Source organism: Suncus etruscus, chromosome 1, assembly GCF_024139225.1.
Source record: "Suncus etruscus isolate mSunEtr1 chromosome 1, mSunEtr1.pri.cur, whole genome shotgun sequence".
Classification (NCBI taxonomy): Eukaryota; Metazoa; Chordata; class Mammalia; order Eulipotyphla; family Soricidae; genus Suncus; species Suncus etruscus.
In genome coordinates, this window is record NC_064848.1 from 163,317,870 (window position 1) to 163,462,048 (window position 144,179).

The following is a 144,179-nucleotide window of genomic DNA, read 5'->3' on the forward strand; positions in this document are numbered from 1 at the left end:
CTTGTCTTTTTTTAATATATGTCATCTTTCACTTGTTTAGTGATGTTAAGATGTGCTAGACTGTAGATGCCTTGTCCAGCTGTCTGAAATGAAATAAAAATGTAAAAGTTCTATGTGTGTATTTCCCCCCCCAAGATTCAATGATCCAGTTTTGGGGATGAGAAGGGGCATGGCTTGGGCTACTCCCTGCAGTACTCAGGGACCATGTGGTGCTGGGAACTGAACCTAGGCTTTTGCTCAACTCTAAGCCATAAAACCAAAACAGATTGGACAGCTTGACAATGAGGGTTGCTGGGGCAGCAGTGCAGGGGGGCCCCCAGGGCCATCCTAAGGGGACTCTTAGGGATCTGTAATCCTAGGATCAAACAGTGACTCATACATGTAAGGCAGCACTCCAACCTTCGAGTTCTCTCCCTGGTCCTTACCGGATGAATGTAGGTGATTTATATTTATACTGATATATGAGGGCTTAAGTCTGCCAGTTTACTTTTCTGAGTGTTTCTTTTTTCAATAAATAAAATCTTTTGTTTATATATTAATCTCATTTCATTCATTTATTGTTTATTACACCTCTTTCCTTTATCTTTATTGCAGTGACCATGTTGCACAGCCCCCACAACTGGCTGTGGTCCTGGCACACCTGGCAGTCTGCTGCTGCAAAATAAGAAAGCCTCACCCCTGTGCACTTAGTCCAATTTATATATTTTAGAGAGTTCCATTTTGGATGTCTAATTTTGGTGCCACATCCGGTGATACTCTGGGGCTTACAGAGTTCACAGGAAATCACTCCTGGAGGAGCTTAGAAGACCATATGCAGTACTGGGATCAAACCTGGGTCACCCACACATCCAAGTCTAGCACACCCTACTCACTATACTATCTCTCTAGGACCCTCATATTTCTCCTTGAATATCTTTAGTGGTTGTCCTAGATCAGTGGTTGGCAAGCCACATGCGGCTCTTTACACTTTTTAATGCGGCTCTTCTGTGTGCCAGGTGGCGGCTCCAGGAGTCAGGACTCTGCTCCTAGCCTCTGTCAGTGCGTGTGCGCGCCCTGTGTCGCTCTCAAAATAAATTTCGATCTTGCTTTTGGCGAGATTTGGTTCAGTTGAAAAAAAAAAAAGGCTGCCCATCACTGTCCTAGATTAATACATACATCAGACAATGTTGACATTTTTCATCTAAAGTCCTGGAAGTAGCTCAGAAACACTTTGCATGTGAGTCCCTGGAACCAGAACCAGAAAAAAAATTATTTATATTGATTTTGCGGTCACATCCAGGTGCACTCAGGGGTTACTGCTGGCTGTGCTCAGATATCACTCCTGGGTTGGTCATGTGCAAGGCAAGTACACAATCTGCTATACTATCATTCTGTCTCCCATGATTTTTCTTGAATTATTATTCTGACAGATAGGTTATTTTCTGAACTCTTCCTATTCTAGAAATCAAAATTTCAGTACCTGTACCAATAATACTAACGATATATAATAACAACAAAAGCAACACAACTTTTATATTATTGAACTTTATGTACAAAATCATTTGATTTCAAATAAACATTTAATGTAAAAACAAACATTCTTTTAAAACTGATTTTTTTACATCTATTGTACCATTCAAATGCTTTATCATCTTACATGATTTCTTCAAAATCTCTTAGCAAGGGTACATATAGAAAAGCATTTTTTTATAAATAGAAACAAAGGGATTTTTTCAGCTTTTATTATAAGATGACATAAAAAGTTTACTCAACAGAAGTAATTTCATTACTATTTGGGGGAGGGTATCACCAACTTTTTGTGCAAACAATGCTAGCCTTCTTTTAAGCATTAAGAGCAAAACTGCTTAAGAAATGACATAAGCAATAATTCTACACCTACATCTCCCCTAAAATAATCTATTTTTTACATATGTGCACAGCTTTAGCAAATTAAAGCCCGAGAGAAATGCTCAAGATCCACTATCCAAAGGCATGATCAGAGTGTACTGTAACTCATCATTTGGAGAACTTACCAATCAAGGAGTCTGTAATGAAAGCTGCAGTTTCCCTCTTTCCTATTTTTTAACACAAAATCAATGACTAAGAACTTAATACTGGATGACAAATCACATCCACACTATTAGTTAAATAGCCTCACAGTTTAACACATCTTAAAGACCAATCAAATCAGTATTTACATTTTATAAATTTCTGTAGACACCATTAGAAAGCTTATATATCCCTTCATTAAACAAAATAAGGAACTGCATCTGATGGTGGTGGAATGAAATAAAAAATACCTGTATTTACAGCAGCATCGATCCTTTATAAATAAAGAATATGAAAATGCAATTATCTTTAAGGATAATAAAAAATTGAGGTGATGGTACTCAACCACAGTGCTTACAGCTGGAATAAAAAGCTATTGGTGCTCGTTAATGTGCCAGTAGTAGTGAAACCACTTTCTGTTGGAGAAAATCCAACTGCAAATATGTGCATAAAACACATACAACACAGGACAAAACTGCTCAAAACAATTCAAGTCAGCTTATCTGTATTGGATATTCTACTCATGAAATACATTACAAAGACATCCTTGTAAAGAAAAATAAACATTTCCTCCCTTGAAAGTGGCATCTAAAAATCTAACTTGTTTTTCTATTGGTTTACAATCCTAAAAAAGATGCAGACAGCTGATTTTCCACATGATTACTTAATTGGAAAGACAAAACAAAAACAAAATATCAGCAAATTGTTCAAGTTCAAAAAAATATACTGGGTGAGCACTAAAATTTTCCAAATAAAAACAAGTCAGTAATCTTATAAGTCAGAATAACATTTCACTGTCAACAATGTGAAAAATAAGTATTTCAAACAGGCATAAGATGAAGAAGTGCTATTTAAAAAAATGTAGAATAGGGCCCGGAGAGATAGCACAGCGGTGTTTGCCTTGCAAGCAGCCGATCCAGGACCAAAGGTGGTTGGTTCGAATCCCGGTGTCCCATATGGTCCCCCGTGCCTGCCAGGAGCTATTTCTGAGCAGTCAACCAGGAGTAACCCCTGAGCACCGCCAGGTGTGGCCCAAAAAATCCAAAAAAAAAAAAGTAGAATGAAATGAAACATTGTAAGGTATGATGAAACTTTTAATCCAAATTGATGATTTCAAATTCACGGATCAAATATTCATTGGAAATAGTAATGCAATATTAATTCCACAAAAACTTTTTTTGTTTGTTTTTGGGTCATACCCGGCAACGCTTGATTTACTCCTGGCTCTATGCTCAGAAATCACTCCCAGCAGGCTCGGGGCACCATATGAGATGCCAGGAATCGAACCACTGTCCTTCTGTATGCAAGACAAAACGCCCTACACCTCCACACTACCTCTCCGGACCACAAAAACGTTCAATTAAAAAAAAAAAAAGGGAATTGCATTCCAATGTCTTACAATTTAGAACTTAAAAAACAGCCAGTCACAAATGCAAGAACACATTTTTGAATATGAAAATTTTCAGCTCAATGTATTTTGTAAGACAGCTGAAGTTAAAAATACCGAAATACTGCTTTTCATGCTAAAATTAAAGAATGTTTTTAATGATACCAATAAAACTCATTACAAATAGATGTAATGCTGCATAATGAAATGAGTAAAAATTTGATACATACGTCCTTGCTGGAATCATTTACTTCATCTGTCAGTGCCTGTTTGGAACCTATGATCAAAAACGAAACAAAACAAAACAAAATTCCTTCTAGAGGCTGAATTCTCTAGAATGAAATTTCAGTATCTGTCCATAAGAGGGGTTAGGCCTTTTCAGAGTTTTTGTTTTTTGCTTTGTTTTGAAACCCCTGAGACACCATCTGTTTCCAAAGATTTCTCTTTTAAGTTAATTTCACATAATCCATTTGCTGTCCCATTTTGTTCTTCGGTGATTTCTTCATTTGTGGGGGAAGTTGATTCTCCTTTTTCTAATTTTTGCTGCATTTCACGGAGCCTTGTAACAGCTTTATCTATTGACATTATGCTAATAAGATTAAAGTCATGCATGCTGACTAGATGAAGCATGAAGTTTCGACATAAATTCTTCTTAATTATTTTCTGTCCATAGTTTTCTACAAACAGCATACAGGCATGATTCATTTGATTGTCAGCAATAAACCTATTTAATAAAAATACAAAACATCAGTAGCAATATAGAGGATTTTTCTATAATTATTACTGAACAATCATAATACTATATTCAAATTCTCATTATGCATATAGCTTATATAAATAAAAAATAACTTTAAATTTGGGGGGCGCTACACTCAGCTATGTATGCAAATTCCTAGCTCAGGGCTCACTCTTGGCTCTGCTCTAGTGGACATTTTTGGTGGTGCCTGGGAGACTATGTATGTACAGTGCCAGGGAGCCAGTTCAGATCTTTGCATGTAAGACAAGTGCCCTATCTGTTGTGTATTATTCTCTATTCCCTGAATCAGTAACTTAAAGTAAATGAAATCTGCCCCCCTTTTTTTAATTTTTGGTTTTGGGGCCACATTCAGTTGTTCTTAGGGATCACTCTTGTCTCTGCATTCAAGAATCACTCCTGGCCGGCCTGGGGGACCATATAGGATGCTGGAGATCAAACCTGGGTCAGTTGCATGCAAGGCAAACATGCTACCTGCTGTGCTATCGCCCCAGCTCTGAAATATTTCTTAAAAGACCATGTTTGGGCTGGAGTAATATATAGCACAGTGGGTAGCTGTGCCTTGCATGCAGCTGACCCAGGTTTGATCCCTGGTGCCTGTCAGGAGTAACCTCTTAAGAACTGCTGGGGGTGACCCAAAAACCAAAACCAAAAGCAAAGGTAGCATGTCAGGGGGCTGGCTATGCATTTAAGTTCAATCCCCAGCATTCCATATGATCCCATGAGCAGAGCCAGGAGTAAGTCCTGGGCATAACTGAGTAGTGGCCCCCCCAAAATATAAGAAAATAAAGTGGCATAAAAGGAAAAAAAAATCCAGCTCTTAGACAGCTTTCCTGTTTGATTCTGAGATATACCTGGCAATGATGAAAGTTTTGTTCTTGGCTCTATGCTTGCTCACAGATCACTCCTGGTAGTACTTTGGAGGACTATGTGCAGTATTGGAAATCACACCGGAGCCCATTGCTACTGAGCAAGTGCTTAGATAGAACTCCTGTTCTATTTCTCTGGCCTTTATTTTGGCAGTACTTTGTGTGAGGGGTCGGGTGTAGGGGGCATGTTGGGTTATCAAACCTATAGTCATTTTGCACTTAATCATCTTTTTTATTGGTGTGGGGAACATCCGGCAGTGCTCAGGGGTTAGTCCTAGCAGGCTCGGGGGAATCGTAAAAGATGTCCTCGATAAAACACAGGTCAGCCACTTGCAAGCAAACACCCTACCCACTATGCCTTTGCTCCAGCCCCATGTCATTTTTGTGCTTTTCTTTCATGATATTTTGCAATAGGAAGACTAAGGATAGTGTTTTGTAAAGAGTATATATTTCTGGGGCTGGTGAGATAGCATGGAGGATAGGGCGTTTGCCTTTCATGCAGAGGGACGGTATTTTGAATCCTGGCATCCCATGTAGTCCCCCGAGCCAGCCAGGAGTGACCCAAAAACCCAAAACCAAAAAAAAAGAGTATATATTTCTTTACAGAGTGAGAGAAAGGTTTTTTTTTTTACTTTTTTTTTTTTTTTTAATGCAGCAGTGTCAAGGATCAAACCTAGGTGGCTGGGTGTAAGGCAATCAATCAATCACCTTACCTGTTGTATTATTAATCCAGTTCTTTACATTTTCTTTTTGCAGTGAAGGGAATCAAATTTAGATAATTAGGAACGCTTTTTTCTTTTGGTTTTTGGGTCACACCCAGCAGTGCCAGCGCTCAGGGGTTACTCCTGGCTGTCTGCTCAGAAATAGCTCCTGGCAGGCAGGGGGAACCATATGGGACACGGGGATTCGAACCAACCACCTTTGGTCCTGGATCGGCTGCTTGCAAGGCAAACGCCGCTGTGCTATCTCTCCAGGCCCGAATTAGGAACTCTTAATTATCATTTTTTTTAATGATACTTTGCATTAGAATGAGACTGAGAACATAAAATATCTAAATATATAAGTAAATCTATAGACTTAAGTAGAGAGAACGTAAATTTTAAAATAACCTACCCATGCTTCATAACATGGAGATTCCATAGTTTCATCACTTCTTTCTCTCCTTCATTAACATCAGAAAATTCTTCAATTTGCTAAAAAACAAAACAACACATATAATAGTTTTTTTCTGTTTATGCTCTGCTGAGAATAAAACACAGTGTCTCAATTAAATAGCAAGTGCTCTACTTCTTTCTTTCTTTTTTGTGGTCACACTCAGCGGTGCTCAGAAGTTACTTCTGGCTCTGCACTTAGGAATCACTCCTGCGGGCTCGGGGTTCATATGGAAAGCCAGTACTTGAATCCAGGTGAGCCACCGTAAGGCAAATACCATCTCTGCTGTGCTATCGATCCGGCCCCAATGCTCTACTTCTATACTATATTTCCAGTCCCTATTTTCTTTTATTTTAAATCCCTTCATCATGGGTATACAGAAAGAGCAGCTATCAGCATCTTACTTGTACAAATGGGGGAACCACATATTGAACTTAGAGTTGATGCTTTCCCTGGGTACTTATAAGTCACCGAGCTATCCTTCTGGACCCTTTCTCACAAGGGATCCTAAATAGCACCTCAATACTAGGGATCCTCCTAAATAGCACAGCACTAGAGGCCGGAGTGGTGGTGCAAGCGGTAGGGCATTTGCCTTGCATGCACTAACCTAGGATGGATCATGGCTCAATTCCCTGGCATCTCATATGGTTCCCCCAAGCCAGAAGCGATTTCTGAGAGAACAGCCAGGAGAAACTCCTGAGTGTCACCGGATGTGACCCAAAAAGTGGAGGAAAAAAAAAAAAAAAACAAAAAGCTCTGCACTTGCCAGGTGAGCCTTTGCTTTAAGAAATTAAGAGATTGGGGCCGGGCAGTGGCGCTAAAGGTAAGGTGCCTGCGCTACCTTGGAAGGACTGCGGTTCGATCCCCCCGGTGTCCCATATGGTCCCCCAAGCCAGGAGCAACTTCTGAGCACATAGCCAGGAGTAACCCCTGAATGTTACCGGGTGTGGCCCAAAAAATTTAAAACAAAAAAAAAAAAAAAAGAAAAGAAAAGAAAAAGAAATTAAGAGATAGCACAGTAGCATTTGCCTTGCAAGCAGCTGATCCAGGACCAAAGGTGGTTGGTTCGAATCCTGGTGTCCCATATGGTCCCCCGTGCCTGCCAGGAGCTATTTCTGAGCAGACAGCCAGGAGTAACCCCTGAGCAACACCGGGTGTGACCCAAAAACCAAAAAAAAAAGAAAAAGAAAAAGAAATTGAGTCCTATTCAATTCCCCGTTTTTGTTGTTGTTTTTTGCAGTGATGATCCAGTGATGCTTAGGGTCACTCCTGGCAGATCACATAGAAGATGCCAGAGATTGAACCCAGGTCATGTGTCAAAGCAAACACTTTATCCACTGCACCATCACCCCTGTCTCTCTTAACTGGTCTAAGAGAAAATTAGGAGTAAGTTAAAAAGCCTTTTTCACAACTAAAACTACTAATACTCTCTACAGCAAGGTCGTGGCCATATTTCTTAAAATTAACTAGGGGCTAGAAATACAGCACAGGGATTTAAGGTGCTTGTTCTGCATGCAGCCAACCTCAGTTGTAGTATTGTATTCCCATGGTCAGTTTCCTGTGCACAACCAGGAATGAGCCCTTCATGAATATAGGTCAGGTATGGCCCAATCTCCTTCAAATTAATTTTACTAAACATAATTAAAAAAGAGGAAATACTAAGCTATGAAATAATTATCTTTAAATAATTGTAAAATAGGTCCAAAAACTAGCACAGGGATTTAAGAGCTTGCCTTGAAAATTTTCAGTTCAGACTCTTGTTGTCCCTAATGCGCAATATGAAGCTGCTGTTTAAGCCTTGAATTATGGTGTTTAATCACAACACAATCACATGTGATTTCTAGTTATACCAGTCTGATGTATATAAACAACACAAAGAGGTGCAATCCCTACTGACGACAATTAAAAAGATGAACAAAAAGCACAAGTAGGAAGTATGACAATGGGCAAGCATGTGTAGAAGAAAGCAGTTATCTCCAACAAACACCACACTATAAGCAGTGTTACACCACTCTGGGGGGCCAAGGAGAAGGCTCAAAGGCTGGATTGGAGCACACGCATATGGTTCCCCAAGCAGACACCTACAATATATGTGCACCATAGTCGGGCATGTGTGCAACCCCCATTTCTTTATCACAACAATGGGGGATTTAAAAACGTTCAATGATACAAAGTCTAGGAAGAGAGTTCTAGTTGGCATGAATACTTTGCATCTTTGAGCTTTGGGTTTAATCAATCTCTAGCACCACTAGCCACTAACCCCCTAACCACTGAGATGGGAAAAACAGAGTCCAAACACCAGAACAATCACAAATTTTAACACACAAAAAAACTATTTGTGCTATCACTGTTGTTGTAGGTGCCACGTCTGGCGAAGGTAGGGTGCCGTAAAGGTCACGTTTTACACATACGACTCATGTGTTCCACTATTAAGACCATATTACTGGCTTCTAGAAAGGAAAGTTGAACCCATTAATTGTTAACTTTCAGGGAATCAACCATATGGTGCTGCGATTCAAACTCAGAACTCCAGAATCCAAAGCATGTGCTCCAGATTACTATTTTTCTGGTATGTTTATCTTCCGCCTCCCCCAGCTGTTAAATTTGGGGGGAAAGGGGTTGGGTTACTTGGTAGTACTCAAGGATTACTCCTGGAGGGTTAGGGGAATCACGATAAGGTGCTGCGGATTGAACCCAGGTCAGCTGTGTTCAACTACAGATGCTTATATTCCTTAATTTAGAAATGGTTCTTTCATTTTTATTTTATTTTATTTTATTTTTTTTGGTTTTTGGGCCACATCCGGCATTGCTCAGGGGATACTCCTGGCTGTCTGCTCAGAAATAGCTCCTGGCAGGCACGGGGGACCATATGGGACACACCGGGATTCGAACCAACCACCTTTGGTCCTGGATCAGCTGCTTGCAAGGCAAACGCCGCTGTGCTATCTCTCCGGGCCCGAAATGGTTCTTTCAAATGATCAATTTTTATTAATAAAATTTATTTATTTACTTATTTATTTTTGGGCCACACTTGGCAGTGCTCAGGGGTTATTCCTGTTATCCTTATAGCCCTTATCACTAAACTCCTGTTAATTCTCCAACACTATTGTTAGCAAAGGTTGCCATCAAAATCCTGGATTTATCTCACTGTCTCTCAATTTTGAGATTTTTGTTTCACACCCAGCAGTGCTCAGGGGACCATATGGGATGCTGGGATTCAAAACACCTTACCTCCGTGCTATCTCTCCGGCCCATAATAAAATTTATTAATAAAAAAGGTAGATGTAAGGTTTCAGGAGAATAATCCATTCAATCATGGTTAACACAAGGTCCTCTGAGTACTACAGGGACAGACATGGAGGTCCTAAGCACTGATGGACTTCCTGGCACTGCAGGGACCTTATATTAAGCCAAGGACGCATTTGGTCAGGAATCTCCATAAAAGTCTCTGGTTACTGTTTGGGAGTTGCCCCACCAAAAAATATTTTTATCACTTGTTAGTTAACAATAATAAAGATAATTACTGTAATTGTTTTTTCTCGTAGCCATTCAGGATCTTTCTCATCTTCACTATCTACTTCCATTTCTTGTGGACGAAGAGGTAAGCAGGTATCACTATGGAAATACAGGCGATTGTGTCCACTACTGTAAGTTCGCTGCTGTTCCACTTCACCATCCTCGGATTCAAGAAATTCAGACATACTTGCTTTTGTTCGTTTTGGCCTAATGAAAATAAATGGTTTATGTAATAAGGCAACCAATAATATGAATGTGAGCAATAGTGTGCATTTTAAATAACCACAAACCAACTGTATTTTGTCAAATAAAAAAATTGACTGTATTTGATATTATACTCTTTTCTTTGGAGGGGAGGGGTTTGGGCCAAACCCGGTGGCTCTCAGGGGTAAGTTACCTCTGTCTCTGTACTCAAAAATGGCTCCTGGCAGGCTCAAACCATATGGGATGAACCGAGGTCCATCCTGGATTGTCCGAGTGTAAGGCAAACACTCTAGCACTGTGCTATGGCTCTGGCCCCAATACTTTTCATAGTTCATTACAAAATTAAGATTTTCTTTGGGTCAGGAGAGATAGTATAGTAAGTAGGATGCTAGCTTGGATATGGCCGACCTAGGTTTGATCCCAATATCTCATATAGTTCCCAAGCAGTGCTAAGAAGAGTAGTTTCTTTTCCTTTATATTTTGGGGGGGGGGGGGGAAGCACGGGGGAAGTCACACTTGGAAGCGCTCAGGGGTTACTCCTGGCACTACGCTCAGAAATCGCCCCCGGCAGGCTCGGGGGACCATATGGGGATGCCGGGGCTCGAACCATCATCCTCCTGCATGCAAGGCAAATGCCCTAACTCCACGCTATTGCTCCAGCCCGAATCTGGAAGTAATTTCTAAGTCAGTAGTAACTCTTATGCATCACTGAGTGTTTCCCCAAGAGAAATAATTCTTTCTTTGTACACAATATAAAATAGACCTAGTTTAAATAATTTTAAAATAATTTAAAACCCAGTACTGTAAAGATAAGTGTGTCCTTTTAGGTTTTAAAAATAAATGTAGGGGGTAAAAGGCACTATGAAAATTATCATGGTTCACAATGAAATGAAGGGTAATGGAATGTAAGAGTAGAGGGGTTGTTTCGGTGATGAGAGTGGTATTATACATATGGAGGTATAAAGTTAAACCCTTGAAATTCTACAATTTGCAAACCAATGATAACAAAAGATAAACAGCATAAATCATGTTAAAAGGAAAAAGGAGGGCCCAGAGAGATAACACAGCATAACACAGCGATGTTTGCTTTGCAAGCAGCCGATCCAGGACCAAAGGTGGTTGGTTCGATTCCCATATGGTCCCCCGAGCCTGCCAGGAGCTATTTCTGAGCAGACAGCCAGGAGTAACCCCTGAGCACTGCCAGGTGTGGCCCCTTCCAAAAAAAGGAAAAAGGAGGGGCCAGAGTGATAGTGCAGTGGTAGGGCATTTGCCGTGCACGCAGCTGACCCGGGACAGACACCGTTTGATCCTGGCATTACATATGGTTCCCGGAGCATGGCAGGAGATATTTCTGAGCCCTGCCTGAGTGGACCCCACACACACAGAAAAAGTTTAAGGTCCTATATATCAAAATTATATATTCTAAGCCATATAAGCATATTCTGAAAGAAAAAATAACTTTAATACTAAGTATTTTAAGCCAAAAATCTTGTCTTACAAAGATGAAAAATTATCTAGTTACTTTCATCTTCACCTGCTAAAATATAAAATAATCAAGATAATCATCAAATATAGTGACATGATGGAGTTCTCTATAGTTCAAATACATGCAAAACTATATTCAAATTACTCAAATATATTATATTTCTCAATCCCCCCATCACTTACTCTTGGCTCTGTGCTCAAGTATCACTCCTCATACTCTCAGTTGACCATAGAAAGTGTCAGGGATTGAATCTGGGTCAGCTCTGTGCAAGGGAGCACCCTACCTTTTATACTAACTCTAGCTCCAGTGACATCAGCATTTAAAACACATACCAAGGGGCCGGAATGGTAGCAAGTAAGTAGGACGTTTACCTTGCATGCAGCTGACCCATCATCCCATATGGTTCCCCTAAGCCCGGAGTGATTTGAGGGCAGATAGGCTTAACTTCTGAGCACCACCGGGTGTGGTCCCCCCAAAAACAAACCAAAACAAAACAAACCAATAAAACAAATACCAAAAAAGTCTAGAAATCAGTAAACCTCTGCAGAAATAGTTTAGGAGACTCTGTTAATACTAGAATAATTATTCCCAACTGATAGCAGCTTTATCCCTTTTCCATCATCAATAAAAGGATAAAATAACATGTGTTAAGTGAAATTTGTACTCACCTGCAAACAAGAATATGTGTAATAGGTGTTCTCTTTACTGGTCCATTGCGACTAAAAGCAAATCCAGGTTGGCGATGAATATCCTGAGGATTTCCTGCATAGGAGCCATCATAGCACTCATTGATAGAAACATCTATCCTAGCACCTTTTGGATGATACTGAAACAAAAAATAGAAATGTTTTGGAAAATACTATGGTAACTCAAATTACTATTTAAATTACTGAAAATAGGGGCTGGAGCGACAGCACAGTTGTAGGGCATTTGCCTTGCCTGGAACGAACACAGGATGAACCTGGGTTGGATTCCCAGCATCTCGCCTGAGCCCACCAGGAGCGATTTCGGAGATAAGAGCCAGGACTAAGCCCTGAGCAGTTCTGGGTGTGGTCCCAAATATAATAAATATTTTTTAAAAATTACTGAAAATAACTGGTGGTGACTGAGGAGAAAGCTTAAAGGGCAAGTGTTCATGCTCTGATGGAAAAGAAGTCAGAGCTTTTCATTTGTTGTTTTTGTGCTGTACTATGCTCAGGGCTAACTACTGACTATGCACTCAGGAAACTATATGGGATGCTGGAGATAAACAGAGGTTGGCTGAGTGCAAGGCCTTACCAACTGTACTATGGTTCCAGTTCCAGAAAGTATAGGTTTGGTACTCCAAAACTGCCAGATAACCATAGAACACACTGGACAATTTGGTGGTGGAATAGTTAAAAAAAAAAATTAGGGGAGGTAAACAGTTAAGCCCAACTGAAATATCTGATTTAGAACCACCTGCATCTAACTTTAATCTAAGTCATTTTCTTGCTGATTTAAACGTGCTTTATAGTTTTCCATAATTAATGATCCCAACTGCATGTTTTATTGTGTACTTTGTTGCATTAGCCTGTTTTTAAAATGTATGTTCTGTATAAATGGTCTTGTAATTGTGTGTAGGGAACATGAAAGTTCCAGGGAAAACGTTATATAGCATTAAAAATAGGAAAAATGAAGTTCCAGGATAGTGCCTGGTTAAATAAATATTAAGAAAATTTTAAGTTACAGGTGTATTTAGCAGAACAGTTATCCTTATGGAAAGGGCTGATATGTTAATTTTTGCTTTAAACTTTGTTGCTATGGGAATATTACCTGCCTTTGGCTATAGGCAGAAACTAGGAAAACAAAAGAGAACCTATGCTCTTTTATTTCATTTAAGAAAAAAGGGGCAGATGTAACCCCATTTCCATTCTTCCTGTGTAACCTTACCTACAAGAAAGACCTGCCCATTTCTGGGTGGGTTCTTTGGTTGGTAACAAAAAGGTTTGGCCTGAGGGGCAAAGGGGATTTGTATGGATAGAGGATGGAGAAGGAAGCAGGAGGAGATGGCTGAAAGACAAGGTATTATGCAGGGATGAAGAGGGATACAGCATATTGATAGGTCCACACATTTTTGCCAGGGCCTGAATAAAGATGTCATACCCTGAAGCCTGCCTTTGAGTTTTCTACCCGACACTATTTTGAAGCTGCAGTCCTGAAGGCTGGGGGAGGTGCACACACATGGTCCTGGGCTGGAGGAGAAAGACCCCTCATCCCTCTATCACTATCCACCACCATCCAAGCCCATCCAAAGAGCTTAATGCAACACACACCAGGAGTATCTAACAAAGCACCACTGATATGGTCCCTAAACAAACAAACAAACAAAAAGGGCAACCAGCAAGAACTGCAAAATTAGTAAGTATAGTAAGTTGCTTGGATCCAATTTGGGCTTGATCCTTGGCACTGCATATTCCCCTACCATCATCTGGAATGATCCCTGATGACAGAGCTTAGAGTAAAGCTGATAGGGATCCCAGACAGAGTACATGGTACATGTAGGTTCTTTCTTTCTTTCTTTCTTTTTGGGGGGGATGGGCACACCCGGTAATGCTTAGGGGTTACTCCTGGTTATGTGCTCAGAAATCGCTCCTGTCTTGCGGGACCATATGGGACACCCAAGACTGAACCGAGGTCTGTCCTGGGTCAGCCGTGTGCAAAGCAAACAAGCTATCACTCCGGTTCCTACTTGTGGAATCTTAATGTTTTAAACAGACACATCAAGAAAATATATGCAATTGATGCATTTTACAAAGTACCAAATACAGACATTTTTGGTATTTTGTAGAAAGTATAATTTATGAATCAAAATGTCTTATTAATGTTTGGCTTTAAAAGTCATTTATAGGGGCCAGAGCAATAACACAGCAGTAGGACATTTGCCTTACATGCGGCCAACCCAATGAACCCAGGTTCTGAGAGCAGAACCAGGAGTAAACCCTGAGCACCGGATGTAACCAAAAACAAAACAAAACAAAACAAAAAAACCAAAATCAAAAAAATTAAAGTCACTTACAACATAATTGAAAATAAATCTGCTATGGCAGAGTTTAAGATGCTTGAGTAAACTATAAAGTTTGCGGCAGTTCAGTGTGCACCAAGGGCAATGAAGGTCATCTCTTGCTTCAGTTTGTTGTCTTGTATTGTTGTTGTAAAGGAACTATAAATAAAATACACAAAATTTCAGCAAATCTCAAATTACAAAACAAAATTAACAAATCATCAAGACAGTACCTTCTGTTCAAATACATAAAGTAACCTAAAATAGGCATTAAAATAGAGGAATTCTTTTTATTTAAATGTGTCCAAAAATTCAGACATTATGTACATGGAATTCAAAGTACTTAAAACTACAATCGAACAAAACAAGAACATCCTGGAGATGTAGCTTAGTGTAAAAAGCTTACTTGATTTGTATATGTGAGATCCTACGTCCCATTTCCAGCAATGTTTACCTGGTAAAATATTCTTAATTTTTGTCTGTTTTCATTGGAAGTATCCTTTTCTTTTCTTGTTTGAAGCTCTGCCGTCAATGATTCCTTAACAGCTGAAAATGAGTATTTTATATATTGAGTATAAACACTTCTAAAAATTTAAATAATGCCTCACAAAAACAATCAGATATTAAATGTTTCACAGAGCGCTACTGACAATAGCCGTAATCTGGAAACAACCCAGATGCCTAACAACAGATGAGTTTAAAGAAACTGTGGTACATATACATAATGGAATATTATACATCCTTCAGAAAAAATGAAGTCATGAAATTTTCTTATACACAAATGGAAATTATTATGCTGGGTGAATTAAGTCAGTGGGAGAGAGATAGACACAGAATAGTCTCACTAATCTATGGGATTTAAGAAAAATAAACGACATGATTGTAATAAGACCCAGAGACAATAGAGATGAGGGTTAGAAGGACCAGCCATAGGAGTGGCAAATGCAGTTACAGAAATAACTACACTAATAAACTCTCGTGACAATGGTAGTGAGTGAAATAGAATGCCTGTCTCGAATACAGGCAGGGATGGAGAAAAGGGAGAGGGGCATTGGTGGAAGGAAAGTTGCATTGGTGAAAGGAAGTGTTCTTTTTTATAATTGAAACCCAACTACAAACATGTTGTAATCATAGTGATTAAATATATTATTAATTTTTTGGGGGGCTACACCCGGTGTTGCTCAGGGGTTACTCTTAACTGTCTGCTCAGAAATAGCTCCTGGCGGGCACGGGGGACCATATGGGACACCGGGATTCGAACTAACCACCTTTGGTCTTGGATTGGCTGCTTGCAAGGCAAACACCGCTGTGCTTTCTCTCCGGACCCATATTAAATTTTTTTAAAGAAAAAAACATCCTCAAATATACCACATAAAGGTTTTGGATAAGGAAATATTAATTAGTATTTCAACACAAACCACATTTGATAGAAAAAACATCCCAAAACCTTAATTTACTAGGCAGATATTTTAAGTCTAGTAATCCAAATAAAATTTCCGACATAACTCTAGAAACTATTATTTGATAGCTCTCTCCCCCACCCACTTCCCCTCCCCTGGCTGCCATACAGGGTGATGCTTGGGAGTTACTCCTGGCTCTGTATTCAGGAATTAACTCTTGGAGGGGTTGGGGTTGGAGTGCCATATGGGATGCTGGGGATTAAATTTAGGTTGGTCTTGTGCAAGGCAAATTCCCGACTCTGTACTTTGGCCCCTAAGAGTAATGTGTCTCTTACCAATTGTTTGAGTAGGTTTAATTGAGCCAGGTTTATTTTCTTGATTGTGACTCTCTGAATTTCTAGTGGCAAGAGGTTTAGCAATAGGAGCAGTAGATTTATCATTGGTCTCTCCAGTCCATCGAAGAGTAAACTGCAATGTAGGTCCCTGAGAAAATGTTTCAAATGGAGGCAGCCTCTGGAAAAAAAAATACATGAAAAAAAAATAAAGATTAATATAACAATCTCAAACTGTAGAAGAAACTGTAGAAGTAAAAAAAAATAAAAAAATAAAAAGATTCAGTATGGATTTCACTTAACTCAATAAAGTTTCCTCAAAAATCCAAAATATATATAGAATCACTAGGCAAATAAAGTAAGTGCAGGATGATGCAGTACAGACATAAAGTAACAGTCCTCAAGCTGTTTATATGTGGCAGCCACTGATCAGCAATGGCTAAATTTTTGCCAGGTACAAACAATGGCCCAACAGATTCTCTATTAAGTCCAAATCTCAAGTTCTCATTAGCAGTCCTCTCATATTTTCTATGTTGATAACCAAATGAAATGTCCTTAAAAATAGACAAGACATTTCATGGCAGGACACATTTCCAGCATTCCTGGCACAGTCCTCTGGAAACCCCTCAACATCACAGCAGGTTAGTTCCTATAATACCCAAAAATCTTTAAACGTATTTATCAAAGTCTGCCAGTTCGCAACTGTATTTTCAGATAATCAATTATTTACTTTTATGAAAATTAGAGGTTTTGTTTGACGGCTTTGTTACATTAACTGAGTTTCCTTGAAACCCCTCTTCTATTGTCCTTTAGTCATATTTATTTATCATTATTTGTGGCTACACCCAATGGTGCTCAAGGGTTGAGTGTCCTCAGGGAATAATATGTGATGCTGGAAAACAACCTTGGATAATCTGCATGCAAGGCAAGTGCCTCCTACCCTCTGTACTATTAATACAAGCCTTGCCCTCTAGTCGTTTTTGTTTTTTTTGTTTTTTTTGGTTTGGTTTTTCAGACCACACTTTGAAGCACTCCACGATTACACCTGGATCTATGCTCAGGGAACCATATAGGATGCTCGAGATCTAAAGGGTTGGCTGTCTACAAGGCAAACATCCTACCCACTGTACTAGTGCTCTGGTCCCAGTTACCTATAATCATTTTTCTTTTTTTTTTTTTTTTTTGGTTTTTGGGCCACACCCAGTAACGCTCAGGGGTTACTCCTGGCTATGTGCTCAGAAGTTGCTCCTGGCTTGGGGGACCATATGGGACACCGGGGGATCGAACCGCGGTCCGTCCAAGGTTAGCGCAGGCAAGGCAGGCACCTTACCTTTAGCGCCACCGCCCGGCCCCATCATTTTTCTTTTTATGATAATTTTTTTTTGGTTTTTTGGGCCATACACAGTGACACAACAGGGTTACTCCTGCCTATGCGCCCAGAAATTGCTCCTGGCTTGGGGACTGAACCGTGGTCCATCCTAAACTAGCGTGGGCTTTACTACTTTTGCCACCACTCGAGCCCATCTATAGCATTTTTAATATATTCTTCTTTAGTTCTAACTAACAATTAGCCATTTGCCATAATTTTTGTTCCATGTTTAAGAATCATAATCACATCCCAAATTGGTCTTTTTTCTTTTCTCCCTTCCTCTCCTCTCTATACAGCAATGTGCTCAGGGCTTACTATGGTTCTACATTCAGGGATTACTACATGTGGGGACTGAGGATATGTGGTGCTGGAGATCCAGGTTGGTCTGGTGCAAAACATGCACCATACCCAGTATACTAATGCTCTGGCCCCAAATCTCAATTACATTTGGGGGGAGGGGGTATCATACCTCAGGGGTTACTCCTGGCTCTGCAATCTTGAATCACTATTGGGTGACCACATGGGATGCAAGGGATTTGATCCAGGTCAGCTGCATGTAAGGCATGTGCCTTACCCACTGTAATATTTCTCTGGTCCGGGCCCGGAGAGATAGCACAGCGGCGTTTGCTTGCAAGCAGCCGATCCAGGACCAAAGGTGGTTGGTTCGAATTCTAGTGCTATATCTGAGCAGACAGCCAGGAGTTACCCCTGAGCACTGTCGGGTGTGGCCCAAAAACCAAAAAAAAAAAAAAAAATATTTCTCTATTCCCACTAAGTTAAAAATCTTAGTATGACAGCCTAAATTCCTATTATCTTCAATTTCCTCTTGGATGCTATTAATGACCTCTTCATCTAAAACATACCTAGAATAATTTTCCTTCTGTTATTATTCAACTAGTAAGCCTAAATAAAAAAATTAGATTTGTGTGTGAGGGTCAGCTACTTTCAAGGCAAGTGCCCTACTGACTGTACTACTGCTCTAGCCTCTAAAATTATGTGACTCCTTTTTTTGTTATTGTTCTTTTCATCAAATATATATTACCTTGCTTGTAGTTTTTATTTCATAATTCCATATATAAAAAAATCCAAGGATTCTTAAAAGACTTTTCTATGAACAAAAGTTTCAATGGAGTAAAGGATATAGCTCAGTGGTAGATCACAATACTTGCATGTGAAATCCCTGGGCTTGACTCTCAAAACCACCACATTAAAAAAAAAAATTGGGGGCCGGGCGGTGGCGCAAGAGGTAAGGTGCCTGCCTTGCCTGCGCTAGCCTTGGACGGACCGCGGTTCGATCCCCCGGTGTCCATATGGTCCCCCAAGCCAGGAGCGACTTCTGAGCGCATAGCCAGGAGTAACCCCTGAGCGTCATCGGGTGTGGCCCAAAAACCAAAAAAAAAAAAAAAAAAAAAAAATTGAGGGCCAGCGAAATAGCATGGAGGTAAGGCATTTGCCTTGCTTGCAGAAGGACAGCGGTTCGAATCCCGGCATCCTATATGGTCCCCCGAGCCTGGCAGTGGTGATTTCTGAACGCTGCCCGGTGTGACCCTAAAGCCAAAAAAAAAAAAATTTCCACCAAATAGCAACAGGTTTCAAAAATTTTATTGCAACACAGGTCTACATTTTTAATATTAGACCACATGCAGTTGAGCTCAGATTTTACTCTTAGTTTCTTTGCTCAGGGCAGATTTCGGGGGATCATACAGGGTGGTAGAAAACATATCTGAGTGTGCAAGTCAAGCACTCTAATCACAGTACTTCTGCTTTGGAACCTATGTCAACATTTTTGTTAGAAATAATCCTATTGGGGGCCTGGAGAGATAGCACAGTGGCATTTGCCTTGCAAGCAGCCGATCCAGGACCAAAGGTGGTTGGTTCGAATCCCGGTGTCCCATATGGTCCCCCGTGCCTGCAAGGAGCTATTTCTGAGCAGACAGCCAGGAGTAACCCCTGAGCACCGCCGGGTGTGACCCAAAAACCAAAAACCAAAAAAAAAAGAAAGAGAGAGAGAGAGAGAGAGAGAAAGAGAGAAAGAAAGAGCAAGAAAGAAAGAAAGAAAGAAAGAAAGAAAGAAAGAAAAAAGAAAGAAAGAATGAAAGAAAGGATGAGAGAGGAGAGAGAAGAGAGAAAAGAGAGAAAGAGGAGTAGGAAGGAAGGGAAGGAAGGAAGGAAGGAATGAAGGAAGGAAGGAAGTGAAGGAAGGAAGGAAGGAAGGAAGGAAGGTAGAAGGAAAGAAAGAAAGAAAAGAAAGAAAGAAAAGAAAGAAAGAAAGAAAGAAAGAAGAAAAGAAAGAAGAAAGAAAGAAAGAAGAAGAAAGTAAAGAAAGAAAAGAAAGTTTAAGAAAGAAAAGAAAGAAAAAGAATCCTCAGGGGCCCGAGACGATAGCATGGAGTGTAGAACAGTTGCCTGCATGCAGGAGGACGGTAGTTTTGAAATCCTGCAATCCCATATGGTTCCCTGAGCATTTGAGGGAACAATTTCTGAGACTAGAGCCAGGAGTTAACCCCTGACAGCTACTGTCTCATGTGTGACACAAAAACCAAAAAATAAAAAAAAAAAGAAGATGAAGAAGAGAAATAATCCTCTTAGTAGGCAGAATGATAGCACAATGGTCCACTGGGTATGGGCCAAAAATGTAATGAAAAGGAGAGGAGAGAAGAGGGGAGGTGAGGGAAAAAGGAGAGAGGAGAGGAAACAAAAAAGAGAAAAGAGGAAAGCAAGCAAGCTAGCTCTTGGGGCTGGAGAAATTTCATGGAGGTAGAATGTTTGCATGCAGAAGGATGGGTGGTTCGAATCCCATATGGTTCCCCCGAGCCTGCCAGGAGCAATCTCTGAGTGTAGAGCCAGGAGTAAACCAAAAACAAAAAAACGACAAAAAAAACAAAAAAAACAAAAAAAAAAAACCTCTTAAAAGAGTAATTTTAAATTGAATTAAGATTAAAATTGTTGGGGCTAAAGATAGCACACGGGTAGGGCATTCGCCTTAGCACTCAGCCAACCCCGGACAGACAATGATTTGAATCCCGGCATCCCATATGGTCCCCCAAGCCTACCAGGAGCGATTTCTGAGCGCAGAAGTAACCCGAGTGTTGTGGTCCCTCCCAAAACAAAAAAACAAAAAACAAAAAGCAAAACAAAAAAAAGTTAAATTTGTTATTATGCAGGCCAAATAGAGACAGTACACATATCAAGGTGCTTCCCTGTACACAGTTAAACCTGGTTTGATTGTAGCACCACATATGGTCCCAAATACCACCAGGAGTCATCTCCAAACACTTGACCAGGAAAGTAGAGTCATCTGTGCCACCCCTGCACCTAAAAATTTTGCCAGAAAAACTTGTTTTGAACAGTAAGTCTTTAAGGAATACAACTTATATAGGACTACTTTAGTAAATTATGTGACACACTTAAAAGAAAACCTAAGGGCAGAGGGGCCAGAGAAATAGCATGGAGGTAGGGCATTTGCCTTGCATGCAGAAGGATGGTAGTTCGAATTCCAGCATCCTATATGGTCCCTAGAGCCTGCCAGAAGCAATTTCTCAGTGTAGAGCCTGAGTGCTGCCGGGTGTGACCCCCCCCCCAAAAAAAAAAGAAAAGAAAAGAAAAAGAAATCAAAGAAAACCTAAGGGGCTAGAGTTGTGATTCCATGGTAGAACAGTAGTCTTATGGAGTGGGGAGAGGAAGAAAGAAAAAAGAACAGTAGTGTTATGAAGTGTGAGATCCTAAATAACTAGTACCACAGCAGCCATGACCACAGATCTTTGAAAAAGAAGAAAACAAGTATGTTAACTATTTAAAGGATGCCTGTTTTATACTGTTTCAATTTTTCGGTAAGATAAATAACTAATATTACATGACCCATATTTCTTTATGGATAAGTCAGATTAAATTTTAAATATAAAATTAGAATATGAATAAAATGTCTGCAGAAAACAAAAATTAAATTATATCTTATCATCTAAGGCAATTGCTATTGTTTTAGCAAAATAGGGAGTATGGGGGCCAGGTGGTGGCGCTAAAGGTAAGGTGCCTGCCTTGCCTGCGCTAGCCTTGGATGCACCGCGGTTCGATCCCCCGGTGTCCCATATGGTCCCCCAAGCCAGGAACAACTTCTGAGCACATAGCCAGGAGTAACCCCTGAGCATTACTGGATGTGGCCCAAAAACCAAAAAAAAAAAAAAAAAAATAGGGAGTATGTATATTTTTCTATAAAAAATAACTATTATAGGGGCCAGAGAGATAGCACAGGACCTAAGGTGGTTGGTTTAAATACCGGCATCCCATATGGTCCCCCAAGCCTGCAAGGAGCTGTTTCTGAGCAGATAGCCAGGAGTAACCCTTGAGCACTGCAGAATGTGTTCCTCCCCCCAAAAAATTAACTATTATAAATATTGGATATTTTTTTTTTAAATTAAAAGTATTCTCAGGGCCGGAGAGATAGCATGGAGGAAAGGCATGCAGAAGGACGGTGGTTCAAATCCCGGCATTTCATATGGTTCTCCAAGCCTGCCAGGAGCGATATCTGAGTGCAGAGCCAGGAGTAACCCCTTGGCGCTGCCTGGTATGACCCAAAATAAAAATTCCAGTTTTTCCTTCTGTTAAAAAAAATGAACGGGGGGGAATGAAAGGGAGAAGTTTTGAGCCACATTCAGTAGTGTTTGGGGGCTATTTCTGTTTTTTTGCCCAAAAGTTGCTCCTGCTAGTCTCAGGGACTATATGGACCATTAGGAATTGAAACCAGGTCAACTGCTTTACAAGGCAAGCACCTTATCCACTATACTACCAATGCAGTCTAATATTAAAATTTTTTAAATTTACTATTTAATTTTAAGGCTTAAAAAAATCCACTCATAGTTTTGCTTGTGATGGTACAATGACCTAATATATTTGAAAAAATGGCATGGTTACCTTGATAAATTTACTTAAGAAACAAATGTGGGGCCGGGCGGTGGCGCTGGAGGTAAGGTGCCTGCCTTGCCTGCGCTAGCCTAGGACGGACCGCGGTTCGATCCCCCGGCGTACCATATGGTTCCCCAAGAAGCCAGGAGCGACTTCTGAGCGCATAGCCAGGAGTAACCCCTGAGCGTCACAGGGTGTGGCCCAAAATCCAAAAAAAAAAAAAAAAAAAAAGAAAACAAATGTATTGGGGCCGGGCGGTGGCGCTAGAGGTAAGGTGCCTGCCTTGCCTGCGCTAACCGAGGACGACCTCAGTTCTATCCCCCGGCGTCCCATATGGTCCCCCAAGCCAGGAGTAACCCCTGAGCGTCACCGGGTGTGGCCCCACCCCCCAAAAAGAGAAACAAATGTATTGGGGCCAGAGAGGTAGCATAGTGGTAGAGCATTTGCCTTGCATACAGCCAACACGGGTGGGACCCGGTTAGATTCCTGACATCCCATATGGTCCCCCAGCCTGGCAGGGGCGATTTGAGTGCAGAGCCAGGAGTAACAATTGAGCCCAACAACCAATCAATCGACAGTTAAAGAAAATAAGAAACAAATGTATCCCTATTGTTTATATATTTTTACATTTTATAAGTCACAGAAATTTTGTTTTGTCTTGGCTATACCCAGGATGCTCAGGACTTATACCTGACTAACTTAAGGATCATGCTAGGTGGGACTCAGGTGACAAGAGTCCAACCCACTGCACTAAAGCAGTGAACCTCAAAACTTATTTTTCTTTGGTTTTTAGACAAAAACCAGTAGTGCTCAGGAATAATGCATACTAGGTTCAGGGGACTGAATCCAGATCAAGCACGTGCAAGTGCCCTTCCCACTGTAGAATCATTCTAGTCCCTCAACCATTTTATTTAAGGTATTCATTGTCTAACCTTTTTTTTTTTTTTTTTTTGGTTTTTGGGCCACACCAGGTAACGCTCAGGGGTTACTCCTGGCTATGCGCTCAGAAGTTGCTCCTGGCTTGGGGGACCATATGGGACACCGGGGGATAGAACCACGGTCCGTCCAAGGCTAGTGCAGGCAAGGCAGGCACCTTACCTTTAGCGCCACCGCCCGGCCCCTGTCTAACCTTTTTGTAGATTTTTGGATAAATTTATTATTAATCATTCTGTTACCTGTTGTTAGTATGAATGGGGTTTAAAATAGCAATTAACAATTATTGAGCACTCAATTTTTGCCAGGCCCAAACCTAAACATATTACCTCATTTTAACTGTGTGAGGAGGCAGGAAGTTCACAATCCTTGGTGCTTGGGTACCAAGCAACAGAGGGATTGAATCTAAGTGTTCCATATGCAATGTATGATCTCCAAACATTTGAGCTATCTCCCAAACCATCATTCAATCCATAAATTCTATGCCCCATTTTACTTATATAGATATAAAAAAGCAACTATAAATGCCTTACATCTTGCTAAATGTGATATAGCTACTTGAATATGGCAATCTGACTTGAAAATTAATGCCTTCTATTACTCTGGATGAGTTTTACATTTTTCCCAAAGTATCAAAAAATAGGAAGTCATAATTTTTAACATAAATTTATGTTAAGGGGAAAAAACATCAATAAAAATGGGAGTTCATAGCTACAATGTGCTCAACTTTCTAAGCAGTTCATACCTTCCCATCAAGAATAGTCTCCCATGTTGCTCTTTTCTTGCTTATTGGACATTCTTCCATTTCCTGCATGGCTACTTCATATTCCCCATCTAAAAGCTGTAAGCGCCTGTTAGACAAACATATACACTTTAACCTGTGTCATTTAAGTACACAAATTCTATATCTTTAGTTTATTAAGAAACATTATAATGAAAAACTAGCTTACACACTCAACATTTTAAATTATAACTGAACTCAATTCCTGACAATAGCAATTTTAATTATTTTTTCCAATAACTATGACTATTGGTGTGATAGACCTATTACTGTTGCTAGTCAGATATAAATTTAATTTGGGAGGGTAGGGTGAAGGGCATTCTAATGGTGCTCAGGCTTTGGATGGTCATTTCTTGTTATTGTTAGCCATTGGGGCCAGCAATTCAGTGCTAAAATCTCAGGACATGGTGCTGCATTGGCTAAGTAGTAGAAACGAGGCTATCCCAGGTGATACTCGGGACAGATAATAATGCTTGGGATTTAACCAAGCATAGTACATGCATCCAAATCAATGTACAAACTCAACTTCCCTGTTCCTCAAATATAACTTTAAACATTTAAGACTTATAATGTCTAAGATATAAAGAACTTATTTTTGTTCTTTTTTGAAAGTACTAGGGACCAGACTCTAGGCTTTATAAAACAAAGTGTGAGTTAAATTGTTGGCCACAGGGGCCGGAGAGATAGCATGGAGGTAAAGCGTTTGCCTTTCATGCAGAAGGTCATCGGTTCGAATCCCGGAGTCCCATATGGTCCCCCGTGCCTGCCAGGAGCAATTTCTGAGCATGGAGCCAGGAGTAACCCCTGAGCACTGCCGGGTGTGACCCAAAAACCACAAAAAAAAAAAAAAAAAAATTGTTGGCCACAGGAGTTCTAATTAAATATTAAGTATAGGAACCGGAGAGACAGCATGGAGGTAAGGCGTTTGCCTTTCATGCAGGAGGTCATTGGTTCGAATCCCAGGGTCCCATATGGTCCCCCGTGCCTGGCAGGAGCAATTTCTGAGCCTGGAGCCAGGAATAACCCCTGAGCATTGCCGGGTGTGACCCAAAAACCACACACACACAAAAAAAGTATAATTATGTGTATAGGAATTAGACTTTAGTCTTTTTTGGGGGGAAAAGCTTTTGGGATATACCCGGAGGTACTCAGGGGTTACTCCTGGCTCTGCGCTCAGAAATCAACCCTGGCAATCTTGGGGGACCACACGGAATGCTGGGAATTGAAACTGGGTTCATTCTGGATCAGCCACATGCAAGGCAAACACCCTACCACTGCGCTACCACTCCAGCCCTGAGGCTGTAGTCTTAATGTGTGTGTGTGTGGTTGATTACATTAAGCAAATATCTCCAGTTCCACTTAAAAAATGGACCGACAGGGGCCCAGAGAGATAGCACAGTGGCATTTGCCTTGCAAGCAGCCGATCCAGGACCAAAGGTGGTTGGTTCGAATCCCGGTGCCCCCCCCCCCCCCCCCGTGCCTGCCAGGAGCTATTTCTGAGCAGACAGCCAGGAATAACCCGAGCATCGCCGGGTGACCCCCCCCCCAAAATGGAGCGACAAATGTCACTACAGTCACCTTAGGGAACCACTATTAATAATAAATTGTGTGTGTGTGTGTGTAGATGCTCAGGGGACCATATGTAGGGATCAAACTGCAGCTGATCACATTTAAGTCAACTATCTCCAGTCCCATTAAAAAAGGGAGTGACAATTTTTGAGGGCCAGAAAGATAGCACAGCGGTAGGGCGTTTGCTTTGCACGAAGCTGATCCCAGGACAAAACTGGGTTCTATCCCTGGTGTCCTATGTGGTCCCCCAAACCTGGAGTGATTTCTGAGCACAGAGCCAGGAGTAACCCTGAGTCACTCCGTGTGGCTCAAAACAAAACAAAATAATAACAGTAATAATATTTGTTTTAGGCCATATCTCATAATACTGGGGCTACTCCTAGTGGTGCTTGATATAAAACCCAGGTTACAGCCTAGGAAAGCAAGTGCTCTAGCACTCTGAACCAGCTCTCTTGTCCACTATCTTTTTTTTTTTTTTTGGTTTTTGGTCCACACCCGATGACGCTCAGGGGTTACTCCTGGCTATGCGCTCAGAAGTCGCTCCTGGCTTGGGGGACCATATGGGACGCCGGGGGATCGAACCGCGGTCCGTCCAAGGATAGCGCAGGCAAGGCAGGCACCTTACCTCTAGCGCCACCGCCCGCCCCCCACTATCTGTTTTAACTATTATAAATATCTGGACTAAGGGGCTGGACCAATAGCACAATGGGTAGAGCACTTGCCTTGCAAGCAGCCAACCTGGGTTCAATCCTCAGCACCCCATATGGCCCCCAGAACTGGCCAGGAAAGATCCCTGAACACAGACCCAGGAATAAGCCTTAAGCACCGCTTGGTATAGGCGCCAAACAAAAACAAAACAAAAAGTTTGAACTAAAATTGGTTGACTTTTATATTAATTAACAAACAATTACGGGCCCGGCGGCATTTGCCTTGCAAGCAGCCGATCCAAGACCAATGGTGGTTGGTTCGAATCCCGGTGCCCCATATGGTCCCCCGTGCCTGCCAGGAGCTATTTCTGAGCAGACAGCCAGGAGTAACCCCTGAGCACCGCCGGGTGTGGCCCAAAAACAAAAAACAAAAACAAAAACAAAAAAACCAAAACCAAAACAAACAATTACACTTAAGACTGAGAAATTCAAGATCCTGAGAAGTTCTGGCACAAGTGGCTAAATGAACAATTCATGAAGTAATAAAAAAGAGAGAGAATAAATTATACTCCCAGTACTATTTACATTATATAAGTGGTATGCATATATAGATATTATTTTCCCTATTTTGTGGGAGTTTAGAAAGAGTCCACAGCAAGTGGTACTAGGGTGAATTCCTGATTTGGTGATCAAGAGACCATGTGGTTCTAAGGATAAAATTCTGGCTTCCTGGGCTAGAGCAATAGCACAATGGAAAGGACACCTGCCTTGCATGCAGCTGACCCTGACCCAGAACTGACCCGGGTTCAATTCCATCCCATATGGTCCGCTGAGCCTGCCGAAGTGATTTCTGAGTGCAGTCAGAAGCAACCTGAGTGCTGCAAGGTTTGGCCCAAAAGCAAACACAAACACATACACAAATTCTGGCCTCCTACATGCATTATTTAAGTACTATATACATGATTCCTTTAATCCTTTTTTTCTTTTCTTTTTTTGGGGGGTGTAGTGCTCAAGGATTACTCCTGGCAGGCTCGAGGAATCATATGGGATGCTGGGGCTCTAACCCAGGTCGGCCATATGCAAAGCAAACTAATGCCCTAACCACATGCTATTGCTAGACACTAAGATTGAGACTTAATTGTTTTTGTTTTGGGGCCACACCTAGCAGAACCCAGGCATTACTCCTGGCTCTGCTTAGAAATCACTTCTGGCAGGACTTGAGGTACCATACTGTAAGCTGGGGATAGAACCTGAGATGGCCATTGGCAAGGCATTAAAATTTTTGTTTTGGGCCCGGAGAGAGCACAGCGGCGTTTGCCTTGCAAGCAGCCGATCCAGGACCAAAGGTGGTGGTTCGAATCCCGGTGTCCCATATGGTTCCCCGTGCCTGCCAGGAGCTATTTCTGAATAGATAGCCAGGAGTAAACCCTGAGCACCGCTGGGTGTGGCCCACCCCCCCCCAAAATTGTCTTAATGCTATCATTTGAATAATACATAAACAATTGTATTTTAAAATTCTTGTTAGTAATGGGAGCTAAAGCCACACCCAGCAATGTTCTATGTTTAAGGGTCCTCACAAGTGGTACTCCGAGAGCTGGAAATCATATTCAAGCCAGTTATGTATGTGTAAGGCAACTGTACTAGTCTGCTCCCCTAAACTTCAATTCCTTTTTTTTTTTTTTTTTTTTTTTGGTTTTTGGGTCACATCCAGTAGCGCTCAGGAGTTACTCCTGACTCTAGACTCAGAAATCGCTCCTGGCAGGCTTGGGGGACCATATGGGATGCTGGGATTCGAACCACTCCTTCTGCATGCAAGGCAAATGCCTTACCTTCATGCTATCTCTCTGGCCCCTAAATTTCAATTTTTTTTGGTTTTTCCGGTCACACACGTTTGATGCTGAGGGGTTACTCCTGGCTAAGTGCTCAGAAATTGCCCCTAGCTTGGGGGGACCATATGGGATGCCAGGGGATCGAACCGCGGTCCTTCCTTGGCTAGCGCTTGCAAGGCAGACACCATACCTCTAGCGCCACCTTGCCGGCTCCTTTTTCTTTTTCTTTTTTTGGTTTTTTGGGCCACACCCGTTTGATGCTCAGGGGTTACTCCTGACTAAGTGCTCAGAAATTGCCCCTGGCTTGGGAGGACCATATGGGACACCAGGGGATCAAACCGCGGTCCTTCCTTGGCTAGCGCTTGCAAGGCAGACAGACACCTTACCTATAGCGCCACCTCGCCGGCCCCCATCGCCAGCTCCTAAATTTCAATTTTTAGTATCAAAATTCAAGGAGCCAGAAATAGTACAAGGGGCAGGATACTACTTGCCTTACATGTAGTTGAGTCATTTTTGATCCACAGTACCATATATGATTCTCTGAGCCCTGACAGGTATGGATCAAAAAATAAATAAAAGCAAATTTTGGGTGAGGGCAAGCACAAATGGCTGTGACCCCTAAAAAATAAAGCAAGTTTTATTCACTTGAATAAATAATATATTCTAAATTTCTAAATTAAGTTTAAACAGGGCTTTATCAAGTTATTATTTATTTTATTTTATTTTGGTTTTTGGGCCACACCTAGAGGTGTTCAGGAGTTACTTCTGGTTCTGTACTCAGAAATTGCTCCTGAAAGGCTCAGGGACCATACAGAATCCAGGTCCATCCTAGGTCAGCTAAGTATAAGGCAAATGCCCTACCACTGTGCTATCACTCCAGTCCCAAGTTGTTGCTTTTTAAATTTTTACCCAAATTGAAAAAAAAAAAAAAAAAGGCATCTCAATGTAAATGTTTTGTTTTGTTTTGTGCAATCACAGGCAGTACTCAGAGTGGGCCTCCTATAAACAAAACATGAGCTCTGGTCCTATGAACTATTTTCCTGGCCCTAAGTGTATTGTTACATGAAAAAAAAAAAACAAAACTATATATATTTGGGGGGGGGGGTTTGGGCCACACTCAGTGACACTCAGGGTTTACTCCTTGCTATGGAGATCATATAAAATGCCAGGAGATCGAACCGTAGTCCATCCTAGGCTATTGAGAGCAAGGCAGACGCCTTACCGTTTGCACCACAGTTCCGGCCCCAATGAAAACATTTTACTTATAGTTTCTGAGCTTTTGTGGGCCACACCCCACGACGCTCAGTAAATTTTTCTGGCTCTGGGCTCAGAAATAGATCCTGGGTCCATCCTGGGTCAGCTGCTTACAAATGCCCTACCTCTGGGCTATCATACACAAGGGCTGGATGAGCAGTAGAGTGAATGGGTAGGGTGCTTGTCTATGACATCTCCAATCAGGGTTCAATCCCTGGAACACAGTATTTTCCCAAAAATGCTGGGAGTGATCCCTACGTGCAGAACCAGTAGCAAGTCCTAAACATATTGAATGTGGCATAAAAAAAAACAACAATGAAGAATTATATATGTATATGTTAAAATACATTTTATAAACATTTATTATACCCTGACATTCATCTAGTCAGCTATGGCATTTTTCTTATCTGCCCACACCCAGTAGTGCATTATCCACTATATCGTCTTTCTGGCTAGCTAATCAATTTATTTTGGGTGGGACGGCAGGGGCCAAAACCAGCAATGCAATAGAGTTATTCCTGACTCTTTACTTAGGAATCATTCCTTGCAGTGCGCTAAGGGAGCCATATTGGGTTCAGAGGTTGAACCCAGCTCAGCCACTTACAAAGCAAGCACCCTACCACAGGTAGGTCCCAATTTTGATTAAGTAGATTTTGAATTAATTTTGAATCCCAATTTTGATTAAGTAGACTTCGACCCTGTCTCAGATTATGAAAAAAAATGTTCACATATCTAACACCCAGATCTTGGCTTACAAATACATTTTCTTTACTAAAAGGAACCTATATCCTTAATGAAATGGTCAATTCCAAAACACAGACAGCAAGAGATTAAGCCTGGAAACTTGAACTATTCCAGAAAGATAAGTAAATAAAGGGGGCTGGAGAGATTGCATAGTGGATATATAGCACGCACATTTGCCTTGGATGGAGCTAACCTAGAATCAAACTCTGGCATCTCAGTGGTCCTTCAAGCACTGACAAGAATATTTCCTGAATGCAGAGTCAAGAATAATCCCCAGCAGGGGCCAGAGAGATAGCATGGAGGTAAGGTGTTTGCCTTTCATACAGGAGGTCATCGGTTCGAATCCCAGGGTCCCATATGGTCCCCCCGTGCCTGCCAGGAGCAATTTCTGAGCCTGGAGCCAGGAATAACCCCTGAGCACTGGCGGGTGTGACCCAAAAACAACCAAAAAAAAAAAAAAAAAAAAAAAAGAAAGAAAGAAAGAAAGAAAAAGAAAAAATATCCAGCATCCTATAGGGTCCCCCAAGCCTGCCATGAGTGATTTCTGAGTGCAGAGCCAGGAGTAACACCTGAGCATTACTGGGTGTGGCCCCCCAAAAAAAGGTAATTTATTCAAACACCACTCAAGAATGAATGCTAAAAGGACAAAAAGCTATCTAGACAACTACAGAACTGGTACAAATTTGTTCATTAATGCACCATATGGTCTCCCAGCTTTGCCAGTAGTGATCATTGAGCTCAGAGTCAGGAGTAGGCCTTGATATTCTCATGCATGCCCCTCGCCAAAGTTTTTTGGATGACTAGGGAGATTGAACAAAGGAGTAGACCACATACTTTGCATACTAGAGTACAGGTGGGATCATTGTAATCTCAGTGCTGCCAGATGATCCATAATCAATTCCCCATCAAAAACTAAAAAGGTTTTTGAGATACCTAGCACTGCAGGGTTCCAGTACCTAATCATTAGATCTCATATATGTTTACTAATGGATGGCCAGTTACCCAGTTTCATGTATAATAGAACATAATTAAGTCAATTAAAGGGGAAAAAATGCAATCGCTACAGAAGAGAAATAGGAATAACACTTCAATCAAGTGATCAAACCAATACCATATGCATATGAAGTACATCCATTCCATTTCAGCGATCTGTATTCATGCCTCCCCCAAAAGCCTATTTATTTATAGGGAAAGTTACAGTAGTTCAACAGTGTCATCTTGCAAAACAGCTTTAAAAAATTTTTTTGTACTGCAACCATTAGTGCTCAGGCACAAGTCCAAACTAGGTACTTGGTGGCCATTATCTGATGATTATGCAGTGATTCTAATTGAATTCATGGCTCCCTCAAGCAAACAATGCACTCCAATCCTTGAGTCATCTCCCTAGCTATGTGTGTGTTTGTTTTTTACATCCATGCTATCTCTCTGGTGCCCTGTATTTTTATTTTACAATATATATATTTGGTTTTTGGGTCACACCCAGCAGGGCTCAGAGGTTACTCCTGGCTCTACGCTCAGAAATCACTAATGGCAGGCTTGGAGGGACCATATGGGATGCCAAGATTCAAACCACTGTCCTTCGGCATGCAAGGCAAACTCCTACTTCCATGCTATCTCTCCAGCCCTTTTCTGTTTTTGTTTTTGGGCCACACCCGGCGGTGCTCAGGGGTTACTCCTGGCTATGTGCTCAGAAATAGCTCCTGGCAGGCACGGAGAACCATATGGGACGCTGAGATTCAAACCAACCACCTTAGGTCCTGGGTCGGCTGCTTGCAAGGCAAAAGTCGCTGTGCTCTCAGTCCCACTCTGTACTACTTTTAAAAGGGCTAGAGTCCAGTGACTTGCCTTCCACATAGCCAACCCATATTTGAGCACTGGCACCCCATATGGTCCTGGAGTCCACAAAGAGTGATGACAGAGCACAAAGCCATAAATAAGCCCTGAGCACAGCCACTTGTGGACCAAAACACACATCAAAGAAAGGGGAAGAAGGGGAAAAACAGAGTTAACAGTTAATATAAGGTTAAAGGTGTTTGCTTTGTATGAAGCCAAATCCAATTTAATCCCTAGTACTACGGTCTCCTGAACACTGCCAAGTTTGACTCAAAGTATGGCCCCTAGTTCCCCAATGTAAATAAATTTTTTTTCAAAGTAAGAATATTAGGGGCTGGGGTCGGAGAGCTAGCACAGCGGCGGGCATTTGCCTTACAAGCAGCCGATCCAGGAGGGAGGGTGGTTTGAAAACCGGCATACTTGTGCCTGCTAAGAGCAATTTCTGAGTGAAGAGCTAGAAGTAACTCCTGAGTGTTGTTGGGTGTAAAAAACAAACAAAAAAGAATTTTAGGGGCTCGAATGATAGCACAGCGGTAAGGCATTTGCTTTGCATACAACCAACTGAGACAGACCTGAGTTTGATCCCAGGCATCTGATAAGGTCCCCAATTGTGCCAAAAGCAATTTCTGAGCACAGAGCCAGGAGTAATCCCTGAGTGCCACCAAGTATGGACCAAAAACCAAATTAAAAAAAAAGAAAAAGAAAAAGAAAATAAGAATTTTCAAAGGGGTCCAGAAATATAGCACAGGAGGTCAGGCACTTGCCTTGAATACTGACAACCCAGGCTCAAATCCCCAAGCACTGCCAGAGTCACTCCTGAGCAGTCAGAAATAGGTCCTGAGTGCCAGCAGGTGTGGCCAAATCACCTATCCACCCCCCCCAAAAAAAAGAAAATTTAAAGATTCATAAGGCAATGCTCGGGATGTGGCTCAGTGGTAGAGCACAACAAGCCTGACATGCAAAAGACCCTGCCTTATCTCATAATCTCAGAAAAGTCACTAAAAGGCAGAACAAATGAAAGTCTAAGAGCTATTTCTAATTCAACTAGAATATATACTTTTTTTTTTTTTTTTTGGTTTTTGGGCCACACCCTGTGACGCTCAGGGGTTACTCCTGGCTATGCGCTCAGAAGTTGCTCCTGGCTTCTTGGGGGGACCATATGGGATGCCGGGGATCGAACCGCAGTCCGTCCTAGGCTAGCGCAGGCAAGGCAGGTACCTTACCTCCAGCGCCACCGCCCGGCCCCTAGAATATATACTTAAATAACAATTTGATAAAAAAAAAAAAAAACAAAAAAAAAACAAAAAAACACCTTTTGATTTTTTGCGGGGGAAGGGGGTTTGGGTCAGGCACAGGGGACCATATGGGATATCAGTATTCGAACCATCGTCTGTCCTGGATTGGTTGCGTGCAAAGCCAACACCCTACGGCTATGCTATCGCTCAGGCCCCAAAATCTTTTGGCTAGCGCTCGCAAGGCAGACACCTTACATCTAGCGCCACCTGCCAGCCCCCAAAATCTTTTTTTTTAGCCCCCCCAAAAAATCTTTTTTTTTTTTTTTGGTTTTTGGGTCACACCCGGCGGTGCTCAGGGGTTACTCCTGGCTGTCTGCTCAGAAATAGCTCCTGGCAGGCAAAGGGGACCATATGGGACACTGGGATTCGAACCAACCACCTTTGGTCCTGGATCGGCTGCTTGCAAGGCAAACGCCACTGTGCTATCTCTCTGGGCCCTATTTTGATTTTTAATTGTGGAAGAGGGGGAAACAAAGGACATTACTGAAATCAATAAGGAAAAAATATATTTGCTGTATTAAATTTTCTTAGGATAAAGGTATGTGTGGTTATGGAGAGAAATATTCTATTTTATAGGAGAAAACCAATTCAATTTTTTGATGAATTATTATACACATAATATTTAAATTGAAGTACTTCAGCACAAAAATAAAATACATAAAAATGAAGCAAAAATAGGGGCCAGAGAGATAACATTGAGGTATAAAGTTTGTCTTGCATACAGAAGGATAGTGGTTTGAATCCCAGTATCCCATATCGTCCCCCGAGCCTGCCGGGAGTGATTTTAGAGCGTATAACCAGGAGGAATCCCTGAGCACTTGCGAGTGTGACCCAAAAAACCAAATCCCCCTCAAAAAATAGGCAAAATTATTATTATTTGTCAACTGATAAATCTAGGTATAATTCTAAAGGTATTATCTGTATTATTTTATCTATTTTGTTAGAGGTTTGAAATTTTCCTATGTAAACTAAAATTAATCCTTTGCTGGAACTATTTTCATTAAAAAGCTGAATAATTTACCCTGTGCTGCCTGGGTACAGGTTACCTAAGCACATATTGCCTGAACCTTTCCTCTTAGGATGTGCACTTTCCTACTTTCATGGTAGGCTGTTAGTGCTCTTTCTGTCTTTGAAGAAGTCTGCAATCACTTTTGATCATATTACTAAATACTCTCTTCTTATCTTCTTCCTCCCCTTCCCTCAGTACCTCCAAATATAATCTATTTACTTTAAAATAAAAATCTGTACATTTCTTAAAAGGAGTATCTTATAAACTTATAAGGAATATCTTAATATACATAAGATAGAAGGACAAAATGTCTTATGTTGGCAGAACATTTTCTAACATAAACAAAACAGGCCACAGCCCAATTGCTTGTCCCACAGACATAATCACTCTCCAGAACATTTGTATTCATTTAAACCAGTGTTTCCCAAATTAAGTTATATCACCCCAAAAAGAAGTACTAAATGAGGTTGGGTAGGGTGTGGCTGTGTTTGTTTCTAGGAACATTTGTACTCATTTAAACCAGTGTTTCCCAAATTAAGTTATAGGACCCCAAGAAAGATACTAAAATGAGGATGGCGTGTGTGTAGTGTGTATGTGTATGTGTGTGTTATTTGTTTTGTTTCCAGGAACAGTTGTATTGATTTAAGCCAGTGTTTTCCAAAGTAAGTCACACCAACCCAAGAGAGGTACTAAAATAAGGGATGGGGAGTGTGTTTGTCTATGCGTTTCCAGTTCCTTTTTTCCTCTTACAAACAAGGTCACAGGACAAGGAAGTGTGGGAACTTCTGAAAAGGTCTGTGGTTTGAATCCCAGCATCCCATATGGTCCCCCGAGCATGCCAGGAGCAATTTCTGTGTGTGGAGCCAGAAGTAACCCCTGAGTGCTGCTGGGTGTGACCCAAAAACAAAAACAAACCAAAAAAAGATATGTTTTAGAACTCCTAGAACCATAAAGAAAGACTTCATCCTAGGCTCCAACCTTTGACCTGTGCAAATACCATATCTCTAGCTACAAAGGCAGGATTTTTTCATCCACGATGGAGCGGAAAGTTTCCAGACACCACCAAAGGACCAAGGGGAAAGTAAAAGAACATGTATGGAGCCTGTAGTTATTCCCATGACAGTATACTTCAAGAGCGGAGAAACCCTGTATCTCTTAGGCCAAGGAAATTCCCTTTCTAATTTCCCCAATATTTACTGTGCCTATGCAAGAAAAAAAAAAAAGAGAAGCACAAATTAACTTTTATTTTTAGTTTTGCTATTGTTGTTGTTTGTTGCTTGTTTTTTTTCCCCATGAGTTTTCTTTTTATGTGTGAGCTTTGTTTTGTTTTTTTATTTTAGGACTGTGGTTATTGTGTGGTTGGTATCTTTATTGCTGTGGTGCTTTTCGAGTTTTTAATTTTTTTAGTGTTGTGTTAGATTTCTCCCTTTTTCCCTTTCTTCTATTAAATTGATATTTTTAGTCTCTAGAAGGACTCCTCCCATTTTTTGCGTGATTTTTGTCCTTTTTTCTTTTCTTCAAACAGAACCACATAATTTGAACCATCTTATCTCGCCTCACAAATTGAGGGGGAAATAACAGAGGGTACCAAGATCAGACAATCGTATGAACATTAAGCAGAAATAAAAAAATGATAAGACATGATAGACACAGAGGGGACCACTTATACTAGCAACCCGGGTGGTAAAGGAAGGGGATGTGGGATGCATGCTGGGAACAGGGATGGAAGGAGGACAACATTGGTGGTTGGAGTGCCTCTGATTCAATACAACTATGTACCTAAAAAATTACTGTGAAAGACTTGTAATCCATTTTGGTCAAAAAAAAAAAAAAGATATGTTCTTAGTACTGCAAATGCCATACCCTCTGTATTATCTCTGGCCCTGTACTTTACAAAGCAGAGAAATGTACTAGTTGCTTTTGCAACTTTCTCTTATTTGTGAATTATATTCATTACCAATGAGCAGCCTGAAACTTATTATGCATCTCATCCTTATAGAAAAGCATTTTCCGGGCCTGCAAGGTGGCGCTAGAGGTAAGGTGTCTGGCCTTGCAAGCGCCAGCCAAGGAAAGATCACGACCGCAGTTCACGGTGTCCCATATGGTCCCCCCAAGCCAGAGGCAATTTCTGAGCACTCAGCCAGGAGTAACCCCTGAGCATCAAACGGGTGTGGCACGAAAGACCAAAAAAAAAAAAAAAAAAAAAAATGAACAAAACAAAAAAGCATTTTCTATTTATATTTTATTGGCACTGATGGTTCATTTCAAACTAAATTGTAAAAATGATTATAAATCAATGTGCTATATAATACCCTGTACAATGCATACACATGATAGTTAAATGTAATTTTCCTCCTTTTAATAAATAAAGATTGACACCAGGCCCATTTCAATCAAAGGCTTTTCTCCAAAAAAAAAACAATAACCATAGATCCTTTTTCTTCACAGCACTCAGGACTGTGACATTACTTGTACAATTTATTCCTTGGGGCGGTAGTGTTTCTTCCATTAAGTTAAGCTTTACTAAGGCTGGGACTTTATTGCCTTCTCACTACCTAGAAGTGTTTGAAAAGAAAAGGCACATAAAAAATACTTGCATCTGGGCTCGGGGAGATAGCACAGCGGCGTTTGCCTTGCAAGCAGCCAATTCCAGGACCAAAGGTGGTTGGTTCGAATCCCGGTGTCCCATATGGTCTCCCGTGCCTGCCAGGAGCTATTTCTGAGCAGACATCCAGGAGTCACCCCTGAGCACCGCAGGGTGTGGCCCAAAAACAAAAACAAAACAAAACAAAAAATAAAACTTGCATCCTAAAATTATTTTGATTTTGATTTTTTTTTTTTTTTTTGCTTTTGGGGTACATCTGGCAATGCTCAGGACTCGCTCCTAGTTCTGTGCCCAGGGACCAGTCCTGAAGGGGATCCAGAGACCGTTTGGGGTGACTGGTTGTCATGTGCAAGGTAAGTACCCTACTATTCACTGTACTATTTTTTCTGCTGGAAAGGTAAGGAATTTGGGCCCGCACTTGACAGTCTTTGGAGGTCACTACAGATACCCCTAATGGCCACGAAACAAACAAACAAAAAAAGCACTGGATGGGCCCGGAGAGATAGCACAGCGCATTTGCCTTGCAAGCAACCGATTCAGGACCAAAGGTGGTTGGTTCGAATCCTGGTGTCCCATATGGTCCCCCGTGCCTGCCAGGAGCCATTTCTGAGCAGTCAGGAGTAACCCCTGAGCACCGCCGGGAGTGGCCCCAAAAACCAAAAAACCAAAAAAAAAAAAAAAAAAAAAAAAAGCACTGGATGCATACACAGCAAGAGCTTTGTCCCTATACTGTATCCCTGACTCCTCAAACAATCTTCTTTTTTATTTATTTGTTTTTGGAACACACTCAGGCAGCTGTTTCTGGTTCTTTGGCTCAGGACTATATAACCACTGGTAGTGTGTGGTTTCAGGGATTCTAAACAGGGTTGGTCTCAAAAAGTGCCTTAACCCCTGCACTATTTCTCTAGCCCAATAACCTTAACTGAGCAACTAAAGTAATTCCTAATCTATTTATTGATATCTACATGACAAAAAATGTCAGAATTTATAATTTTTCCACTAATAATACCAATTCAAAAAATGTATACCTGGAGAACATTATAAAATATTTTCTTATCAATCACCATTACCTGTTTTTGTCAAACACCGTCATTTGTGCAACAAATGTCTTTTCACCATCTTCACGATTTCGTTTTCTTCTAGCTGGAAGCTCCTCATTGACATCTGAATTTGACAAACATTTAGAATCAAATATCTAAATAAGATACCATATTTATAATAATCCCTTATCATGCTAAATATATCCCAAATGGTATGCAAACAATACAAGCTTCAGTACACTATGCAAACTTGGCTTTGGTACCAGGACTGACAATGCTCAGTCCTGGTGGGACTCAGGGATATATGGGATGTCGGGGATGTTGGTTTGAGCAAATAGCATGCCTGCTATACTATTTCTCCAGTACTCAGACTTTTGTGCATGTATGCCATATGTATGCTTACTTTTAGAGTATTCTTTGATAGTTATCCTTCATTTTTGCAAATACTTATTTCTATTAAGAATGATTTTTTTTTTGGGGGGGGGCTATGCAGAAGAGAAGAAATCCTCATTTCAGAGTTTTTTTTTCCTTTGGTTTGGTTTTAATGTCACACCCAATGGCATTCAGGTGTTACTCCTGGCTCTGCATTCAGAAAGTACTCCCTAGCAGGCTAGGGGGATTATATGGAATGACAGGTATCAAACCAGGGTTGGCCAAGCACATGGCAAACTGCTCTGCTATTGCTCCAGCTCTCAGAGTTACTTTCAAAAACTTCAAAAAGGATACTTCCAATCTCAACAATTATTATATCCAAAGTACTTTCTCACTCAGCTTAACCTGTTCCTTTTCTTAATATCATTTCACTACAATTCTATTTTTCTGGAGTGGGGAAGGGAAACACACCTGATAATGTTCAGGGGTTTACTTCTATTGGCTCTGTGTTCAGGGATTACTCCTAGTGGTAGTGCTGGGAAACAAATCTAGATCCACTTAGAGCAAGGCAAGCATTGTTCTTTTCTGTACTCTCTTCACCCACAATCTTTTCTCCTGCCTCCAAGTTTTTTGAGCTACTTGCCAATGCTCAGAGGCTAATTCCAGCAAAGGAATGGTGCTGAGGATGAGAATGGCATATTTTCTAGCCCACTGAGCTCTCTTTATAGCCTATGAGTATTTAATCTATCTCCAATCTAAGTTTCAAGTCAGTGAATTTTTTTTATCTTAGGTATATATGTACTTTTTGGTTTTTGGGTCACACTCAGAAACACTCATTGTTTACTCCTGGCTTTGAATTCAGGAATCATTGACGGAGCTTAAAGGATCATATAGGGTGCTGGGGATCAAATCAGGGCTGGCCTTGTGAAAGTAAATGTTATTACCCACTATACTAAGACTCTGTCAATGCAAGCCCAATGTATTTAACTGCATGTCTTAGTCATTTTGTTTGTTTTTGGGGTCACACCGGTGGTGCTCACGAGTTACTCCTGACTCTACAATCAGAAATCGCACCTGGCAGGCTAAGTGGATCATATGGGACACGAAACTGGGTCGGCTGCATGCAAGGCAAACATCATACTGCTGTGCTATCTATCACTCCTGTCCCCGTTTTAGTCATCTTTGTATCCCCAGAACCTATGTTAATTGAATATCTACAATGTAAATTCAGGTCCAGAGTGACAGTACATTGAGTAGGGTACTTGCCTTCCATGTGGTCAACCCAGTTTTAATCCTAGGCACTACATATGGTGCTGAGCACAGAAAGGAATGATCCCTTAGTGGAGAATCAGGTATTAGACCTGAGCATTCAGGTATGATCCAAAATAAAAAGTAAATTAAATGAAATGTTTCTGACAGGGGCCAAAAGATAGCACAGTGGTAGGATGTTTGCCTTGTATGTGGATGACCCAGAACAGACTAGGGTTCGATTCCCTATGGTCCCCTATGGTCTCCTGAGTCTGCCAGGAGCGTGTTTTGTTTTTTTGGACCATACCGGTGATGCGCAGGGGTTACTTCTGGATATCTACTCAGAAATCGCTCCGGGCTCGGGGACCATGGGATTCTAGGGATCGAACCAAGTGCCCTCCAGAGTCAGCTGCATGCAAGGCAAACGCCCTACTATTGTGCTATCGCTCTGGCCCTATCTCTAATATATTTTGCTTCCTAGGTCCTTGTGTGAGGTATTCATTCTACTACTACTCTCCAAAAATATGGGGGGGGGGGTCACAATCAGCAGCACTCAGGGGTTACTCCTGGCTCTGCACTCAAGAAATTTCTCTTGGCAGGCTCTGAGGGACCATATAGGATGCTGGGATTCAAACCACCGTCCTTCTGCATGCAAGGCAAATGTTCTACCTCTATGGTATCTCTCTAGCCCCTGATTTTATTTTATTTTTTTAATTATATCTAGAAGTGCTCAGCGCTTGAGTGACTGGCCATATGAGTTACTAAATACTGAACCTGAGTCAGACGTGCATGGCAAATATCCTATCTGCTGTAATATCACTTTAGCCTGTTCTACTTTCGGAAAAAAAATTCATGCAGAGAGAACTGTCATATGAATGTTTAAATTTTACTTACTTTGTAATTGCTTTTATTTATATATTTATTTTTTGGGCCACACCCGGCAGTGCTCAGGGGTTACTCCTGGCTGTCTGCTCAGATATAGCTCCTGGCAGGCACGGGGGACCATATGGGACACCGGGATTCGAACCAACCACCTTTGGTCCTGGATCGGCTGCTTGCAAGGCAAACACCGCTGTGCTATCTCTCCGGGCCCAAATTTTACTTATTTTGGATGGTTGGTACACATAGCAGTACGTAGGGCTGTTCCCTGAATTTGTCTTTAGGGATCTGTCCTATCAGTGTTCAAGCTACTATACGGGGTGCTACAGGTTGAACCTGGTTTGGCTGTGTGCTAGGCTAGTGCCCTTATACACTATACTGGCCCAAAAATAATTTTTTTTTTTTTTTTTGGTTTTTGGGCCACACCCGGTGACGCTCAGGGGTTACTCCTGGCTATGCGCTCAGAAGTTGCTCCTGGCTTGGGGGACCATATGGGACGCCGGGGGATCGAACCACAGTTCGTCTGAGGCTAGCGCAGGCAAGGAAGGCACCTTACCTTTAGCGCCACCGCCCGGCCCCCCAAAAATAATTTTTTAAAATATAGGCTACACCCAGAGATATTTATAGGCACAGGGCCATTTCCAGTGATGCTCAAAACTCTGATATAAGGGGGCCGGGCGGTGGCGCTGGAGGTAAGGTGCCTGCCTTGCCTGCGCTAGCCTAGGACGGACCGCGGTTCGATCCCCCGGCGTCCCATATGGTCCCCCAAGAAGCCAGGAGCAACTTCTGAGCGCATAGCCAGGAGTAACCCCTGAGCGTCACAGGGTGTGGCCCAAAAACCAAAAAAAAAAAAAAAAAAAAAAAAAAAACTCTGATATAAGGCTAATAGTTTGGGTTATACCCAACAGGACTACAGGGCCACTCTATATTGGAGATCAAATTAGACTTTATATATAACTAAGAATGTGTTCTCCCACTTGACCTGACTTAGACAAGAGAAATATTTGTAGGAACACCAATCTACCACAATTAACACTATAGTATGTTTGTTGATTATATTTCTGTCTTTCAACCCTCCCAAGAGTTCAGATATTTATTCCAGCCTGATATACAGAACATTCAGTATAAATGCTTATACAAAAACCTGGTATATGAAACTAGTATCTCCTGGGGCCAAAAGAATACTATAATGGGGAGAGCGTGGGCCCGGAGAGGTAGCACAGCTGCGTTTGCCTTGCAAGCAGCCGATCCAGGACCAAAGGTGGTTGGTTTGAATTCCGGTGTTCCATATGGTCCCCAGTGCCTGCCAGGAGCTATTTCTGAGCAGACAGCCAGGAGAACCCCTGAGCACCGCCGGGTGTGGCCCAAAAACCAAAAAAAAAAAAAAAATGGGGAGAGCGTTTGCTTTGCACATGAGCCAAGTTCTATCCTTGACATCCCCATATACTACAAGACCACCAAGAGTGATCCCTGAGTATAGGACGGTGGTTCGGATCCTGGCATCCCATATGGTCCCCCGAGCCAGCCAGAAGCTATTTCTGAGCATAGAGCCAGTAGTAACCCGACTGCTGACCAATGTGCCCCAAAAAACGAAAACCAAAAACAAACAAACAAAAAAGCATTATTATAATAATTTCCAGAGACAATGGAGTTAGGACTAGAAGGACCGGCTCATGATATGAAGCTCATCACATGTGAGCGCAGTTAGACAAATAACTACATTAATAACTATCATGATAATATTAAGTCAGAGAAGTAGAATAACTGTCTCGAATACAGGCAGGGGTGGGGGAGTAGGGAGATGGGGGATATTGGTGATGAGAATATTGCAGTGTTGCACTTGTGATGGTGAGGGTGTACTTTTTATGACTGAAACCCAACTAAAAACATGCTTGCAATCATAATACTTAAAGATATTTCTCGGGGTCCAGAGATAGCATTGGAGGTAGGGCATTTGCCTTGCATACAGAAGGATGGTGGTTTGAATCTTGGCATCCCATATGGTCCCCGAGCCTGCCAGGAGTGATTTCTGAGCACAGAGCCAGGAGTAACCCCTGAATGCTGCCAGGTGTGGGCCAAAAACCAAAAATAAAGTCATTTAAAAAAAAAAGAAAAGAAAATGCAATTTTCACCAAGGGTAACTTTATGTTTTTTATTTTGGTTTTGGGCCACACCTGGTGGGGCTCAGGAGTTACTCCTGGCTTGGCAATCAGAAATCATTCCTAGCAAGCTTCGGTATATGGGATGTTATGAATTGAACCCAGTTCTGTCCCAGGTCACCACGTGAAAGGTGTTGTGTTAACGCTTCGACCCGCCAAGGAAAATTTTAGAGATAAAGTACCAGTATAGTAAAAAAAAAAAATCTACAGTCTAAGAGCCAAGACAATGTAGCTTAAACTTATCTCAGACATTCAAGATGTACAAGTAAAGACTATGCTACTAGCATACAAAATTTTTTTTGGGGGGGCCACATCTGACAGCGCTCAGAGGTTACTCCTAGCTCTAAGCTCAGAAATTGCCCCTGTTAGGCTTGGGGGACTATAAGGGATGGTGGGAATCAAACCTGAGTCCATCCCAGGTCAGGCACGTCCAAGGCAAACACCCTACTGTTGTGCTATCGCTCAGGCCCCATCATACATATAACTTTTTATTCCTGTGATGTTGGAGCTCAAACCCAGAGGTTAACATACAAGGTATGTTTTACTGCTGGGCCACATTCCCACACACACTATTTCTAGTTCTTGAGTTACTCATTCTCATTGACCACCTTAATTTCATGTGACAAAATTTAGTAAAATTATTAAAATAAAAATTACCAATATTGGGGCTGGGAAGGTGGTGCTAGAGGTAAGATGTCTGCCTTACAAGTGCTAGCCAAGGAACGGACCTCGGTTCAATCCCCCGGCGTCCCATATGGTCCCCCCAAGCCAGGGGCGATTTCTGAGCACATAGCCAGGAGTAACCCCTGAGTGTCAAACGGGTGTGGCCCAAAAACAAAAACAAAACAAACAAAAAAAAATTACCAATATTTTCGTTGGTTTCTCCATTAATCATTCCATTAAACTCTCTTCTTCCTGGGCGAGTCACTCTAAATAGTAATGAGTACGACTTCACCATATGGCTGTTACTAGGTTCAAATTCATTACTGGAAACTGCAAGTGATGGGAAATTTCCGGGTTTTGTTTGATTGAGGTCAGGATTCAAAGGCACCTGCTTTTTACCTGTAGGAACTTGTCGTATTGGACAACTTACATCCTGTAAAGACAAAAGATGATTAACTCCTATTTACTAATGCATATCTAACATATAAACCTAATTTTAAATTAGAAATATGAAACTAAAACCACGTTTAAGATCTTTTTTTTTTATTTTTATTATTTTAATTATGACAAAACGTTTAAGACCTTAAAACTCATGTGAATTCATCCATTCCAATACGTTTTCTATTTTAACAGAATTATAGCATCATACTTATAGCTATCATAGATCTGTAGCTATCATATATAGCTAATAATGCTAATATGGCCTTATAGCTATTAGAAATAAAGTTATTAGCCCAGTGTAAACTTAAGAAAACAAGACATCTATGCATTTAAATATACTGGTTAATAGAAACATTACTATTCATTCTATGAGTAGTGGTCTAAATTTATATAATTAAAATTAAGCTCAGAGAGGGGCTGGAGCATAATAGCACAGTGGTAGGGTGTTTGCCTTGCACAGGGCCAACCCGGAACAGACCAGGGTAAGATTCCCGGCATGCCAGAAGTAATTTATGAGTAGAGTCAGGAGTAAACTGAATGTTTTTGGTTGTGGCCTAAAAACAAAAAAAAATCATGTTCAGAGAATGTAATAAAAAACTAAGGGGCCGGAGAGATAGCATGGAGGTAAGGCGTTTGCCTTTCATGCAGAAGGTCATCGGTTCGAATCCCGGCGTCCCATATGGTCCCCCGTGCCTGCCAGGAGCAATTTCTGAGCATGGAGCCAGGAATAACCCCTGAGCACTGCCGGGTGTGACCCAAAAATCACAAAAAAAAAAAAACCTAAAAGATGCAAATATTTTAATAAAATAATACATAATTTTATGGTTACATATTCTAAAATAAATAGAATCTTAATAATCTACTAAAAATCTTATTTTATAGAAATCATAGTTTTCTCTGCCAAGTAGCCTTACATTCAGAAATGACTATTATTAACAACTGGAGAAATATATATAGTCTATGTATGTATCTCTCCTTCAAGGCAAAGATTTGTGCCTATTCTATTCATTAAAATATAAAAAGGGTAAATATACATTCACATATTTAACCTCAATAATTCAAGTTAAAGAATTGTTTTGATTTGGATTGGTTTTTGGGCCATATTCAGCAGTGCTCAGAGGACCATGAAATGTCAGGAATCAAAAGTGAGTTGGCTTCCTGTGAGGCAAATACTCTACCCCTGGGGTTTCAAACTCAATTTACCTGGGGGCCGCAGGAGGCAAAGTCAGGGTGAGGCAGGGCCGCATAAGGGAATTCGCTTACCGAATATTCACAATAAAAAAAATCGCAGTAAACATTTGCATACCCGGAATGGAACTGCTCAGGGTATGCAAATGTTTAATGCGCTTTTTTTTATTACTAATGCGATTTTTATTGCGATTATTCAGTAAGCGAATAATCGTGAATACTTCGATATTTGAAGGCCGGCCGCGGACCACAAAATGTTGTACGGAGGGCTGCAAATGGCCCGAGTCGCGAGTTTGAGACCCCTGCTCTACCCACTATACTGTTGTGTTAGGCCCAGAATTTTAATTTTTTGTTTTTTGGGTCACACCCGGCAGTGCTCAGGGGTGACTCCTGGCTGTCTGCTCAGAAATAGCTCCTGGCGGGGCCGGAGAGAGAGCATGGAGGGAAGGCATTTGCCTTTCATGCAGGAGGTCATCAGTTCGAATCCCGGCATCCCATATGGTCCCCCGTGCCTGCCAGGAGCAATTTCTGAGCCTGGAGCCAGGAATAACCCCTGAGCACTGCCGGGTGTGACCCAAAAATCCACAAAAAAAAAAAAAGCTCCTGGCAGGCACGTGGGACCATATGGGAGACCGGGATTCGAACCAACCACCTTTGGTCCTGGATCAGCTGCTTGCAAGGCAAACGCCGCTGTGCTATCTCTCCCTCCGGGCCCAGAATTTTAAATTTTTCTCCCATAACATATAGTGTGGTTAAGTTGGGAAAACAATTTTTCCCAGAGACTTTGTCAGATACTGCTATCTATTACCTTATTCCACCCACTCCTTCTACGCAGTAGTCAGTTTTCAAGTCTTGTATCACTACTGTGACTTGGAAATAACCTCAGAATTAAGAACCTCTATATTGGGGCCGGGCGGTGGCGCTGGAGGTAAGGTGCCTGCCTTGCCTGCGCTAGCCTAGGACGGACCGCGGTTGGATCACCCGGCGTCCCATATGGTCCCCCAAGCCAGGAGCGACTTCCGAACGCATAGCCAGGAGTAACCCCCAAGCGTCACCGGGTGTGGCCCAAAAACCAAAAAAAAAAAAAAAAAAAAAAGAACCTCTATATAAAATGGCTCAGCTGCACAACTTATCTCAAGACAAAATGATGGCTACTGAATCTTCCAGGTAGACTGATCCAAGCTAACAACTCCAGGAGCTGTGTGGAATGGGGGCAGGCAGATTCCTCTTTCCACCTGAAGGCACAGCAGTACAAAATCTCTAACAGAAATTATCCAGCTCTATAATTAAACCTTAACTAAGCACCAGCTACCAAATTTCTCCATATCTATATAGCTTCTGGAATCATTATTACGAACTGACTGACACTTATTGATCTAAATTTTGATCATTTCATTTACCTTTCTTTATGTTGTACCAATCGAAAATAAACTTGTTTGTACCTGCTATAGGGTATAATAAAAAATTAAAATAGGGCAGGAGAGCTCTATACAGAGCTACTAAAATATGCTTATTATTATACAATTCTTTTGGGAAAAGCTATCTCCTCTTAGTTCTTATTTAAAATTAAAATGGATATAAATAATAAGCTAAGACATAAAGTGGTAGAAAAGCAACAAAATTTATCCTAAGATGCTGAAAGATAGCTTATTCTCTAATAACCAGACTCCTAAAGGATGAAGTTTTTTTGTATATATCAAGCCTGACATAGATAAACAAAAACGTCGGAAGTCTGAACATTATTCTGAATTATCAGTTTTTAAACATTTTGTTTTTGGGCCATACCCGTAGACGCTCAGGGGTTACTCGTGGCTATGCACTCAGAAATCACTCCTGGCTTGGGGGGGGGACCATATGGGACTCCGGGGGATTGAACTGCTGTCCGTCCTTGCAAGGCAGGTGCCTAGCGCCACCACTCTGGGCCCTGGATTATCAGTTTAATAATTCAATCATAAATTTAAAGGTATTAAAGTTACAATATATAACATATAATGAATATCCAATTAAAATAATTACTCCAGAGGAATTCCAGAAATAGTTCAGACAAAAACTGCCTGTCTTGCAAGCCTGATGACAAGAGTTCAATTCTTACTATTCTTCATACACATAGTATGTACTCTAGGCATTTCTATTAAAGACCCAGAGTCATAATAATGTGAGATATTTAATGGTCTGCAGACACAAGTGCGTTAATTACTGTGATTTAAATGTGCATTGCATCTGTTAGCACCAAAAATAAAAATGTTCAAACACCGGGCCGGAGAGATAGCACAGCGGCGTTTACCTTGCAAGCAGCCGATCCAGGACCAAAGGTGGTTGGTTCGAATCCCGGTGTCCCATATGGTCCCCTGTGCCTGCCAGGAGCTATTTCTGAGCAGACAGCCAGGAGTAACCCCTGAGCCAACGGGTGTGGCCCGAAAAACCAAAAAAAAAAAAGTTCAAACACTATAACTAATGAGTGTGACTCCCCATAAAGCAGATGTGTAAGTATCAGAATTAAAATAGCACTGCATGCCACAGCTGAGTGTGAAAGTGTGTCTGCAACCCCAATTATCACAATCAAGGGAAAAGAAGTGTAAAACTAAAACCCATATTTTCACAACAAAATTTTTCCACTTAATCAAATAACATCTTTTATATGTTACCTTTCTTTTTTTGTGGCAAACTTTCACAAGCAGGACTTCCAGGGTAACAGAATTTTGTTCATTTTCTGAGTTTTGAGATGGCTTATCTAAACAGAAGAACCAACAGTTTAAAACTATATTTTGAAATATATACAGTATTCATTCTCCTTAAAAATTTGAAAACTTAGAGAAAAAGGCTCCTTATAATAAAACCTTCTCAGAATTTTACTCAATCTTTCTGTATCCAATCAGCTAAAATTTGCAACAAACTTTTTAAAAGCATGTCAGGGTTGAGAATATAGTTCAAAGCGTTGAGCATATACTTTGCACACAAGATGCCTAGATTCAACTCCCAACACTAATGAAAGAAAACCAAAAGCACCGAGATGAGAGTAACACTGAGCACCACTAGTGGGATGCCAACACAAAAAAAGACAGAGTGTAAAGCCATTTAAATAAACTTGTTACTGAACAACTAGGATTATCATCCCTACATATTACTGAGCTTTTAATTTCAAAACGGATGTATTTGATTAGTATTCTTTAGTACTGTGAAAAATTTACAGCATTTTTGTGTTCTTGGACCACACTGAAAGGTTTTGTTTATAAGATCACAGAGCAGTCCTAATTACTCCTGGCTCTACACTTAGGGATCACTCCTGGTAGGACCTGAGAACCATATGAGGTGCTAGGGATTGAAACAGGTCTAGTAACAGAGAAGCCCTATCTGCAATTCAATGGCTCTAACCCCACAATGATATTTCTGGTATCAAGGCTTAACATTTATGATAATTAAGATAATATAGTAAACTTCAAGTCAAATTTTTTGTTTATAGAGTTTTGAGACCACACTGGGCAGTGTTTAGGAATACTTCTGGCTCTATACTTGAGTATTGCTCACAGTGTTCTTTTGGATTCTTGTAGTGTTAAGGATTGAACCTGGGAATCCCATGTGCCAGCCCTCTGGGCTAAAATTTCTGACCCCGAAAAGCATTCTGGCTTAGTTACAGGATTTTAGAGGAATGAACAAATAAAATAGTTAAGGAAAAACAGCAACAAAACAAAACAAAAAAATCTCAAGACTATCATTTTCCCTCAAACTATTAAACTATTTAAATTAGGATACATTTAAATTATACTAGTTTCTATTTAGATGTGTTTCTTGGGGCCAGAGCAATAGTTCAGTGGGTAATCCCTGAAATCTCATATGGTCCACGAACACTACCAGGAGTGAAGTCCCAAGTGCAGTCAGTAGTAAACTCTGGACAGTGCTGGTATGACCCCAAACAAACACAAAAGTGTGTTTCTTTTTATTTTCTGGGGTGGAGAGAAGGGAAAAGTCTGATGCTCAAGAGATACACTGTGCTGAGGTTTTTATTTTTTGTGCTGACTTTTCACCTTGGGGTTCTCTCACAAGTTCCTCCAAACTTTTTGTTTGTTTTTGGATCATACCCAGCAGCGCTCAGGGTTTACTCCTGGCTCTAATACTCAGAAATCACTCCTGGCAGGCTCAAGGGACCATATGGGATGCCGGGATTCGAACTGCCAACTTTCTGCATGCAAGGCAAATGCCTTACCTCCGTGCTATCTCTCCAGCTCCTCCTCCAAACTTTTGCAACAACTTCCCATTCCACATGTTTCATTTGGGTGGGGGTTGGGGTCACACTTAACTGTGCTTGGGAATCTCGTTCAGCAATGCTGGGATATTAATTTGGAGTCAACCATATGCACAGCAAAGCAAGGCAGCAAGGTAAGCAACTAACCCCTGTACTATCTCTCTGGCCCCATATTTTATACTTTGATTTACACATTCAAGTTTTCTGAAAGAGGATTTGTGGTCAAATAAAGAAAGATTTTAAAATATACTAAAGATCTAATTTTTCACTGAAGAAAATTGTATCTGCATATACTATAAGCTTGTCCAATTCTATCCTTTACCTGGCTTTTTACCGCCACAACCCTTTCAGCCCATAGAAGGTTTTGGGACTACTACATAGGCTACTACTCTAGGTTCTAAGCTGAGGGATTATTACTGGAATGTATTGCTGGGGATAAAACCAGAGCAGGGCAACATGCAAGGCAAGGACCATAAATTTCCTTTTTTATTGTATTCCGGGCCACACCCATTTGATGCTCAGGGTTACTCCTGGCTAAGCGCTCAGAAATTGCCCCTGGCTTGGGGGGATCATATGGGATGCCGGGGAATCGAACCTCTATCCTGATCCTTGGCTAGCGCTTGCAAGGCAGACACCTTACCTCTAGCGCCACCTCACCAGCCCTAGGACCTTAAATTTCTGCACTATGTCTCCAATCCATTTATCCTTGAATAGCATTTTTTTTCCTACTAAAAAAATCTCTAAGGTGACTAGACCAATAGTACAGAAGGTAAGATGCTTTCTTACCTTGCAATGAGGAAGTTTGGTCTCCATCATACCCAATGGTTCCTCCCTGTCCCACACACTCCAGCACCACCAGGAGTGATTCCTGAGAGTTAGTGCCAAAATTAATCCTTGGAGTTAGTCCCAGGATTAACCCCTTAGCATAGCAGGGAATGGCCCCCCCAAAACAAGAAAATAAATGAAAGTCTTAAGCACTATGCCAGATGTTGTACTTAAACACTGCTAGATGTGGGTTTAAAAAAAAAAACTAAATAGAGAAAAATTCTTCTATGACCAATTTGTTCAAGACCCCGAGTTTTCCACTAACACAGAGAATGCCACCAACTATCAGGTATAGTGCCCATTGACATCCAATTGTACCTTTGCAGGATGTCTACATAAAATATATTTGGACAAATCTACCACTTGAGCCCTATCCCCAAACCTGAGCAAATACTTTGTTTGCTCTTCAAACAGAAGAAACTTAATACATCATTCCAATTCAACAAATTGTTTCAATATTTATTCCATTATTACTTATAAAATACTACAAATTTTAACTCACTCTTTTCCTACCACTAACCTTAATAATGAAATTGTACTCTAGCTCAATGAGTTCTTTGTAAAGTCCTGGGTTAATTTTTTATAGAGGGCTCCCTAGTGATTCTCAGGGATCTGGGGATCACTCCCTGTGATACTTAGCCATGAAAGTATGAAAGCAGTTCAGTGCTGCTTGGGACAAGTCATGCTGGGAGTAAGTTGGGTCAGAATCAGATGCCAGGAATAAAATCTAAACCTTGGGGCTGGAGTAGGGCATTTACAGTGATAGGGCATTTACCTTGCACGCAGCTGACCCAGAATGGTCCTGGGATCCCCAGCATCCCATATGGTCCCCCAAGCCTGCCAGGAGTGATTTCTGAGCAAGAGTCAGGAGTAACCCCTGAGCACCACCACTGGGTGTGGCCCAAAAACAAAGAAAAAATATCTAAAACTTACACATACAAGGCAGATGTGTGCTCCAGTTCTCTGAACTATTTCTGAAGTTCAGTGATGATAATTTATGTGCTTGAAACCAGGCATGGGAAAAAGATCTAATGATTCTATATAGTAATATAGAGTTGATAATACTTCAGAAATATCATACATCTGATACAGAATAGTACAGTGGCTAACCTTGCAAGGTGTGGTTATGAATTTAACCCCAATAGCCACATGCACCAAGTAAGATAGCTTGCAGCCTGAGCATGCATGCACCATGACCAGTTATCACAACAACAAAGGTAAAGAGTGAGGGAATTTAAAAATGTACCACTAATGGGGCCAGCAAGGTAGTGCTAGATGTAAGGTGTCTGCCTTGCGAGCACTAGCCAAGGAAAGATCGCGACCATGGTTCGATCCCCTGGCGTCCCATATGGTCCCCCCAAGTCAGGGGCAATTTCTGAGTGCTTAGCCAGGAGTAACCCTGAGCATCAAACGGGTATGGCCCGAAAAACCAAAAAAAAAAAAAAAAAAACTTAAATCAAAACATCTGATTTCAGGCCTGGAGAATAACTCAATGGGTAGTCTGCTTGCCTTACATGCGACTGATAAGGGTTCAATTTCCAGCATCCTATATGGTCCTCCAATCCCCTTCAGGAGTGATCCCAAGCACAGCAGTAGGAGTAAGTCTAGAGCACAGCCAGGAATTGCCCCAAACACAATAGACCACATAGCGTTACCGGGTGTGGCCCAAAAACAAAAAAAAAAAAAAGAAATCAAACTGTTTTTCTTTTTTTTTAATTTCTTTTTTTAATTATTTTTATTTAAACACCGTGATTACAATTATGATTATAGTTGTATGATTACAGTCATGTAAAGAACACCCCCCTTCACCAGTGCAATATTCCCACCACAAATTTCCCAGATCTCCAGGGGAGGAGGGAGATCTGGCAAACTGTTTTTCTTTTTTATTTTTTGTAGATTGAGGTTTAATAAGGACCGTATTGTTTGAGGGACTAAACCTAGTACGACTGCACAAAAAGTATGCTCATATTTCATTTTCCAGACTTCTCAGTTTTAATAAATGGCTATATATTACTTAACTTTGCTTCTCACAAAAGAAAATAAAGGATGAACTTGGGCCCGGAGAGATAGCACAGCGGCGTGGTTGGTTCAAATCCCGGTGTCCCATATGGTCCCCCGTGCCTGCCAGGAGCTATTTCTGAGCAGACAGCCAGGAGTAACCCCTGAGCACCGCCGGGTGTGGCTCAAAAAACAAAAAACAAACGAAAAAAAAAAAAGAAAAAAAGAAAAGGATGAACTCAATAGTTCTTACAAAGGTTTTACTCCATATCAGATGATAATTCAAGCAAATACAACAATATTAAATTCAAACAATAATTAGAATGGTCACAGGGCCATAAAGATAGCTCAAATGTCTAGAGAACATGTCTTATATGTCATTTTCCCAAGTTTAACTCATGCCACAAGCTGATGTGGCCTTGGTGGTCCCTCAGAAACATCAGTCCAAGTACTGAATTAGAAGGTGAAGACAGCTAGTTAAGCAAAACAGGAACAGACTACCACAAAAAGACAAATTTAAAATGGTCATGACAAAAGGGTTTCTGCTAATGAATTGAGCAGATGATATATTTTGTATGCCTTCTGAGCTGTGTAACTTAATATTTCAATACTTGATGATTTGTTTTATTCTGTAATTGATAAAATGGTGATGTGTATTAATGTTAGTTCAACCATATATTTATACTCTCTGGAAATGTGTGGTTGTAGTTCTATGGGAGAAATAATTGTCAGTGTTCACCAACTTGTAAAAATCTAGTGCAAGAGCTTAAACATTTAAATAATGAAATTCAATTTAAAAATAAATAAAATAAGGGCCCAGAGAGATAGCACAGCGGCATTTGCCTTGCAAACAGCCGTTCCAAGACCAAAGGTGGTTGGTTTGAATCCCGGTGTCCCATATGGTCCCCCGTGCCTGCCAGGAGCTATTTCTGAGTAGACAGCAGGAGTAACCCCTGAGCGGCCCAAAACCCAAAAAATATATAATAAATAAATAAATAAATAAATAAATAAATAAATAAATAAATAAATAAATAAATAAATAAATAAAATGGTCGTGCCAAGAGGAATTTTACCCATTTTGAATCTAACGGAAACTTTAGCAGACATTCTTTCACCTTTTTAACTGAATGAACATTTAACTACTTAAACTTTTGTTTTAGAGTCACATGCAGCCTGTATTCAACACTAGTTCAACTGTGTTCAAGTGGTTGACTTTTGGCTTTCGAATGAGAAATCACTTCTGGTGCCTTAGAGAGAGAAGGAGAGCAAGGGAGGGGGAGAGAGTGTGAAAAGCAGGGAGTGCACGAATTTCAGGCAGTACTTGGCAGAGGGCCAGATGGGATGCCAGGAATTACTCTCAGGTTGGTCGAATGCAAGGCATGTATACTACCCAGTGTGCTACACTCTCCGGACCCTAACTATATAATCTTTAAAAATATTTAACGGTATGCTGCTATATCCCACAGGTAGCATATTATTGCTTTATTTGTCCAAGCATCATTTTACTTAAAAATCAAACTATCTTCCAGGAAATATACCAAATTTATATAAACACAAAATAAAACTATTTTACATTCATAAAAGTATTTTGGTGATTGACTACCAATGCTTATTTTCAAGTACATACCATTTTTGTGGAAGAAACCAGTAAATGTAAGCTGCAGATGAGCTGACAAGCTAAACAATACAAACAAAAAACATTGTCACTTTAATGTTCTATCAGTCTAGAATTTAAAACATAACATTGGTACTAAAGTTGCTTTAGGTTGATTGATATATATATATATATTTTTTTTTCTCACTCTTAACCCGTGACTCCATGCTTTTCCCATAAAACAACAGCCCAAACGATGTGTCTGTACATATTAAAAAATTAAATAAAACAAAAAATACAATACATAAAAATATCAATAGAATAAGGAAGGAAACAGTCTACCAAAGAGAAACAAAATAGAACATATTGTAATTTAGTATCCTATTTAAGGGTTTATGTGCGAAAATTCTCAAATTTTTTGTGGTTTTTGGGTCACACTGGCAGTGCTCAGGGGTTACTCCTGGCTCCATGCTCAGAAATTGCTCCTGGCAGGCATGGGGGACCATATGGGACGCCGGGATTCGAACCGATGACCTTCTGCATGAAAGGCAAACTCCTTACCTCCATGCTATCTCTCTGGCCCCATCAAATATTCTAGACCTATGGAAATTCAAGCTTAACATCACAGTCCCATCTACTTGCACTTTCATTAGGAGTGAATACAAATTACCTAGCTGAAGTTGCTATTTTTTGTTTCAAGTTTCTCATCTTTTATAAATCTTGTTTTGGGGCCACAGCCAGAAATGCTCAGAGGATGGGAGATGAAAGGTCAGTTACAAACTGGATTAGGGCCCTATATCTGTATAATCTCTAGAGTTCCAAATGTTTCCACTTTTAGTTTTAGAAACAATGAAAAGGGTAGTACAGGATACTCTAAGCATTTAGTAATCCTTGTTTTGAAAATGTATTAACAGGAAAAAAAGGCTTTTATAGTACTATTAAAATTCAGAAGAAAAGGAGCTGAAGGGCCCGGAGAGATAGCACAGCGGCATTTGCCTTGCAAGCAGCCAATCCAGGACCAAAGGTGGTTGGTTCGAATCCCGGTGTCCCATATGGTCCCCTGTGCCTGCCAGGAGCTATTTCTGAGCAGACAGCCAGGAGTAACCCCTGAGCATCGCTGGTTGTGGCCCAAAAACCAAAAACCAAAAAAAAAAGTTATTTGGGGCCGGAGAGATAGCATGAAGGTAAGGTGTTTGCCTTTCATGCAGAAGGATGGTGGTTCGAAACCCAGCATCCCATATGGTCCCCTGAGCCTGCCAGGGGTCGATTTCTAAGTGTAGAGCCAGGAGTAACCCCTGAGTGCAGCTGGGTGTGAATATGAAGAGGAAAAAGTAACAAGTATCAAGAAAACAAAAATTGGAAACATAGGGCCCAGAGAGATAGCACAGCGGTGTTTGCCTTGCAAACAGCTGATCCAGGACCTAAGGTGGTTGGTTCAAATCCCGGTGTCCCATATGGTCCCCCGGGCCTGCCAGGAGCTATTTCTGAGCAGACAGCCAGGAGTGACCCCTGAGCACTGCCAGGTGTGGCCCAGAAACAAAAAAAAAAAGAAATAAGAAAAAAAAAAAAAAGGAAACATAGCCATGTGACTGACCCAGCTTCAATTCCTGAGATCCCATATAGTCCTTCCATCACTACCAGTATTTATTCCTGAGCCAGAAATATTCCCTGAGCATTGCAAACTGTGACCCCCCCCTACATAAATCAAATTATGCATGTATGTTACTCTTTTTAATATCAAGCAGAATCATATTTTGGGGAGTAGAGAAGGATTTAAGTTACACGATTAGGTGCTCTGGGCTTTCTCATGGTTTCATGCTTAAGCATCATTTCTGGTGATGCTGGGGAACCAAAAGCAATGCCAGAGGCAAAAATGGGTATGGTCAGATGCAAAGCAAACACCCTACTATTATATATCCTATTATTTCCAAATCTTCAACAATCACACTGTTTATTTCTTATTTTTAGATCATACAGGACATGCTTGGAACATATCTGATTCTGTGCTAAGGAACCACTCCTTGTATTGCTTGAGAAATCAAATGTGCTGTCAGGAGCTGGTGATATAGTTCAATTAAAGAGCATTTGCTTGCATATGAAGCAATCCCTGGCACCACTTTAAAAAATTTAACACAAAAGGAAAGTAGCAGTACATTAGAGGTACTGACTGGGCCCAGGAAGATAGGTACAAAGCACTAGAGCACGTTTTATATATGAGAAGCCTGGGTTTGATCACTAGCAAAGCATAGTCCCCAGTACTGCTGAGAGTGACCCAAGAAAGCCAGCAACAACAACAAAAAAAATTCCATAGGTTCCAAATTAGGAAATAGTTTGTCATGACTAATCTATGTTGTTTAATTTGGTGGTCCCAATAATTGAACCCAAGAGATGTTCATGGGCAAGGCTAGTGCCCTATCCACTCTACTATCTTTCCAGCCCCAAATTAATTTCTTTCCTTCCTTCCTCTCTTGCACACGTTTTCTGGGCCACAACTACCAGCCCTCAGGAGTTACTCTTGGCAGGCTCGGAGGACCATATGAGTTGCTAGAGATCAAACCCATGTTGTCTGCATTCAAGGTAAATGTCTTACTCTGTGTTATTGCTCCAGCCTCAACCATTCATATTTTATTTTATTTTTTTGGTTTTTGGCACACACCCAGTGACTCTCCTGGTTTGGGGGACCATATGGGAAGCCAGGGAGAGAACCGCAGTTCGTCCTAGGTTAGTGCGTGCAAGGCATATGCCCTACCACTTGTGCCACCACTCTGACCCCCTCAACCACTCTTAAAACAACATTTTTTGTTTTACAGGGCATGCTCAGTAGATAAATGCAATACCAAAGATGAAACAGTACTCTATGCCATGCAAAGTAATGTGTAGTCCATTGAAATATTATTCCAGCCCCTAGCTATGATCTTTTTTGGGGGGAGCCCACACCCAGAGGCACTCAAAAATTGCTCCTGGCAGGCTCGGGGGACCATATAGGATGCTGGGGATCAGGGTAGGCCCTATCGCTATTCTATAACTCTGGCACCCCACTATGAGCTTTTTAACTATAAAATAAAGAATGAGGTGCTAGAGTAAAAGTATGGTGGGTAGGATGCATTGCTTTACATACGACCAACAAAGGTTTGGGCCCATCATGACAGCACATATAATCCACGGAGTACCATCAATCAGGACAAGTGCAGAGCCAAAAATAAGACTTGAGCACTCCCGGGTGTGAGTCACACACCTCCAAAAAATATATAAAAGGAAGAATGAGCTATCAAGATCATGAGGCTGAAGCAATACCAGAGTAGATAGGGTGTTTTGCCTTGTACGCGGCTCACCTGGGTTCAATTTCCAGTATCCCATATAGTCCCGAGAAATACCATGAATTACTCCTGAATGCAGTCAGGTGTGGCTCCATAACAAGCAAGCAAGCAAACAAGAACAACAACAAAAACCCACAGATATATAGTACAGAAGTAGAGGAGGGGAGAATAAAAGAAAAAAGAAATACAGTACAGAAGTAGATGGTGCCTGCCATGCCTGAGCACCCTTGTTCTGGTTCATAATCAACTTGTACCAAAAGAAATGAGTCAGATAGATACTACAGGTAACTTCCTTGCATGTGGGAGCTGGAGAGCTAGCACAGTGGAAGGGCGTGTGCCTTGCACGTAGTCAACCCTGGACGAAAGCTGGTTCGATTCCTGGCATCCCATATGGTCCCCCAGCCTGCCAGGAGCCTTCTGAGCACAGAAACGGGAGTAACCCCTGAGCACTGCTGAGTGTGGCCCAAAAACAAAACAAAGAAAAAATTCCTTGCATGTGGCTTCCCTCTCCATGACTCTTTGAACCACATGATTCCCTGTGGACCATCATATATGGCCTAGAAAGTCACAGTGCAGTTGGGATGGCCAGTGTCATCTCCAGCACTAAAGGCCTTCACACTTTTAGGCCAAAAATTATAGGAAGATCTCTTAAGCATTTTGTGAGCTTCCCCCTCAATAAAGTATCAAAGTACTGTTTCTAAAAAAGCAGAACAAAAAAAAAAAAAAAAACTGTTCCTAACCTTCTCAGAGTTAAGAGCTTTTAATTTCTATTATAGATGCTATCACATTTTTGTCATTAGTACATTCTCATTTTTTCCTCACCAGAGCATCTATTTTTTTAAACACTGTGATTACAAGGTTGTTCATAATAGTTTTTCTTTTTAATATAGTTCATGATTGAGTAGGTCATATAATTATTACACTGTCTTTATAGTCTTTTTAAAATCGTGGTTTATCATATATACTCTAGCAGCTAGCAGTTTCATACAGTAAGATACTCAACAAAGGTTTTTCCTTAATGACAGTCTCCTATGAAGAGATTTTTTTTTTGGAGGGGGGGTCACACTCGGCAGCACTCAGGGTTTACTCCTAGCTCTATGCTCAGAAATCGCTCCTGGCCAGCTCGGGGGACCATATGGGATGCTGAGGTTCGAACCACCGTCATTCTGTGTCTAAGGCAAACGCCTTACCTCTGTGTTATCTCTCCATCCTCGAGTTATAATATTTTTTTTTTTTTTTGGTTTTTGGGCCACACCCAGCGTTGCTCAGGGGCTACTCCTGGCTGTCTGCTCAGAAATAGCTCCTAGCAGGCATGGGGGACCATATGGGACACCAGGATTCGAACCAACCACCTTTGGTCCTGGATTGGCTGCTTGCAAGGCAAACGCCGCTGTGCTATCTCTCCGGGCCCGAGTTATATTTTTAAGGTCAGAGATCACAATCCAGAATAGCAGAGTAGCTGATACTATTATAGATATTAATTGGAAATGCTAGAAAGATTCACATTCTGGGACCAGAGAGATTGTACAGCAAAGGTAGGGAGTTTGCCTTGCATGCAGCTTACCCAGATTTGATCTCTAGCAGCCCATATATGGTCCCCTTGGCCAGCCAGGAGATTCTTTAGTACAGAGCCAGGAATAACCCTGACAACTGCTGTGTGCCCCAAAAACAAACAAAGCAAAATAAAAAGAATTCACTTTGGGGCTGGAGTGATAACACAGCAGTAGAGCATTTGACTTGCATGTGACCAACCCTGGATGGACATCGGTTCAATGCCTGCAATACCATATAATCCCGAGTACTGCCAGAACTAATTTCTCTGTGCTAAGCAAGGTATAATTCTTGAACATACCCCACAAAAGATTGGTAGTATGATATTTTAAAACTTTTACATAATTAGGGGCCGGAGCGGTGGTGAAGCAGTAAAGCATTTGCCTTGCACACATCTGACTTAGGAAGGACAGCGGTTTGATCCCCCAGCGTCCCCCAAGCTAGGAGCGATTTCTGGGTACACAGCCAGGAGCCCCTGAGCATCACCGTGTGTGGCCCAAAATAAAAAAAAATATTTTAACAGAATTTAACGTTGTCATAACCAAACAAATCATAAATACACAAGAATGAAAATTCAAAACAAGTAAAAGAACCCTCACAGGTAGAGAATTTTAAACATATTACAATATTCTAAATGATAACGATCTAACACATTCAGCCATAATTATAACATTGTTTCTTTGAGAAAAGAAACTACAAATTCCAACTTAAAACAGTAAGCTTGGGAATGTAATTTACTCTGCATAATCTCCTGTCTTCTTATTCAAGTACACACTCAAGGGCCGGAGAAATAGCATGGAAGTAAGGCGTTTGCCTTTCATGCAGGAGGTCATTGGTTCGAATCCCATATGGTCCCCTGTGCCTGCCAGGAACAATTTCTGAGCCTGGAGCCAGGAATAACCCCTGAGCACTGCCGGGTGTGACCCAAAAACCACAAAAAAAAAAAAAAAAAAAAAAAAAGTACACACTCAAGAAAAAAATTTAACAATGAGACCTAATTAATCCCTTCATTAAGAAATGGCTACACATATAAGGCCCAAAAACACAGTGCTCAGTGGCCCACTTTGTAGCAGGGATCAAACTCAGGCTCTCACAAAACATGCACTTCAATCCTTTGAGTCATATCCACTATGGTTAAAATGGATTAGATGTTAAAGAATTATGTAGCTTTATTCAAGTCTACAAGAACTAAGGCAAAGAAATATGACTTATCTATAGATTGAACTTTCTATGTTTTATTCCTCCCTCTCTTAAAAAATCTCATTTACGGGCCCGGAGAGATAGCACAGCGGCGTTTGCCTTGCAAGCAGCCAATCCAGGACCAAAGGTGGTTGGTTCGAATCCCGGTGTCCCATATGGTCCCCTGTGTCTGCCAGGAGCTATTTCTGAGCAGACAGCCAGGAGTAATCCCTGAGCAATGCTGGGTGTGGCCCAAAAACCAAAAAAAAAAATCTCATTTGCGGGGCTGGAGAGATAGCATGGAGGTAGGGCGTTTGCCTTTCATACAGAAGGTCATCGGTTCGAATTCCGGAGTCTCATAAGGTCCCCCGTGCCATCCAGGAGCAATTTCTGAGCCCCTGAGCACTGCCGGATGTGACCCAAAAACCAAAAAAAGGAAAAAAAAAATCTCATTTGTGGGGTCAGAGCAATAGCGCAGTGGTAGGGCGTTTGTATTTCACACAGCTGATTCAGGAAAGACCTGGGTTTGATCTCCAGTGTCCCCCAAGCCAGGAGCGATTTCTGAATGCATAGCCAGAAATAACCGGAGTGTCACCAGGTGTGGCCCAAAAAACAAAAACAAAAAAGACCTCATTTGGTAGTGTCCTAGGGCAACTCTCATCACTCAGGGACTGTTATCAAGTATTACTCAGGGACAGTGTGGTGCCAGGGACTGAACTCAAGGCCGTTTACATTGTAGAGTACGTGCTTTTTTCCAAATGCCCTACCCACTGCACTGTCTTTCCAAAATCAGTATTTTATAGATTTTTATGCTTAAAGAGACCTCTGCCACAAGCTTATTAGTGACAGACATAAGGCTTCACAGTTCTAAAGTCATGGCTAGAATAACACAAAATAGAATCCTATTAAGGATATGACATCTTTGTAATATTCAATGTTAACTCACATATGTTAACTCAACATTTGTTAACTCAACATATTAACACTAAAGTGTAGAGCTATGGAACTGGTAACTATCAATCCATTATTCTTCAATTTATTGTCTCATAATTCAGGAGTTAGTTGGAAGGAACAACTATGTAGTAAAAAGATAAATCTGGGGACAGAGCCATAGCACAGTGTGGTAGGGCATTTGCCTTGCACGCGGCTTACCCAGGATGGACCTGGGTTCAATCCCTGGAGTCCCATATGGTCCCCTGAACCTACCAGGAATGATTTCTGAGCACATAGCCAGGAGTAATCCCTGAGTTTCACCAGGTGTGGCCCAAAAAGCAAAATAAAACAAAACAGTTCCAAAACAATTATAAGTTAAAGAAACATGCCCAAATGATAATGTGCTGTTTGATAAGTCACCTTCAGGAATAGGTATGCAAAGATTAAACTGACCTAAAACTTTTATTATTTTTGTTTGGTTTGTTTTACGGGCCACACCCTGTGATGCTCAGGAGTTATTCCTAGTTATGCGCTCAGAAATCACTCCTGGTTCTGGGACTATATGGCATGCTGGGGTTCGTCCTAGGCTAGCGCACAAGCCTTACTGCTTGAGCCACCACTCTGGTCCCCTCAAAAGTTATTTGTCCTCAATCGTACTTAGAAGTTTATCAGTCTGCTACTACTCATTAAAAAAAAAAAAAGTACCTATTATTACACCACAACGTCATTTTTAACTTTTAGGTAATGATTCTTTACTGCAACTGTGGCTGACCTGGGTTCGATCCCCAGCACCAGAGTCCTCTGCACCCCACTGGATGTGACAAGAATTAAAAAATAAAGTCCTGGGGCCGGCATGGTGGTGCCGGAGGTAAGGTGTCTGACTTGAAAGCACTAGCCAAGGAAGGACCACAGTTCGATCCCCTGCGTCCCATATGGTCCCCCCAAGCCAGGGGCAATTTCTGAGCGCTTAGCCAGGAGTAACCCCTGAGCATCAAACGGGTGTGGCCCGAAAAACCAAAATATAAAGTCCTGGGATCAGGGAGATAGGAATCCGGGAGTCCTGTGTTGGCCACGTGCAAAGCAAATGTCTTATCACTGTGCTATTGCTCAGGCCCCTTCCCAACACTATTTTTGTATTAAGATTTTTAATTTTAGGAGCCAGTGAGGTGGCAATAGAGGTAAGGAAGCGCTAGCCAAGAAAGGCCCGCGGTTCGATCCCCCAGCGTCCCATATGGTCCCCCCCAAGCCAGAGGCAATTTCTGAGTGCTTAGCCAGGAGTAACCACTGAGCATCGAACAAGTGTGGCCCCCCCCCAAAAAATGATTTTTAATCTTTTTTGGGGGGGAGTGGAGTGTTGGGTTACACTAGCCTGTCCTCAACGCTATTCCTGGCAGGGTTTGAGGCATAATATGCAACGCTAGAAGTAGAACACAAGATAGCTGTATCCAAGCCCTTACCAGCTGTACTACTCACCTCCCCAGCCCTAATATTCTAACTTCTAATTAACGTCATGAAACAGATCTTGTTCTCATGTAAGAAAATGTGATCAGGGTCTGGAACAGTAGTAGTCAGTAAGGTGCTTGTCTTCCACATGGTTGACCCTAGTTTGACATCCCCAGCACTCTTTATGTTTCCCCAAGATCCATCAGAAATGATCCCTGAAGAAAGACTGAAGTAAGCCATGAGCTTTGTCAGGTGTCGCCCAAAAACAATGACTGAAGATATTAAAATTTACAGTGTGTGGGGGCTAGAGAGATAGCCTGGAGGTAAGGCTTTTTGCCTTGCATACAAGGGATGGTGGTTCAAATCCTGGCATCCTATATGGTCCCCCAAGCCTGCCAGGAGTGATTTCTGAGCATAGAGCCAGGAGTAACCCCTGAGCGCTGCTGGATGTGACCCAAAAACAAAAACAAAATTACAGTGTGTAGTATATATTGGATCCAAGCAATTTTAGATTCCTACATGTCAAATTTATTAAAGCAGAAAAATTATACTCAATTTAGGAAAGAAATAGTTGAAACCAGAGCAATAGTTCTACAGGCTGAGTGCAAGCTTCACATGCAGGAGGCCTAGGTTCAGTCCCAGCACTGCATGGTCTCCTAGGCACAGTCAGGAGTGATCTCTAAGCAAAGCCAGGAATATAGTCAGAGAACACCAGAGTATAGTACTCAAAGAATAAAAAAGAAATGCATTGAGATATAAAGAAACAAGAGACTCTTATGGTCCCTGATCAGCCATAACCAGACAACTGTCCCTTGAAGAGTAAAGATGTCCGTTACCAGACACCCCTTCTAACTGCTGGGAAGTGGGGAGTGCAGCTGAAAGGGGGATGATATAAGCCCTGGGCTGAAGTGTTGGGAGGCCCCTGTAGAATGCTCCTGCTGGATTGTCAATGTTGAATTGCTGAGAAACTGTTAGTCAGTTCCTGCGCCTGATGCCTTTTACTGCTTCTGCTAGTGTTTCCTTTTCTCTGGTCCTTCCCTTGGCTGACTCCTTGCCCTGAGTCCCATCATCATTGGCCCTCTCTCTGCCTAGGATGCTGGTTGTAAAGCCCCTGGCCTCCCTGCTTTGCCTCTCCCTTAATAAAACCGTGTTTCTAACCTTCTCTGGTTGAGATTTTGATTGGCCCTGACAGTGAAGCAATATAATTACTGAGCCTTAGGAGGTAGATGTTTTAAGATGTTACTGCCCAATTTATTCTCAGGTTCTGGATGAAATATTGGCACATTCATAAGATAATAAAATGTCCAAGTCATTTGTCCTAGTCATATTTTAAAGACTGAAATATTCACAGAGCTATAAGCACAGGGGCTAGGGCTCTTACCTTGCATTTGGTTGACCCAATTCAATCTCTAGAACTCCATCTGGTCCACCAAATACTGCCAAGAGTGATATCTGAGCAGAGCCAGGACTAAGTCACTGCTCCCTCAAAAAAAATCCATGAGGGGGCCAAAGAGATAATAAAGGCTAGTAACTGCTGAACACAGTTTGATCTTAGGTCGGTCACAGCACAGCTAAGTCATGTCTGAGCAGAAAACCAGAAATAACACCCCCCCCCAGCATGACCAGGAATGACCACCCCAACCCACAAAATAAGTAATCAAATTGTCCTAAAATCTGCACTATACGTAGCCCCAAGCATCACTGGTGTGGCAAAGTCAACAATTATAAAATTATAATATTGAGGTGATTACTAAGTAAAGGATCACTGTTAAATTTTCCTTTTTTCTCAAATATGCCACTTAGTATAAACTGATAGATTAGGTTATCTTACCTATGAGATTCTTGCTCTCCTCTCATTTTCTCTACTTTTGACAACATATCATCAACTTTAAATGCTTTCCTGGAAAAAAACATATAAAACAAAATAATCACTTCTCAAGTGGGAAAAACAAACATTTTAATTTTATTATCACTATAGTAGCAAATTAGAAATTTGATTTTGATCATTTTCAGGATAAATTACAATTAGCTACAAAAGAAATACTATTTGTTTTTTTTTTTTGGTTTTTCAGGCCACACCCGTTTGATGCTCAGGGGTTACTCCTGGCTAAGTGCTCAGAAATTGCCCCTGGCTTGGGGGGACCATATGGGATGCCGGGGGATCGAACCACAGTCGCGTTCTTTCCTTGGCTAGCGCTTGCAAGGCAGACACCTTACCTCTAGCGCCACCTCACTAGCCCCCAAAAGAAATACTATAAGCAATCATGTTTTTGTATTTTTTTGAGGGGATCACATCTGGTGGCACTTAGGGGACCTTATGGGATGCCAGGATTCAAACTACTGTCCTTCTGCATGCAAGGCAAATGCCCTACCTCCATGCTATCTCTCTGGCCCCAAGCAATCATGTTTTAATACAGCACACAGGCCTTTAATTTAAGTTCAATAAATTTTCCATGATCTTATAGCCATTCCCAAACCAGAGTGACATCTTATCTAAGGGTCTAGGATTTATATTTATTTTGACAGTCTTCTATAAATTCTTTGCAAATACTAAGTATAAATATTTTATTTCATTTACCAGATTATACATTACTACATGACAGATAACATTTTTAAAGGAAGATTGCAAAAGGCTTGGCCAATGTCTTATATTTGGTAATGTTCAGATATCTGTCCAACTGAGTCAAATGCAATTATGTATATTTTAAAACATTCATGCTCTATAAATAAGACGACTATATTAGCACTATCAAAGAGAAATACATGAAATAGGACTAGAGCAATAGTACAGTGGGTAGGGCTTTTGCTTGCATGCGGTCGGTCACCTGGGTTTGATCACACATCCCATGTGGTCCCTAGCCCACAGGAGTGATTCCTGAGCAAAGAGCCAGGAGTAGCCCCAGAGTACAGCAGGAAGAAAAAAAGAGAAATACATGAAACATATTTCAAATTACTATAACACCATTGGACTGATGAATAAAGCTAAATGACACAGTAAAAGGATAATTGTCACTAGTATGTATAATTCTAAAGTTCAAAAGACATTTCAATCAAAGTATAATATTTTCTTGCCTTTTTTTGGGGGGGGGTTGTAGTTTTTGGGTCATATCGGCAGCTCTCAGGGGTTACTCCTGGTTCTACGCTCAAGAAATTGCTCCTGGCAGGCTCAGGGGACCGTATAGGATGTCAGGATTCGAACCACCGTCTGAATAGATTGGCTGCATGAAAGGCAAACGCCCTACCACTGTGCTATCTCTCAGCCCTGAATTTGCTTGCTTTTAACTTCACAGACATTATATTATATCAAGACAAAAATTTAAATTCAGAGTTAATTTAGGGGGCTGGAACAGTGATGCAGCTGTAGGGCATTTGGCTTGCACATGGCTAAGCCCGGACAGAACGCAGTTTGATTCCCCCAGTGTCTCATATGGTCCACAAGCCAGGAGCGATTTCTTGGCGCAGAATCAGGAGTAACCACTGAGCATCACTGTGTGTGGTCCAAAAACAAAACAGCTAATTTAGGGGCCAGAGAGATAGTACAGTAGGTAGTTATATATAGCAGTTATATACATCCTTATCTGTGACCAATTTGGGTTCGATCTCCAGCATTCCAAAGCATCACCAGGAGTAATTTCCTAAGCACAGAGCCAGAAGAAACTCCTGAGTAGCACTGGGTGTAGTCCAAAAACAAAAATAAATGTTTTTACACTCAATTCATACAAATTACACCCAAAAAAGGGGGGGGGTAATTCTATAACTTCCAGCTTCCATGTTTAGGGATTACTCTGATTGTCTTTGGGGACTATTCAGTATAAAGATCAAATGTAGGTCTCCTACATGCAAAGCATGAAATCTAGCTCACTGAGCTGTCACTCCTTCCTTCATTTTAGTTTATAAGGTAGTCTATGTCTCGGAGATAAAAACTAATTTGGACCCACATATAATTAACTGAAAAAATATTTCCCTTCATATTCATCCTTCATCATCAAATTTAGGACTTTGAAAAGCTTGAAGAGCTGGGGAGATGGCACAGAATTTTGCAAGCACCCAGTTCTCAATCCATATGGCCTCTTCAGCATTAAGTATCACAGGTGTGGCCCTAGAGATCCCTGGCACAACAGAACCCTTGTAGTACCACATTCTTCTGTAATGCTTTATTTAATGATTCACTAAATGATACAATGCCTCTGTCATCATTCTTCAATGTTTTCTCGAGGGCCAGAGATAGCATGGAGGTAGGGTTTGATTCCCAGCATTCCATATGGTCCCCAAGCCTTCCAGGAGCGATTTCTGAGCACAGAGCCAGGAATAATTCCTAAGTACCACCGGGTGTGGACCCCCCCCCAAAAAAAAAAGTACTCATGTAATTGGCCAGAAATATGGCAAATCATAGGTTTAAGGCCTTGAGGTTCAATCTCTGGTACAAGAAAGAGAAGAAAAAGAAAGAAATGTTAATTATTAATATAGTATAGTGAAGCACTTATAGGAAGAACTGATACGATCTGTTTCAAGTGAATAAATGGTGTTCATTCAAAAGGTATCTTTTTAACAAATTCTTACCTTTCTTTAGCTACTAAATATTTTAATACTATAAGTTTTATCCAACAGAGTACAGTAAGAAGCAATTTATGATGGTATTACATTTTTAATCTCTAAAGACAAGAGACAAGAAACTGCTGGATTCTTTCAAGCTAGTAAGAACTTTTCCCTATTAATATTGTGAAATACTGTAAATTTACTGGAAACTTAAAAGAACAGTATTCTGTGTATATGTAAGAAGAGAAAAAACCCTCTCTGTAGAAAGAAATTGGGCAAATCACAAGGGTCATCTTTTTTTTTTTTTTTTTGGTTTTTGGTTTTTGGCTCACACTCTGCAGCGCTCAGGGGTCACTCCTGGCTCGATGCTCAGAAATTGGTCCTGGCAGGCTCCGAGGACCATATGGGGTGCCAGGATTCGAACCACCGACCTTCTGGTTGCAAGGCAAACACCTTACCTCCATGCTATCTCTCCAGCCCCAAGGGTCATCTTTTTTGTTTTTTTGTTGTTTTTTTTTTTTTGGTTTTTGGGGCACACCCATTTGACACTCAGGGATTACTCCTGGCTATGTGCTCAGTATGGAATCAGTCAGCTAGCCTTGCAAGGCAGACACCTTACCTCTAGCACCACCTTCCCGGCCCCAGGTCATCTTTTTTAACATTATGGAGTTAGGCAGGAAAGTATAGAGAACTGAATGTTCACCATTTGAAATAGACCTTCAGGGGCCCGGAGAGATAGCACAGAGGCGTTTGCCTTGCAAGCAGCCGATCCAGGACCAAAGGTGGTTGGTTTGAATCCGGTGTCCCATATGGTCCCCATGCCTGCCAGGAGCTATTTCTGAGCAGACAGCCAGGAGTAACCCCTGAGCACCGCCGGGTGTGGCCCAAAACCCAAAAAAAAAAAAAAAAAAAAAAGAAATAGACCTTCAGGCAACCCAGGCTTTCATAGGAAAAATAAAATGGACCACATAAGCAACTATATATAAAGTAGCTCCTTCTCCCAAACCAACCACTTCTATTTATTTAAAATAGTACTGTGGGGGCCAGTGGCAATGCAGCAGGTAGGACACTTGTACAAGGCAGAACCAGGGTTCAATTCCCCAGCATCCTATAAGGTCCTACCAGGAGTGATTCCTGAGCTCAGAACCTGAAATAATTCCCCGAGCACTGCCAGTGTGGGGTTCCCCCCAAAAAAGAAAACCAGGGGCTTTTAATAAAGGCTGGAGAGATAATATAGCAGGAAGGGTGTTTGCCTTGTATGTGGCTAGCCCTGGTTTAATCCCAGCATCCTCTGTGGTTCTCTAAGCACAGTAGGTCAGGAGTAAATAATTCCTCAGTATAGAATCAGGAGTAATCCCTGGGCATTCCTACGTATAGCCCAATTACCTAACCTTCCCAAAACCACTATTGTAGTTCAGATTTAACAAGGAAAATATTTTTAAAGTCATCAAAAAAAAAAACAAAAACCAGGAGCCTTTAAAATCAAGAAATCTCTTGGGGCCGGGAAGGTGGCGCTAGAGGTAAGGTGTCTGCCTTGCAAGCGCTAGCCAAGGAAAGGACCGCGGTTCGATCCCCCGGTGTCCCATATGGTCCCCCCAAGCCAGGGGCGATTTCTGAGCACATAGCCAGGAGTAACCCCTGAGCGTCAAACGGGTGTGGCCCAAAAACCAAAAAAAAAAAAAAAAAAATCAAGAAATCTCGGGGCCAGCGAGGTGGCGCTAGAGGTAAAGTGTCTGCCTTGCAAGCTGTAGCCAAGGACGGACCAAGGTTCCATCCCCCAAGCCAGGGGCAATTTCTGAGGCCTGAGCATCAAGAAATCTCAGGAATTTTTCTTGGAAGAATTCAGAAACCCCTTACAAGAAACCTATTGATAAGAATTCAAAGGGGGCCCGGAGAGATAGCACAGTGGCGTTTGCCTTGCAAGCAGCCAATCCAGGACCAAAGGTGGTTGGTTCGAATCCCGGTGTGCCTGCCAGGAGCTATTTCTGAGCAGACAGCCATGAGTAACCCCTGAGCACCGCCGGGTGTGGCCCAAAAACCAAAAAAAAAAAAAAAAAGAATTCAAGGAACCAGAGTGGTGGTGCAGCAGTAGGGCATTTGCCTTGTATGCAGCTGACCTGGGACGACTGGCAGTTGGATCCCTGGAGTCCCTATGGTCCCCTGAACCAGTAGTTATTTCTTTTGTTTGTTTGTTTGTTTGTTTGGTTTGGTTTGAAAGGTCACACCCAGCAGCACTCAGAGGTTACTCCTGGCTCACTCCTGACAGGCTCCGGGGATCAGGTCCTTCTGAAATTGCCCTACCTCCATGCTATCTGTGCTATCTTACTGCTGTGTTATCTCTCTGCCAGGGCCCCTCCCCCAGGAGTGCATAGCCAGGAGCATAGCTAGGAGTGTCACCAGGTGTGGCCCAAAAAGAAAAAAAAGAAAAAATTCAAAAGATACTCTTCTCCTAACAAGTATTTACATTGTATCAGTATAGTGTTAGTCTTTCAGGCTCTACGCTCAGAAACTGCTCCTGGCAGCTCCGGGGACCATATAAGTCCTTCCTATCAAAAAGGCAAAGGCCTTTACTGCTGTGCTATCTCTCAGGCCCCAAATACAAGAATCCTTTAACAAACATACTAGAATTAAAATTACAACAGAATTTATGATTTCAAGGAAATTATATTTCTATTCCAGCAAAATGTTGTTGTGATAATTAAAATGAGGTCTAAAAACAACTGAATAAATACCATAATCACTGGGCTAAATCTTCCATTTTTCAAAGCCATCAATTACTTTCAAGAGGACAGCACTCATCTGAAGATATAAATTGTGAAATGAGTAGTTCAAAATTAGTCTTAGGGAGCCAAAGCAATATTAGTACAGTAGGTAGGGCATTTGCCTTGTTTGTATACAGTGACCTGAGTTCAATCCCTGGAGTAACCCAAGCACAGGGCCAGGAATAACCTGAGCATTGCAGGTGTTGTCCCACCCCGCCCCCAAAGACTAAAAAAATCAGTCTTATCTTTTTTTTTTTTTTGGTTTTTGGGCTCGCAGGGGTTACTCCTGGCTATCTGCTCAGAAATAGCTCCTGGCAGGCACGGGATTCAAACCAATGACCTTAGGTCCTGGATTGGCTGCTTGCAAGGCAAACACAGCTGTGCTATCTCTCTGGCCCCAAGTCTTAACATCTTATATATATATATAGGTCAAGCATTATAAAAGTTAAGTGATTCAGGGACTGGAGCAATAAGACAGTAAGTCTGGCATTTGCCTTGCACACGGTTGACTAGCGTTCAATCCCCAGCATCCCAGAGCCTGCCTGGAGTAATTTCTGAGTGCAAAGCCAGGTGTGGCCCCAAAACCAAAAATAAAGTGATTCCTATAGCTAAGGGTAACAAACATAGCATATGTCTAAAATCAAATAACAAAAATGATGATCATAGGGCCGGGAAGGTGGCGCTAGAGGTAAGGTGTCTGCCTTACAAGCGCTAGCCAAGGAACGGACCGCGGTTCGATCCCCTGGTGTCCCATATGGTCCCCCCCAAGCCAGGGGCAATTTCTGAGCACATAGCCAGGAGTAACCCCTGAGCGTCAAATGGGTGTGGCCCAAAAACCAAAAAAAAAAATGATGATCATAAATACATATTTTATCCGTTTTGGTTTAACTCAAATTTATTCTGAGGGGCCAGACAGATAGCATTGGGGGAGGGCATTCACCTTACATACAGCTGACCCGGGAGGGACATGGTTCTATTCCGGTATACCACAGGGTCCCCTAGCCTGCCAAGGGCAATTTCTGAGTGCAGAATGGGGAGTAACCTCTGAGCTCAGCCAGGTGTGGCCCAAAAACAGAACCACCAATCAATAAAGTTTTTTTTTGTTTTGTTTTCGTTTGTTTTTTTGGGCCACACCGGGCGTTGCTCAGGGGTTACTCCTGGCTGTCTGCTCAGAAATAGCTCCTGGCAGGCACGGGGGACCATATGGGACACCAGGATTCGAACCAACCACCTTTGGTCCTAAATTGGCTGCTTACAAGGCAAATGCCGCTGTGCTATCTCTCCGGGCCCCCAATCAATAGTTTTTAAAAAATTTAAAAATATTTTGAAAATACTTAATGGGGCTGGCTAGTACAGCTACTAGGAAAACACTTGCCTTGCTTATGGCCAAACTGGATTAAATCTTCAATACCACATATGGTGGTCCGTCCCATGAATCCCATCAGGAGCAGAACCAGGAATATGAGCTGAGCATCACTAGGTGTGGCCCAAAGAACAAATAAAATACTTAAGACATTTAAATTAAAATCAGGCATCATGGGCACAGAGAAAGTACAAAGAATGGGAATGCATGCTTTGCATTCAGGAAGCCTGGGTCTAATTCCTAACATCATGTGGTTCCCCCACAAGTAACACTGGGAGCAAACCCTGGGCACAAAGCTGGGGTGAGGGGAAAAATAAAATCAGGTGGAGCCTAAATAATTACACTATCTCCCATGTTAAAAGAAAACTAAAAGTAGGGCCAGAAATAGCATGGAGGTAGGGCATTTGCCTTGCCTGCAGAAGGACGGTGGTTCAAATCCTGGCATCCCATATGGTCGCCTGAGCCTGCCAGGAGTGATTTCTGAGCATAGAGCCAGGAGTAACCCCTGAGCATTAAAGGGTATGACCCAAAAACCAACAAAACAAACTAAAAGGACTGAGACAAGAGGTAGCTCAACTGCCTAACATGTGCAAAACTCTGAGTTCAATTCTAGTATGTCATGGCTCCGCAATGAAATGGTTGGCAGGGTGTGACCCAGGCCTTGAAAGAATGCCAGGAGACCCATGTAAAAAAAAAAAAAAATCATGGGGCCGGAGTGGTGGCACAAACAGTAGGGCGTTTGCCTTCAATATGCTAACCTAGAAGGGACCGCAGTTTGATCCCCAGAGTCCCCTATGGTCCCCCAAGCCAAGAGCGATTTCTGAGCACATAGCCAGGAGTAACCCCTGAGCATCACTAGGTGTGGCCCAAAAACCCAAAAGAAAAATCATTCAATAAAAATTAGTAAAGTACTACTCAAATTCTCCTAATTTAAAATACTAAAGGATGTAGATGAATTGGATTATTGACCAAATCCAACCTACTGCATGTTTTCCCACAACTCCTTAACCAAAAATGGCTTTTATGGATAAACATTTACAACTGAATTTCTAAGGAAGGAACAATAACTCTAACCCTGAATTAAATCTAACCTTCCCTGGATAATTAAGAAGTATTCTAAGAAGATAAGTATTCTAAGAGATAGCTCAAGAAAAAGACAAAGCAAGCATATGCCCAGCATGTCTGATATTCTGGTTGGGTCTCTGTGCTGCATGACCCTTATCCCAGCACCTCTGATTGTGGTCATGGTTGCTTCCAAATACAAGTGGGGGTGTCTCCTATTTAAAAATAATAAAGATGCTGAAGAGAATGGGAAAAGTGCTTGCTCTGCATGGTGGCTGGCCTGGATTTGACCTGGCATCCCATTTGGTCCCCACACCACCAGGAGTTGCAAAGGAACTTTGTTTGAGATACTTTGTATCTCGGAGTCTCTTGAGGTAACAACCATATTGCGCTGGAGAGACAACACAGAGGTTTAGGCACATGTCTTGCATGTGACCAACCCTGCTTTGATTCCCTGGTACCACAGATTCCCTGGGCACTATCAATACAGTCCCTGAGTATAAAGGAAGGAATTGGCCCTGAGCACTGCAAGGTTTGGCTGAAGAACAAAACAAAACAATAATCTGTAACAGTTTCACAGGCTATAATAATAAAAACTACCAAGTACTTAATTTAAACTTACTTATTTTAAAGTTTATCGCTTAATATACTCAATATATATCTGCATTCTGAAGATAAAGTAGTATTCTTTAATTATCTATAATTAAGTAGGAAATGTTTGTTACCAAGCAAAAATAAAGACTGTATAAAGAGAAAAAAAAAGAGGGGCCGGAGAGATAGCATGGAGGTAAGGTGTTTGCCTTTCATGCAGGAGGTCATCGGTTCGAATCCCAGCGTCCCATATGGTCCCCCGTGCCTGCCAGGAGCAATTTCTGAGCCTGGAGCCAGGAATAACCCCTGAGCACTGCCGGGTGTGACCCAAAACCCAAAAAAAAAAAAAAAAGAGAAAAGAAAAAGAAGCAAACACTGTCTAGTAACAGTCTCCACTTTAAGATTTTCTTTTTTGGGAGGTGGGGGTGGTCATACCCCGCAGTGCTCAGGGATTATGACTAAAGCTGTACTCAGGAATTACTCCTGGCAGTGCTGGAGAGAACATATAGGACACCAGGAATCAAACTTGGGTGAGTAGCATGAAAAGCAAGTCTCTTACCACACAGAGGCATTGCTCCAGTTCCTAGACTAAGATTTCTAAATTAAAAAACTTCTGGGGCCAGAGAGATAGCATAAAGGTGGGGTGTTTGCCTTGCATGCAGAAGGATGGTGGTTCAAATCTGCATCCCATATGGTTCCCCGTGCCTGCCAGGGGCGATTTCTGAGCGGAGAGCCAGGAGTAATCCCTGAGCGCTGCCAAGTGTGACCCAAAAAGTAACAAAATAAAAAACTTCTGACTTCCAAAAATTTCAACTTTAGGGGCTAGAGCAATAGTGAGGTAACTAAGGTGCTTCTATTGTACATGGTCAATATGAGTTTGAACCCTTGCATCTTCTGTGTTCCCCCAAGCATTGTTAGGACTAATTCACAAGTGCAGAGACAAGAGTAACACTGAGCATCACCAGGTGTGGTCCCCACAAACAAAAAAAGAAAGCATTTTCCCATTTAGAGCACAGATTAATCCAAAGGTAGGTACAGTCCACATTTCACATGCACTTGGGTTCTATCTCAGCACAACTCCCCCCCCCCCACACACACACACACACACTAAAAATTTTGGGGCTGAAAGACAATACAAAAGGAAGAGCGCTTGCCTTGAAAGCAGCCAATCTGGGGGCCGGAGAGATAGCATGGAGGTAAGGCGTTTGCCTTTCATGCAGGAGGTCATCAGTTCGAATCCCGGCGCCCCATATGGTCCTCTGTGCCTGCCAGGAGCAATTTCTGAGCATGGAGCCAGAAATAACCCCTGAGCACTGCCGGGTGTGACCCAAAAACCACAAAAAAAAAAAAAAAAAAAAGAAAGCAGCCAATCTGAGGTTCAACCCCTGACAATTTATGTGGTATCCTGAGCCTGACAAGTGATCCTTGAGTAGAGAGCCAAGAATAAGTCCAAACACCCCCAAACTATTTCCTTTCTAGTAAGACTACCACAATATATATAAACTGAGTCTTTTTTAATCTATCTTTATAGAAACTAATTTTTTATTTTTTAAGATAATTGAAAATAACCAAAATTTATATATTAAGTTTATGTATCAAGGATAGTTCTCCTATCATTGGTAGGTATTTAATTCCTCAACTTTTACTAAACCTAATAATTCAGTAAAAGTGCTTTATTCACTTCACCATTAAATCATTTCCATTAAGAAAATGCCTATAAACTAACATTTACAAAAAGATACTGTTAAAAACATGACAAGCAATTCACAATCACTTTCACCTAGTTTTCATCTTATCTGAAACAGCACTTTTCAAACAAAACGTTAATATGACTAAAGAAGATTAATAAAATGTACCTTTTGATGTTTGTTCTGGAATTTCGATGAGACATGTACGTAAGAGTTCTGTGCAAAAATATTGGCTATAAAAATTAAAAAAGATATTAAAATTAAATAGATGAAATCCTAAGAAAAAGTAATCAGAATTTTATTGATTACTTACTGCTATAAGGTTTCGTGTTCGTAGAAATCTGTAGATCTGCGTTGGTTCTAGATAACAGGAAACAAAATCCAAACATCTAAATTTACTCATTACTTATGTTGTTAAAAAATACATTAAAACCCATGCTATAACAAATATAACATAATCATTACTTAAGAGTTCTGTACTGGGGCCGAGGAGATAGCATGGAGGTAAGGCATTTGCCTTTCATGCAGAAGGTCATCGGTTCGAATCCCCTGTGCCTGCCAGGAGCAATTTCTGAGCATGGAGCCAGGAGTAATCCCTGAGCACTGCCAGATGTGACCCAAAATCCACCAAAAAAAAAAAAAAACATAAGTTATGTACTAAGTACATCAAGAAAATTCATATCAAGATCAAGAGACATCAAATCTTATGATTTACATTGACAAATTTCATCTACATTTATCTTTGACCTTGCATTTCTTTTTGTTTTGTTTTGTTTTTTGTTTTTTGTTTTTGGGTCACACCCAGCAGTGCTGAAAGGTTACTCCTGGCTCTAAGCTCAGAAATCGCTCCTGACAGGCTCAGGGGCCATATGGGATGCCGGGATTCGAACCACAGTCCTTCAGCATACAAGGCAAATGCCCTACCTTCATGCTATCTCTCTCTGGCCCCATTTGACCTTGCATTTCTTTTTTTTTTGGTTTTTGGGCCACACCCGGCGGTGCTCAGGGGTTACTCCTGGCTGTCTGCTCAGAAATAACTCCTGGCAGGCACGGGGGACCATATGGGACACCGGGATTCGAACCGACCACCTTTGGTCTTGGATCGGCTGCTTGCAAGGCAAACGCCGCTGTGCTATCTCTCCGGGCCCGACCTTGCATTTCTATGGCATCAATTGTAAAAACTAGTCTATAGGATGGTTATAATCATTTAACTTGGATGACTTAAAACTACTCACAACTCATCTCCTACCAGAAAGTGGCTAAATTGAGGCGAACTAGAAAGGATGGTAAAACAAAATTTTATCTTCAAAAACTTGCAAAAATTTGCCTACTAATTATCCAAAATATACTAAATGTTTCTAAGATATTCTATTGGGTATGAGAGAAACCAATCTAATATAAAGACACAAATAAGTGAAATTTTCCGTAATTCTAGATTTAGGATTACTTTTTTTTACCTATTTTGCTTAATTTAAATATTATCTGAATATTAAAACTACCAACAATATATTTACAGTAATAGAGAAGCCCCAAAGTCCTTGAAGATTTAAATGTTATATATTGTTATAGTTGAAAATATTTTATATACAAACTACTGTACTACCAGTTACTGACCAACAGGAATGTTCTTAAAACAAGACAGTGTCAAAATGAGCTAAATATGACAATATTAACATGTAAACTCAGAAACGAGGACCTCTATTAATATTAGAAAAGAATCAAGTTGTTTTGTAACGAAAGACAGCTCTTAATCTTTCACTTCTCTGAGCTATATAAGTCATCAGAAAGCAAAGTAAGTTTCTTGGAGGGCTTGCCGTCTCATGACATTTAGAAAATTATTTCAAAATTTCCAGTTAACCTCTTTTGAGTTTTGGTTTCAAATAAACGAAGAGATGATGAAAGCTATGTTAGCAGGAGTAATTATACACGTTGACTGTCATGTCATTTGACCCCTTCCTTTCTCCAATGCATTTCCAATTTAATGATTCTCCACACTTCGGAGTATGTATATTTAGCAAAAAGTACGACTGTGAATCAAGTAGGTTCAGTATTTATTCCCCGAAAAAAAATAAACGAAATTTCTCTTATTGAATTTCAAGAAGCACTAATGAGAACAGATGAAAGACGGGGCATCAAACAATGTAATACGTCTTTCCAAGCACAGCTGATACCATGCCCTTCACATATGCCACGGTAAAATTGTAAATAAAGACCTAGGGTGGCGGAGCCGGATTGATTCAAGTTGCTGTGAGAGATGGGAGACATGAAACATCCTCGGAATTAAAACGAGCACACAAAAGCCCAACAGGAAAACCCCCTGGATGGAATGTGGCTGGAGGTGGCGGATAGTCAGGATGTTTTTGATAAATTCTATTGTTTGTTCCTAGGCACCTTGCTCCGCTTCACAAACTAAGCGGGAGTTCGGGGCCTGCACGGGGAGACCTTGAAGCCATCGCGGGCCGTCAAGAAACAGTTCAGGAAGGTAGGCCTGCGAGAAGAGGGTGGGAGAGTCCTGGGGCGGGCTGTGCAAGGGACGCGCGCACCTCCCCGGCTCAATGTGCGGCTCTGGGAAATGGGTTGGGTGAATGCAGAAGGCCGAGGACATCCGTTGGGGCCCGCATGCACCGAACGAACTGTGGAGCGTGCCTTCTCGAATCTGGACCATCGGGGCGCCGTGCAGCAAGCACACTCCTGGCCTTATGGGCTGAGTTCTGCACCCCAAAACGTTGCCCCGAACCCCGCGGCCGTTGCATTGCGGAGCAGGCAATGCAATGCATTGGAGAAAGCTTGAACTAGACTTGAGGCGGGGGTAGGGAGAGGTTAGGGGGTCCCCGTCTAACTCCTCCAAACACTATTCCAACGTGGAATAGCATTTGCTGCTCCACATCTCGTCCGAATCTTGGGGAGCGGGGCTGGGGGTTGGGGGAAGAGTTGGGCACCTCGTCGGGTCTCCAGAAGCCACAGTAGCCCCCCAAAGATGCCAGACTGGGGGCCCTGGAGCTCTGATCGCCTAGTGGGGGGGACACGGGGCCCCTCTGGATTTCCTCCCTCCACTCCCAAAGCAAGCCGACTCCCGCGAGGGAGGGAAGACGGGGTTGTGGGGGGCCCCCCAGACCCCACCAGTGAGTGTCCCGTCCACCCCACGGCCGACGCTCGCGAAGCCGAGAGCGGGGCGGGGAGGACTCCCGCCCGCGATCGCGACTCACTCTCGAAGGCCTGGAGGAAGAGCTCGTGGTCAGCCTGGACGTGCTCCATTTTCGGCTTCTTCACCGGCAGCACGGCGGCCCCGGAGCCCGCCGCCGCCGCGGAAGACGAGGCCGAGTAATTGCCGCCGCCGCCGCCACCCCCGCCGGCTTTGCCGCCCGACGCCGTCGCCGCCGCTGCCGCCGCCGCCGCCGCGGCCGCCGAGGCCCCGAACCCGCCGCCCCCGGACCCCGCGCTGGGCCCCGAGCCGCCCCCTCCCCCACCGCCGTGCTTCTGCGGCGCCATCGCGGTTCCTGCCGCCGCCGCCGCCGCCGCCTCCCCGCCGGGCGGCCCCGCGGAGAGCGAGCGAGCCCTCACGCTCGCCCCCCAGCCAGCCGGCGGCCTCCCCGGCGGCCCGAGGGGGCAAGGAGGCGAGACGGCGAGGAAGGAGACGGGACGGGAAGACGGAGGACGACAGGACCGGACCGGAGGGCAGGAGGGAGGAGGCAAAAAAGTGGCTCCCTCCGGAGAGACCCGACCCCGCTCCTCTCCGGAGGCACGCTCACCCTACCCCGGCCTCGCGCGATCGCTCGCTCGCCCCGCCCACTTCCCCCCGCCCGCCACGCTGATTGGCTCCCGGGCGCGCGCGCCCGCCCGCCCGCCCGGCCTATTGGTCGGCCGCTTCCCTCCTCCCCGTCAGTCCCGCGGAGGCGGCCGCTCGCGCAAGGAAGCGGCGCGGTTTGGTTGGCCCGTGCGCGCTGCCGACCGACCGCGGGCCCGGCCGCCTCTTTGAACTGAATTCGCGGGAAAACGACGGGGTCGGGGCAAGGCGGCCTTTCCTGGAGGCTCGCCGCGGTGCATTGTGGGCCGAGAGGAGAGGGACCCGGCGAGCGGCTTCGGGAGCCGTTGCTCGCTCCCACTGCGGCGTCGGGCCTCTCGTCGCCGGGGCTGGGAGGGGGCTTCGGGACCCCGGGATCAGGGAAGCGGGCCTCGGAGGAACTGAGGGGCCTGCGAGGGGAGCTGGGAGCCAGGAGCGAGTCACACACACACACACACACACCCCTCCAGGGGGACCAGGAACTTCACACACACACACACACACACACACACACACACCCTAAAGGGGGACCAAACATCACACACACACCTACAGGGGGACCAGGAACTTCACACACACACACACACACACACACCCTAAAGGGGAACCAAACATCACACACACCTACGGGGGACCAGAAACTTCACACACACACACCTACAGAGGGACCTGGAATTTTCATACACACACACACACACACACACACACACACACACACCCCTACAGGGGGACCAGAAACTTAACACACACACACACACACACACCCTACAGGGGGACCAAACATCACACACACACCTACAGGGGGACCAGGAACTTCACACACACACACCTACAGGGGGACCAAACATCACACACGCACACATACACACACCCCCACAGAGGAACCAAACATCCCTTCGAGGTTTAGAACGAATTTAGAGGCTCTAAACACACACACACACACACACACACACACACACACACACGGGGGGGGGGGGGGAACCAAACATCCCTTCGGGATTTAGAACGAATTTAGAGGCTCTAACTTCACACACACACACACACACACCCCCACAGAGGAACCAAACATCCCTTCGAGGTTTAGAACGAATTTAGAGGCTCTAAACACACACACACACACACACACACACACGGGGGGGGGAACCAAACATCCCTTCGGGATTTAGAACGAATTTAGAGGCTCTAACTTCACACACACACACACACACACACACACATACAGACACACACACAGGGGGACCAAACATCCCTTTGGGATTTAGAGCCTGAACCCCACATCCACATCCATTTCCAGCTTTGACACACACACACACACACACACACACACACACACACACACACACACACACACACACACACACACACACACACACACCCTGAGGAGGATGCATGCATAGGGTCGGGGCGCTTCTCCTCGGAGAGGCTTAAGAGGGTGCCAGAGATCGCAGCACCCTGGCTGCCTGTCACCACGTGCCCCAGGTGACCCCCTCCCCAGGACCGAGTCCCCTCCCAGCAAATCCTGGAGAAATTAAGTCACTGGGGGGGGGCGGCCCGCCCAGAAGTTTCTCGAAGGGTAGCTCTTGAGAGACGACAGGGTTTCTCTCCCCACCCCTCCAGGGAAATGATGTGTCTGTGAAGAGGAACGTGCCAGAAAAGGAGTTCACCTCCGTTGTTGTGGGTGCTGAGAGGCAGCATGAGGAGGGATGGAGTTTTTGGGGAACTGTTCAACGAAGTGGCAGCCAAAGCAGGGCGCCCGGGCGCCCGCCCGCCGTGTGGCCGGCCCCACGACCCGCGGGATGTCGCTTCAAATCTGCGCATGCTGCCCGCGAACCCAGGCTTTTCGCGCTGCCAAATTTGAGAGAAATTTGGGGTGTTTTGTTTTGTTTTGTTCTTTTGCGGGTGTCGTTGAAACCGCCGCGAGGCCCCAGGCTGTTCCAGATTGGTTTGGCGTTTGCAGCTGATAAAAATTTTGAATTGCAGCTTCCACGAGATGAGCTAGCTATCTGCCAGGATGTTCCTGTCAGCATTCGAACCCGTCGATCTTTAAAATGCCACATGATCTACTAATAACCCAACTTCATAAACATTCACACACTGGAAAACTTTTTTTTTCTCCCAAAAGTCTGCTTTGTGTCTTTTTTTAATTTCCCCCCCCCCCAATATTCCCAAATATGTTTGGGATCGTTTTTCAATTACGAAAGAGTGGTTTCATGAGAAAGCATTTGCCACTTTATAACGTGAGATTCTTCCAAGATTGGCATGTCAGTCAGAAATCGGCTATTGCAGGAATATATTAGAAATTACGTACCTGTGGCTGATTTTTTTTTAAGTTAGTTAGGCAAAAGTTTAGAATGCCATCTTGCTATTAGTTGCCCGTAGGCTGTGCTTTTTTAATTTCTTTTTTACAAAACAATATGTTAAAACCATTGAAAAAAGACTTCTCTGTTTAATGCCATCCCACAAAGACTTGTGGGCTTTTAGAGCCTGGGAAACTGCTCATTTTCAGCTTTCTAGAGTTGAAAAGTGAGGTTCCATCAATTTGGCCAGGATCTGGAAAATAAAATCATACTGAGGATATCACAGAATACTGACTTCAAAACCAAAATGCTAACTCGTTAACTATAAAAAATAACTGCCAAAACAGTTTGTCTTCATCGTTTATACAAGGTACTTTTTGGTGGCATGAGCAAAAGGGACCAGAAACAGTCAAAAAGACTGTTACAAGTTATAAGTCTGTGAAGGACAGAACTAGTGCAGAGATAATTTGTCTTCTTAAAAGGTTTTTCCTTAAGACTAGAGCAGTGCTTTCTGCGATGACTTTGCTGTTGAATAGTTGACCAAAATTGTTGCCAAGATCAGTTCATCTGGGAGTGGGAGAGGCAGAGGGCCAAAATGTAACTTTGTGTATTCTCTGGTTATAAATGTATACAGTCATCTGAAAACTATCTTATTCCCCCCCTCCAAATCCCTCCAAAAGTAAAATTAAAGAGAGGTTACATTAGTTACACTACAGTTTTCTTAGATCTTATTGTGCAGGTAAAGTATTTATAAATTATCACAGAGTCAATACCTCTCCCCTCATTTATGTTTTTCTTTCTTTTTTTTTTTTTTTTTTTTTGGTTTTTGGGCCACACCCGGTAACGCTCAGGGGTTACTCCTGGCTATGCGCTCAGAAGTCGCTACTGGCTTGGGGGACCATATGGGACGCCGGGGGATCGAACCGCGGTCCGTCTCCTAGGCTAGCGCAGGTAAGGCAGGCACCTTACCTCCAGCGCCACCGCCCGGCCCCCATTTATGTTTTTCTAAAACGTTTGGGTGACAACTTTTGGAAAATTGCTACCAATTCTCAATAACAGGTATATGTATGATCTAATTTATCCTGAATTAAGATTGCTTTCTAGGGTTCTTTCTGTTTGTTATTGCCCTGTTATTTGGAATGGGCAAATTCCTAAAAATCCAAGACATTGTTCACTTGTTGTATATTTTCTAACACAGGATATAAAGCAATGAAAGAATAGAATCAGTTTAACCTTTGTAATTCTCAGTATGCTTTTATTTCTCTTATTTCACTTTTTCGTAATATTATACCACTGTTATTATTTTCTTTTTGTGGGTAAGGGAGTAGGTTCAGCAAATTTAAGTAAGTTTCACATTTAGTTGTGCTGTGACTTGGACTCAATATTTTGTTTTTATTTTTGCTTTCTGGCCACAACCAGCAATGCTCAGGGGTTAATCCCGGCTCTTCACTCACACTCCTGGCAGCACTCGGGACCATATGGGAAGCCAGGGATTGAACCTAGGTTGGCCACTTGCAAGGCCTTATCTGCTATTCTCTATCTCTGGCCCAGATCCAATACTTAAACATCAGTTCCTATGTATATAGCTATACAATCAGAATGAAATTATCCTTAGTTCCTCAAACTATTTTTTGATTTGGTTTGGTTTTGGGGGGTGAGTTATTGTCTTAATATAAATTAAAAATATATATATATATATATATATATATATAAATTAAATAGTCCCATTGTTGGTGTGGAAATAGTGAGGCCTTTCTGGGCTCGACCCAGCTCCTGCAGCCCCTATGTCCTGGCCGGTCTGAAGGTTGCAGGGTGAGGACATAGAGATTCACAAGGCAGTCAGATGAAGTTTCAGGAGTCAGCCAGCTTTATTTCACGGTCCTAACCACCATGTATACCTCCTCACATGGCCTCTATTTTAAGCCTTTTCTTAGCAGCTACTTCACTACTCCTACTGGGCTTTCTTGACCTCTGTTTCCCTTTCAGCTGCTTTTTCCAGGCTTTCTAACTGTCTTCCAGGCTGACTAACTCCCTTTGGTGATGCTCAATTGCTAATGCTGAATCTCTAATGATGATGCCTCTCCAACATTTCTCTCTCTAACTCTCATTCTTTTTTTTTTTTTTTTCTAACTCTCATTCTTATCCCCTCTCTCCCCTTCATGCAGACTCCTCTACCCGCCCACTCCAGGTGTGGGCAATTCTGATCATTCAGGTGGGATAAAAAGAAGGTGGGGGAGGGGTTATCCACATTCTTTTTTTTTTTTTTATCCAGTTTTATTTGAATAGGCTGAAGAAAAAGCCCCACCCTTCCTCAGACCCTTGCTAATGTAGACAAGAATCAGGTTACCACCCAAGGGTAGGGTGGGAGCTGAATATCAAGAAAGAAACAATCCAATATTCTATCACCAGGTCACAACCTAGGGTGGGTACAATAATTGATTAGGGTAGGATCAGTAAGATAATCTTTTTTTTTTTTGGGGGGGGGGGGCCACACCCGGTAACGCTCAGGGGTTACTCCTGGCTATGCTCAGAAGTTGCTCCTGGCTTGGGGACTGCCCTAAGATAAAAATCTTACGAAAATGCCTTATCTGCTATTCTCTATCTCTGGCCCAGATCCAATACTTAAACATCAGTTCCTGGGGCCAGCGAGATGGCGCTAGAGGTAAGGTGTCTGCCTTGCAAGCGCTAGCCAAGGAAAGATCGCGACCGTGGTTCAATCCCCAGGCGTCCCATATGGTCCCCCCAAGCCAGGGGCAATTTCTGAGTATCAAACGGGTGTGGCCCGAAAAACAAAACAAAAAAAATCAGTTCCTATGTATATAGCTATACAATCAGAATGAAATTATCCTTAGTTCCTCAAACTATTTTTTTGGTTTGGTTTAGTTTGATCTGGGGGGGGGGGGGGGTGTCACATCTGGAGATGCTCAGGGGTTTTTTCTGGCTCTGTACTCAAGACACTCCTGTCCAGGCTTCAGAGGATTATGTGAGACACTGGGGATTGAATTTCAGTTGACCTTATGCAAGGCATGGTCCTATCCACTGTACTACTGTTTCAGCCCTGCAAACTATTTTAATAAGACCACCTAACTTCTCTTACCAAAATCATTTTACATTCTTTCCTAATGCTTCCACTTTACACAAATTTATGTGCTGGGATTTTAAACTTTTTTGTTGTTGTAGTTTTTGTTTTTGGGCCACACCCGGTGACAAACAGGGGTTATTCCTGGCTCTGCACTCAGAAATCGCCCTTGGTTTGAGGGATCATATGGGATGCCTGAGGATTGAAACAGGGTCAGCCCTAGGCTATCTGTGCAAAGCAGATGCCTTAAGCCCTGCGCACCATTCTGGCCCCTGATTTTTAACTTTTATAGTGCCAGGGACCCCTTTTTACAGTTAGATAAAGCTTATGGATTCTTTTAAAAACTCAAAAGTAAGACCAGAGAGATAATACAGGTCTCAAGGCAAATAGCAGACCCCTGGCCCAGTCTCTGATACTTCCTATGGTCCCTGGAGTACAGCCAGAGGTAATCCCTAAAAACAAAACAAGAGGATCACCAGGTGTTGTAGGAAACAAAAAATACAGGAGCCAGACATATAAGTACAGTAGGTAAAGCAGATGATCTGAATGCTATATCCAGCACCACGAGTGGTTCCTTGAGCACTCCAAAAAGTGATTCCTATACACAGAGTCAGAACTACCAGGTCTGATTCAAGAATAAAAAATTAAAAAAAGAAGGGGCCAGACTGGTGGCGCAAGGGGTAAGGCGTCTGCCTTGCCACCGCTAGCCTAGGATGGACTAGGATGGACCTCGGTTTGATCCCCCGGCATCTCATATGGTTCCCCAAGCCAGGAAGGATTTTTGAGCGCACAGCCAGGAGTAACCCCTGAGCATCACCAGGTGTGGCCCAAAAACAAAACAAAACAAAAATAAAAAAGAACTCATAACTATATGAATTGTCAGTTCATTGGAATATAAATACAATTTAACATTTGTATTCAAATTTTGAAATCTGTTTTCTGCTGTATGCCAAAGTGGTTGCCGTAAAAATAAGCAAGTTTATGAAACCTGGGATGGTGGTCCTGGTCCTAGCTGGGCGCTTACTCAGGACACAAAGCAATCAGTGTAAAGAACACTGATGATAGCACCTCAGACCGCCCCTACAGCCATGCCCTGGTGGCTGGGATTGACCACTATCCACTATCCACACAAAGTGACAGCTGCCATGGGCAAGAAGAAAATCGCCAAAAGATCAAGTCTTTTGTAAAAGTATATAACTATAATCACCTTATGTCCACAGGTACTCGGTGGACATCCCTTTGGACAGAACCATTGTCAATAAGGATGTCTTCAGAGACCCTGCTCTTAAGCACAAGGCCTGCAGAGAGGCCAAGGTCAAGTTTGAGAAGAGATAAGACTGGAACAAATGGTTCTTCCAGAAGCTGCGGTTTTTTATTCTGTTTTGTTTCCATCATTAAAAACCAAACAAAAATAAAATTTGAAATTCCTAAGTTTATTCATTTTTTATTTCCATTCTAGGGAAAATAAGCTAAGAATCATGAAACTTTCATTGTATATTATGGGGTTTTATAACAAACCAACCACTGATTGTATGTATTTATCTAGAGTTAACTAGATATAATAAGACTGGTAGTAAACCATAGTTAGAACTCCTGGGATAAGCAGAAACTTGACACTAATAACCTAAGGGAGGAAAAACCACCTGAGACAAATTGGAAAAATCTAAACCTGAATTTGCAGTGTGTGTGTGTGTGTGTGTGTGTGTGTGTGCGCGCGCGCGCGCGCACACACACACACACACACACACACTCATGATCACAAGCCTGCAAATACTGTTTGCCTATTTTAAAACTCGGGAAATTGTTTTAGATTTCATTTTTTGTTGTTGTGGTTTTTGTGTCACACCAGGCAGTGCTCAGGGGTTACTCCTGGCTCCATGCTCATAAATTGCTCTTGGCAGACACAGGGGACCATATGGGACACCGGGATTTGAACCGATGACCTTCTGCATGAAAGGCAAACACCTTACCTCCATGCTATCTCTCCGGTCCCTAGATTTCATTTTAAGCAAAATCAGTAATGAACTGAATATATTGAGCATTCTATTCATATGAACAAAATAAAAAGTAATGTTACTTAAACTCTGACATACATGTAACTGAATCTAAGAGATCAAGTAACTCCATCCCACAGTTTGTTAGAGGGAAACTGGGATTTTTTTTTTGGGGGGGGGAGTTGGTTTTTGGGCCATATTCAATGGCACTCAAGGGTTACTCCTATCTCGGAGCTCAGAAATCGCTCCTGGCAGGCTCGGGGGACCATATGGGATGCTGGGAATGAAACCCAGGTTCGTCCTGGGACTGCTGCATGCAAGGCAAACACCCTACCACTGTGCTATCTCTTAGGCCTACTAAGCTGAGATTTGAACCCAATTGCAGGGGACTTAAAATCCCCTGTGTTTTCCAGTATAACTAAGGTATGTAGGTTGTAATATTGGAACCCCCTGGTTGTTTTAAATAATTATTCCCCCTGGTGATGGGAAGTCTCGTAGGGAAACAGCAATGTTGTGACATGGTAGGCTCTGTATCTCTAGGTCAGAGCAGTTCAGCTTTGGGTTCTTGTATTATTCACTTGAAAAGAATGGTATTACTTTCTAGAATTCTTTTTGTTTGTTTTGGGGCCACATCTGGCAATTCTCAGGAGTTACTCCTGGCTCTGTACTCAAAAATCGCTCCTGGCAGGCTCAGGGGACCATATGGATGGCAGGAACTAAGCAGGGGCCATGGCTGCATGCTAATTGCCCTACCACTGTGCTATCATTCAGACCCAACTTTCTAGAATTCTTTTAAAGCTATATTGGTTTATTCTGACTTTCCAAGTTTAGTAATAGGGAAAAAATTGGGGCCAGAGAGGTGGTGCTAGAGGTAAGGAGTCTGCCTTGCAAGCGCTAGCCAAGGAAAGATTGCGACCACGGGTTCGATCCCCCGGCGTCCCATATGGTCTCCCCAAGCCAGAGGCAATTTCTGAGCGCTTAGCCAGGAGTAACCCCTGAGCATCAAATGGGTGTGGCCCGAAAAAACAAAAACAAAACAAAACAAAAAAACATAAAGTAATAGGGAAAAAATTAACTAAAGTGGCACTAATAATGGATTCTGGATCATATTAACCTCCAGTTTTTAAAAATAAATAAATTATTTAATTGAATTGCCATGAGATACTGGAGCTGGAACGGTGGCGCAAGCGGTAAGGCATCTATCTGCCTTGCTTGCGCTAGCCTAGGACAGACTGTGGTTTGATCCCCCGGCGTCCTTTATGGTCCCCCAAGCCAGGAGCAATTTCTGATCACAGAGCTAGGAGTAACCCCTGAGCATCACTGGGTGTGGCCCAAAAACTAAAAACAAACGAAACAAACAAAACACACACACACACACACACACACATACACACACACACACACACACAAAACCAAAGTGATTGAGTTTCAGTCATACAATGTCTAACTCCCATCCCTTCACCAGTGCACATTTCTTGCCACCAATGTCTCCAGTTTCCATCCTGCCCTCCCCCTATTCACTTCACTTCTCTCTTTCTTTCTCTCTTTCTTCATTTTAAACAGTCACCTTTCTGTGATATAAACAATAAAGTTTTACTTTGTTTGCTAATAATAAAATATACCTGAAAAATGTTTCTTTTTTTTTTTTTTTTGGTTTTTGGGCCACACCCGGTGACGCTCAGGGGTTACTCCTGGCTATGCGCTCAGAAGTCGCTCCTGGCTTGGGGGACCATATGGGATGCCGGGGGATCGAACCACGGTCCGTCCTAGGCTAGCGAAGGTAAGACAGGCACCTTACCTTTAGCGCCACCGCCCGGCCCCTGAAAAATGTTTCTTTATAGCTCATGTATGCGCTATCTAGAAAAAATAACTTTCGTAATCTGCTGTTAATTTTTAATGTTTCAACTTTTTTTTTTTTTTTTTTTTTGGTTTTTGGGCCACACCCTGTGACGCTCAGGGGTTACTCCTGGCTATGCGCTCAGAAGTTGCTCCTGGCTTCTTGGGGGACCATATGGGACGCCGGGGGATCGAACCGCGGTCCGTCCTAGGCTAGCGCAGGCACCTTACCTCCAGCGCCACCGCCCGGCCCTCTTTCAACTTATTGTTTACAAAGAAAATGTATTCTAGGGCCCGGAGAGATAGCACAGCGGCGTTTGCCTTGCAAGCAGGACCAAAGGTGGTTGGTTCGAATCCCGGTGTCCCATATGGTCCCCCGTGCCTGCCAGGAGCTACTTCTGAGCAGACAGCCAAGAGTAACCCCTGAGCACCGCCAGGTGTGGCCCAAAAACCAAAAAAAAAAAAAAAAAAAAAAAAAAAAAAAAAAAAAAAGAAAGAAAATGTATTCTACATTTCCTGAGGAGTGAAATGAGAATTATTCTATAATTGCCCTTGATGGGTCCTGTCAACATAACCATATTGACAGGAGTAATAATGGTTGGGAAGCTAACATAGCTTATAAATGTAGTGTTCTTTAGGGTGATACATGCACTTCATACAAAAAATAGTATTTTCCTTATTCTACTCAGTGAGCAAAGTAAAATTCAGAAATATAAATGCTTCTACTATTTCTTTTCTTTTTTTTTTTTTTTGGTTTTTGAGCCACACCCGAGGGTGCTCAGGGGTTACTCCTGGCTGGCTGCTCAGAAATAGCTCCTGGCGGGGGACCATATGGGACACCAGGATTTGAACCAACCACCTTTGGTCCTGGATCGGCTGCTTGCAAGGCAAATGCCTCTGTGCTATCTCTCCAGGCCCCTCTATTTCTATTCAAATGATAGTTTTATTGTTTGCTTGAGAGAGTCAAAAGAAAAGAAAGAGGAGCTGGAGAGATAGCACAGCGGCATTTGCCTTGCAAACAGCCAATCCAGGACCTAAGATGGTTGGTTGTCCGTCCCATATGATCCCCGGTGCCTGTCAGGAGCTATTTCTGAGCAGATAGCCAGGAGTAACCCCTGAGCACCGCCAGGTGTGACCCAAAAACCAAAAAAAATAAAAAAGAAAAGAAAAGAAAGAAAGAAAGGGAGGGAGGGAGAAAGGAAAGGAAGGAAGGAAGGAAGGAAGAAGAAAAAAATTCAGAAATATAAATGCTTCTACTATTCCTATTCAAATGATGGTTTTATTGTTTGCTTGAAAGAGTCAAAAGAAAGAAAGAAAAAGAAAGAAAGAAAGGGGCCCGGAGAGATAGCACAGAGGCGTTTGCCTTGCAAGCAGCCAATCCAGGACCAAAGGTGGTTGGTTCGAATCCCAGTGTCCCATATGGTCCCCCCGTGCCTGCCAGGAGCTATTTCTTTTTTTTTTTATTTTTATTTTTTTATTTTTTGGTTTTTGGGTCACTCCCGGTAAGGCTCAGGGGTTACTCCTGGCTATGTGCTCAGAAGTTGCTCCTGGCTTGGGGGACCATATGGGACACAGGGGGATCGAACCGCGGTCCGTCCAAGGCTAGCGCAGGCAAGGCAGGCACCTTACCTTTAGCGCCACCGCCTGGCCCCATCCAGGAGCTATTTCTGAGCAGACAGCCAGGAGTAACCCCTGAGCACTGCCGGGTGTGAGGGAGGGAGGGAAGGAAGGAAGGAAGGAAGGAAGGAAGGAAGGAAGGAAGGAAGGAAGGAAGGAAGGAAGGAAGGGAGGGAGGGAGGGAGGGAGGGAGGAGGGAGGGAGGGAGGGAGAGAGAGAGAGAGAAAGAAAGAGGGAGGGAGGGAGGGAGGGAGGGAGGGAAGGAAGGAAGGAAGGAAGGAAGGAAGGAAGGAAGGAAGGAAGGAAGGAAGGAAGGAAGGAAGGAAGGAAGGAAGGAAGAAGGAAGGAAGGAAGGAAGGAAGGAAGGAAGGAAGGAAGGAAGGAAGGAAGGAAGGGAGAGAGAGAGAGAGAGAAAGAAAGAAAGAAAGAAAGAAAGAAAGAAAGAAAGAAAGAAAGAAAGAAAGAAAGAAAGAAAGAAAGAAAGAAAGAAAGAAAGGAAAGAAAGAGAGAGAGAGAGAGAGAGAAAGAAAGAAAGGAAAGAAAGAGAGAGAGAGAGAGAAAGAAAGAAAGAAAGAAAGAAAGAAAGAAAGGAAAGAAAGAAAGAAAGAAAGAAAGAAAGAAAGAAAGAAAGAAAGAAAGAAAGAAAGAAAGAAAGAAAGAAAGAAAGAAAGAAAGAAAGAAAGAAAGAAAGAAAGAAAGAAAAGAAAGAAAGAAGAGGGGCCGGGCGGTGGCGCTAAAGGTAAGGTGCCTGCCTTACCTGCGCTAGCCTAGGACGGACCGCGGTTCGATCCCCCGGTGTCCCATATGGTCCCCCAAGCCAGGAGCGACTTCTGAGCACATAGCCAGGAGTAACCCCTGAGCATCACCGGGTGTGGCCCAAAAACCCAAAAAAAAAAAAAAAGAAAGAAAGAAAGAAGAAAGAAAGAAAAAGAAAAATGTATTCAGATTATAAGCACTCAATAATAGAATTCAGAATTCTGTGACAATTTTTTATTGGAAGCACTATAACTTTTACAATTGAAACAATGGAACTTCTATTTATTTATTTTATTTTTTTATTTTATTTATTTATTTTTTTTTTTGGTTTTTGGGCCACACCTGGTAACGCTCAGGGGTTACTCCTGGCTATGCGCTCAGAAGTCGCTCCTGGCTTGGGGGACCATATGGGACGCCGGGGGATCGAACCGCGGTCGTCTCCTAGGCTAGCGCAGGCAAGGCAGGCACCTTACCTCGAGCGCCACCGCCCGGCCCCTGGAACTTCTATTTATGTAAAAATTAATGAACTACTTAAAATTTTTTTGAAGGGAGGGTCATTCCCAGGTCAGTGCTTGGGGATCACTCTGGAAGTACTCAGGGGACCATATGGTCCTGGGATTGAATTGGGGACTCCAATTGAGAAGCAAGCCGACAAATCCTTTGGACTATATTCTTTTTTTTTTTTTTGTTTTGTTTTTTTTTTTGTTTTTTTGGTTTTTTGGGGCCACACCCGGCGTTGCTCAGGGGTTACTCCTGGCTGTCTGCTCAGAAATAGCTCCTGGCAGGCACGGGGGGACCATATGGGACACCGGGATTTGAACCAACCACCTTTGGTCCTGGATCGGCTGCTTGCAAGGCAAATGCCGCTGTGCTATCTCTCCGGGCCCTGGACTATATTCTTGATGTCAAGTTTCTATAATTTTAGTGTATCTGGCTTAAATTAATAGGAGTGAAGAGATTTTAATTTAGATTTTATTAAGAGAGTAAGTACTCTTAGAAGAGGGTTGGGGGCCGGGCGGTGGCACTGGAGGTAAGGTGCCTGCCTTGCCTGCGCTAGCCTAGGACGGACCGCGGTTCGATCCCCCGGCGTCCCATATGGTCCCCCAAGAAGCCAGAAGCAACTTCTGAGCGCATAGCCAGGAGTAACCCCTGAGCGTCACAGGGTGTGGCCCAAAAACCCCAAAACCCCCCCCCCCAAAAAAAAAGTAAGTACTCTTAGAAGAGAGTTCTCTTTTTTTTTTTTTTTTTTTTTTGTGGTTTTTGGGTCACACCCAGCAGTGCTCAAGGGTTTTTCCTGGCTCCAGGCTCAGAAATTGCTCCTGGCATGCACGGGGGACCATATGGGATGCCGGGATTCGAACCGATGACAGAAGAGAGTTCTCTTAATAGGAGAGAAATATTCCTGGTTCTATTTCCATTTTTTTTTTTTTTTTGGTTTTTGGGTCACACCCGGTGGTTCTCAGGGGTTCCTCCTGGCTGTCTGCTCAGAAATAGCTCCTGCAGGCACGGGGGACCATATGGGACACTGGGATTTGAAGCAACCATCTTTTGGTCCTGGATCGGCTGCTTGCAAGGCAAACACCGCTGTTATTTCCATTTTTTAAATCCATTGTTACCTCAAACTGCACTGTAACAAATTTAGCAGAAAAAAATGGTATACGATGAATCAAGATTAGATTTAGTGAGGCCAGAGTGATAGCATAGTGTTAGGGCGTTTGCTTTGCATATGACTGATCCTGTACAGACCCAGGCTTGATTCCCAGCATCCCATAGTCATCCCTGAGCCAGAAGTAACCCCTGATTACTGATTAGATTTAGTCATTAATTAATAGTGTGATTCTAAGGATGTTATGTGAATCTGTAGTAGATGTATGAAAGGAATGCACATGACTAACAGAACTAGCCTCAGCTCTTGGAGAAATAACTAACAAAACATCAAAATTAGACAGCAGGGTCATGGAAACAGCTCAAAGGGCTGGCATGTGGGAAACCTGGGTTGGATTCCTAAAACTGTATGATCATTAGGAGCGACCCCAAACACTCATAAGGAATTGCCTCAACACCACCAGATGTGGGCCCAAGATACAAAGCAAAACAATTAGACATGGAGAAGAAACATTAAAAATAATTGACCTAGGGCCCGGAGAGATAGCACAGCGGCGTTTGCCTTGCAAGCAGCCGATCCAGGACCAAAGGTGGTTGGTTTGAATCCCAGTGTCCCATATGGTCCCCCGTGCCTGCCAGGAGCTATTTCTGAGCAGACAGCCAGGAGAAACCCCTGAGCACCATGGGGTGTGGCCCCCCCAAAAAAAAAATTGGCCTAGGGGCCAAAGTAATGGCATAATGATCTGAGTGCAGAGCCAGGAGTAATCCCTGAGCACTGCTGAGTGTGGCCCCAAAACAAAAGCAATACAAAAAAGTATTGGTCCGGGTTCTTGTTGAAGTTGGAGAAAGTATAGCAGGTAAGGTAAAGCGCCCAACCTGGGTTTAATCCTTTGCATCCCATACGGTTTGCTATTTATTGCCAGGAGTTTTCCCTGAGCACAAAGCCACTAGTACTAAGCCTTACCTGGTTTGCTGTTCCGCCACAAAACAAAAGCAAACAAACCAAAAAGAGATTCTTCATAATATTTAATGCCAGGAAAAAATTATAGCAGTTCCCTGTTAGTGATTATACCAGCACTTAAATCATAAATGATCCTATTTATATAATCTGAGGCTTGCAGGCTAGATAGTATATAGCTGATAGTATGTGCTGTCCTGCACATGGCTGACTTTAGCTCCATTCTCTACATCACATGGATACCCTGAGCGTATGATACGAAACACCAGGAATAACCCCGAGGATAGAACTGGAAGTAAAATCTGAGTACTGCTTGTGGGAGTCAAAAATAAATATATTAATTAAAATAAAATTAGTTACAATTTTTGTACACTTGGATGATCAACAGAGTATGTAGTAGGGACCGGAGCGATAGTGTAGCAGTAGGGCATTTGCCTTTCACGTGGCTGATCCAAGATGGACCTCGGTTCGATCCCTGGCGTCCCATATAGTCCCCCAAGCCAGGAGCGATTTCTGGATTTCTGAGCGCATAGCCAGGAGTAACTAACCCCTGAGCGTCACCGGGTGTGCCCCCCAACAACAACAACAAAAATCTACAATTTGTCTTTCACATGTAATGAAAATTTCTGAAAAAAAAATATCTGAGCAGTCTGAATATTAAAAATAAAGGAATAGGGCCCGGAGAGATAGCACAGCGGCGTTTGCCTTGCAAGCAGCCGATCCAGGACCAAAGGTGGTTGGTTCGAATCCCGGTGTCCCATATGGTCCTCCGTGCCTGCGAGGAGCTATTTCTGAGCAGATAGCCAGGAGTAACCCCTGAGCACCGCCGGGTGTGACCCAAAAACAAAACAAAACAAAACAAACAAACAAAAAAAAAGGAATAGGGCCGATGCGGGGGCCGGAAAGATAGCATGGAGTAAGGCGTTTGCCTTGTGTGCAGGACAGCAGTTTGAATCCCGGCATCCCATATGGTTCCCCCCCCCCCCAGCCTGCCAGGGGCGATTTCTGAGCGTAGAGCCAGGAGTAACCCAAGCGCTGCCAGATGTGACCCCCCAAAACAAAACAAAACAAAACAAACAAAAACGAACAAAAAAGGAAGACAAAAAGAAAAGAAAAGAAAAATAAAGGAGGCCCGGAGAGATAGCACAGCGGTGTTTGCCTTGCAAGCAGCCGATCCAGGACCAAAGGTGGTTGGTTCGAATCCCGGTGTCCCATATGGTCCCCCGTGCCTGCCAGGAGCTATTTCTGAGCAGACAGCCAGGAGTAACCCCTGAGCACCGCCGGGTGTGGCCCAAAAACCAAAAAAAAAAAAAAAAAAAAAAAAAAAGAAAAGAAAAATAAAGGCATAGGGCCAGTGCAATAGTGCAGCGGTAAGGCGTTTATTTGATTTACACGTGGCAGATCCAGGACGGGCCTGGTTCGCTCCCCGGCGTCCCATACGGTCCCCCTAGACAGGAGCGATTTCTGAGCATAGAGCCAGGAGTGTCACCGGGTATGGCCCCAAAACAAACAAAAAACAATAAAGCAAAAAAAAAAAAAAAAGGGGGGGGGGCGAAGAGATAGCATGGAGGTTAGGTGTTTGCTTTGCCAGGAGTGATTTCTGAGCGTAGAGCCAGAAGTAACCCCTGAGCACCGCCAGGTGTGACCCAAAAAGCAAGCAAACAAACAAAAAGTTGGGGCTGGAGAGATAGTATAGTGGGTAGGGTGTTTTACTTACATTCAGTTGACCCAACTTTGTTCCCTGGTACCACATATCGTTCCCCAAGACCCACTCTAACTAATCCCTGAGAGCAAAGTCAAGAATAAGTCCTAAACACCAGTGGGTGTAACTCCAAAACTAAAATAATAAATGAAAATAAAGTTGTTGGGGATCAGAGCAATAGTACAGAGGGTAGCACATTTGAGGTGTATGCAGCTGACCCATGCAGTTTGATCCCCTTCACCACATATGGTCCCCGAGCACCACCAGATTATTGCAGAGCCAGCAATAATCCCTGAGCAATGCTGTGTATGTCCCCAAAACAAAAAAAAAAGTTGTTGGACTATTTTGTTTCATGACTTATTCGACCAATCTATTAATTCTGCATTGCACTCTGATAGAACTAAAATGATATATAATTTGTTTTGATAATTTTTTTTTTGGTTTTTGGACCACACCCAGCAGCACTCAGGGGTTACTTCTGAATCTGCATTCAGAAATTGCTCCTGGCATTTTGGGGACAATATGGGATGCCAGGAATAGATCCCAGGTCACCCAGGTTCATCCCCGGTGGGCCACATGCAAGGCAAACATCCCACCACTGTGGTATCACTCCAGCCTCTGTTTAAAGAATGTTGAGCATTTTTTTCAGTGGTTAAAACAGTCAATTAGGGGCCAGAGTAATAGCACAGTAGGTTGGGACTTTGGCCTTGCAAGCAGCTGATCCTTTTTGGCCTTGCAAGCAGTTTGATCCTCAGCATCCCACTTGTTCTCCCGAGCACCATTCACAATGACCTCTGAGCACATATCCAGGAACAATCCCTGAGTGCTGCTGGCTGTGGCCACAAACAATACAAAAGGTCAATTATTTTTAATGTTCAGAAAATGTTTAAATAATATGTGTATTTTCTGTTTATGAAGTTTACTAACAAAGGCTGGAGAGAAAGTACTGCTCTTAGGGTGCTTGCCTTTCATGCAGCCTACCACTGTGTAGGGCAGGGGTGTCAAACTCGCGGCCCGCGGGCCATTTGTGGCCCTCCATACAACATTTTGTGGCCCGCGGCCGGCCTTCAAATATTGTAGTATTCGTGATTATTCACTTACCGAATAATCGCAATAAAAATCGCATTAGTAAGAAAAAAATCGCATTAAACATTCGCATACCCCGAGCGGTTCCGTTCGGGGTATGCAAATGTTTAATGAGATTTTTTGCGATTTTTTCCTTACTAATGCGATTTTTTTTTTTTTTTTTTGGTTTTTGGGTCACACCCGGCAGTGCTCAGGGGTTACTCCTGGCTTCATGCTCAGAAATTGCTCCTGGCAGGCACGGGGGACCATATGGGACGCCGGGATTCGAACCAATGACCTTCTGCATGAAAGGCAAACGCCTTACCTCCATGCTATCTCTCCGGCCCCACTAATGCGATTTTTATTGCGAAAATTCGGTAAGCGAATAATCGCTAATCCTTTGCGCCTAGTGCAGACGTCATTTCCGCTGCTCCTGCCCGCTGTCCCCCCCTTTTTTTTTCTTTTTGTGAAATCCCTTATGCGGCCCTGCCTCACCCCGACTTTGCCTCCTGCGGCCCCCAGGTAAATTGAGTTTGAGACCCCTGCAATAAAGAGTTTCACTCAGGGGGCCGGAGAGATAGCATGGAGGTAAGGCATTTACCTTTCATGCAGAAGGTCATCGGTTCGAATCCCAGCATCCCATATGGTCCCCCGTGCCTGCCAGGAGCAATTTCTGAGCCTGGAGCCAGGAAAAAAAACCCTGAGCACTGCCGGGTGTGACCCACAAAAAAAAAAAAAAAAAAAAAAAAAAAAAAAAAGAGTTTCACTCAGGGACTTTCATGATCCAAACTTCCTCTGGAAAAAAAAAAAAAAATCACGGGCCGGGCGGTGGCGCTGGAGGTAAGGTGCCTGCCTTGCCTGCGCTAGCCTAGGACGGACCGCGGTTCGATCCCCCGGCGTCCCATATGGTCCCCCAAGAAGCCAGGAGCAACTTCTGAGCGCATAGCCAGGAGTAACCCCTGAGCGGCACAGGGTGTGGCCCAAAAAACCAAAAAAAAAAAAAAATCACATATTTAATTTGATCATGTTAGAGGCCATTATGTTCAATTTAGAGGAATTTTATTAAAGTTGGTTATGTGGTCTTGCAAAGAACCAACAGTTAAATTTTCAAGAATTTTGTTGAGATGTCATTATTTAAAAAATGATGTCATTATTAAAATTTAGACTATATAGTTATAACTGACTTTAACTATAAAACTTTATTACAGCAAAAGTAATAAATGCTCAAAACTCAGCATTTCCAAATTGTCTATCACCATTAAGACTAGCGATAATTGGGAACTGCATGGTATCTGCAGCCAGCAGCACATCCTGCTGGGTGTTCAAAGGACAGTGCAACAGAAATTCAGTGTCTGGCATCGTTGGTTTTCTCAGCTTTGTGCTAGTAAACCTGGTATTTTTACTGAGACACCCTTGGGGGAAAAAAAAAGACTAGCGATAATTAGGGGCTGAAAAGATAGCACAGTGGTACGGTGTTTGCCTTGCACATGGCCAACGGACCTGGGTTTGCTTCCCAGCATCCATATGGTCCATCAAGCCTGCCAGGAGCAATTTCTAAGTGCAGAGCCAGAAGTAACTCCTGAGTGCTGCCAGGTGTGGCCCAAAATTAAAAAAGAAAAAGAAAAAGAAATTGTGATAATTAGTAGAGTTAGTAGAAATGTTAATATAAGGACTGGAGAGATAGCATGCAGGTGAGGCGTTTGCCTTGAATGCAGAAGGATGATGGTTCAAATCCTGGCATCCCATATGGTCCTCTGAGCCTGCCAGGAGTGATTTCTGAGCATAAAGCCAGGAGTAACCCCTGAGCGCTGCCGGGTGTTAACCAAAAACCACAGACATGCGCTCGCGCGTGCGCGCGCACGCACACACACACACACACACACACACACACACACACACACACAAGAAATGTTAATATACAATAATAAGAGACTATAGTGAATTTTCCGAATCTTCACTTAGTGATAAAAGATTAATAACTTGGGCCCGGAGAGATAGCACAGCAGCGTTTGCCTTGCAAGCAGCCGATCCAGGACCAAAGATGGTTGGTTCGAATCCCGGTGTCCCATATGGTCCCCCGTGCCTGCCGGGAGCTATTTCTGAGCAGACAGCCAGGAGTAACCCCTGAGCAAGTCCTGGCATCCCATATGGTTCCCTGAACTTTGACAGGGGTAATTCCTGAGCACAGAACCATGAGTAAGCCCTGAGCATCACTAGGTATGGTCCAAAAACAAAAGAAAGAAAATTTACGCTATAGAGACTTGAAAAATAGTGCCCAGCAAGGCTTTTTGTTCACTTCATAGGATGGTTGTGAGTCAGTTATTAGCATCATTTATTTATAAATATTTTCAACATTCTTTTTCTTTTTTTCTTTTTTCTTTTTTTTTGGTTTTTAGGTCACACCCGGCAGTGTTCAGGGGTTACTCCTGGCTCTATGTTCAGAAATCACTCTTGGCAGGCACAGGGGACCATATGGGATGCCGGGATTCGAACTACCGACCTTCTGCACGCAAGGCAAACACCTTACCTCCATGTTATCTCTCTGGCCCCAATATTCTTCTTCTTCTTCTTCTTTTTTTTTTTTTCTATCACACCCGGTGGCACTCAGGGGTTACTTTTGGTTCTGCACTCAGAAATCGCTTCTGGCAGGCTCAGGGTGAAAGGTAAAAGAAATAAATAAATTTTTTCTCTGCAGCTTCCCGAGGTCTTGCCCTAACGCCCTAGACCCCACCCCTTCCTAAATCCTAAAAACCATGCCCTTGACCAAAAGATACATTTTAACTGTTGAGCTTCACGAGGACCCCACCCCTTCCTAAATTCCAAGGGCTTGCCCTTGACATTTTAACTGTTGCAAACCTATGACCATTGGTTATCTAAATCTTGCAAAAATGTAACTGAGCCGGCCAGGAGAGATAGCACAATGGCGTTTGCCTTGCAAGCAGCCGATCCAGGACCAAAGGTGGTTGGTTCGAATCCCGGTGTCCCATATGGTCCCCTGTGCCTGCCAGGAGCTATTTCTGAGCAGACAGCCAGGAGGAACCCCTGAGCACCGCCGGGTGTGGCCCAAAAACCAAACCAAAAAAATAAAAAAAAGTAACTGAGCAAATGTCAAGTGTAGCACCCAACTACTCTAATGTAATTTTCCACTGAAAAGTTATATAAAGGCTTGTTAACTCTGGTTCGGGACTCTCATCCTCTGCCTTATGCTAAGCCACATTGGGAGCCCAGTATATGCAGACATGAGTAAAAACCCCTTGCTTTTGCATAGTCTTTGCCTTTTGGAGTCAATAGAGGACCATATGGAATGCCAGGATTCAAACCACCATCTGTCCTGGATAGGTTGCATGAAAGGTCTACCGCTGTGCTATGTCTCTGGGCAAAAAGCAAATTTGGTAAAAGGTGCACTGAGAAGTTGGAGAATATAATTGAGGAAATTTAGGAACTACAGCGAAAGTACAGATGTAGGGTTCCTGCACTGCATACAGATGACCTGGATTCATATAAGCCCTAAAGCGCTTTCAGGAGTAATTCTTTTTTTTTTTTTTTTTTTTGGCTTTTCAGGCCACACCCGTTTGATGCTCAGGGGTTACTCCTGGCTAAGCGCTCAGAAATTGCCCCTGGCTTGGGGGACCATGTGGGACGCCGGGGGATCGAACCGTGGTCCTTCCTTGGCTAGCACTTGCAAGGCAGACACCTTATGTCTAGCGCCTAATCGACCCCAGGAGTAATTCTTGAGTGCAGAGCAAGGCATAATCCCTGATCATCACTGGGTATGGAACAAAACCCAAAGAAACTAACCAAAGGATCTTCTTTAAAAGACTTAAAGTACCATTTGACTTTTATAACTATTTAACTAGGAATGGGGAGATCACTCAAAAGGTTTGAGCACATGCTTTGATTGCAGAAGCCTCAGGTTTGAACCCCAACATCACAAGGTCTGCAGCACCCGAAATACTGCAGCACCATATTCAACAGTGTTGGGAGACAACTTGAGCATCATCAGGTATGAAACCCAAAGCAATAAACAAATTAAGAAGTGGAACCTTAGGAGAAGAGCTTGTAAAGAGGTTGCTTTACAGCTGACTTGGTTTTGATTCCCAGCACCTCTTATGATTCTCAAGCCATATAGGAATGATCCTTGAGTACAAAGCCACAGGTAAACCCTGAGCATTTCCAGCTGTGGCTCAAAAGAAAAAGAAAAAAGAAAAAGAAAATAATGAAAGTGGGGTCAGAGCGATAGTTACAGCAGGTAAGGCACTTCTCTTGCATGCGGCCAAACTGGGTTTGATCCCAGATGGTCTCCAGTTCCCCCTAGGAGGAGTACATAGTTCCTGACCCAGGAGTAACCCCTGAGCAATGCTTGGTGTGGCCCCCACAAAAGAGAAAAGAGATAAAGGAAGAAGAAAACACAGGTTGTAAATTTTAATAAACTCAAATCCTAGATTTCCCCCCAGTAGGTTTTCCTATTGACTAGCCAGTGTGTCATCTTGGCCAAACCATTTCATCCTTTGGAAACTTGGTGTACTCATCTGTTAAATGAAGGTATTACCTGGGATTGGAATATAGCAGGTGGGACAACTTACTTTGCATGTGTCTGACCAGGGTTTAATCCCTGGCATTCCATATAATCCCCAGAGCACTACTGACAATGATATGTTTTGTTTCATTTTTGTTTTTGGGCCACACCGGTGATGCTCAGGGGTTAATTCTGGCTATGCGCTCAGAAATCGCTAATGGCTTGGCGGACAATATGGGACACTGAGGATCTAACCCAGGTCCGTCCTGGGTTATGCCCTACTTCTGTGCTACTGTTCTGGCCCAATTCATTTTACTTTATTTTATTTTTTTATTTAAAGAAAATGTATTACATAGTTGACATGACTGATCATAACACATTTGTTTCAAGATAAGGGAAAGCAAACTTATTGAAAAAAATTAAAAAAGGAAGGGGGCCTGGCGCTGGAGGTAAGGTGCCTGCCTTGCCTGCGCTAACCTTGGACGGACTGCGGTTCGATCCCCCAGTGTCCCATATGGTCCCCCAAGCCAGGAGCAACTTCTGAGCGCATAGCCAGGAGTAACCCCTGAGCGTCACAGGGTGTGGCCCAAAAAACAAAAACAAAAAAAAATTAAAAAAGGAAAGGAAAAACTAAAAAATAAAATGGGGGGTCGGCAAGGTGGCGCTAGAGGTAAGGTGTCTGCCTTGCAAGCGCTAGCTAAGGATGGACCACCGTTTGATCCCCCAGCATCCCATATAGTCCCCCCAAGCCAGGGGCAATTTCTGAGAACTTAGTCAGGAGTAACTCCTGAGCATCAAACGGTGTGGCCCAAAAAAAAAAACAAAAAACAAAACAAAACAAAAAACTTAAGGCCAGAGAGATAGCACAGTGGAAAGGCGTTTGCCTTTCATGCAGAAGGTTTGTGGTTCGAATCCTGGCATCCCATATGGTCCCCGGAGCGTGCCAGGAGTGATTCTGAGCATGGAGCCAGGAGTAACCCCTGAGTGCTGCCGGGTGTGACCCAAAAACAAAAACAAAAATAAATAAATAAAATAAAATAAAATGGAAGGAGCCAGAGAGATAGCATGGAGATAAGGTGTTTGCCTTGCATGCAGAAGGTCGGTGGATCGAATTCTGGCATCTCATATGGTTCCCCGAGCCTGCCAGGAGCGACTTCTGAGCATAGAGGTAGGTGTGACCTGAGCGCTGCCAGGTGTGATCCAAAAACCAAATAAATAAATAAATAAATAAATACATACATAAATAAATAAATAAAATAATAACAATAGGGGCCGGGAAGGTGGCGCTAGAGGTAAGGTGTCTGCCTTGCAAGCGCTAGCATAGGACGGACCATGGTTCGATCCCCCGGTGTCCCATATGGTCCCCCCAAGCCAGGGGCGATTTCTGAGCGCATACCCAGGAGTCACCCCTGAGCGTCACCGGGTGTGGCCCAAAAACCAAAAAAAATAAAATAATAATAATAATAATAATAATAATAAAATCAAATAAAACGGGAGAGAAGAAAGAAGAAAAAGTTCAGTGGGAAGTATATTTGTGAAAAATATTGCCAGAGTGATTTTTAAACTTCAGAGTCAGGAGGGGCCTAAATAAATGGATAAATAAATAGGGACTGAAGAGATAGTGCCTGAAGGTAAAGTGTCTGTCTTGCACACATCTGATCTGTATTCAATTCATGGCACTCTGTACTCTCCCAAGTCCACCAGAAGTAATCCCTGAGCACAGCCAGGTGTGACTAAAAACAACAATGAACAAACAAACCAAAAATAAAATGACTATCACCCACACCCACACACAGAGTTGCTATGAGGATTGGTGGCAAGGTAGGCAAAAGTGCTTTGTCAGATCCTTGTTGTTGATGGGCACAAACTAGTTGTTCAATGAACCTAATAAAGTTATTCAAAGATAAATGAAGGGATTTGTATAGCTCAGGGCCTCTTGCCCACAATACCTGTGTGCTGAAGGACTGGAGTGGATGTGAACCAATTTGAATGTGGGGTTTTCAGCCAACCAAGACTGCAAAGGAGACAGCAATAATAGAGCTGCTTGTGTGAACAACTTGAGGTTCTTTTTAAATGTTAATTTGTACCTGGACAGTTCCCAGGTTGTGGAGGCTCTGAGTGAAATGCAGAGAAAAGCGTGAAGGATTTGCAAAAGAGACAGAACATGTCCTATTTATTGTGGGTATCTTATTAGCAAACAGACAGGGACTAAAATTATTCACCTTACAAGAAAAGTATTGTTTGTGTGAAAAACGAATTTCAAGTTATTTTAGGTGGAGTTTTTCCTGAGTTTAAAAAACAATATGTTCAATAAAGGCTGTTTTTTTAATTGCTGTGCATTTATTAGAAGTTAGAAAAAGCAAGTTTTAATTTTAATACCTCAACTAGCCTCAAGAGATGATAAAATTGGGATTTGAAACTGAGTTTGATTCTGAAGCTGCCTCTTTCATTTTTCTTTTTCTCTATTTCTTTAAAAATAGAAATTACAAAAATAACATACTTTTGTTGTATTACTTTAAAAAATATGGCAATGAATAAAGTCTCTATTCCACTTTTTAGAGGAACCAGTATCTGAATGGATTTGTGGGCAATACTCCAAGCTCTTTTTTTTTTTTTCACACGCACACATAAACATTTAAAATGTATTGTGAAATAACAATTGCTCTGCAACTTGCCTTTTAAAGATTTAGCAATAGGCCTATTTCCACCTTATTACTTACACGTACTTTTCATTTCTCTTTCATAGTTTTATATGTACCCCGATAGAACAGTTAGAATATTTTTAATTTTTTGCAGTTAAAACATTGTGTCAGTAGCCAAAATGATAGTGCATCAGATAAAGCATTTGCCTTGTATGTGGTCAACCCAGCTTTCCCATATCTCCTCTAAGAGCTACCAGGAGTGATCTCTGAGTGCAGAGCCTGGAGTAAATCCTGAGCATTTCCAAGTATACCTTTTTTTTGTTTTGTTTTTGTTTTTGGGCCACACCCAGTGACGCTCAGGGACTACTTCTTGCTATGTGCTGAGAAATTGCTCCTGGCTTGGGGACCAAATGGGACTCTGGGGGATTAAACTGTGGTCCATCCTAGATTAGTGCTTGCAAGGTAAATGCCCTGCCGCTTGAACCACCACTCCAGTCCAGTCTTGGCTCTGTGATCACTCCTGACAGGACTCTGGGACCACAGGGACTGCTGTTGATAGAACCTGCATCAGCCATATGAAGAGCAATTACCTTACAAGCACCTTACCTATCTCTATGGCCCAAGATCAAGCTTTAAGGTATATATGTAATATTGGCAAATGCTGCCAAAATATACTCAAAATAAAGCTCATGGTCTCAGTTATATCCTATAGCCCCTCAGCAAATTAGACAACATATTTTGGTGACATGGTCTGGCCCCAGATTTTTTTTTTTGGGGGGGGGGGCACACCCAGTGATGCTCAGGATTTACTTCTGGCTATATGTACTCAGAAACCACTCCTGGCTTGGGGGACCACATGGAATGCTGAGGGAACAAACTGCTGCCCACCCTAGGTTAGCGTGTGCAAGGCAAACACCCTACCGCTGCACCACCACTCTGATCCCAGGCCCTAGATTTAGTCTCCAACACTGCATTGTACCCTGAGCATGGAGCCAGGAGTAACCCCTAGTATTCCCAACTATGATTAGTAACCTCACTTTCCCCCCAAAAAAACACATTAAAAGTTTTTGCTTGCCTGCCCCTGAGACAGACATATTCTCTCTCTTTTTTCCTTTTCTCCTCTCTCTCTCTCTCTCTCTCTCTCTCTCTCTCTCTCTCTCTCTCTCTCTCTCTCTCTCTCTCTCTCCCTCCCCCTCTCTCCTTTTTGACCCTGTGTTGTTTTGCATTACTGTTAATGAAGAGGTACCATTCATTTCACTTTGTCTTTAAAAGACAAATATATTTTAAAAAACCTGTATATGGTATTTGTAGAAAGTTTTCATGAAGTTTACATAACTAAAACTAATAGTTACCTGATCATGGGTGAGGTTAATTTGTTTGACTTTTTGTTTTTCTCTAGAACCTTCTTTAATTTTTTTTTTTTTTTTTTTTTTGGTTTTTGGGCCACACCCGTTTGATGCTCAGGGGTTACTCCTGGCTATGCGCTCAGAAGTCGCTCCTGGCTTGGGGGACCATATGGGACTCCGGGGATCGAACCGCGGTCCGTCCTAGGCTAGCGCTTGCAAGGCAGACACCTTACCTCTAGCGCCACCTTCCCGGCCCCAACCTTCTTTAATTTTTTAATATTCTTTTTTTTTTTGTTTGTTTTTTTGTTTTTGGGCCACACCTGGCGGTCTGCTCAGAAATAGCTCCTGGCAGGCACGGGGGACCATATGGGACACCGGGATTCAAACCAACCACCTTTGGTCCTGGATTGGCTGCTTGCAAGGCAAACGCCGCTGTGCTAATTCTCCGGGCCCAATTTTTTAATATTCTTTATCAGTAACCTTAAATAATAAAAAAAAAAAAAAAAAAAAAGAAGAAAAATTTTTTTGCTTCCAGGGCCAGAGCAATAGTACAGTGGTAGGGCATTTGCTTGCACGCTGCTGACCCAAAGTAGGGTGTTTGCCTTGCATGCAGAAGGACAGTGGTTCGAATTCTGGCATACCATATGGTCCCCCAAGCCTGTCAGGAGTGATTTCTGAGCATAGAGCCAGGAGTAACCCCTGAGTGCAGCCGGCTGTGACCCTCCCCCCCAAAAAAATCAATCCCCGGCATCCCATATGGTCCTCCAAGCCAGGAGTGATTTCTGAGCACATAGCCAGGAGTGACCCCTGAGCGTCAATGGGTGTGCCTCCCCCCCAAAATTAAAAGGAGTAAATATATAAAAGTCCTTTCTGGATGGGGGGGGCAGAGCGATAGTTTAGCATAGAGGTCTCAAACTCGCGGCCTGCGGGCCGTTTGCGGCCCTCCGTACAACATTTTGTGGCCCGCAGCTGGCCTTCAAATATCGCAGTATTCACGGTTATTCGCTTACCGAATAATCGCAATAAAAATCGCATTAAACATTCGCATACCCCGAGCAGTTCCGTTCGGGGTATGCAAATATTTAATGCGATTTTTTGCGATTTTTTTCTTACTAATGAGATTTTTTTTATTGCGAATATTCATTCGGTAAGCAAAATCCCTTATGCGGCCCTGCCTCACCCCGACTTTGCCTCCTGCGGCCCCCAGGTAAATCGAGTTTGAGACCCCTGGTTTAGCGGGTAGAATATTTGCTTTCTTTGTAAAAGCTCTATGGACTCAGAGGGAGAGCTATGAACAATAAAAATAAGTGGATAAATTTAAAAATTGAGGAGGCCTGTGTAACAGTACAGAAGGTAGGGTGCTTGCCTTGCACACAGCTGACCTGGTTTGATTCTTGGTATCCTAGATGGTCTGCCTGGGAACCACAAAGAGTGATTCCTGAGTGCAGAAAAATGAGTAACCCCTGAACATAGCTGGGTGTGACACCCCCCCCCACCCAAAAAAGAGAGAGAAGAATTCTGACCAACTCTGAAGCAGAAGGTTCTTTTTCTTAGTTTTTTCTGTGTTTATCCAAGTCAATGGCTTTTTCCATGAAAATTTAGCAGGGGAGGGGCCAGAGTGATAGTACAGTGGTAAGGTGTTTGCCTTACACATAACTGACCTAGGATGAACCCAGGTTCAATCCCGGACATCCCATATGGTTCCAAGCCTTCTAGGAGTGATTTCTGAGTGCAGAACAAGGAGTAACCCCTGAGCACCACAGAGTGTCACCCAAAACAACAACAAAAAGAATATATATATATATATTTTTGGTTTTTGGGCCACACCCGGTAATGCTCAGGGGTTACTCCTGGCTATGCGCTCAGAAGTTGCTCCTGGCTTGGGGGACCATATGGGACACCGGGGGATCGAACCTCGGTCCGTCCAAGGCTAGTGCAGGCAAGGCAGGCACCTTACCTTTAGCGCCACCGCCCGGCCCCAAGAATATATTTTAATATTTTTGGAGGGCCCTTCCTCCATGCTATCTCTCTGGCCCCATGGTTTTGATTCTTGATATTGTATATTTCCAAAGCATGCCAGGTATGGCTTAAAACCCAAGAAAAGAAAATAAAAAAAACCCAAATAGCAAGTTATTAATGATAAATTCAGAAAATAATATATATTTTTATTTTGGGGTCATACTTATGATGCTCAAAATTACTCCTAGTTCTCATAGTATTCCCTGTTCATTTTGGGAGACTGTTCCTTGTGAAGTTCAGGAAACCAGAAGATAGGACTTGGGCCATCTGCCTGCAAAGCATGTGATCCAGCCAGTTGAACCACATCTCCAACATAGCAAATAATTTATTGCTGTAAAGTCAGAGTTTCTTTTTTTTCTTTTATTTATTTATATTTTCTTTTTTTGGTTTTTGGGTCATACCCAGTGACGCTCAAGGATTACTCCTGGCTATGTGCTCAGAAATTGCTCCTGGCTTGGAGGACCATATGGGTCGCTGAGGGATTGAACTGCTATTCGTCCTAGGTTAGCCATATGCAAGGCAAACATCCTCCCACTGTACCACTGCTCCGGCCACAAAGCCAGAGTTTCTAATTGGTTTAAAAGCAAAGCATAGTCACTTTGTACATGATGTTTACTATCATGTCACTGAAGTGTGACTAAAATAAACCAAATGAAACTTCAAAAAAGTACATTCTTGGGGCCAGAGAAATAACACAGCAGTAGGGTGTGCATGCCTTGCATGTGGCCAACCCAGAACAAACATGGGTTCAATTCCCTGCATCCCATAAAGTTCCCAGCCTGCCAGGAGTGATATCTGAGTGCAGACCCAGGAGGAATCCCTGAGTGCTGCTGGGTGTGGTCCAAATACCAAAAACAAAAAAACAAACAAACAAAACAAAAAAGAACAATTGGGGCTGGAGAGATAGCATGGAGGTAAGCGTTTGGTTTGTGTGCAGTAGTTCGAATCCCTGCATCCCATATGGTCCCCCGAGCCTGCCAGGAGCACACCCCTGAGTGCTGCCGGGTGTGACCCAAAAACAAAAACACACACACACACACACACACACACACACACACACACACACACACACACAAGAACATTCTTCACTGTGCTTCCTAATGCATGTTCATAATTTCAGGGATTAATTGCCTAAGGCTTTGAGGATTATCTCAAAAGAATCATTTGGTAGAAATATGAAAACAAATTATCGGAGACCGGAGAGGTAGCATGGAGGTAAGTCATTTGCCTTACATGCAGAAGGTCGGTGGTTTGAATCCTGGTATCCCATATGGTCCCCTGAGCCTGCCAGGAGCAATTTCTGAGCGTAGAGCCAGGAGTAACCACTGAGTGCTGCCGGGTGTGACCCAAAAACCAAAATGAATGAATGAATAAATAAAAATAAAAATAAAAGGGGCCAGAGAGATAGCATGAAGGTAAGGCATTTGCTTTCATGAAGAAGGTCGGTGGTTCGAATCCCGGCATCCCATATGGTCCCCCGAGCCTGCCAGGAGCGATTTCTGTTTTTTTTTTTTTTTTTTTGGTTTTTGGGCCACACCCATTTGACGCTCAGGGCTTACTCTTGGCTATGTGCTCAGAAATCGCCCCTGGCTTAGGGGGACCATATGGGACGCCGGGGGATCGAACCGCGGTCCTTCCTTGGCTAGCGCTTGCAAGGCAGACACCTTACCTCCAGCGCCACCTACCCGGCCCCAGGAGCGATTTCTGAGCATGGAGCCAGGAGTAACCCCTGCCGGGTGTGACCCAAAAATCAAAAACCAAAATAAAAATAAATAAAGAACCCAAATAAACCAAAAAAGTGTTCATGGCTGGGGGCCCGAAGAGATAGCACAGTGATAAGGCATTTGCCTTAGACGCAGAAGGATGGTGGTTCGAATCCTGTGCCAGGAGTGATTTCTGAGCATAGAGCCAGGAGTAACCCCTGAGCACTGCCAGGTGTGACCCCCCCCAAAAACCAAAACAAAACAAAAACAAAACAAAATGTTCATATTTGGAAACAATATTTCTATTCTTTTATTTTATTTTTGGTTTTGGGCCACACCTGGCCAGTGCTATGAGATTACTCCTGGCAGGTTCAGGAAACCATATGGATGCCAGGGATTGAAGTTGGGTCAGATGTGTGCAAAGCAAGAACTCTACATGCTGTGTTATCGTTTTGGCCTGTTATTTTAATTTTTTGACTGTGTTTTGTTTTGGGGGGCCATACCAAGTGATACTCAGTGATATTCAAGAACTTACTCTTGGATTTACACTCAGGGATCACACCTGGCTGGGCTTTGGGAATTACATGTGGTACAAAGGATCAAACCTAAGGCATGAGGGCGTAAGGCATCAGCCTTGGTCGCTGTACTATTGCTTGACCAGTTTTTTATTGTTACATATATTTAGGTAACATAGTTACAATAGTGTTAAAAGTTACAGAATTGATTTAAAAAGTTACTACACTTTCTCTGCTACCCAAGAGCCCCTGAGCTCCCCTATTGTCTTTATGTTGCTTCTAATCTGTTTCTTCCTTGTTGCAACTTCCTCTTGGTAATAGTTTTGTGGGAATTTTTGGTTTTTTTTTTTGGGCTACACCTGCGAAGGGTTAACTACTGACTCTACGCCACTTTTTTTTTTTTTTTTTTTTTGCCACCTCCACTGGTGTTGGAATCTAACTCTTGGCTTCGTGCTCAGAGATCACTACTGATAGGGCCCAGAGGACTACAAACGTATGTGGTGCTAAGGATAGAACCAGGACAACTGCATGCCTACCCACCATATTATTGCTTTGGTTCCTATTCTTACTAATTTTGGGGGGGGGTTTGGGTCACACCCGGCAGCACTCAGGGGTTACTCCTGGCTCTATGCTCAGAAATCGCCCCTGGCAGGCATGGGGGACCATATGGGATACCGGGATACTGTCCTTTTGCATGGAAGGCAAATGCCTTACCTCCATGCTATCTCGCCGGCCCCCTATTCTTACTATTTTTGAGGAGTTCCATACTTTATTCCATAAAGTCGGTAACAGAGGACACCCTCCTTACTATTGAATTATGGTTTCTTTTTCATCACATCCCTACGAACATTGTTTGTTTCTTCTTTTTTTGCGGGGGCACACTGATGAACCTCAAGGCTTACTCCTGACTCTATGCTCAGGGATCATTCCTAATGGGGTGCGAGGGATTGAATGCAAAGAAAGTACCCCACCTGCTATACTATCGCTCTGGGCTCTGCTTCCACTCTTTGTTTTTGTTGTTGTTGTTGTTGTTGTTGGGCCATACCTGGTGGTCCTCAGGGGTTACTCCTGACTCTACACTCAGAAATAGCTCCTGGCAGGCCTGGGGGACCATATGGGATGCCTGCAATCAAACCTGGTCTGTTGCGTGCAAGCAAACACCCTATTGCTGTGCTATCACTCAGGCCCCTTTTTCACTCTGGATATAAGCTATTTATTCTTTTTTTTTTTTTTTTTGAGCCACACCCGGCGGTGCTCAGGGGTTACTCCTGGCTGTCTGCTCAGAAATAGCTCCTGGCAGGCACGGGGGACCATATGGGACATCGGGATTCGAACCAACCACCTTAGGTCTTGGATCGGCTGCTTGTAAGGCAAACACCGCTGTGCTATCTCTCCGGGCCATAAGCTCTTTATTTTTACTTATTATTAATTTTTTGTTTTCTTGGGTCATACCTGGTGACACTCAGGGGTTTCGGTGCTCAGATATCACCCCTGACAGGCTCAGGAGACCATATGGGATGCCAGGAATTGAACCACGGTTGGTCCTGGTTGACTGCGTGCAAGGCAAAAAGTCCTACCGCTCGCTATGCTATCTCTCCGGCCTGATATAAGCTATTTCTACTGGTGTGAGATGATATAGAGATAATACTTGAAGAGGCCTTGCATGCAGAAGGACGGTAGTTCAAATCCCGGCATCCCATATGGTTCCCTGGGCCTGCTAAGAGGGATTTCTGAGTGTAGAGCCAGGAGTAACCCCTGAGCGCTGCCGGGTGTGACCCCCCCAAAAAAAAAAAAAAAGAGAGAGAGATAATACTTGAAGGTACCTCAACCAAGTAAACACATTATTCTTAGTTTACACATAAAGTATAGAGTTCAAAATGAGACTTCAAGCTAAGGGATATGACTCAAAGAAAGGGGGTGCAAACTAGGTTCCGATCCTGAGTGCTGAATGGTACCCTGGGAGAGGGAATGATTCTGTGCACTGAGCAGGGAGGGAGTAGTCCCTGAGTGCCACCAGTACGACTGGAATAGCCCCAAAATATAAAGTCACAATTAAAAATGACTAGGAAGTGGCCGGAGCTATAGCATAGCGGTAGGGCATTTGCCTTACAATCTTCCAATCCTGAATGGACCCCAGTTCGATTCCTGGCATCCATATGGTCCCCCGAGTCTGCCAGGAGTGATTCCTGAGTACAAAACCAGGAGTAACCTCTGAGCGCTGCTGCGTGGTAAAACCCCTTCCCCCCAATGACTAGGAAAATAAAAATGGCAGGAGTTTGTGGATCCTCACTCCAGGGTTCTCATATTAATGTGACTTAAAGACAAATCAATTTCTCTTTGGCTTTATATCCCTTGCCAACCACACTGCCCACCTTCACCTTTACTAGTATTTCTATTCCTTTCAGGTTTTGCTGTGCTTCTGATCTGTTTCGGGTCTCGTGTGTGCAAGGCATCTGCTTTACTGTTGAACCCTCATAATTTTTCCTTGTTCATATTTTCTGCCTTTTTTTTTTTTTTAGCTACCTAACAGAGTAGTCAGGACTTACTATAGCTCTACACTCAGCAATCACTCCTAACAGGACTTAGGGAATTATAAGGGATGCAGAGGGATGCAGATCCAAGTCTGCCGTATGCAAGGCAAATGCCCTACCTGCTGTACTATCACTCTGGCCCAGTACCTTATATATTAGATACTGATCAAGATAGGGTAGGAGTGATAATCAAGAATGTGTGTTCAGGGCCCGGAGAGATAGCACAGCGGTGTTTGCCTTGCAAGCAGCCCATCCAGGACCTAAGGTGGTTGGTTCAAATCCCGGTGTCCCACATGGTCCCCCGTGCCTGCCAGGAGCTATTTCTGAGTAGACAGCCAGGAGTAACTCCTGAGCACCGCCGGCTGTGGCCCCAAAAAAAAAAAAAAAAAAAGAAAAAAAGAATGTATGTTCAGGGCTGAAGTACAAGTTTTGCATGCAGGATACCTGGGTTCAATCCTCCAGCATTGCTGAATGCTGGCAGTTGTTTTCTCATTAGAAAATAGCTCCTTGTGGGGCCGGGTAGGTGGCGCTGGAGGTAAGGTGTCTGCCTTGCAAGCGCTAGCCAAGGAAGGACCGCGGTTCGATCCCCCGGCGTCCCATATGGTCCCCCCAAGCCAGGGGCGATTTCTGAGCACATAGCCAGGAGTAACCCCTGAGCATCAAACGGGTGTGGCCCAAAAACCAAAAAAAAAAAAAAAGAAAATAGCTCCTTGCACTGCTTTTGTGTCTTCCCAACTCTTCCAAACAAAATACCCCATGAAAATAAAATAAGTCGAGCAATAGCACAGTGGTAGGACATTTGCCTTGGACACGCTGATTCAGAACGGATCTGGTTCAATCCCCAGCGTCCCATATGGTCACCCGAGTCTGGAGTGATGTCTGAGAGCATAGCCAGGAGTAACCCCTGAGCGTCACTGGGTGTGGCTCAAAGACAACAACAACAAAAAATTAAAATAAGAATTGTTGACTGTAGAAGTACAACTTGGAGGCTTTGGTAGTGCTCTAGGGATTATGTGGAATTAGGGCTTGAACTTGGAACCTTGAGTGTACAAAGTAGGTCTTCCAGTCCTTAGAATCATCTTCTTACTCCCTTGATTTATTTTATTTACATTTGTTGGTTTATTTTGTCTATTATGCCATCCCTTTGGTTTTTGTTTATTTTTTCAGGGGGAAGGGGACCCTATGGGATGCCAGGTTGAACTTAGGTTGGCTGTGTGCAAAGCTAATACCCTACCCACCATTTTATCTCTCTGGCCCCTGGTTTGGTCCTTGGGAGCTACTCTGAGTGTGCTCAGGGAACCATGTAGTATTGAAGACTGAACTGAAGACTGCTTCTTATATGCAAAACATCATCCCCTGAGCAGTGTCTGGAATGATCTATGAGTGCTGAGTCAGGAGTATGACCTGAATACTGTAGGGTGTGGTCCAAAAATTCCCCAAACCAAAAAACAAACTATATACCTGTATTTATCAAACCATGTCATTCCTCTGCTTAAAGTTTTGCTTTGTTTTTCTGTTTTTGGGTGGAAAGAAAAAAAGAAGAAAGAAGGAAAGAAAAAAAGAAAAAAAATCAACAATTTGATTTTGCACATACTACTAATAAAATGTGTATAAATTTCCAAGGGTAAGTTGCTGGATAGGCAGTTAGATATACTGGCATTAATCTAAAAATTAATTAGGGCACAGTTGTGGTTCAGTGCACACTTGGCAGTACTCAGGTGATACTCTTGACTCTGGGATCACTTCCTGTAGTGCTCAGGGACCATGTGGAGGTTGGTATTGGACCTGAGTCTCCCTCAAGCAAAGCATACACTCACCCCATTGAACTGTAGCTCTGGTCACTGGTGCAGTACATTTAGGAGTCATTATGTTGATTCATTTGCCTCTGGTGACCTAATATAATTGACATTTAAATGAAATTTTTAAATTTCATTTCTTAATTGCCCTAGTCATATTTCAAGATCCTTGGGCAATATTGATGGATGGATATTTGATGTGACAGGTTTGATAAGATCTAGAGAATTAGTGAGAGGAAAAGAAGGGCATTCAAAGACTGAGTCCTTTAAATCAATGTGGACTGAAGTATGGTACTTGAATTGGTGGAGATAGTGGGTGGGGATAAAAAAAATTCCAGATACAAAGAAGAGCAGGTGTTGTAGAACTATAAATTACATTTCTTTTTTTTTTCCGGGCCACACCCATTTGATGCTCAGAGGTTACTCCTGGCTAAGTGCTCAGAAATCGCCACTGGCTTGGGGGGACCATATGGGACGCTGGGGGATCGAACCGTGGTCCTTTCCTTGGCTAGCGCTTGCAAGGCAGACACCTTACCTTTAGCGCCACCTTGCCGGCCCCTAAATTAGCATTTCTGATTGGAGAATTATCAGAGCATAAGGCATTTTTCCCACTTATTTAAAATAGACATTATTTTGCAGTTGTTCAAGACACTCACATGCAACATAACCTCAAACTTCATCTTTGCTTCAATGTTTTTTTGATCTAAGCATGTGGTATTGGGACTAATATGTCCAAGGCTAATTACTTGGAAGGCAGAATAAGAAGGTCAGAAAGAACTCTCCAAGCCAGGAGCAACTTCTGAGCACATAGCCAGGAGTAACCCCTGAGCGTTACTGGGTGTGGCCCAAAAACCAAAAAAAAAAAAAAACCAAAAAAAAAAACCAAAAAAAAAAAACAGAAAGAACTCTCCTTGTGACTTGTAAATTTTGGGCTGGGACAGCTGTAAGAATTAAATTTAGAGAAAAAGGTTACGTCCTATCATTTCAGTGATAAAAATAAAATGTGATGTCTATTTTCAATTTCTTTAAGTTTTGTGCAATAAAAACTTGAGGGTTATTTATGCACGGTCTAGTTTTCTAATCAGATTTTGGGCAAACTGAAAAGAAAAGTTTGATGTAGCTAATCAGCTATGGCTTTGATGAAATGTATTCAGATACACACAATGGCCTGGCCCATCCTGAGAGCCAGTCATTCCAGAACATGCTTTCTCAAGACTCAGTTTGCTTTAATAGTAGGTTTTTATGCACAAACTATTTTATATTTTTTTTCAGTTTGCTAAACAGCAATAACAAACCACAGGAAGGGAAATTGGCAAAATTACTTTTTAACAATTAAAATACACTTTATTGACAAGCTGTTGGAAGTGAAAATCCTTCATTTTTTTTTTAAAGCTTTCTTTAGAATTAAAAAAAAAAACAACACAACTTCTAAAAGAAGTGGAATCCATTAGGATCTCACATTTGTCACTTCAACTCACTCTCTTCAGTTGAAGACCATGTCATTATTTCCATTCTACTCACCTCCTAATTTTTCGGGGCTTATTAGCCTGGCTGTAAAAACTTGCTCCAGTTGAAATTTGGCAAGCTGACAAGGCTGTGTGCCAGAAGTAATTTACTATCCAGTGTGGTTCGCAAAGTAAAAGAAGCTATATATAATAGAAAGAGATACTCAAAGTTCGTTCCTGGTTCCAAATATTTTAATATGCATAATGTGTGTCACCTCAGACTCTCTGCCTTTATTAGCAATGTGAGATAACATGAAAGGTTTGAAAAGTACAGATGCTTTGCATTTGCATTAAGTTGAGGGCTCCGTGTTCCTAGGCATCAAAGCCCAGTTTGTGTCCATCACCTCTGCTCCGACTTTGAAGTCTAGCAGGGTTGTGTGTGGGAGAACAATCTGGGGACTTCGCCCAAGGCGAGGGAACGGACTCCAGGTGTTTCACCTCTCATTATCACTGAAATTAGGTACTTCCCTTTACCAGAAAATGAAATATAAAGAAGCTCCAGGGTTTCTTTTTCTGTTTTTTTTTTTTTTTTCTATCCCTGAACCTACTCTTCAGCTTTGACAATGAATAGTTTAAGAAAAAAGTTCAACTGTACTGTGGTATCATTTAGATTTAAGTACTTTGAAGGCAAAAGGAGAAATTTTGACTTGATTTGCAACTATTTAGTCACTGATCATTTGTCTAACAGTGTCAGATATAGTTTGTGAGACCCAGTTTTCCAAAAGCTCTGAAGAAAGCCCAAATGTTTCTCTAAACTTCTGAGGAAGTTTAGAGCAGAGGTACAAGAAGTTTCCTAGGATCAATCTCTACACTTTGGAAAAATAATTAATTTATATCAAGATGAATATAAGTTACAAATATATTAAATTAACATGGTAATTATATTAATACAATATGGATTATATATTTTCATCCAAAATATTCATTAATTTTATTAGTTAATATTATGGATGAAAATGCAAAATTCTTGTGAACTCTTTTTTTTTGGGGGGCCACACCCGTTTGATGCTCAGGGGTTACTCCTGGCTAAATGCTCAAAAATTGCCCCTGGCTTCTGGGGAACCATATGGGACATGGGGGATCGAACCGTGGTCCTTCCTTGGCTAGCGCTTGCAAGGCAGACACCTTACCTCTAGCGCCACCTCACAGGCCCCATGAACTCTTTCGAAGAAAAAAAAGCTTTTGTAAAGTCATTTGCGTTTCTTTCTTTTTATGGGGGGGTCACACTGGCAGCGCTCAGGGGTTACTCCCGGCTCTACACTCAGAAATCGCTCCTGGCAGGCTCAGGGGACCATATGGGATACCGGGATTCAAACCACCATTCTTCTGCATACAAGGAAAAGCCCTATCTCCGTGCTCTCTCTCCAGCCCCATCAGTATTTCTTTTTTTGAAGAGAGAGGTTTGGAGCACACTTGGCAATGTTCAGAAGTCACTCCTAGCTCTGTACTCAGGTACCACTCCTGGTGGTGCTTGAGGGGGATCATATGGAGTGTCATGGATCAAACTTGGTTCAACTATGTGCAAGATGCGTTCCTTATTTGCTACACTCCCTCTGACCCCCAATTTTTTTCTGTGTGTGTGTGTGTGTGTGCAAACCTAGTGGAGCTCAGGGATTACTCCTGTTTCTGCATTCAGGAATTATTCCTGGTGGACTCAGAGGACCTGAGATGCTGGGGATCGAACCTGGGTCAGCCATGTGCAAGGCAAATGTCCTACTAGCTGTACCATCTCTCTGGCCTTATGCTTCAATATTTCTGATCCAGCCACATATATAAAAATAGGAGGCTCTTGGAGAGAGTAACCTCCTCAAAGAGATAGTTCGGTCATTATAGTATTTCATTTGATCATTACAGTATTTCAGAAAGGTATAATTTTCAGGAGTCAAGGAGGTAGCTCAGGGACTGAAGTGATAGCACAGCGGTAGAGTGTTTGCCTTGCACGTGGATGACCCAGGATGGATCTGAGTTCAATATCTGGCATCCCTTATAGTCCTCTGAGCCTGCCAGGAGTGATTTCTGAGCGCAGAGCCAGGAGTAACCCCTGAGCACTGCTGAGTGTGACCCAGAAACCAAAATAAATAAATAAATAAAAAATTTAAATTTGAAAATAAGGGAGGAGAGTTTGTGTAGATGGATTGGCTTAAAGTTCAGAGTTAGTGGACTGGAGAAGTAACTCAATGGGTTATATCACTCACATACTTTCTATGCAGGAGGCCCTGATTCAAACTTCAGGGCTACATTGTTCCCTGAACATTAAAAAGATCCTCAAATACTTAATCAGTTTTTCCTGAGCAGCATCACATGTGGCCCCAAAACAAAGCCAAAACAGGGAAGGTCATAGTTTTTGAACAATATTGCCTTGAAATAAAAGATAAAAATCTGCAGAACTTGCTGACTTCTTGTAGCAGTCATTCAAAAATCACAGGAACTCAATAGAAAGTATGGGCTTTAAGGCTGGAGAGATAGTACAGTATAATTTATTGCTGTCACTACATTGGTCTCCAGAGCACCATCAGGTGTGACCACTGAGCCTAGAGACAGGAGTAAAACCTGAGCACTGCTGAGTGTGACCCAAACACTAAAACAAAGGAAGGCGCTCTTTATTGTCCAGGAAGCAATTTAAGAAAACAGGAAGCCAACTTAATGGGGTTAGAGTATGTGATTTGCATGCTGGAAGCTTGGATTTAGTCTCCTGCACCACATGGCTCTCCAAACACTGCAAGGAGTGACACCAAGCACTAATCTGTGAATAACTTCTGAGCACTGCTGGTGTGCTCCAGGCTCTCTCCAAGGGAAGACCATATGGTAAGGGATGTGTGTGTGTGTGTGTGTGTGTGTGTGTGTGTGTGTGTGTGTGGTGTTCAAACCTAGACTTTAGTATGCAAAGCCTATGCAGCCCTTGAGCTACCTCTCAGGCCCCAAAAGAGATTTTTTTTGTGGGGGTGTCACTCCTGGCTCTAAGCTCAGAAATCACTCCTGGCAGGCTCAGAGAAACATATGGGATGCCAGAATTTGAACCACTGTCCTTTTGCATGCAAGGCAAACGCTCTACTTCCATGCTATCTCTCTGAACCCCCAAAGAGATTTTTTTTTGGTTGAATAGAATTAGACATTTATTAGGACAAATAATACATATTAATGAATGAGAAGTACTAATAATACATATTAATGAATGAAGCATATGCATATGTTGAGGAATATACAATGGACACTTAACATCATACATGGCTTGGAGATCATACAATAGTAGAGAAACATCACCAGGAGTATTTTTAGTATGGTAATGTGGTGAAAAATGACTGACTAGAGGGTGAGGAGGTGTCCATGGGCAATCTTCCCTCACTAGAACTGTCCACAAAGATGCTTATAAGGTCTATCTTTTATGGGGGTGCACCCCTACCTGCTGGTCCTTAGGGATTACTTCTGGCTCTGTACTCAGAAATCACTCCTGGCAAGCAGGCTCGGGGAACCTAGTGGATGCCAGGGGTTGAACTGAGGTTGGTACCGGGACTGCTGCATGCAAGACAAACACACCCTATCTGCTGTGGTATCATTCTGGCCATATAAAGTCTATCTTGGTCCAGTAAGAGCCCCAAGAATGTAGAATATGGTTGCTCTCAGAGAGGGCTTGTCACATCCTCGAAACCTCAGACTAGTCTTTGTTTTTCCCTCTTTCTTGCTCTTATAGTGGCCATGATGGGTACGAGGTGCAGGGTGGATGTCACACAGGCTTTGTTATGCTGCAATGGTGCTCAGATACATTTCTGAAAAAGGTCCCTGTCTCAGTGGCCTCACAGGGTGAATTGCAGGGCTCACACAGCTGAGTGCAGTTCATCCAGAGAATTCATCCTGGAGGGAGCTGTGGTCCAGGACAGCAGAGCTTCCAGGGTGACAATCATGTATATGCACACCAGGGATTGAACTTCTAGCCTCATGTTTACAAGGCAGGTGTTTTACCCCTGGAGCCTTCTCCCCTGGATCTGTTTTGCTAGTTAAACTAATAATGTATTTTGTTTTTGTGTCACACCTGGAAGAAATTAGGGGTGACTCCTATTATGCTTGGGGGACCATGTAATGCCAGGACCAGAGGACTGAACAGTTTTCTCCAGCCCAACTGAATTTATTTATTTATTTATTAATTTATTTATTAATTTATTTATTTATTTATTTATTTATTTATTTATTTATTTATTTTTGGTGGTTTTTGGGTCACACCCGGCAGTGCTCAGGGGAAACTCCTGGCTCCATGCTCAGAAATTGCTCCTGGCAGGCACGGGGGACCATATGAGAAGCCGAATTCGAACTGATGACATTCTGCATGAAAGGCAAACGCCTTACCTCCATGCTATCTCTCTGGCCCCAGACTTATTTGTGTGTGTGTTTTTTTTTTTTTTGGGTCACACCCGGCAGTGCTCAAGGGTTACTCCTAGCTCTATGCTCAGAAATTGCTCCTGGCAATTTCAGGGGACCATATGAGATGCCGAGATTCGAACCATTGACTTCTGCATGCAAGGCAAATGCCTTGCCTCCATGCTATCTCTCCGGCCTCCCAACTGAATTTATTTTTAATTTATTTTTAAATTATGTGCAATAGTGTTAATATTAATCTTTTGGGGGAGGCCACACCCAGTAGTGCTTTGCACTCAGTAATTACTCATGGGGGACTTTGGGGAATCATATGGGATGCTGGGGATTGATCCAGGTTAGGATATTTCTGGCTCTGTGCTCAGAAATCACTCCTGGCAGGCTCAGGGGACCATATGGGATGGTGCCAGGGATCTAACCGGGGTTCATCCTGGGTCTGCTGCATGCAGGGCAAACGCCCTACCACTGTGCTATCACTCTGGCCAATGCTTTTGCTTTCCTTTTTTTTTTTTTTTCTTTTTTTTTTGAGCCACATCTGTTTGATGCTCAGGGGTTACTCCTGGCTAAGTGCTCAGAAATAGCCCCTGGCTTGGGGGGACCATATGGGATGCCAGGGGATCAAAACACAGTCCTTCCTTGGCTAGCGCTTGCAAGGCAGACACCTTACCTCTAGCGCCACCTTGCCGACCCCAGCTTTTGCTTTCTTAGATAATTCATCTAAGGTTAGAGGAAGGATTTAGGTTTTATTACTTTTATTTATAAAATTCATAAATAAATCAGTTTTTTTCCAATTTCCTTTTTTTCCCTGTTATGCACTTATTTATCTGGTGTTTATAATATGATAGACACTGTTCTGAGTACCCAAGAGACTAGTGAAAAGTAATCCCAATTCCCCACTTGCATGGAGCTTACTCTTAGTTTTATCCTTATTTTCAACTCAGACCCCAGAGATTCTCCAATTACAAAGAAATTTCATATCACGTACACACCCATGATTTCCTTCTGCTTCTGTCATGAGTTACAGCTGAGGGAATCAAGAAATGATGATGCCAAAGCTAGTTTGCAGTTCTGAGACCAGTGGGGTAAAATCTAAGAGGGAAAAAGGGGAAGTACAGACATGGAACATGGTTAATTGCTAAGCCTGTTCCTTTTTCATAAATCACAGAGGATCAAGGTGCTAAGGGGAATGTTGAAATAAACAGGTCTAGCAAGAACTTCTGCTTTTTTTTTTCTTAATTATCTTCCAGAACTTGAAAAAGAACGAAGGCATGCAGTTATTATTTTAGGTACAGTAATTACACCAGTAATGTAGCTTCCAAGTTGGGTTATCTGAAGATTCTTTTAAAATGCTGTTACTGCCCACCTCCCACCAAAAAAAGAAAAAGAAAAACTTTTCAGTAAAGAGTTGAGGGATTTCATCTTACTGATTTTTTTTTTTTTTTGGTGTTTGGGTCACACCACCCGGCAGCACTCAGGGGTTACTCCTGGCAGGCTCAGGGGACCATATGGGATGCCGGGATTCGAACAACTGTTCCTCTGCATGCAAGGCAAATGCCCTACCTCCATGCTATCTCTCCGGCCCCATTATCTTACTGATTTTTTAGTTAACTCCAAATTTCTAGTGACAAGATTTTTTTCTTTTGGTGAAGCAAAATAGTTTTTTTTCCTTTTTCTTCTTTTTTTTTTTTTTTTGTTTTTGGGTCACACCCAGCGGTGCTCAGTGGTTATTCCTGGCTGTCTGCTCAGAAATAGCTCCTGGCAGGCACGGGGGACCATATGGGACACCGGGATTTGAACCAACCACCTTTGGTCCTGGATTGGCTGCTTGCAAGGCAAATGCCACTGTGCTATCTCTCCGGGCCCACAAAATAGTTTTAATCAGACTTATTTAGAATGACATGTGCAGACAGAGAATTATATGTTCGAGAATTTAGATTTCTTCAAGGTGAAAATGAGCAAGCAAAGAAACAGACAAGGGAGATACTTGTTACACACACACACACACACACCCATCCACCCACCCCTACAGCAGTCCTGGGACTCTGCTGGAATGGAAGACTCCCTATGCCCATACTCTGCTGTGCTCCAGATCTTTGAGCTAGTTTCCCAGCACTAATACTTCCTTTTATTAGAAAAAAGGCTTTGATACAACTTAGTGCTATGCATTTGGAAGGATCTTGTATATTAAATCAGGACAATTAAATAATAAAAATTTCCCCCCTTTTTAAAATAAACCAGTCAATTACAGATCCTAATTAAAACCTGGTTTACTAATAGCTTAAAACAAAATCAGAACTTTCCTTAGCCCGGTCAGTTTTAGATGCCCCTACAATTTTCAACACTATCTTTTTCAAAAAGTTTATTATAATTGCCATAACTATTCATTTCACTTGCTTGACTTGATCGTCATTTTTTTGTGTTTCTTAGTGATGGAAAGCGAGTACGACGCATGGGAGCAGCATGAAAAGAGACAGGAGACATCGCAGAAAAAGCAGTTTGAACTTCAAGCAAGTCTAAGGCGCTTTTTCTGGTCCCCGCCCACTTCCAACCCGTTGCGCCAAACCCCGCCCCTTGCTCTAAGCCCCGCCTCTGTCGCTCCGCCCCTCCACTAGTCCTCGTGACTCCTGCTCCTCCTCTCTGCAACGCCTCAGCTAGGCACAGGATGGCACTAGCTAGTCCAAGAGCCCAAGGACTATCCTTAACGGCGGCGGCGGAAGCGGAAGCGGAAGCGGAAGAGGCGGGCTCCTAAGCGGTCCCGTGAACGTCACAGGCACGCGCGGCGTGATCGCGAAAGTTGTGCGCCTCCTGGTCGCGTGTGTCGTTCTCGAACCTCTGAGTTTCCTTTGCGGATTCGTCCGACCGACCTCATGGCGGAGATCATCCAGGAACGCATCGAAGACCGGCTCCCGGAACTAGAACAGCTGGAGCGCATCGGACTGTTCAGCCACGCGGAAATCAAGTGAGAGCTCTGGGCCAGAGGGAGCAGGCGGGCTGCGGAGGGATGATGTTGGGCAGGTTGGGATGATGCCCGGGATGGATGTCGCTGGCGCTTCGGTCCTCTGGCTGCTTTGCCTGGAGCGAGGACACCTAGGACGCCGGGATGGTAGAAAGCGGGTCTAGCTCGGTGCAGTGTCCAAGGTTGGGGCAGGTCGGGCACATTATTTTGTAAGTTGACTCGGAGTTTAGGGGTTGCTACTGGTAGAGAAATTGGAGACCTGAAACCCAATTACATTCATATTTGTAATCAAGATGTTTAAATAAAGATATTTAAAAAAAGACAAATGATAACAGAAGAAAAACTTCAGTATGGTTAGAAGTGACAGGTGCGATGTATCCAAGACCCATATTCTGTCTGATAGTAGAAAGATACAATGGAATGAAAAGGAGTCAACAAAATAAATGTTCATTTAAAAAAAAAAGAAAAGAAATTAGATACCTCTAGGTCTGATATAAATGTAAGTTGAGGGGCTGGAGAGATAGCATGGAGGTAAGGCGTTTGCCTTTCATGCAAGAGGTCATCAGTTCGAATCCCAGCGTCCCATATGGTCCCCCGTGCCTGCCAGGAGCAATTTCTGAGCATGGAGCCAGAAGTAACCCCTGAGCACTGCCGGGTGTGACCCAAAAACCACAAAAAAAAAAAAAAAAAAATGTAAGTTGATTTAATTCAGTTTCGTGTTCGACTCCAGCAACGTTTGGCATATGATGTGTTGCTATTGATCTTTGCATTTCGGCTCCCCTAGCTGTTCTGGAGTGTTATTTCCAATGCTATGGGTCACTTAGGGATTTTTTGGGAGGGACTGGGGGATGGAACTGGCTCCTGCTGCATAGGCCTTCATTTCACAATGACTGTGAATGTTAGTGGGACTTTGCAAATGCAGGCATTTGTTAATGAAAGGCACCTTTATTTTTCTTTTTGCCATATTCGGCAGTGCTCAGGGATCCCTCCAAGTGGGTTTTGGGGGGGGGGTCATATGAGGTGCCAGGGATTGAGCCCAAGCTGCTCCACCTTCTGTACTATGGTTTGAGCTCAAGTCGTAAGCTTCTTTTTGTGAATTTATTTTATTATTGAGGTGACGTGGTTTATAGTAGTGTGTATGCTTATGCATTGGGAGTAGTTACTGCACTACCTCTGTTTTTGTTTTGTTTTTGACCTCCACCAGGAGGTGCTCAGGTACTGTTTGTTGCCTATTTGGCTGAAGGACGCTCTCCATGATGCTCAGAGCACCTCAGGTGTAGTGCTCGGGGAATAGAACGTGGGTCCTGCTGCATCCTGACTAAGAATTCTAACCACTGGTTCACCGCTACAGCCCAAACAGTGTGGATTCTTTTTTTTTTTTTTTTTTTTTTTTTTGGGTCACACCCAGCAACACTCAGGGGTTACTTCTGGCTGTGAGCTCAGAGATCACTCCTGGCAGGCTCTGGGGATCATATGGGATGCAGGGATTTGAACCACCATCCTTCTGCATGCAAGGCAAACATCTTACCTCCACGCTATCTCTCCGGCCCCAGTGTGGATTTTTTTTTTTTTTTTGGTTTTTGGGTCACACCCAGCAGCGCTCAGGGGTTACTCCTGGCTCCACGCTCAGAAATTGCTCCTGTCAGGCACGGGGGACCATATTGGGTGCCAGGATTCGAACCAGTGACCTTCTGCATAAAGGCAAAAGCTTTACTTCCATGCTATCTCTGGCCCCCAGTGTGGATTCTTAATGAATGCTCTGTAAATGCTATTCTTATTCTAGCTGGAGTGATAGAACAGTGGATAGGGCACTTGCTCTGAAAAATAATAAAAAAGATTAAAACAATTAAAGAAAGAAAAAAATTTTTTTCGTGGTTTGAAAGCTCATTCTATTCCAGTCCACTACATATTTTCACACTGACAGAAATCCAGGAGAGAAGTTTGCTTTTGCTACAAAGAAGAAAAGTGAACAAAACTTTACGAAATAACTGCTTCTGCTAGCAGATGCAGAAGCATCTTCTGTTACAAACTGCAGCATGTAATCTGTGCAGAAATAGTGGTATCAGCAGAACTGTTTCCAGGGGAATTGCTTTTCATCAGGCTGTATATTTTTGTTTTGAGTCACATCTTGCAGTGCTCAGAGGTTACTCAGAAATTGCTTCTGGCAGGCTCTGGGACCATATGGTATGCAGGATTGAACAGGGTTGGCCTTTTGCAAGGCAAATGCCCCAATAACTGTTATTGTTAACCATTAAGTGGAGATCATTTTTGGATTTGCACATAATGTTTTAAATTCTGCTAATGTTAAGAAGTGTGTTCACTCATTGCTAAAGATAGGAGGGAATCTACTCTTCTGAGTTTCTTTTTAATAGGTTAGTGGAAGTAAGCGTTAAATATCTTGATAAAATACATCTCTTTCATAAGTGTAAACTTAATTTTTTTTTTTTTTTTAGGTTTTTGGGTGGGGCACACCCGGCAGTGCTCAGGGGTTAGGTTCCTGGCTCCAGGCTCAGAAATTGCTCCTGGCAGGCACGGGGGACCATATGGGACGCCGGGATTCGAACTGACCTCCTGCATGAAAGGCAAACGCCTTACCTCATGCTATCTCTCCGGCCCCAACTTAAATTTTTTTTAATTTTTGAGCCATACTTGATGTTGTTCAGGGTCTATTTCTGGCACTGTGCACAGGGATCACTCCTGAGAGGCTTAGGGAACCATATATGGTGCTGGAGATTGAATCAGGTTCCCTAGGAGCAAGGCAAGCTCTTTATCTACTGTACTATCTATCTCTACAGTACTAACACACACCAGAGAGTTGATTTTTCTCCAACATTTCTCAAAGCACCGTAATTTACAAAGTATTCCATAGTTGAGGTGTTTTTTTTTTTTTTTTTTTTTTTTTTTGTGGGGTCCTATATGATAGTTAAGTGTTAAGGGGATATTCTGGTGTGTGCTCTAGGAATTGAGCATATGGGATTGAAACCTGGGTCTTGCCACATGCAACGCGAGAGTCCTACCCGCTGTACTATTGCTCTGGGCCCCATTAGATGAATTTCAGCCATACATTGTATCCACTACTAGTTCCATCACTATTATTGACTTCCCTCCACCAATGTTCTCAGATTGCTTTTAGTCTGCCGTCTTGACAGACACATTTAATTTGGTTGTTGTAATTTGGGTCTCCTTTCAGTGTTGTTGGCATTGTGTGTTTGAATATGTGTGTGTGTGTGTGTGTGTGTGTGTATAAATGTACTACATTTCTACCCCACCAATGTGCCCAGTGGGATAGAAATGTGTTCCTGTTACCTATTCCTATATTCTCCCATCTAGATCTTATTCCTTCCTATTGATTCTCTGTCTCTCTCTTTTTCTGTCTCCCTTTTTTTTCTTGAGCCACACCCACTCAGCAGTTACTCTTGGCTATGTGCTCAGAAATCACTACTGGCAGGCTTAGGGGACCATATGGGATGCCAAAACCCAGGTTGGTTTGTGTACAAGGCAAATGTTCTTCTTGCTGTACTATACTCAATAACAGCATTTTTGTTTTGTTTTGTTTTTTGGGGTCACACCTGGTGGTGCTCAGGGGTTACTCCCTGGCTGGCTTGGGGGGGACCGTATGGTATGTCAGGATATGAATCTGGGTTGTTTTGTGCAAGGCAAGCCACTCCTACCCACTGTGCTATCACTATGGCCCTCAACTCTTCCCTATGTTTTATTGCTTTGCTTTTGGTTTTTGAGCCATACCTGGCAGTACTGTGGGGTTACTCCGGGCTTTTTACTCAGAAATTATTCCTGGCAGGCTCAGGGAATCATGTGGGATGCTGGGAATTGAACCTGGGTTGACCATACAAGGCAAAATTCCCTACCCACTGTGTATTTTCTCACAGTTCTTATTTCTGTAATCTAGAGTCAAGGAGTAACTATTGGTATAATTCCCTTTCATACCTTGTATTCCCTTGTGCTGTTATTCTGTATACCATAGATAGGTGAGATCATTTGGTATTTGTCCTTTTGCTGACTTCACATTGCTTAGTATGAGATCCCCACTGAGATATTTTGTAGTAACAGTAAACTTTTCTAGGTAGAGACAATATGAATTTCTGTTTTTTCTTTTTATTTATTTTGGGACCTTATATTGTGGTGCTCCAGGGTAACTCCCTGCTCAGTGTTAGGAATTGAACCTAAGTCTCCAATATACAAAGCATGTGCTTCAGTCATTTGAGACCTCTGCTTTCTTTTCACTAAATTCTTTGTTTTTTACATGCATGTTGAAAATTTGGAACTAAATAGAATTTAGGAAAGAGACTTGGTTATTGCTGAATCAGGCTAGAGATAGTTTGATTGACTGAGCATAGGCTTTGCATGTGGTAAAATCAGGATTTGACCACTGACACCAACTGCATGATCCTCTAGCCATTGGGAGTGATCCCTAAGCTCTGAGCTGGTATTATCTGTCACCCCCAGAACTGCCAGATATGGTTCAAAAATTAAAAAAAAAAAAAAAAAAAGCTTTGTACATTGAGTGTGGAAAAAAAGAAACTCTTGCCTTTTTTCTGTTTTTTTTTTGTTTGTTTTTTTGTTATTTGTTTGTTTTTGGGCCTCACCTGGTGATACTCAGGAGTTACTCCTGGCTATGAGTTCAGAAATTGCTTCTGGCTTGGGGGACCATGTGGGACGCCCGGGAGCGAACTGAGGTCCGTCCTGGATCAGCCGCGTGAAAGGCAAATGCCCTACCACTGCACTATCGCTCTGGACTTGCACATAGCTTTCATGCTTTGCTTATGGAAATGACAGTGAACTGAACAATTAAGTTAGGGATTTTTTCTTTTGGTGGGGGCACCTGTTTATTCTTAGGACTAACTCCTGGCTGTGTACTTAGGGGGTCACTCCTGGTTGCATTTGGGGGATGATCTGTGGTACCAGGGATTGAACTGGAGCTGGCTATATGCAAGTCAAGTGCCTTAATTACTGTGCTATCTCTCTGGTTCTTAAGGTGATTTTATGAAATATATAGCATTCTAAGTTTTATAAGAACTACAAAAAGTAGGAGGTGGAGCAGTGGCGCAAGTGGTAAGGCATTTACCTTGCATGTGCTGACCTAGGATGGACCGCAGTTTGGTCCCCTTGTGTCCCATATGGTCCCCCAAGCAGCGATTTCTGAGCACATAGCCAGGAGTAACCCCTGAGTGTTACCGGGTGTGGCCCAACCCCCCACCCCAAAGAATACAAAAAGTAGGGGCCGGGGTAATAACACAGCAGTAGGGTGTTTGCCTTGTATGCACCCAACCTGGGATAGACCCAGATTCGATCCCCGGCATCCTATACAGTCCCCTGAACCTGTCAGAATCGACTTCTGAGCACAGAGTCAGGAGTAGCCACTGAGCGCTGTTGGGTGTACCCGCACCCCCCAAGGAAAGAACACAAAAGTAATCTAGGGGATTACAGAGGCGATGTGCTTTGTATGCTTCCATCCCTGACACCTCATCGTCTTCTAAGTGACTTCTGAACACAGTAATTGAATACTCCCTATTGTTTTGGGGCCACAGCCGGCAATGGTCAGGGATTACTCCTGACTGCACTTAGGAATCAGTCCCAGTGATTATTGGGGGATCATCTAGGATGCCAGGGATCAAAACCTGGTCGGCCATGTACAAGGTAAGTGTCCTATTTGCTGTGCTATCTCTCTGACCATAAACATCATCAGTATGGCCCACTAACCAAAACCAGAACCAAACAAACAAACAAAAGGAAGTAAAACAAGAATGTGTTATGTGTATACCCTCAAAAGAACAAAGATTATGGGAGCCGGAGAGATAGCATGGAGATAAGGCGTTTGCCTTTTCTGCAGAAGGTCATCAGTTCGGCTTCCCTATGGTCCCCCGTGCCTGCCAGGAGCAATTTCTGAGCATGGAGCCAGGAGTTTCCCCTGAGCACTGCCGGGTATGACCCAAAAAAAAAAAAAAAAAGAAAAAAAAAAGAACAAAGATTAAAAACACAAAAGACAATAGAAGGAATCACTGTAGAGAATTCTCACTTATGAAAGTTCAAGGGATTATATTTTTATGTTTTATTAAATATCACTTAGTTTTACTTAATTTTGCTCTAAGAGTTAAATTTTAAATGTTCTCTTCAGGTCTATTATTAAGAAAGCCTCAGATCTGGAATACAGAATTCAGCGAAGAACTCTTTTTAAGGAAGATTTTATCAATTACGTTCAAGTAAGTGAACAATTTCATTTATTTTTGTTTGTTTGTTTTGTGACTACAGCTGGTGGTGGTATGGGTAACTGCTGTCTTTGTACTTTTGGGTCATTTCTGGTGGTGCTCAGGGGCTACATAATGCCAGGGATTGAACCTGCATGGCCCTCTGCAAAGTGTGCACTTGGCCCTTTGAACAATCTTTTTTTGTTTGTTTCTTTATTTTTGGACATACCTAGCAGTGCTTAGGACTTACTCCTGCCTCTACACAGAAATCATACCTGTCGGGCTCAGGAGACCATATGGATGCTGGGTATTGAACTCAAATTGGCCTTGTATAAGACAAATGCCCTACTATTGCTCTGGGGTCATACCTGTCGATGCTCAGGGCTTACTCCTGGCTCTGCACTTAAGAGTCATTCCCATGGGCCCGGAGAGATAGCACAGCGTAGTTTGCCTTGCAAGCAGCTGATCTAGGACCAAAGGTGGTTGGTTCGAATCCCGGTGTCCCATATGGTCCCCCGTGCCTGCCAGGAGCTATTTCTGAGCAGACAGCCAGGAGTAACCCCTGAGCAATGCCGGGTGTGGGCCCCCCCCCCCCCCAAAAAAAAAAAGGAGTCATTCCCGGTGGTACTTGGGACCATATGGGATGCTGGGATAGAACCTGAGTTGACCACATGTAAGGCAAAGGCCTTACCTGCTGTATTGTCTCTCTAGCCCACCTTTGAACAGGCACCTTACCGCTTGTGCCACCGCTCTACCCCCCCCCCTTTCTTTTTACAACTTTTATTATTGGCAAACTTAGCTTAAAAAATAATTAACTCTTGGCTGGAATGATAGCATAGCAGTAGGGTATTTGCCTTGCATGCGGCTGACCAGGGATGGACCCGGGTTTGGTTCCTGGCATCCGATAGGGTTCCCTAAGCCTACCAGGAGCAATTTCTGAATGCAGAGCCAGGAGTAACCCCTGAGCGCTGCTGGGTATGGTCCAAAACCAAAAAATAAAAAACCAAAAAAACCTACCACACCCAAGAAAAACTTTTTTTTTTTTTTGTTTTTGGGTTACACATGGCAGTGCTCAGGAGTTACTCCTGGCTCTATGCTCAGAAATCGCTCCAGGTGGGCTCGGGGGACCATTTGGAATACTGGGTTTCGAATCTCTGTCCTGCATCTAAGGCAAACGCTCTGCTGCTGTGCTCTCTCTCCGGCTTTTGGGTCATACCCAGCAGTGCTCAGGGGTTATTCCTGGCTCTACGCTCAGAAATTGCTCCTGGCAGTCTCAGGGGACCATATGGGATGCCGGGATTTGAACCAATGACCTTCTGCATGAAAGGCAAACACCCTACCTCCATGCTATCTCTCTGGCCCCCCTTTTTCTTTTCTTTTTTTTTCCCCCCCAAAAACTCTTTTTTTTTTTTTTTTTTTTTTGGTTTTTGGGCCACACCCGTTTGACGCTCAGGGGTTACTCCTGGCTATGTGCTCAGAAATCGCCCCTGGCTTGGGGGGACCATATGGGACGCCAGGGGATCGAACCGCTGTCCGTTCCTTGGCTAGCGCTTGTAAGGCAGACACCTTACCTCTAGCGCCACCTTCCCGGCCCCATCCAAAAACTCTTATAGTATTAGCTGATCAGAGACTTGCCAAAGACTGTGGAATTAAGTAGGAAATTTGGTATTTGTATTTTGAGCTGAGGTTAATTTTGATGATGGAAGAGATTGGAAAGTTAATACATGTCCAAAACTTTCAACTTAGAAAAAAAACATACTGATATATTTTCAATCTTTTGGATAATTAGGAACTTTGAAAGAAGATAAAAAAAAAAAAAAAGAAAGAAGATAAAATATGTATGATAGGAGCTGGGGATGTTACTCCTGGCAGTGCGTAAGGACCATGTAGTGCCAGGGATTGAACCTGGACCTCCTGCATGCATAAAGTCATGGGTTCGATTCCAGTTTGCAAACAATCACCACCACTACCAAAAAAATTCCCAAATCTCTATATAGAGATATAAAATTGAAAGTCCAATTTTCTTTTTCTTTCTTTCTTTCTTTCTTTCTTTCTTTTCTTCTTTCTTTTCTTTCTTTCTTTCTTTCTTCTTTCTTTTCTTTCTTTCTTTCTTTCTTTTTTCTTTCTTTCTTTCTTTCTTCTTTCTTTCTTTCTTTCTTTCTTTTCTTTCTTTCTTTCTTTCTTTCTTTCTTTCTTTCTTTCTTTCTTTCTTTCTCTCTCTCTCTCTCTCTCTCTCTCTCTCTCCTTCCCTTCCTTCCTTCCTTCCTTCCTTCCTTCCTTCCTTCCTTCCTTCCTTCCTTCCTTCCTTCCTTCCTTCCTTCCTTCCTTCCTTCCTTCCTTCCTTCCTTCCTTCCTTCCTTCCTTCCTTCCTTCCTTTCTTGCCATACACTGCAGCACTCAGGGGTTACTTCTGGTTCTGTGCTCAGAAATCACACCTGGCATGTGCTCGCTTCGGCAGCACATATATAAAAAAAGATATCACACCTGGCAGGCTCGGGGTACCATATGGGATGCTGGGAATCCAACCCAGGTTTGTCCTGGGTCATTGCATGCAAGGCAGATGCCCTACTGTCATGCTATCTCTCTGGCCCGAAAGTCCAGTTTTCTGATGGGGAAATATGTTGAGTGAGTGTTGGGATTTAGAAAGAATCCAATAGGCTGGAGAGATAGCATGGAGGTAAGGCGTTTGCCTTTCATGCAGAAGGTCATTGGTTTGAATCCCAGCATCCCGCATGGTCCCCCATGCCTGCCAGGAGCGATTTCTGAGCATGGAGCCAGGAGTAACCCCTGAGTGCTGCCGGGTGTGACCCAAAAACCAAAAAAAAAAAAAAAAAAAAAAAGAAAGAAAGAATCCAATAACAAGATGAAATGTTCTAAGACTAAAGTTCTGAGTTCAGATGAAAAGTACAGGAACACTTGAACAAAAGATGTATGCGATCTAACTAAAGATCTTATTCATAGAAAAGATGCAGGGGCTCATAGTAATTACTAATTTACAATGAGTTCAAATACACTAAATATGTAAAAGTTAATAGTATCTAATATATACATACACATATATACTAATATTATATAATATGACTGACTAAAGTGCTGGGCAAGTTCACCTAGCAGAGTTCATTGGATGTCACCACTCAGAAAGTAATTAATGGGGGCCGGGCGGTGGCGCTGGAGGTAAGGTGCCTGCCTTGCCTGCGCTAGCCTAGGACGGACCGCGGTTCGATCCCCCGGCATCCCATATGGTCCCCCAAGAAGCCAGGAGCAACTTCTGAGCGCATAGCCAGGAGTAACCCCTGAGCGTCACAGGGTGTGGCCCAAAAACCAAAAAAAAAAAAAAAAAAAAAAGAAAGTAATTAATGGTTTGGACAAAAGAAGTGTTTCACGTTTACTTGGCTATGTCTGGGATGTTGTATTAGACTAAAGGTGCTTTTTGTTTGTCCAAAAATACGGCCCAGGAAGCTGGATTGGGTAGACTGGTGATGACTGGCTTTGAGTTACTAGTTTGATACTGGGCTTGGTGGTGCTGTTTGGCTGCTTGGAGCCCACCAGAGCTACATCCAATTGTATGGATGTGATATGGAGAAATTCAGGACCTTGCAGATGGAAGGCATGTGCTTTCCCATTTGAGCTCTTTCCTTAAGATTTTCTTTTTTTTTTTTTTTTTTGTGGTTTTTGGGTCACACCCGGCAGTGCTCAGGGGTTATTCCTGGCTCCAGGCTCAGAAATTGCTCCTGGCAGGCACGGGAGGACCATATATGGGACGCCGGGATTCGAACCGATGACCTCCTGCATGAGAGGCAAACGCCTTACCTCCATGCTATCTCTCCGGCCCCTCCTTAAGATTTTCTTTTCTTTTTTTTTTTTTTTGGTTTTTGGGCCACACCAAGTAACGTTCAGGGGTTACTCCTGGCTATGTGCTCAGAAGTTGCTCCTGGCTTGGGGGACCATATGGGACACTGGGGGATCGAACCACGGTCCATCCAAGGCTAGCGCAGGCAAGGCAGGCACTTTACCTCTAGTGCCACCGCCCGGCCCCTCCTTAAGATTTTCTGAGAGAGACTTTGAAGGACTGGAACTGGTCTTAGGTGGCCTGGTTGTACTCAGGGAACTCTGTAATGCTAGCCTCAAACCTGGACTATACTAACCACTTGAAACTTGTTTTAGATTTTTTTTTGTTTTGTTTGTTTGTTTTTGGGTCACACCCGGCAGTGTTCAGGGGTTACTTCTGGCTCTATGCTCAGAAATCTCTTCTAGCAGGCTTGGGGATGCCGGGATTTGAATCACCATCCTACTACATGCAAGGCAAACACCCTACTTCTATGCTATCTCTTTTGGCCCTTGTTTTAGATTTTTAAACCTTTACTAAAAGGATGAGTATACTGTTAAAGACTGGCTCTAAGAAGATATATCTAAGAAGTCATGGCTTTAGTAACATGTATTCTTTAAACTTGTCAATATATATTTGTGAATTTTTAGTTGTTATTTACTGTAAATTTGATGCCACGATAAATTACCTTCTGTTTTATAGCCATGCTTTAATTTACTTTTGTGCTCTTGATAAAATGTTTCCAGTATTTTTTTCCAGTATTTAAGGGTTATACTTTTTTATTTTCTCCTTTTTTAAAATATATGGTATCTTTTTCTTTCATAGTATGAAATCAATCTTTTGGAGCTGATTCAGCGGAGAAGAGCTGTAAGTAGATGGTTTTCTGGAAGTTAGGAAAATATAGAATCAAATATTGTGGCTTTTATAGTTAAATTTTGGGTTTGGGAAACAAGGTGACATTAGTTAGTTGTGTGATATGCATAGAATTACAATATTTGCAATTACATTTCTTTTGTAAGCCAATAATGTTTGATATTATGTGGGAATTATGTTTTGGATAAATGAGATTAAACACGCTTTTTTTTTTAATGTCCCTTTCAGCGCATTAGGTATTCATTTAAAAAGGATGAGATTGAGAATTCCATTGTACACAGGATACAAGGTGTCTTTGGACGTGCTTCAGCAAAGTGGAAAGTAAGTGATCAGAGCATATGTATGTATTTATTTGTTTTTTGGGCTACAACTGATGACGCTCAAGAGTTACTCCTGGCTATGCGCCCAGAAATTGCTCTTGGTTTGGGGGACCATATGGGATACTGGGGAATCAAACCGCGGTTCGTCCTACGCTAGCACTTGTAAGCACCTTACTGTTTGTGCCACCTAGAGCATCTTTAATTGTAATAGATATAGACTTTTATCCATGTTGTATTTAATACTCAAGACAGTATTCTTTCTTCTTTACTTTTTTGTAATTTAGACTGTTCCTGGTGTACTATGCTCATGGGGTCACTACTCCTGGTGGTGGGGAACCATATGTGGAGCTGGGAATAGAATTCTGGTTGCTTAGGTGCCAAAAAAAAAAAAAAGCTTCTTAGCCTCTATACTCTCTCATTTTTTTTCTTTGTTTTTGAGCCACACCTAGTAGTGCTCAGGGCTTACTCATGGCTCTATTGCTCAGGAATCACTCATGGTGATGGTTAGGGAATCATAGGATGTTGGGTATCAAACTCAGGTCAGCTGCATGTAAGGTAAGCACCTTACTCAGTGTACTCTTGCTCTGGCCTTGGATCTTTTTTTTCTTCTTCTTCACAACTTAGTTGTTTTCTTTTTTATGGTGTTTAAGTCACACCTTGCAGTGCTCTGGGATTTTTCCTGACTATGCTCATGAGCGATCCCTGGTTGTGCTTGGGAAAGCCTATGTGGTGGCAGGGATTCAAATGAGGGCTGATCACATGTGGGACAAGTGTCTTTTTTTTTTTTTTTTGGTTTTTGGGCCACACCCGGTAACGCTCAGGGGTTACTCCTGGCTATCTGCTCAGAAGTTGCTCCTGGCTTGGGGGACCATATGGGATGCCGGGGGATTGAACCATGGTCTGTCCAAGGCTAGCGCAGGCAAGGCAGGCACCTTACCTCTAGGGCCACTGCCCGGCCCTGAGACAAGTGTCTTACCTTTTGTGCTATCTCTCTTACCTTTTGTGCTATCTCTCTGGCCATCTTTTGTGGGTGGGGGGGCACATCTGGTGGTATTCAGGGCTTACTCCTGGCTCTGCGCTCAGAAATCACACCTGATGGGGACTGGAGAGATAGCATGAATGTAGGGCATTTGCCATGCAGAAGAATGGTGGTTTGGAAAAAAACAAAACAAAACAACAAAAAATCACACCTGGCAGGCTCAGGGGACCATATGGGATGTCAGGGATTGAACCTGGCTCTGCCATGTGCAAGGCAAATATCCTACCTGCTGTGTTATTGCTCCAGCCTCCTCTTCCTCCTCCCTCCTCCTCCCTCCTCCTCCCCACTCCTCTTCCCTCTTCCCTCTTCCTCTTCTTCCTCCTCCTCCCTCCTCCTCCCTCCTCTTCCTCTTTCCTCCTTCTCTTCTTCCTCCTCCTCCCTTCTCCTCCTTCCTCCTCCCTCCTCTTCCTCCTCTTCCCTCCTTTTCCTACTCCTCCCTTCTCCTCCACCCTTCTCCTCTTCCCTCCTCCACCTCTTCCTCCCTTCTCCTCCTCCCTCCTCTTCTTCCCTCTTCCTCCTCTTCCTCCCCCTCCTCCCTCCTTCTTCCTTCCTCTTTCCTCCCTCCCTCTTCTCTTCCTCTCTCCTCCTCCTCTCCTCCTCCTCCTCTTCCTCTCTCCCTCCTCTCCTCCTCCTCCTCTCCTCTTCCTCCTCCTCTCCTCCTCTCTCCTCCTCCTCTCTCTCTCCCTCTCCTCCTCCTCCTCTCTCCCTCCTCTTCCCCTCCTCCTCCTCCTCCTCCTCCTTCTCCCCTCCTCCCTCCTTCTCCTCCTCCTCCTGCTGCTGCTGCTGCTGGCTCTACACTCAGAAATCACTCCTGCAGGCTCAGGGACCATATGGGATGCCGGGATTCAAACCACTGACCTTCTGCCTTCAAAGCATGCAGATGCCTTGCATTCAGATGCTTTTCCCATCTCTGCTCAGGGGGTCAGTTCTGGCAGTGCACAGGGGACCATATAGTTCAGGGTTTGAACCTCAGCTTCTGCATGTAAGCCTTGTGTTCCATCTCATTAAACTTTTGGTCCGTCCTGCTGTAATGTTTTTGGGGCCACATCTGCCAGTATTCATAGCTTACTCCTGGCTCTGTATTGACTTCTGTCAGGTCTTAGGGGTCTCATGGCTGTTGTGGATTGAGCTTGGGTCAGCTATAAACAAGGCATAGTTATCTACTATATTATTTCTCTGGCCCCTATTATTTATTCTTTAAAACTTTTTTTAAATAGGGCCTGGAGAGATAGCACAGCGGTGTTTGCCTTGTAAGCAGCCGATCCAGGACCTAAGGTGGTTGGTTCGAATCCTGGTGTCCCATATGGTCCCTCGTGCCTGCCAGGAGCTATTTCTGAGCAGACAGCCAGGAGTAACCCCTGAGCACCGCCGGGTGTGACCCAAACCCCCCCCCCCCAAATTTTTTTTTTAAATAACTTTTGAGTCTACGGCCATACCACCCTGAACGTGCCTGATTTCATTTAATCTTGGAAGCTAAGCAGGGTCGGGCCTGGTTAGTACTTGGATGGGAGACCTGGGAATACCGGTTGCTGTAGGCTTAAAAACAAACAAACAACTTTTAATTTAATCACCATGAGATATACAGTTATAAAGTTGTTCATGATTGAGTTCCAAACATACAATGTTCAATACTCATTCCTTCACCAGTGCACATTTCCCACTACCGATGTCCTCAGGTTTCCCTCTTCCTCTCCTCCTGTCCGCTGCCTACCTCTATGGCAGATATATTCTCTCTCTCTCTCTCTCTCTCTCTCTCTCTCTCTCTCTCTCTCTCTCTCCCCCATTTTTTTTCTTTCTTTTTTTTTTTTTGGGCCACACCCGTTGACGCTCAGGGGTTAGTCCTGGCTATGCACTCAGAAGTCACTCCTGGCTTGGGAGACCATATGGGACACCGGGGGATCGAACCGCGGTCTGTCCTAGGCTAGAGCTGGCAAGGCAGACACCTTACCTCTAGTGCCACTGTGCCGGTCCCTCTTTTCTTTTTCTTTGATCACATCGGCGGCACTCAGGGGTACTCCTGGCTCTGTGTTCAGAAATCACTCCTGGCAGGCATGGGGGACCATATGGGATGTCGAGATTCGAACCATCATCTCACCTGAATCGGCTGTGTGCAAGGCAAACACCCTACTGCTGTGCTATCTCTCCGGCCTCTTCTGTTTCTCCTGTTAGATACTGTGCTTTGCAATATTGTCATTGAAAAGGTAACATGCATATCACTTTACCTCCCAGTTCTTGTCCAGAGTGATCATTTCCAACTATCACATTGTCTTCCTTAACTGCTTTCTCCTGCTCTTTGTGGCAAGCTTTTTACCATGGACCAAATAATTTGTCTTTGGGTTAAATTATTATCATATTATCTTTTATTCATTATATTCCTAAAAAGAGTACTATATTTCTATAGCCACTCCTTTCCTCTGACTCACTTCAATCAGCATAATACTCTTCATATCCATCCATGTATAAGCAAATTTTATGACTTAATTTTTTTTGCTGTAATCTTACTGAGCTGACGTTACTATGATATTTTGAGGTATAATGGCCATGTGAACCAGGGTCTACAGATCTGGAATAATTTGGTGGTTAGGCATTTTGATAAGGTTCATTTGTGGAGCTGGGTTGTTTCTGTGGCTATGGTATGTTGTGCCTTCCAGAAAGGGGAATCTGCTTGCCATCTTGTTTTTTGTTAGCCTGGACCAATCTCACTGGGAAGATTTGATTGTATCATGTTCTTTTTCAGAATTTTTTCTCTATGTAATCTAAGTGAAGTACCCTAAAGATTTAGAGGTGGATAATAAGTGGTTGGAGCAGGGGCAGCACTTAGTAATTTAGAATCCAACCTTAGCTCTAGCATTCAGATATGTTCTAGAAAATACTTTGAATTCCTCTGGAAGGACAAATTGTGGGTTGCTACCTCTCATTAAGACTCTTTAAGAATTGCTTTGAACAAATAGATAACACCTTACTGATGTTGGGGTAATTTTGGGCCATATCTGGTGCTCCTCAAAGATTGCTCCGGGCAGTGCTTGAGGATGGCAGTGGCAGAAGATGCATGGATCTGATCAGAGTTGGCTTCATGAAAGGCAGAAGCTTTAACTCCCAACCCGACTAGCTTTCTTCACCTAAGCAGCACATTTTGTAGTTAGTCTGATATGGTGAATGGGAATGGGGAGGTTGGTGGCAAATTATGTTATTGTTAGTACTGAAAGGCTTGGTGAGGAAGAGTCTATGTTGTATTATATGAAAGAATAACATGTTGTTATATATGACATTTGCACCTGTGACAAAACACATAATATATTTTTTTGTTTTTGTTTGTTTTTTTTTTTTTTCAGCCACACCCGTTTGCTCAGGGGTTACTCCTGGCTTAAGCACTCAGAAATTGCCCCTGGCTTGGGGGGCCCATATGGGACGCGGGGGGATCGAACCCTGGTCCTTCCTTGGCTAGTGCTCGCAAGGCAGACATCTTACCTCTAGTGCCACCTCACCGGTCCCCAAAACACATAATTTTTTTTTTGTGGTTTTTGGGTCACACCTGGCAGTGCTCAGGGGTTATTCCTGGCTCCAAGCTCAGAAATTGCTCCTGGCAGGCACGAAGGACCATATGGGGTGCTGGGATTCGAACCGATGACCTCCTGCATGAAAGGCCTTACCTCCATGCTATCTCTCCGACCCCAAAACATATATATATATATATTTTTTTTTTTTTGGTTTTTGGGCCACACCCGGCATTGCTCAGGGGTTACTCCTGGCTGTCTGCTCAGAAATAGCTCCTGGCAGGCACGGGGGACCGTATCGGACACCGGGATTCGAACCAACCACCTTAGGTCCTGGATCGACTGCTTGCAAGGCTAGCACCGCTGTGCTATCTCTCTGGGCCCGTCAAAACATGTATTTTTTAATTTAATTTAATTTTTTTTGGGTTTTGGGCCACAACTGGCGGTGCTCAGGGGTTTCTTCTGGCTGTGCACTCAGAAATCTCTCCTAGTAGGTTTGGGATATGGGATACTAGGTATTGAACCTGGGTCTGTCCCGGGTTGGCAGTGTGCAAGGCAAGAGCTCTACCACTGTGCTATCACTCCGGTCCTTGACAAAACTTGTTAATAGAAAACATGTAGAAAATTCAGATTCAGTCAACTTACTGCATTGTTTTTCTTGCAGGACGATGTTCAACTTTGGCTTTCTTATATCGTCTTTTGTAAGAAATGGGTGAGTGTTGGGCATCTGAGTCAGGACCGCTTCCTCTGGTGTGCTAGTCTGCTGTTTAAGCTTCGAGTTGGAATTGCCAAGTTTTTCTTGCATTGACAACTATAAAAAGAAAAGACTATGTAACAACATGTACATAACTGAATGACTGTTTAAATGGAAAGGAAAGTATCTTCATGTGCTTTTGTTAATCTAAAATTAAGAACATTTCAAAGAGATTTAGAAAGTTTGCCAGTTTAGGTATAAGACAATTGTGTGGATGGTATTCTTTATCCCTAGCAGTAGATCTTGCTCCATTGTATTTTAGCACTGGACAGGACATAGTACTTTAAGAGTAATGATTTTACTGTGCAGGAAATAAAATATTCTTCCTCTTTTTACAGGCTAATAAAACGCAACTTAGCAAGGTGTATTCTGCTATGTTGGCTATTCATTCGAACAAACCAGGTACAGTGAAATCTGTGTCAGCTCTTCCCAAACCCCCACTTGTTATACAGACTCAAGCTATTTTGGAATTTATTTTGCTTGAAATACTTAGAAGAAATTATTTTGAGAATTTATATGTGAGATTTAGGAGAGATTCAGGAGAGATTTCTGAGCGCATAGGCAGAAGTAACCCCCTGAGGGGCTGGCGAGGTGGCCCTAGAAGTAAGGTGTCTGCCTTGCAAGTGCTAGCCAAGGAAGGACTGTGGTTCGATTCCCCAGCATCCCATATGATCCCCCCAAGCCAGGGGCAATTTCTGAGTGCGTAGCCAGGAGTAATCCCTGAGCATCAAACGGGTGTGGCCCCCCCCCAAAAAAAAAAAAAAAAGTAACCCCTGAGTGCCACTGGTTGTGACCCAAAAACCAAAAAGTAAAATAAAATAATTTATACGTGACTATGATTAAATAATTACCTCTTAGCTCATCCCATCCTGCTGGTTATTGTCTCAGAAGTAAAATGTTCTTTTTTTAATTGTTTGGAGCCATACCTCATGTTGTTCAGGGGCTATTTCTGGCTGAGCTCCTTGATCACTGCTGGTGGTTTAATATGTGATGCTAGCAATCATCTAGTCCTTGGATCTGGGAGATAATACAAGAATTAAGGCACTTGCCTTGCATGCAGCCGACCCCTGTTCAATCCCTGGTACCTCATGTTTTCCCATCTCTTTTAGGAGCAACCCCTAAGAATTACCAAATGTGGACCGGTCTCTACTCCCCTCCCAGTGACCCCTCCCCTAAAATACAGGGGCCTGTGAGGGGCATTTTTCTTTGATGTACTCACAAGTTACATGCATAGGGATGGGGAGTACATAGATTTGGGGGTACATACATCCTATTCACCCAGCTCAGATTTGATCCCTGCTACTGGTGACTTCTGAGCATCTCCAGGTAGAGCTCTGGAGGCTACTAAGCACTACTAGTACTACCAGGATGGCAGGGTTGCTCCCTTGCTCCTATGGCCTGAGCATTACTACAGCCATGCCTCTTTGCATTGAGCCACCAGCTTCATTGGTCAAATTATTGTGGACTGGTCCCCAGGGCTCCCTTAATACCACTTGGGAGGCCCCTCAAAAGGTAGACACCAAAATCCAGAAGTTTTGTACTAAAGAAAGTCCAACATACCTATTTTCATCATTCATAGCCTTAGTCCAGATATAGTCACCAGCAATGGGTCATTTTTGGGGTAGGGGCCACAGTTAGGAATGATTAGGTTCTGCACTCAGGAATCATCACTTTGGCAGTGCTCAGGGACCATATGGGATGCTGGAGATTGAACTCAGGTCAGATGTATGATGACCTGGTACCTGATCTGCCATACTATCTCTCTAGCACCAGCCATATGTCATTTTACCAAAAGCACTCTTGCTTGTTAATGTAGTTCACCTTATTAAATTTCTAGGGAACTACATTGAATGTTTACTCAAAGTTAATTTATCATGTAGGACTTTAGTTTGTTTTAGGGCCGCATCTGATGTGCTTGAGGGCTGTTCCTGGCTTTGTGTCTGGGAGTTACCCCCTGTGGTGCTCAGAAGACCGGAGGTAGTGCTAGGGATCAAACCTAGCCTCTTGGATGCAAGACATCTGCTCAGCCCATTGTTCTATTTTTCTGGTACAAAAGGGTTTTTTTTGGGGATGGAAGGTATGGTCTGGGCTAAAAGCAGAGGTGCTCAGGAATCACTCCTTGTGGTGCTCAGGGGATTGAATTGAGACCAGTTTTGTACAAGATAATTGCCTTAACCCTGTGTACTATCTCTGACTTTCAAGGATTTTTTTTTAGAAAAAGATCAAACAAAATTAAACAATTAAAATTATTCCCAGCAGGCATGATAAATATTTTCACTTAAAATTCTGAGTAATTGGGGCTTGAGAGATAGCACAGTGGTGGGGCGTTTGCCTTGCATGCGGCCTACGCAAGAGGGACCTGGTTTAATTCCCGGCAGCCCATATGGTTCCCCAGCCTGCTAGGGGTGATTTCTTTTCTTTTCTTGTTTTTTTTTTTTTTTTTTTGGCCACACCTGGCAGCGCTCTAGTTACTCCTGGCTCTGCACTCAGAAATTGTCTGTGGCAGGCTCGAGGGACCATATGGGACGCCGGGATTTGAACCACCATCAGTCCTGGGTCGGCTGTGTCCAAGGCAAACCCCCTACCACTGTGCTACTGCTCCGGCCCCCTAAAAGAACATTGATATGATATGCTGCTCCCATGAACTGGTTTTGGTAACTAATCTTTCTTGTGCTTATCTGTGCTCAGAAATCGCACCTGGCAGGCTCGGAGGACCGACCATATGGGATGCCAGGAATTGAATCTCGGGTCTGTCCCTGGTTGACTGTGTGCAAAGCAAACGCCCTTTCACTGTGCTACAGCTACGGCCCCCTGGGGTTGATTTCTTTTTTTGTTTTTTGGGCCACACCTGGCACTGCTCACGGGTTACTCCTGGCTGTCTGCTCAGAAATAGCTCCTGGCAGGCACGGGGGACCATATGGGACACCGGGATTCGAACCAACCACCTTTGGTCCTGGATCGGCTGCTTGCAAGGCAAACACCACTGTGCTATCTCTCCGGGCCCTGGGGTTGATTTCTGAGTGCAGAAGCCAGCTCTGAGCACCGCTGGGTGTGGTTTAAAAACCAATCAACGGGGCCGGGCGGTGGCGCTGGAGGTAAGGTGCCTGCCTTGCCTGCGCTAGCCTAGGACGGACCGGACCGCGGTTCGATCCCCCGGCGTCCCATATGGTCCCCCAAGAAGCCAGGAGCAACTTCTGAGCGCATAGCCAGGAGTAACCCGTGAGCGTCAACGGGTGTGGCCCAAAAACCAAAAAAAAAAAAAAAAAACCCAATCAACCAACCAATCAATCAATAAATAAGTTTAAAAAAAAAAAGAAAAAGAAAATTTTGAGTTATTGAAGTAAATGAACTTTTTTTTTTGGTTTTTGGGCCACACCCGGCAGCGCTCAGGGGTTACTCCTGGCTCTATGCTCAGAAATCACTCCTGGCAGACACAGGGGACCATATGGGATGCTGGGATTCAAATCACTGACCTTCTGCATGCAAGGCAAATGTCTTACCTCCATGCTATCTCTACGGCCCTGTAAGTGAACTATTTTAAATACAGAGAAAAGAGAGAAGTAAGGAGGTTGGGAAAATAGTACAGCAAGTACGGCACTTGCCTTGCACATGGCCAACGTTGACTTGATCCCTGGCATCTAATGTGGTCCCTGTACATGTTAGGAGTCACTTGACTGCAGAGCCAGAAGTAACCCCTGAACCCCACTGGATGTGACCCAGAAACAAAATAAGAAAGAAAAGAGAAAAATGATCTTGTTTTTTTGACTCAAAGATGCACATTCTTTTCTAGCATTATAATACTTTTTTTTTTTTTTTGGGTTTTTGGGCCATACCCAGTGGTGCTCAGGGGTTACTCCTGGCTGTCTGCTCAGAAATAGCTCCTGGCAGGCACGGGGGACCATATGGGACACCGGTATTCGAACCAACCACCTTTGGTCCTGGATCGGCTGCTTGCAAGGCAAACACCACTGTGCTATCTCTCCGGGCCCTTATTTATAATACTTTAGTGATAGAGCACATGCTTTGCATATCTGTGAACTTGGGCCTTAAAGCTTGGACCAGAAAAGCAAGAAGCTTGTTATGTGACTAACAATACTGTTGATCTTAAATATGCACACATATTCCCACAGATGTTAATATTTACAACATTACAGATAATTTTTTAAATTTTATTTTGTCGAAACTATTATGATCTAAGTCCTTCATTGTTGAACATTACAGAGTTTCTTAACAAATGATTGGCACTAGTTCTTTGTTGATTGTTTTGGGGCTATACCCATTGATGTTCAGGAATGATGCTCCTGGCTCTGCACTCAGGAATTACTGCTGGCTGTACTTGGGGGATCATATGGGATACTGGGAATCAAATCTGGCCCCTGGTACTAGTTTTAATGGCATGATTAAAAAAATATCAAATAAGAAAATAGAAACATTGCTCTTGTTTGACTTGATCAGTTTCTTGAAATTAAGTCTATTTTTCTCTTGTAGCTTTGTGGATTATGGCGGCCAAATGGGAAATGGAAGATCGATTATCTTCAGAAAGTGCAAGACAGCTCTTTCTTCGTGCTTTGCGCTTTCATCCAGAGTGCCCAAAACTTTATCAGGAAGTAAGTGCTTATCAGATGAGGGACTAATACTTCAGTTTGGTCCTTTTATTTATTTATTTATTTATTTATTTATTTTGTTTTTTTGGGCCATGGGTGGTGCTCAGGGGTTACTCCTGGCTCTGTGCTCAGAAATTACTCTGGCAGGCTTGGGGGACCATATGGGATGCCAGGGATTGACCCAGATTGGCTGTGTACAAGGCAAAAACTCCGCTGTTGTGCTATTGCTCTAGACCCTTAGTTTGGTTCATTTGAAACGTTATAGTTAAAAAGTACTTAGGGACTGGAGTATATAGGATTAGGCACTTGCTTTGTACTAGCTGATCTGGGTTTTATACCTCGAACCCCATATGATCCCAGGAGCCTTCCAGGAGTGATCCTTTACTATAGTAAGCCCTGAGCACTGCTGGGTGTGGTCCCCAAACAGTAAAATGAAAACTCTTCAATTTTGGGCTAGGGATGTAGCTGAGTGTTAGAATACATGATCTGGGGCCCGGAGATATAGCATGGAGGTAAGGCGTTTGCCTTTCATGCAGGAGGTCATCGGTTCAAATCCCGGTGTCCCATATGGTCCCCCGTGTCTGCCAGGAGCGATTTCTGAGCCTGGAGCCAGGAATAACCCCTGAGCACTGCCGGGTGTGACCCAAAAACCACAAAAAAAAAAAAAAAAAAAGAATACATGATCTGCATTGGGTTTAATCTGGAACCAAACTTTCCCTCTCCTCAATGTCCCCTTCCCCACTTTTCCATAGTCTTTGTTTTTGTTTCTGTTTGTTTTTGAACCACACCTGGTTGTAGTCAGGACTTATTTCTAGCTTTGTATTCAGGTCACTCGTGGTGGGACTTGGGTAATCGTAAGGGGGTGCTGGAAATTGAATTTAGGTTGGCTGAAAGCTAAGTGTCTTGCCTGCTATACTATTTTTTCACCCCTAAAGTCTTTTATAGAGAGTAGAGGTAAGTAGGGAGGTTCTAGGGGAACGGAGCCTGAAGGGTATTTCTGGACCAGGATTAGCTGTACACCTTGTTCGTTATCCATGTTTTTAGTGAACTTGTACCTTCTCATTATGGTCTAGAAAGAGAGGCAACAATTGGTCATTTTTGTGGGGAGGGAAAGGGATCACTGAGTGCTATACATGGAGGTATTTTGGGGGTACCAGAACTGTACCTGGCAGTGCTTAGTGGGATACGTGGTACCTGAGACACAATCTGAACCCTCAATTATGCTAAATTTGTGTGTTCTGACTTGAGTCACATCATCAGCCTCCATTGATATATATATATATATATAATATATATATATATTATATATATATATATTTTTTTTTTTTCCACACCTCACAGTGTTTAGGGATTACTCCTGGTTCTAAACTCAGGAATCACACCTTGTGGGATGTGGGGACCATATAGGATTCTGGGGATGGAACCTGGATTTGCAGCTTGCAAGGCAAATGCCTTACTCTCTATGTTATTTCTCAAGCTCCTTGGTCCACAGTTTCAGATTAAATAATTACCCATGAAAAGTGGCATCTTAGGGTCTGGAGTGATAGTGCTGTGGGTAGGGTACTTGCTTTGCATATGATTGTCCAGGATTTTGTTTTGAGCCCACTTCAAAGTTAATTTTTAGAGTTCTAGTTTACTGTTTTCCTTCTGTAGTACTTTCGGATGGAACTGATGAATGCTGAGAAGTTGAGAAAGGAGAAGCAAGAATTTGAAAAAGCCAAGATGGATGTGGTAAGCTCCTAATGTATTATCACTTGCATATAAATGTTGAGCCTGTTTAGGAGTGAGAAAATCTTTGGAAGTAATTTTAGATTTTCAAGTTAGTGTCATATTTTGAAGCAGATGTGTTGATTAAATAGGCTTAATAACAGTATCTTAAACCCTTTCTCCCTTATCCCATGCCAGGGATCAAACCCAGGAACTTTTATATGTGTTGATGATACCAACTGTATCTCTGACTTGAGGGGGTTTGTGTTCTAGAAATAAACATTTGGGTAAATTGAAGAGGTCTTCAAAATTATGAGAGAACCAAGTGTAATTTATTATTTTTTTGGGGGGAGGGGACACATCCGGTGACACTCAGAGATTACTCCTAGCTATGCGCTCAGAAATCGCTCCTGGCTAGGTGGACCATATGGGACGCTGAGGATCAAACCAGGTCCATCCTGGATCTGCCGCATGCAAGGCAAATGTCCTACTGCTGTGCTATCGTTCTGCCCCTGTAATTTACTATTTAATGTCCAATTAATGCTTTGCATGACATATGTGGTTGCTTTCTTTTCTGTAATTTTTACCCATGAAAATAATAATTTGGAACAGGTTTTAGAATGTTAGAACTAACAAAAGGAAATTTTACTTTCTTCTTTTCTTTGTTTGGTTTTTGGGCCACACCTGGGAATGAAACCTAGGTTTGTCCTGGGTAGGCCTGTGTTCTCTCTCCAGCCCAGGAAGCTTTACTTTCATTTATTGTTGTGGTTTCCAGCTCCGACCTTT

At 42.9% G+C, this 144,179-nt stretch overlaps 2 protein-coding genes, 1 non-coding gene and 2 pseudogenes across 3 annotated transcripts in view; 4 read left to right on the forward strand and 1 right to left on the reverse strand.

Moving 5' to 3' along the window:
* Positions 1–3,543: 3,543 nt before the first annotated feature.
* Positions 3,544–77,478, reverse strand: SUZ12 (SUZ12 polycomb repressive complex 2 subunit). The gene is made up of 16 exons (XM_049771526.1): positions 77,196–77,478; positions 74,303–74,349; positions 74,158–74,222; positions 63,819–63,887; positions 53,598–53,647; positions 47,553–47,638; positions 43,480–43,711; positions 37,988–38,081; positions 24,097–24,202; positions 16,154–16,331; positions 14,873–14,964; positions 14,434–14,577; positions 12,065–12,222; positions 9,715–9,913; positions 6,152–6,231; positions 3,544–4,139 (listed from the first exon to the last, which is right to left on the reverse strand). The coding sequence occupies exons 1-16, from the start codon at positions 77,476–77,478 to the stop codon at positions 3,794–3,796; spliced, it is 2,229 nt and encodes a 742-aa protein (XP_049627483.1). The 3' UTR covers positions 3,544–3,793.
* Positions 77,479–79,463: 1,985 nt separating this feature from the next.
* On the forward strand, positions 79,464–84,481 carry LOC126030447 (60S ribosomal protein L27-like; annotated as a pseudogene).
* An 11,475-nt stretch (positions 84,482–95,956) lies between these two features.
* Positions 95,957–96,092, forward strand: LOC126030636 (small nucleolar RNA SNORA8). The gene has a single exon (XR_007503149.1). It is a non-coding gene; the product is annotated as a small nucleolar RNA SNORA8 (small nucleolar RNA).
* Positions 96,093–120,453: 24,361 nt separating this feature from the next.
* UTP6 (UTP6 small subunit processome component) overlaps positions 120,454–144,179 on the forward strand; it is a 47,224-nt gene continuing 23,498 nt past the window's right edge. Inside the window, 8 exon segments of the mRNA XM_049772781.1 lie at positions 120,454–120,576; positions 126,707–126,791; positions 131,428–131,469; positions 131,704–131,796; positions 136,993–137,040; positions 137,421–137,484; positions 141,571–141,689; positions 143,340–143,417. Coding sequence (XP_049628738.1) covers positions 120,485–120,576; positions 126,707–126,791; positions 131,428–131,469; positions 131,704–131,796; positions 136,993–137,040; positions 137,421–137,484; positions 141,571–141,689; positions 143,340–143,417 — 621 coding nt within the window. The 5' untranslated portion in view covers positions 120,454–120,484.
* On the forward strand, positions 134,257–134,372 carry LOC125995028 (uncharacterized; annotated as a pseudogene).

Bases quoted from the DNA above. Each gene is read 5' to 3' on its own strand.
- SUZ12 (XM_049771526.1), bottom strand. From the start codon at position 77,478: ATGGCGCCGCAGAAGCACGGCGGTGGGGGAGGGGGCGGCTCGGGGCCC. The intron at 74,350-77,195 runs GTGAGTCGCGAT...CCTGTTATCTAG, and splicing joins CTTCCTCCAGGCCTTCGAGA to AACCAACGCAGATCTACAGA. The intron at 12,223-14,433 runs GTAAGTGACTTT...TTTTTGTTTCAG, and splicing joins GATTTATTTTCAATTATGTT to TATCATCCAAAAGGTGCTAG.